Source organism: Tympanuchus pallidicinctus, unplaced genomic scaffold (genome assembly GCF_026119805.1).
Source record: "Tympanuchus pallidicinctus isolate F22 unplaced genomic scaffold, pur_lepc_1.0 scaffold20, whole genome shotgun sequence".
In the NCBI taxonomy this organism is placed as follows: Eukaryota; Metazoa; Chordata; class Aves; order Galliformes; family Phasianidae; genus Tympanuchus; species Tympanuchus pallidicinctus.
In genome coordinates, this window is record NW_026294722.1 from 11,749,705 (window position 1) to 11,893,883 (window position 144,179).

At 42.8% G+C, this 144,179-nt stretch overlaps 3 long non-coding RNA genes across 5 annotated transcripts in view; all 3 read left to right on the top strand.

Moving 5' to 3' along the window:
- Positions 1-16,308: 16,308 nt before the first annotated feature.
- LOC128081092 (uncharacterized) lies at positions 16,309-51,159 on the top strand. Of its 2 annotated transcripts, XR_008206974.1 has the most exons (8): positions 16,309-16,594; positions 39,358-39,455; positions 41,256-41,384; positions 42,973-43,223; positions 44,740-44,880; positions 46,319-46,424; positions 49,152-49,339; positions 49,454-51,159. It is a non-coding gene; the product is annotated as an uncharacterized LOC128081092 (long non-coding RNA). The 2 variants fall into 2 exon arrangements; XR_008206975.1 differs by lacking the exon at positions 41,256-41,384.
- Positions 51,160-57,492: 6,333 nt separating this feature from the next.
- LOC128081125 (uncharacterized) lies at positions 57,493-59,803 on the top strand. The gene is made up of 3 exons (XR_008207009.1): positions 57,493-58,457; positions 59,194-59,491; positions 59,629-59,803. It is a non-coding gene; the product is annotated as an uncharacterized LOC128081125 (long non-coding RNA).
- Positions 59,804-143,137: 83,334 nt separating this feature from the next.
- LOC128081024 (uncharacterized) overlaps positions 143,138-144,179 on the top strand; it is an 11,229-nt gene continuing 10,187 nt past the window's right edge. For both annotated transcript variants that reach the window (XR_008206951.1, XR_008206950.1), the window contains exon 1: positions 143,138-143,252. This is a non-coding gene — a long non-coding RNA (uncharacterized LOC128081024). The remainder of the gene's footprint in view (positions 143,253-144,179) is intronic.

Genomic DNA, 144,179 nt, shown 5'->3' on the forward strand with positions numbered 1-144,179 from the left:
CCATGATAGGGCAGATATTTTATTTCTCAAACCTTTTTCAGTTTTTGGAAAATATCAGCTGATACAAATCAGGAACAAGAGTATATATAAACTTACATTATTTCATTTATATAATAATGTTTATACATATGTATTATATGTATGGTGTGCATATATGTATTTTACTATGTATGTTTATATGATGGAGACAATGTTCTCCTAGAAAAGCTGATTATTTAGGAAAGAATATTGGGAAATCATGGAATTAAGGTTCCCACGTAGTGTTTATTTGGCTTCCTTTTGTGCGTGCATTTCTCATAGTCCTTAATTACATGACCAGGTGCTATATTTAGTGCAGGTCTCTGCTCTCATTCCATGCAGAAGGTGGAGCTGGGCAGGACATGAGTCACGGCTGGGTAGAGAGGGAGGTTGATGTCTAAAGGGCTTTGCATGGTTTTGGTACAGGAGCTGTGGAGGAAGAGCAGTGCAAAGAAAATGGACAGTTTTCCTGGGCAAGGCCTCTGAGCAGTGTAAAACTCATGTGGTGTGAGAGAAGTTCATTTAAACTAAACTCTTCACAATTGACTCTTATTTTTCCTTTCTGTATTCCATTTGCAGAACACGTTAGCAGTATTTCTCATGACATGTAATGTAGTACATTAAGTGTTCTAAGAAATCAATTCACAGACATCTCAGTTTGGGTACCCAGTGCTAGCAGAATGTTTTGACCTGAATCTCTTTGCGTTTCAGTTTCCCATCTGTTAAGCAGGAGTAGTAACATCCTCTCATCTTAGGGGGTAGATTCAGAAGTTAATGTTTCTAAGCACTCATATGCCATATTGATAAGAGCTCTAGAAGAACTCATGAGAAATTAGCAGCTGTGTCTTCCAAGTAGGTTTTGAATACTATGCAGTAAATAAGACCTCAAGCCACATGCTGAATAATGATGCTATAACAAGATATTGAATATCTGCTTATTAAGTGAGCACTGTCCATCCTGAGGTAGAATCTAGGGGAAAATAAGACATGATGTTATCCGTAAAGAGTGAATCATAATGCAGATGTATACGGTTTTATGGTCAACTTTTGTTCTGATATTGCCTAACTTTCATTCTCTTGGTTTTATAAATGTATAAATGGTTCCTGTGCAAAAGGAAATCTGTGCCTGAAAAGAAAGAAAATCTGAGTTCCAAAGCGCTTGTTGTTTAATTAAATGTGCAGGATCTTAATTCTTATCTTTGTAGATGGAGTGCTTCGTAGTATCTGGTGGGTTTTGGAGAGGATGATGCATTGCAGCTTATACCATTTGGAAAGCAGTTCTCAAGGAAAGGTTAAATTGTGCCTTGCTGCTTCTCTTTTTGTTTGTTTTTTTAAAGACGGGAGAAGCTTTGTAGCTGGGAAAGGTGGTAGTGGAAATGGTTTTGAAATTCGTACACAGATTCTTGCGTGCATCTGGATGGGCTCCTGCAAAATTTGCATGAAATATTACAGCATGTTCTTGCATCAACACTTTTTCCTACAGCTTGTGGAAAAGGAAATTCCTAGGGTCTGTAGCAATCAAGTATATAGCTTTCGCAGAGCTAGACAAACTACTTGTTAAAGATAAAAGAATATTTTGACACAAGAACAAATGGATATTAATTGGCTATGAATACATTTGGGCTAGAAATTAATTAAAAAAAAAAAAAAAAAACTGGAACAGCAACACGATTCTTGAGTGTAAATAAATTCCAGTGGGAATAGATATGGACTTCTCTAGTTCCTTCACTTGGTGTGGTGTCTGATCAAAATAAACAGGAGGATTTCAGGTCTGAAGAGCTGCATCTGAAAACAGATTGGGTTTAAGAACTTAGGAAGTTTGTTTCTAGTACCATGCCTGCCATTCCCTCTTCCTAAAAACAGCCCCTGCAAGGTTAATATTTACTTTTCCCATTTCACACATGGAGAGTCTGACTCCTCGAAGGATGAAAGAATAAGTCCAATCTCCTCAACCTCATTAATGTGGACTCATTAGCAGATCAAGAATTCCAAAGGCATCTTTTCAAATGAAAGAGGTGTTTGTGCACCTCTACAAACCCTTTCTTGTTCTCTGAAGGACAGAGAGAGCATCTGTGGAACCAGAGTTGATAATCAAGCAGTCCTACGGTGCTGCTCGTACCCCCAGTGTTTATTCCTCTCTTTCTTATTCTTCACTATTTGCAACATAGGTCTGCCCTGGCTTTGCCAATGAAGAACACTTTGCAGACAAAAAGGACAATTCCAGGCTACTTTGCAAGTCACAGGGGACAAAACATAGCTGCCCCTGCACCCTGTCCTTTGTGAGTGATGTAAAGCATGTCTGATTGCTTAGCCATCAGCAGGAGGCAGCTTAGGGTGAACCATTCCTGCTGGTTTGCCACTATTATGATCCAGCAGTACCTTGATGTTTCCTCACTGGCAATAATTTGCAGGATTAAATACTTCAGCCGCTTCAAAATTAGTTCCAGGAGGCATTTTGTGCTTTCATTTCAGAGCTCTCATGAGCCTTTCCTACTTTGCAAGACTGCTACAGCTAATTACCTGATGGTTACAGTGCTCTAGAAGATTTCAAATATCTGTCTTTTCCACTCACCTAACGACCCAAGTGGGGTTATGTGTAGAACTTGGACCAGGAGTGTTTGCCAAATGCTGTAACTAGCTCAGACAGCTTTGTGAGATGGGCAAATAAACCACTGCAGACAAAATTGCCTTTGTCCAGTGTCTCCATCCAAGATTCAGAGCAAGTTTATTTCTGAACCTTTAAAAACATCTCAGAAACCTGTTGAAATGAGTGTTTTTGTATTGAGAGAACTATATCTATGTGATCCATTAGAGAGGCTGGAGAATCACAGTAGACATCTTCAGTGCCATTGCCCTCAGTGCTGAGGTTTTGAGAGTTTACAAAACGCAAACATATAGCTATCAGAAGCAGAATTAGTATAATTTGGGGGAAAGCAACGAATCCCCTTGCATCAGCAAAGGAGCATGGCCCCAGGAAGAATGTGAGCACTCGGTGTGCAGAAATCTGCTGTAGTGGTATCCCTCTCTAGATGATATACTTCACCTTCACCTTGGTATTTCTGGTCACCTCTCAGGGCCCATGCTGGCTATGATCCTGCCATGCTTCTATTTTCTTCCCACCCTTTCCTGGCTCCTTTGATACAGTTCATATTTTATGTGTCGTTTATAAAAAGCCTTACTGTCCTGACTGCAGCAGACATCTAGAGGCCTTTGTTTCCTTACTTCTGATTTCACAGGGTGATTTATTGATTGATGGATTGGCACTGTGCCCCATAGGAATCATAGAATCATTAAGGTCAGAAGGAACCTCTAAGATCACCAGGTCCACCCATCAATCCAACCCCACCATGCTCACTGACCATGTCCCTCAGTGCCACATCTCCACCGTTCTTGAACACCTTCAGAAATAATGACTCCACCACCTCTCTGGGCAGCCTATGCCAGTACCTCACTACGCTTTCTGAGAGGAAGTTTTTCATAACCTCCATCTGAACCTCGCATAGTACATTGTAAGGCTTTCAGCTCTTGACCTGTCGCAGTTACCTGGAAGAAGAGGCCAACCTCAGGGAGTTGTAGGGAGTGATGAGGTCTCCCCTGAGCCTCCTCTTCTGCAGACTGAGCAATCCCAGTCCTCTCAGCTGCTCCCCGTAAGACAGAACAAAACAATGACTCCAGAGGAATATCCCTAGAGACCAGCTGCCAGCTGGATTTAATTAAGTTCACCACAGCTCTTTGGGGCCAGCCTACCAGCCAGTTTTTCACCCAGCAAAGAGTGAACCTGTCCAAACCAAGGGCTACCAGCTTCTCCAGGAGAAAACCTTGGGAGACAGTCAGAAGTTTTGCTGAAGTCTAGGTAGATCATATCCAAAGCCTTTTCCTCTTCCACCAGGCTGATGACCTGGTCATAGAAGGAGATGAGGTTAATCAAGTGGAATCTGACTTTCATGAACCCATGTTGGCTAGCTCTGATCCCCTGGTTGTCCCACACATGCCCTATGATCACAGTCAAGGCAATGTGCTCCATGACCTTCCTGTATACCAAGGTCAGGCTGACAGGCTCCTAGTTCCCTGGGTTATACTTCTAGCCCATCTTGTAGATGGCCACAACATTAGCAAGTCTCCAGTTGTCTGGGACCTCCCAGCCTGACCAGAGTTACTGATAAATGACAGAAAGCAGCTTAGGAGTCAGTTCTGCCAGCTCCCCAAGCACTCTTGGGTGGATCCCATCCAGCTCATGGGCTTGTTCAGGTGACGAAGCAGGTTGCTGTTTTCTGCTGAACTGTGTGGGGGCTTATTCTGCTCCCTATCTCTGTCTTTCAGCTCAGGGGGCTGAATACCCTGAAGGTAACTGATCTGACTGTTAAAATACAGAAGTAAAGAAAGCATTGAGAACCTTGATGTTTGAAAACTGTATTCTAAGGTTGAGACCTAATTTCCTTTGAAGTCAATGGGAATTTCAGCCTTGACTTCCAAAGCAGACAGGTTGGGCTCTTTGTTCTTTTGTCTAGTGCAATTTGTGAGTAATTATCATGATTCAAGTGTCAGGCTGGATTTTCTAGCTTGTTTCCAAACTGTGCTTCTTGTAAGACTATCCCCTTCTTTTGCCCCTTCCAAACAAAATGCTGAAGGAGCATGGATAGAGGAAATCCGTTCAAACTAAGTAAACAACTAGTGAGGGTAGGCCAGCAGCATTCATTCATGCTCATTCAGCTCAGGCTGGCTGGTTTGATTCCAGTTGGAGCGCTCTCTTCATTACAGGCCCCCTGGGGAATGTTAATCTGTACAGTATAAACATTTATAAACATCTACTAAATCATTACACTTCAGCTGCCCCATAAACACTCATGAATGCTTTCCTTAGGCAGCATTGGTTGGGCAGCGTGTGGTTTTTAGGAATGAGTTAATGTGTGTTTGGCACTGGTAGAAATATGGGGAGAGGGCACAGGAGGTTAAATAGCATTGTTTAAACTCTGTGACTTATTTAGGATAAAGACAGAAGCTGTTTGTGAAGGATTGAAATGGGATTAAATGGTAGCTGTGGAGAAAGAACTCAGGTTGTAGAGAAACACAGGCAGCTCTTCAGGTTTGTATGCTGGGTCTACAGCAGTGCCATCGGCATCAACACCACAGAACGCAATTACCTGTAGGCCACTTCACCATTTTGACATTTCTTGACCCAGGCAATACATCATGATTCCTGTAGGACTGCACCTTAATAATAATCAGCTGGGCTCTGATCTGGGGCTTGTATGTGCTTACAGAACATGTGAGTACATACACGTTGATAAAAAGTCTGTTTGTGAAGCAAAATGAGTGTGTGTGTATCTTTTTCTGTGAAGCATAAGAAGAGTAATCAGGTTTGTATGCACAAGTAGCAAAACAAAACTTGGGCTATGGGGTATGATCTGTCCCTCTGCCTAAAGATGCCAGTGTGAGTGAGCATTGCTAGGGCTAGGGATCCTGTGACCCCACAGCTGGCTCTTTGAGATGCAAGTGAATATAAACATAGTCATAACAAAAAAAAAACCCTCATGATCTAGTCTCAAATGGGTAAAGGATTCTTCTCTCTGTTGTTACTTTTTCATTTGTTTGCAGAGGTTTCAAAATGATATAGTTATCATTAAGTGCCATGAGGATTGTGTGAGTAATGCTACCTGAACAGAAGCTAAACACGTTGTATGTGAAGGAGATGTGTTTACTGACAGTCTGATGAACAGATAACAACTTGATTTTTAAAAAGCGCCTAGGAAAAAAACCCCAACATTTAATTGGCTGTAATTATATCACATCCTACACTTGAGCAAATATGTGATTGTATGTATCAGTGGTATTTGGCTGGAGGTAATATTTCGGTTCAGGGTAGCAGACTTCAGGAGCTGTTAATAGGAGCCTCCTTTTCTTTCTCTTCTTACCCTCCTATCCATAACACAGAGCCACTGCCTTGAGCTGTAACCACACCTATTTCTAAAATGAGGGCAGAAGAAAACAGCATTTTTTCCCAAAGTGGATCTGGATGCACACTGCAGGCAAGCCAAGGGAAAGAAATCCTCCTAACAAACACCAAGCCACGGCTGCAGCTCTCCTACCCTGGCCCTGGGGCTGTTGTTGCTAAATTAACAGCTAGGCTGAGAACTGGCACACAGAAGGACACCAAAACCCTTTGCAAAGCCTGGAGGTGATGGGGTGGTGGCCTGCGAGGTATCCAGATGCTGGCACAGAGCCTAAAGCCCATCCCAAGGCTCCTCAGTACCTCGCAAGAAAAGGGGCACTGAAGACTACTCACATTTACTAAACCCTCTTAAAACCCAAAATAGGCTGGAGGTGGTTTTCAAGTCTCTGCACTTCCCAGTTTGCAAATCAACTCATGTACATATCAGTAGTAGAAGCTGGATTTTCCACAGATTTTGGTGGTGTGTAATGAGGTGGGTAATTTAAAATCTGCTCCACGTGGTCATGGATCCAGCTTGCAAAAAGTACTGCATGTTATTCGCTTAACGTTAGTCTTAAAGGGTCAGTAAATGAGTTTGCCTCGAGGTAAGCCAGTTGTTATCATGCACAGGGTTAGGGTTGCAGCTGGGGGCACTGGCAGGGCCAGGCTGTCTGTCTGCCTGTGCTGGAGACGTCCGTCTGTAGCGCTGGTGTTATATTAATTTTACAGTACCTTAAATTCATATTGTAATTATGAGAAATAAGCACAGAGAGAGAGAATTTCTTTTAATAAAAAATGGGTTTTCAAAAATCTGGAGCCTATTACTATTACCTATTGCTGGACTTCTATCTCCATACACTACAAATAAATTCAGATGGAGGTAGCTTGGACAGGTTACCCAACGTGACAACAGGAACCTGTACAGAGGAGAAAGAAGAGCAGAGCAGAATAAGTAGCATGAAATTTGGGAGTGTCAGATTTTGAATTTTAGTTTTTACTTTTAAATACCTAAGCTAAATTTTGGTATTTAATTCAAAACAAAACAAAAAAATTAGTGGTCTTGTGCAAGCCCCTGGTGGATACCATTTATCCTGTTGAGAAATGTGTTTTAACATCATGAAGTCTGTGATTAGAAGGTGGAGCTTGGCATATGCTTAGTTAGGAGGACTGGAAGACAGAAACTTTTACAAGTGAAGGCTGATGTACCACTGCTATGTGGGATGAAATATGATGTAATAGAGCAGTTGCATATATGCAGAGCCCAGAGCTACCAAAGTGATGAAATTTACTGTTGGCTTGATAAACACTGACTGAATTGTGTTCAACCTAAAAAAGTATTATTTGGGTACTTCCTCTCTAGTTTGACGTGTTGTAAGGGGAACTACATGTGGCATCTGATCGCTAGGCAAAGCTCTTCTGTTCTAATTAATACCCGTGCTTTTGGTATTCTTAAAAAACATTCACGAGAGAAGCCTGCAAGCATCATTTTATGGGGTAGGGCCGAAGACATCAGGAACTCAAGACATTCTGCAAACACAAGGTTGGTGTTTGACCCTTCCCCCACGGTTAGCAGGACTTTCAGTTGGCAGCGTCCCTTGATGGTTGCTGGTAACATCCAGATATTTAAGAAGGCTGGTCTCATCTAAGCTCCATTAGAGGCATTTAATATTGCTTTGACATGATCTACTGCAGCCTTTGTTCGTATTTCTTCATCTCTCTGAGGGATCGGGTGGTGATGGTGGTGGTGAAGGGGGAGGGAAGAGTGTGGAACTGAAGCTGTAACTTTTATCAGAGCTTTCAAGAAGACAACATAGAGCTCTGTCCTTGCAAGGTTAAGAACAAGCGCGTGGTGAATCCCTGTATGTGTTCTGGCTCCTCACCAGCAGCAACCTATGTTAATGTGTCTGGGGTTTCTCCTAGGAGCCCCCGCAGTTCAACTTCTCTGTTTTGTTTCTTTCTTCTTTTTTTCACAGAAACAACTGCTTCTGAAAGGAAATTTCTTTTGCAACGCCTCAAAAAGTGACATCCATTGAATGACTCTTGCTCTTGTAGCAGGCACTGTTCATATTCAACTGAAGAAAACCTTATTTGTTCCTGCTAAGGAGCTAGGTAGGTTGTATATAGTCCTTAGTTTGACCTAGTGCATAAATGTGAATGCTGCAGCTAGCTCTAGAGATAAGCACAGATTTGGAGTTCTCTGGACAGTGTTTTCCAACACTGATGTGCAGTCCAACCCAGAGACTTCAAGCAAATGAGAGCAGATTTGGCTCTTCTGAGTTTTGCTTCCTCTTAGGAGTTTGGCTCTTAGACGTTTAATGCTACCAGAGTGATTTTGACGAGCTGTTGTGCCTGTAAGTCAGCCTTCAGCAGATATTATGCAGTAAAACAAGAGCATGGCGCCACATCCAACTCTGTTCCCACTCTTTTTTGCCGGTAATTTCAGCAGTAGCCATAAGCATGTTTGTTTGGTAAAATTATGCAGAAGAAGACAAGTCTCTCAAAATCAGTCCCCTACAGGCAGCTTGTCCCTGTCACAAAATCTGTGATGTGCTTAGCCTGAGGTGGGATACTTTTTGCAAAGATATGCAGGCCTCTGGCTTCTCAGAAGCTTCAGTGGATGCAATTAATGTGAGAAGCAATTGGAGAGAAGGACAAGGGGAAGTAATCTGTTCCTTAGCTTTTTCCAAAGGTGTCAGTTCAGGACCATTCTTCAACAAGAAATTAGTAAAGGATTTATCTAAAGACTTTATGTCTGTAGGAGTTTTGTCTGTTGACTGTACTAGGTTTTGGATTGTGCCCTGAACCCTACAGCTGTGCCTATTAATAATTAAGTAAAAACGGTTGGCAAAGTTTTCCATCCACTGTAAACAAAAATGTTCCCACTATGAAGTGCGTTTAATGGAGTTTTGCAGCAGTGGTCTCCCAGGCAAGCAGATTAGTGTCTGCTTTCCCTCCGTGTCCTAATGGCCAGGGCTGGGAGGAGCTGTTTGAAGTATGAAGGAGGCTGGTTTCTATCCACATTGAGTGGAGAGGCATAAATTGGCATTCCATATCATCATAAAAAAATTCCCAGCAATTATTAAAAGATTCTTATCTCTTGCTCCCTACATGGATAATGAGATCCCTCTCTGCTGGACTGAGACAGCCTGTCTCTCAGCTCACTTAATGAAATGGACCCAAGTTTGCAAATTAGCATAGCCCTGACTCCAAACATAACCTCTTGTTGTCTAGTTGTACATCAAGGCCCCTGGCTTATGTCTTTTCTTATTAACACCCCGTAATCATGTCAACTCTCTTTAGTTTTCATTTCCTGTTTCCTTTTACAAATTCACTGCTGAGCTTTGAGCACATTGTTGGATGCCTTTGGATGAGCTGAGACTTTATTTTTATCTCATTTTTAACATTATTGAAGCGCAATCTGTGGGCACTGGTTGGGATCAGGGGAATCTGTTTTCTGTTCCATATTTTTGCCGGTCTTTTGCCATGCGATCCTAAAGCAACTGATTTCATGTCAGTGCTTATTTCCTTTATACTTTTTGATTTCTTTTTTTTAATATTTGAGGGGAGAGATTTCTGCCTTTGCAAAATTTAGTTGCCTATTGCCTATTTAGTTGGTGCCTGGCAGGGTGCATTTCTGGGTTTCTGTGAGGGTGTCTGTGCTGTAGATGGTTATTAATAATAATGAGGAACAGTGATTTTGTAACTCCAGCAAACAATATGCTGAAGGATTTCTAAGAAGTTCTGAAGGAAGACTGCTTTGAAACTCCTTCTGTCTCCCCTGATGTGAAACTTCATCACTGGACATTCAGAGTAATAAATCAAAGCAGCTGAAAGAAGTGGATCATGATTTTGTTTGCCCATGTCTAGCTGACCCAATCTGTCTGTATTAAGGCAGTGCCCTTCTACTTTATCCACCAGCCTGCTAATTACCCCTTGCTTTCTTGGGCACTGAAATCCACTGACACATTAGAGTAATAATAATAAAGAAACAGGGAAGTGATTAGTTGTGTACAGTGTTGGCAGGGTAATAATATTTTCCCAAGATTTCTTTTTTCCGGAATTCATTTTCTCTCACCTCTGTTGCAGTAAAAATTACTTACAGTTTGTAACACAAAAGATAACTCTTCCATGCAAAGCTTTAGTGTATGTCTTTAGGAGATTTATTCCTTTATCAAGTATTAATTTAAGAAGGGGTGCCTTGTAGGTAAGGCAGTGACATCAGTGGTAGACTACAGGGCAGCAGATTTATTAATTTAATAGGTTTATCCATTTTACAGCTTGGATAATCATATTTCACTAAACTGGTACGCAAGGAGTCTTCAGCCCATCTGACAGCTTTATTCTTGTGTAAGTTAACAAGCACATTTTGTACTCATGACCTTGTGAATTGTAAAAGTGTGAGGAGCTAGAGAGGAATGACAGACCCAATCCAAGAAATGTGTTAGCGTTTCAGTTTTCCTGAGCTAGATTTATACATTGAGCAGCGAGGAATCTCAGCTGCAGAGATAACTTAAACAGTTGTTAAATTATTTGCTTCAAGAAAATATGCAGCATTTGTTTTAAAAGTAATGACATGTTAACTTAAAAAGTGGAAACCTAATTTGTTTTTCAAAGACGGCGGTTTTACAACAGCATCGCTCTTCTGACAGTGGATGAGCTGTGGTTGATCTGGGACATCCAGGAAAGGACTGAGTCAGTTCAGTCTGAAGTGACAGCATTTGGTACATACTTGTGCTTAGTGCTGGTGTCATTCCATGCTTGCTCTGGCTACTAAATTCCCTCTGTAAATGTTTAAAGTTCCTGAAACCGGCTTAGAAATAATGAGATTAAACAAACAATGGACCGAGGCTTTAAAAAATGCATCGTACAGTTAAAAGCCTTGTGTGTATATCTGTGGTTTCTAAGAATTTCTTGCTTATGATATAGAAAAGAAATAGAAAGAAAGTGTGCACTCATTTAGGGTTTTTTTTTTAATTTTAATTTGAAACTGTTCTGAGATAAATGTAATGTTTTCCTTTTTTGTGTAAAAGCCATCACTTAAAATTGAACTCTTTCTGAAAACCATGTTTTGGTTTCTTGTGGAAATGATGACATATTCTAGAAGATATTGCTTGGGCAAAATAGCATTCAGTGGATATCTAACTTCTTTTTGGAAGATAACATAAAGTAGGGGCCAGTTCTGCTCTACCCTTTCAGCGAAAACAGAAACTGAGCCACCTTCTTACTGCATGCCCTTCAAATGAAAGAGCAAATACCTCGGAACTCATGGTAAGATGGTACATCAGGCAGCACAGGATGAATTTTAGACCTCAGGATTTTCTTTCATTTACGTTCAAATTCCTTTACACCATTCTTGACAGGTAAAATGGAAGATTTTGCAAAAGCAGGCTTAAGCCGTGAAGATGGAATTTCAGAAGCTTAGTGCAGCCCCCATTTCATTTCCTATGGCACAAAGGGCACGCAGCATTCAGGATGGTCACATCTAGTAGAACATACTGTGAGCACTCTTGTTAGAATATGACAAAAAGACTCTCCTTGTTACATGTGAGGACACGGTCCCTGCAGGCTCCAGAGGCTTTGGTTGTTCCCTTCTCTGCTCTTCAAAGTGGGGAATCTTGCTTATAAGGAGTCACGGAGATGTTTTGTGGTTGGCTGTGGACGTGTTATGGGTTGGGATCCCCAGTTACTGTCAAATTGCAGATTGCCTTGAATGTCTTATTAAGATTCCTGAAGAATGATTGATCATAATCAAAAAATTAATCACCAATCAGCCCTGGCAATTAACATTAGCAAGTCTATTTGCATATATCTAATAATTTATGCTGCTGCTGGAAGAAGGAACTTTAGCTGAACGTTATTGATTAGGGGAGGAAAGACAGATGCTTCTATCATTGGGACATCACACTCTATTAGATAGGGTTACTAATGTGCAAGAAATTGAAGGGCATTACTGCCACAACATAGGCATCTTCCACTGGAAGATGGAAAAAGGATTTTCATAAATGTATCCTTTGAAATTTCTTAAATATCAAGATGTTGGATAGTGCGCTTTAAAGAAGGTTTGATTTTGTTTCTTATTTATGATTTAAGTATGTGTTATGTGAAAGAAAAGCTGTATAATGTCAGGCTAGATTGTGGTATTTACCTTAGAAGAACTTACTCAATAGAAATAATTATTTACTGTTACAATTAACGTTTTGCAGGCTTGTGATTAATTTTACAAATCATGGTACCATTTAAAGCATGAAACAATACATAATAAAGACCTGTAATATTTCTTCATAATTTTTTTAACTGAGATTTTTATTAATGCATTTTTTAAGATAGGTTTATGATCTATACCACCAACTGTGTTTTTGTCATGAAATTGCCTTGCAATTGTTTGTAGGTTATTGCATTTGTTTTAAATGACAAGATCTTGGTCAAGTTTTCTGATATTTATGATCTTTTTGGCACAGTAACTTAGTTTTGCTTCAGTACCCTTCAACGTGTCTCATACCTGCTGCTGTAACTGCAGGTACATGAAAATGTGCAGCCTGCTATCGTAAATTCTGATACGACTCTCATTTATAGCTGCTTAAAGATTAGGGACAAATTCATTTAAGCCAATAGGCAGAGTGATAACTGTTTATCATATCATCTTTAGCCATCTTAGCCCTAGACATGATAGCCAAATTAAATATGTGCCCACTAACTGGAGACAGTCCATGTCTTAAGTGAAAGAGTTGTGTTGGAAGCAAAGGCCAAGTGAAATAATTCTCTTTCCAGACTCTGAATGGAAAAGATGGATGAATTTGAAAGACGTTTTCATTTGGAAAATCGAGTTATTTTGATCCATTTTTAATGTTAAATAATCACTTTTGTAAGCAAGAAATCTTTGTAATTCATATAGGAATTATGAATCTCTGAAATGCTTCTGCTTTTAAGACTAAAACATTCTATCTAAAGACATGGGTGAATCATGGTAGAATCTATTCTTATCGTAGCTTGATTTATTTATTCTCTGATGTTAGCTCTGTGCTCATCTCACTCTTTCTTATTTATCTGTTGGTGCACACTAATCTGTTCTGCAGGCTGTGAATGCATGTTCTTAATGTAATTAATGTATTTTTGTGGGATCTTCTGACTTCATTTTCCTCCTATTAATGAATTCTGCATTTGATTACAAACGCGAACAGAATCAGCCCCCAACTCCCATACAGCACTCAGACCTCAACTCTAATGCAATAACAGTGTTAAAGAAGTCTTTCAGATGTTATTCACTTTTCTTTTGATGAACTCTAAGAGATCTAAAAAAAGATAATCAAATCTCAATGTATGGTTTTTGAGGACTGGATTAACCAGTTAGAACATCTGCTTTTTGCTGAAGTTAGTTGGTAACCATGAGATCTTGTCACTGTGAAGTTCAGAGGTTAATTGAAATCAGAGAGGCAGAACCCATTCAATTGTCCAGTTAATTACGTCCAGCTCCCTCCTCCAGTCTCCAGCCCTGGCTGCTCGCTGCCCAGCTGTCACCTGGCGTGGTGGCTGCAATGTGCTGAAGGCTGAAGCCGATAAAAAATGCCTGCACTGGGCAAGGGGTACATCCCATATGTCATCCCCTAGCCTTGATGTTACAAGCTTTCATCAAAGACTGCCTTTAGATTGATGGCAATTGGGCTTTGCTCAGTGCGTGGCTTTAGCTGGGGAAGCTTGGGGCAGGTTGGCTGGGGTCCTGTGGGACTTGTGGAGATTTCTGAGAGAGGTTTAAAAGGGTGGCCTTTTTGCTGTGTATTGCATTGGGTTCTCATGTATTATGGTTGAAATATATAATTTTTTCTTCTTGCTTCCTCTAAAGTAGTATGAACAGTGGAATCTTGCTAATGAGTATTAAATATCAGGTGTTTGTTGGGCTGGTGACTTTCTTCAGGGTTTCTGCAGTCAGCAGTTGTGTTCTATTTACATTACAACAATCAAGCAAGCAAAGCACATTTCAGAACTGGAGGAACATTAAGGTACTAAAATAGGTCCAAGTCCTGAAACCCTAGCCTGGCCTGGGGAAAAAAAATCTCCATTGTCTTCAGTGGGAGCTGCCTGGGTAAGCAGAAAAACATACGCCCATTTGGGGTGCTTTCAAAGTTTTGAGCTTAAAGATGAAAAATAATGTTGAGACATGATATTCAGAGCTAGATGGACTATGGGTGTCTTAAAAACTGCAGTATTCAGATGAGTCTAACAGTTTTGTTTTGCATGCTTGTCCAAATGACCTGTTTGAAAACCGTATCTACCAGCAGGATAATGCACCTGTTGAGCATAGGCTTGCAAAATGCATCCCTCCCTTTTCTTCTCCCAGCCTTCCTGTTCTATCGTAGTCAGGTTCTCAGGCCTTCTCCGCTTGGTCAGGGGTCCCCCTTCTTCCCTCCCTCCGTACGACTTTCGATGCTGCACCACTTGGGAAAGGCAGTCTGAAGCCAGGACCCCACTGACATGTGCTGCAAAACCTGAGCCAAAACTACACTGTATCTTGAAGCTCCATTCAGTGATTTTAATCTCCGTTGTCTTTAATCTAGGTTCACGTGAGTGTTCTCCTCTGTGCTACTTCTGCCTGTGGGTAGAAACTGAGAGTACTGCAAAATGAGGTCCTTGTTCCAATCAGAAGAAACTCTGTATAAATCACACAAATGATTCTTATGAATAATTCTCCAATATCTCGTTACTCATCCCCCAGACATAACAATGTAACAGTGCTAGTAGATATTTTCTTCTGTAAACACATTAAAATGAAAATAAAATGTCTTTGGATCTTCTTTCAAAGAGGCAAAAGCAGAACTCAAACTGTTGAAATCTTGTTAATGGAAACTTTGCTTGAATTTCACAGCCCACATTAGCTTTCTGAAAACAAACAAAAACTCTTGAAAGTGCACTCTTTCTTTTTACAGCCAGCAGCATTTTCTGTTTGTTTAACTAAAACTCATTGAAATTACTTGGTTCTGCCTTATTCTGATTCAAAGTTCTTATTTTGAAATGAGACTTTATTTTTGTTGAGCAACTGAAAGTGGCCATATCTATTCCATGTACACTTGGATATATTACTTCATAAAGAGATTCTTCCCCTGATGGGGTGACAACTTGTACACTGCACAGAACCATGGAAGGCGTCCTATATATAATTTATGTGCCTGTGCCATAGGCTGAGCCCATATACCACCAAGGAGGAGAAGCTAAATCAATCACGAGTGATTTCCTGTGAAAGCCATATCACATCTACCACCCATTTGCTCTTGGCTGGCTGAGAAATGGAGCAATTTAAAGCTATTGGGTCACGCTGAAATGGGGGCAAAATCTTATCAGAGTGCAGCACACAACAGAGCTTCATTTCGTCTTCATTTCCAGAGGTCCCTGGGCTGCAGCAGTTCCACGTAGCCCAGCAGTGCCTGGCATGAGTGCTGGATTCTCGGCTGCTGGGCGGCCTCAGAGGTAGGAAAACTTGTTGGTAGAAGTGAGGGGACTTGAACTGTTTATATCTGTAGAAAAATATTGAGAAAAATGCAATTAGTCTTCATTTGTAATGTGGATGTGGAGGTAAGCTTGAGAAACCTAAGTTTGCTGTGGAATACTTGATGGAAAATGAAAGTTTTCCATTTACTTCCCTAATATTTCATACAATCTTGGAAAAGTTCCATTGCCTGGCTCTCATATTTTTCAGATTATTTTCATATCTGTCTCAAAGCCATACCCTCCTCAAATGAACCGAGCAGCTAGTTTCTTAGTTAAAATAATAATAATAAAGTGTACGAGCACCCAGGCGTGCTGAGCATCCCATAGCTCGTTCTAGTGCAGAAGGCTCAGATACACCCTGTGCTCACAGGCAGATGTAACACACGGCATGTGTTCGCAGTTGGGTTTTCCTATTTCTTTTTGCTTCATATAAACATGAAATTCCATATGGCACTTTTAATGGTTGCTTGGAAATGGGAAGTCCATCACCCCAGAGGGATGCATTGGCATTCTGCACCTGATTGCATTTCTCCCTTCTCCCCCAGAGGACGAGTCAAAGGTTATGGTTCAGAGGGGAAGGAGTTTGTCGACAGCAGGTTCTCCTCAAGCTGAGAGGAGGATTTTTTGCTTTAATAGCATGGGGTCGGTTGTGTGTGGATTTAAATTGGTGTTTGAGTTTGCCTATGTGAATTTAGGAATCTGATCCAAAGTAAACTGACATGAACAAGAAAGTTAATACCAACTCCAAAAGAAGTTGTCCCCATCCTAAACATTGGAAAGAGGAGTAAAGCAAAACAAACAGAAACGAAGAAGCACTTCCGAGCTAGACACTTTCTTCTATCCACATCTCTTTTCTTTTCCATACCTGGTTAAGGAAAGAAAAAGCGGCTTGTCTGAACTTTAATATTTCGGAATACCTTCTTGAAAACTGCAATAAGTGAAACATTGTCAACATCTCTTGGAATTTTGTTTTCTGCAGCATGACCTTACAACAGTGTTGCTCCATCAGCAGGCAGTGGCACACAGCAGGGACGGACCCAGGCATGCAGCATAGCCAGCACACAGCCCTGCCGAGAGCCCACCATGCACTTCCCTGCCTTGCTTCACCACTTCAGTCCAAGCTCCTGAGCCAACGTCGCTGCCCCACATTCAGCTCCAAGCATTCTGAAGGTGAGTCTGTGCCACCTTGCCCAGTGTGATGCACTGATTGATGCTCTGTTGGATTCATTACATGTCCTGGTGGTTTGCAGGATAATGCTGTGCAACTTAACAATTTCACAGCTGCATAAATCAGGTGGAAGAAGCCAAGGTCTAGAATCTCCAGCATTCAATTCTCCTAAGGGGCCTGGGCTCATCTGCACCAGGCAGGGTCACAGGGCATGGTTTATAGCAAAATCTCATACCTGAACACTCCAAAAGCTGTTGCAGTGGCCTGGGGTGCTTGGTCTTTCAGGGCCCTCAGTGATACTTACACAGAATGTATGGGCAGGAGACTGAGTGCCAACATCTGCTCTTGGATCTCAGTTACTCAAGTATGACTCTGCAAGTTGTTTCAATAAATCAACTCTTTGAAATGTAATGAGGGAACTGAAATCTGCCCTTGGATCTGGATGATGCTGTGTGAAACAATGATGGCCAGTTAGTAGCAGCATTTCCAATCCAAGTATTTAGAAATCTTGAGTCAGTCTTTCCAAATCTTAGAAATAATGAAATACGTTTTTGAAAAGAATATTCCAGGATATGTTCAATTCCTGCTTTCTCAACTTTCTGTGTGCAATTGCTTCACTTGTGAAGCTTTTTCGGCAGAAATACATGTTTTTTAAGCTTACTTTTAAAAGCTCAGCTCAGCTTCTGGCATATTTCTGTGTTCTAGAGCTGAGCTCTAACAGCAAGACCAAACATTCCTGGTGAATTCATATGTGCTAATAAATGCCAACTCCTTGCCAGATTTCATATCTCCTACAAGATGCAATGAGCATCAGAAGTGAAAAATAAATCTGTGATAATTCCTTCTTCTCTACTACAGGTTGCACAATTTTAAGGCGAATGTAGATCATATGCAAATTCTGTTACTCTGGTTTCATTCAGAGATAACTTTGCTGCTGTCAGCTATCCAGAAATGTCCGCTCTAGCCTTCAGATGTGATCACTAGAACTTCAGGATATGTAGGAAATAATATCTATTGTAATCTTTTTCTTTCTTTCTTTCTTTCTTTCTTTCTTTCTTTCTTTCTTTCTTTCTTTCTTTCTTTCTTTCTTTCTTTCTTTCTTTCTTTCTTTCTTTCCTTTCTTCCTTCTTCCTTTCTTCCTTTCTTCCTTTCTTCCTTTCTTCCTTTCTTCCTTTCTTCCTTTCTTCCTTTCTTCCTTTCTTCCTTTCTTCCTTTCTTTCTTTTTCTAATTTGACTCCTGTATTTCTCAGGGATTTACTTTACAATTTTTTCTCTATTTTACTTTTAAGTTTTCATTTTTTTAATTTGAATACCTTTTCCTTCAGTGGTGACAGCTAAAACTTTGAAAAATGAAAGTTGAGATTCAAAACAATCACCTAATGGCTGAGGCTAGGGCTGTAATGAAAGCATCAGTCATCTTGAGGCCTGAGATATATTCACTAGAATTAATAATTTCACTAGCATTGCCAACAAAAAGAGGTTGCCTTGTAATCAAGTTGTTCTGGACTTACATGATTTAATTGCAAGACTGCTTTTGGGTTCCCAAGGTCTTTAAAGACTGGTTGTCCATTCTGATGGACCATATCTTGTTTCCATTTTAAAAAGTGCTCTTTAAAGTATGTCTGCATGGGTGTTTGCACACAGACAGGCCCAATCCAGCTCAAGGCTGGCATTACTAACACAGGAGAGACTTTATTGCTGTGTACAATTCCCTGAAAGGAGGTTGTGGTAAGTGAGGGTTGGCCTCTGCTCTCAGGTAACAGCAACAGAGCAAGAGGGAATGGCCTCAAGTTACGCCAGGAGAGGTTCAAACATTTCTACACAGAAAGAACAGTGATGGGTCTGCCCAGGGAGGTGGTGGATGTGTACAAGAGCTGTAAGGATGTGGTGTTGAGGGACATGGTCGGTGGGCATGGTGGGATGGGTTGGGGTTGGAGGTGGTGATCGTAGAGGTCTTTTTGAACTTTAATGATTCTGTGATTTGAGTCCCTCAATGCACGCAGGCAGGGGTTGGTCTGCAGCACAAGCAGATTGCTCTAGTTCTGCTGTTGGCAAAGGTAAACTTCACTTGACGTCAGCTGTAGTTCTAACTCTTTCCAGATACTGAAATCTTAACTGCTTCTTGAGCATATGAACTTCATGGAGTTTGGTGGGGTTTGCAGGAGTCTGTCTGCTCCAAGGGCCTATGCCAGTGTTTGGGAAGATTTTTTTTTTAAATGTGTATTTCAATTGTTAACCATAATTGAGATAATACTGCAAAAATCTGTGTAGCTTATTGACCTGACAGGGTGTAAACAGCTTTTTGGAAGCCTCCTAATATGAAATATTCCAGTCCCCGTATTGTTCTTGTACACGAAGTACATTGAGAGAACAAGCAATAAAATACCAGATGGATTTCCTTTGAAACATAATTACTGTCCAGGTGCAGACTCTATTTTTCATAGTCAAAGATTTCCATCATTTTAATAGGGTTCTTTTAAGTCCAGTGTCAGCATCCCCTGGCCTGAACTATCAGCGTGCCCACATACAGTAAGGATGAACAAAGAATGGGGTTCACCTCTCGGTCCTCTTTGGCCGCTGATGTTTTTTGTGAGAATGGCAATCAGATGCCTCTTGGTGCCTGTCCTGGCAGAGGCATTCTGCAGACACACCTGTGCTGAGCCTCATTTCTTCTTTTCACAGAGCCAAGCAAGAACTTTTTTTAAAATTTATTCCCTCCCACCCCAATCACCGCTTTTCCTTGCAAGAGAGCAGAGCAACAAAATAATAATAACAAAAGGCATAGCCTGTCTGCCCTCCCATTCTGACATGATGAGTGCCAAAACTCAGATCAAGTCTTTAAGGCAGAGTAGGAAGGCAATGAAAACAGGGGCTTCATTATAAGGCAGGGCTGTGAACTCTTTAACTCTCGCCCTGCTCCCGGATGTGACTCTTCACACTGTACACAGCTGCTGAGCGCTCCCAGTGACTGTGGGTGGTGGGTGAGGAAAGGGAAGAGGTGGGTTAGCTATGCACAAAATTTCCCATAAGAAATAAAGCAATAGAGTCTCACCTCACTGCCTGTTTTTCCACATATATTGAGATGGGAATGTATTTATATAACCCTATTAAAAGCGAACACTCGGTAGCAAACTCAGTCTTTAAATAGCTACTGTTCTGCATACTCCAGTTTCCAAACTCCTCAATTTCAACTCACACCCACTTACATTCTTTTGACATATTCTTCAGTTTTTTTGTGACTTTGGGGTCAAATCCAAAACTTATTTGAAAGTAGTGGAAAGACGCTCCCTGAAATCACTGGAATTTGGATAATACTCTCAGAGCTCAGATACCATGGTGATAAACACAGTAAATTACATAGAAAAAAGTTGCCTGTTTTGGACTGGCTCTTCTTCTGCGGCCACAAATGGAACCATTGCTATTGACCACCATAGGAATCACTTCTCTCTCTTGCCTGGCACTATTATCTTACAAACAAGGGGAATATCTCTATCTCTCATTTACAGATAAACAAATGGAGGTGTGTAGCTTCCATTAGGCTAGATTAGATTAAGGCTGTGTGTCAGGCAGGCCGTGCGTGGAGCTAGAATCAAACCCAGCTATGAGTCCATGGACCACCCAGTGGAAAAGGGGAAAGCCTTAAGCTGCTGGCTGTCTCCAAGGCTTTCCTGTGGCTACCAGCTCCCACCAATGCCAAAGGAGTGGAGGGCAACCAACATCCTCCCGTAAATGGTTGAGCACTAATAAATGGAGCAGCTCTTCAGAAGCATTATGTTTTTACCACCAGGATGCATTATTTCATCCTTTTCCCCCCCCAAACATTCATATTTTCCCTTTGACTCCTGTTATTTTGGTTCCATTCAGCAAATACATTCTTGTGTTTTTTTTCCCCTGCGTCCCTCCAGCCTCCTAAGGTTGCCTTTTTTTTTTTTTCCCCTTCTTTCCTTAAAAACTTTTTTCCTCATTCAGTGCACTAAGTGGATTTACGACCCATTTAGGCAGCTTACAGTGGCATTGCTTTTACAGTTCAGAGGCAGAAGGGCCATAAAAAGATTTACAGTTACAGCAAGAGTCGGTTGTATGGAGGTTCAAGATCCAAATTAGACAAAGGGAGCAGAGCTGTGTGAGTGGCCAGTAAAAGAAGCTTGGAAACAAAAACAACTGAAACTGCTGCTGGAGAAAGAGGGTTAGGGCAGGGGGAGAGAGAGGAGGAAAAGCTGCCTGTTAACTTCATGTTACTATTGCAACAGCTCTGTTAATTCTGTTATATAAAGCTCTTTTTCCTCCTTTTTTTCCTCTCTCTCAATGTTGTTGTTGGACAGATTTCCTTTGCAAACACAGCTCTCAAACTGGAGAGCAGCAGCTTCACACAGTAGTTGAGATTCCAAGGCAGATATTCCCAGGATGCTGGCAGCTGCTTTTGCTGCTGCTGCTGGGACTCTGGGATGCAAACTCCAGAGATTAAACCTAGAGGCTGAAGGGCTGGGGCCAGTCTGAGCGTAGGTTTTAGGATTGCATTGCACAAGATTAATCTGACTTTTAAAAGAAACCAGAAATCAAGAAGAAGACATTATCCCGTCCGTCTCCCCCCACCATTAGAGTTTTCCTGCTGACTTCAAAAGAAACAAGACCAGGCTTGACCAAATCCATAACAAGCTGAAGCAAGGGGAGATTTGCCTCTGACATGGAGGGGACGTGTCTGGGCACATAAAGAGAGCCTGAAGCTGGAGCCTGCTGAAGGCAGGGGCCCAGCTTTTGTGAGACCCAGACCTTGTATTGTGAGGGATGGAGACCACTTTGGAAAGAAACGTGTGCTTTATGGCAGCCTGAAGGGATGCCACGTTTGTTTGGGCCTGCAGCTGTTTGTAGCCCAGTGGGTACAGATGACTACTTCTGCTCTTTGTGGGGCTCAGACAAGTTTGGTGCAGGCCAGCTACAGTTGCCATGTAATCATAGCATTGCACTGAAGGTGTGCCACTAACGGTTTTTATTTCTGTGAGCATAAATGATCAGGAATAACACCATGCTAATGCAGCATTGGGCCTAGAAGCTGGTTGGGTTGGAGAAGCCCAGGGCTGCATTCACCCACAGAGAGAGTGCAGCAGGAGAACAGCTCCAGCAAAGCTTCCAGTAAGCCTGCGTTTGGCTTATTTACCCTGCTTTGTTGGCATATTAGTGTACTTAGGTCAGTCTATGGTGTGGAAACAAGTGTAAATAAACCATCCACATAAGAAAGCCAGTATTTCTCAGCTTTTCTGTAAAAGCTAATTTATTTTACAGAGTTGGAAAGCAAGCAATTATTTTGTTTCTCTTCTCTTTGACACAGTTTTTATTCTGCTGCTCCCACTCCTAACCAGCTTCCTGTTCAAAATATCGCCTTTGGTTTCACATAGATATGGCACTCTTCATTTCCTGAGCCCGTCACGTCGCAGTGCTATCAGATGGCCTTCTGGGCGCCGCTCGATCGATGCCTGTGTTTCAGGAGCTGGTGATCTGTCTATTAGTTGCTTCATTCTTGATTTCTGTTGGCTGTCAGTGCGTTGTTCAGAGTGGCAGCAGGACTCGAGTTTGTGTTTCCGAATTTCTGGTGTTTGTGCTTCACCGGTGAAGTTCTTGATGTTGCTGGGTCTGCTGCACCTTGTTGCCTTGTCTCCTTGGCTGTCCTTTATTCGCTCTGTGCTCATGGCTCTCAGTGGGATTAGCGTTAGTTGTGGTGGAGAGGGTGCTGGGACCCTCTGTGTGAAAAAGCACTCCCTAAGGATCAACTTCTAGTCCTTGTTCCTTGCTCCCACGTGTTCTCACACGGATGTTAACGCTCAGGTTTCAGATTATCTATAAGAGGAAAAAAGTAATTGTGACACTTTCTTTTTCATCCTTTTTAGAAGCAGTCTTTCCTTCCTTAGAAGAAAAATCTCGTAAGAGTGGTAATATTTTAGAAAGATTTGGCTGGTGTTCTGCTTTGTAGAGGAGGAAGCAGCCAGCTTCAGAGAGAGATTTTGGTTGAATGTATGAACAGAATATCGCCCAAGCCCCTATTAAAATCTAAAATCTCACTGACAATAGCCAGACAGCATCCCTTACCCTTTCCTCCTCCCAGCACAATCCCCAGATGCAACCACCCCCTTGCAAGCCAGGGTTTTGCTGGCTGCTGCTGTAGCCTGTGGGGCTGAAGAAACCCCAAGCGAGCATTCGTGCGGGACACTGATGGATTTCTGTGGCCACACTGGAGATTTGCAATAGGACACGGATCTGCTGTGATCCTGCTGTGTCAGGGCTGGCCCTCCCCTGTGCACACGCCTGTGCTCTCGCTGCTTCCTCTCCCATTCTCTTTCTCCCATTCCCTTTTCAATGCAAAGGGCCTTGAACTTCTGGTAGTGACTTGACAGATGAGAGAAAGCACTGAAATGGAGAAAAGAGTGTATTTTATGAGCAATGGTTAAAATGTATTCTTCAAGTCCTATTTTTTAAGGTGAATATAGACGTGTGGACAATACAGCAATTTCCATGAAAAATTGTTACAATGGAAAACTGCATCACTTGGGAGGAAAAAAAGATTGTGAATAAATAGGCTTTTTTGATACTTACCAGATCTGTATTTCTGGTCAGTTTTTTCTCTCTTCTTTTCTCCTTTTGTTCTTTTGTTTTTATTTCTATGTTTATACAATAAATATATATATTTTTAAGAAACAGCCACAGAGTAACATTTAGACTTCTTTATAATGATCCTGTTACTCTGTTCATTTTAAAACCAAATCAGTCTTTCCAATTTGATTGGGAAAAAGCACTTTGGAAATATTTTGAAAAAAAATAAAAAAAAAGTGTTACTGTTGGGATTCCTTACAGAAAAGGATTTGCAGGGTGTGGGCCAACTACCTGCCTTCTCTGCAAAGCACAAACAAAAGATTTTTAGGGCTCAGTGTTAATGGTGTTACAGTTCAGTACAGTCAGCATCCATTGACAGGGCTCAGGTCAACAGAAAGGTGAAGTTACTTAATTTATCCGTTGTTGAAGATGTTCACTTTTCTTCTCCCTCTGGTTTTGCCTTCCACTCACCACTGAAAACGGGGACTGTGCACAGGAGCCAGGCATGCTCTGTGTCATTCTGCCCCATCCCCAGCTGGTGCCCCTGTGATGTCAGGGCTCAGGCTGTCCGAGTGAGCTGCCCATCAGAATGACTTCTGCTTAACCCAGGAGATCTCTGCGTCCCCTTTAAGCTGTTTTCAACTGTCTTCGAGTGTGTAATGTGCTCCGTAAACAAACAGGCTCTGTTTTTGTAACTGGGTCAGTCCGAATGGAGCTGTGGGACGTGGGGAGGAAGCGATGGGACCAGGAGCAGGAGTGGAGGCAGCGGCAGCCTCAGACCCAGAGGTCTGCAGGGAAGTATGGATTGCTGCCAGAACAAATGCAGAGCCCTTTGGGAAACAGCTCCAAGCCCTCAGGAAAGGTTGGAGAACAAAGAGAGAAGGGAAGGCACGCATAATGTCAGACCTACAGGAGAGGTGTTCGTCAGGGACAGGTAGCTCCAACCAGGGCTTGTGTGTGCTTCCACACTGCCTCTTAGCAATGGGGCTGTATGTGGATGCAGAGCCCAGAGCCTCGGGAAAGTAAAAGAGGTGGTTGGGCCTTGCCAAAATGACTGGGGAAAAAAGGGGAAAAAAGGTGTATTTGCTTGAAAATAGTAAATCTCCATATGTGGTCCAACTTTGGGGGCTGGGATGAGGATCCTCAAAAAGGCATTTATGTGGTTGAAGGGCCATGAGGCCTCATCAAGGCACAGTGTTGTGCTAGAGAGAGCAATGTCTGGAAAATTCCTGGGCCTGTTTCCTCCCAGGTCAATCTGCCTGACTTTATGGCCCTTGAGCTTGTTTATTAAGTTTTACCTTTTCATTTAAGTCATCACTAAAAAAGAAGAAAAAAAGGAACATACTCTGTCTACTAAAAACGAAATGAGAAAAAAAGATCATATTTTCACACTTTGATTTCTCCAGGAATTTGTGCCATTAGTCCTATTGTTCTTCCAGAAATGACTGTGTTCAGCATTGATTTAGAGCAGTCATTAGTAAGCTGCAGTTCCCAAACCTGCAGGCGGCACCCAAGAGCACTGAATGTGACTTCTCCCAGCTACCTGTTTTCGTCAGCCAGATTCTGACCTCAGTCACTTTAGGAAGCTTTGCTGGCTGATGTAGAGGAGAATCTGGTCCTGTATTATAGTAAAATGAGGAAAAAATATCCGTCAGAGCCTCTTTCTCCCTAGAGTTGGCAATGTGATTTTTCAGTGGTCAGTGGAAGGCTTTTTGGGTACTGCTTTAGGAGCAGGCATGGGTGTAGAACCAGATGGGTGTACCACTGGGGAGCTGCAATCTGCCCTCATTGCCAGCAGCAGGAGAAATGGCTCAAGGGTGAACTGAAGCGAAAAGTGCAGTTCCGGGGATATAACAGTGAGACAGTAGATAGGATATCCTGCCAAAATGCTGTCTAAGTAGCCATTAATGGACATCTGAGTTTTGTTAAATAATTAATGTGTCTCTTGTATTTTTGCCTTATAGATCTTTCAAGGAATTTAGTTTCTATTCCTTTGCGTTTAGTTTCTGTTCCCTGAAATGCTTCTTTTGATCCTATCTTCTCAAGCATTTATAGATATTGTCAGTACTGCAGTTTTCTAATAGCAACTCATGACTGTTACAGCCAGAAACCATTTACCCCAGCACGTAAGGAAGGAGATACCCCTGTTCTCTTGGTGCTGTTAGGAACCAAGGCATAACCTGCCCAAGTGGGTTTGCCAAAGCAAGTCATGTGTCTGTATAATAGGCAAGAATGTCTTGTTCTTTGACCAGCAAAAAACAGACGCTCAAACAAGCTTTCACAACTAGGGAATGTAGCACTCTGAGTAATATACCCTACTCCATCCATGAAAAGTGCCTGTTCTGATATTGTCTGTCCCAAACCATCAGCAGGTCTCACTTTGCAAAATCCTGCAGTGCAGAAATCTCAAATAACCAACGTGTCATGGAAGTACCAGTAAGAACCAATCCCCCAGAACAGAACTGATCCTTTTATGATTTTCTCTTGGTGTTTCTGCCGCTGGTCTGGCTGCCCTGGATTACTGGAAAAGGCTCTCTAATTCCTCCCCATGCCTGAACACCTGTTGAATTTTGCCACCTTCCTTCAAAGCCCCAGCTATCCGTGAGAGAAGGACATTGGCTGCCATACAGCAGCTTGCATCTTATCACCAGCCATTTTCCCTGGACGCCCAGTGACCACTTTGGCTTCAGCCTGTGCTTCTCAAAGGGCAAGAAACCAATATAATCATAGAATTAGTGGCTAGATCAAACACTTCCCGAAGGCTGGGAAGTAAGCAGAGCTGAGTTCTTGGTTTGGCCGTTGCTGGATGTGAGGGATAGTCACTGAGTGCAGCTGGAGATATGTGTGGATCCAGAACACAGAGGAGACACAGGGTGCAGTGCTTGGTGCTCCCACACACTGCAGGTAGGGCACGGGCAGAGGGATGAGCTGAGCTCTAAGCGATGGCCTGCTCTCTGAACAAACCCAAACCTTTCTGCGTATCTGCTGAGAACAAGGTGTTTTTCCTCTTCTGAAGCACAAAGGAAGGAAATGTATCTTCAGGAAATGTTTGTTTTACCGTCAGATTGTCCGAAGCAAGGTTCAACAATACCCGGAAAAAAAAAATCCCCACAAATTTAATATGAAAATAAGAGGGGCTATTGACAAAATGTATGACTTTTACGAGTTTGTGTGCAGCGATGCTCTATACCACTGCCAGCAGCTGAGTGTGCAGCCAGGACACCATGACCCAGGCCAGCCAGGTCCCCGTCCTCATACTCCCAGCTCTCCCCATGCCTCGAGGCAAGCAGCATTGAGGGTCTTCTCAAGGTAAATGTTGATGTGTTGGAGGGAGAGATGCTTTGCACCTCACCCCAGAGCAGGAACCTAACCCCAAACCTGCAGCAAGCCTCCTTCCTCCTGCAGGCCCTGGGAGATATGTTGTGCATATTTCTTTGGAATATCACGGCTGTACTCTCCCTTATTTCCCACCCTGATTTTTCCTAGGCTCGGGGAGCTGGGGAGTAAATCTTTCATGCAGCTGGTCTCTGGAAATGAAACCTGTGAGATTTAATGCCTAGACTAAGGATGAAGGAGTTAAAACAAAAATAAAAAGAAATATTTAATTTAGTTCTCTCAAACAGAGCTCTGCCCTGTCCCCTCCTCCCACGCATGCCACACCGACACCCCACCACAGAACACAAAACCCTGGCTTATTGCACAAGCCCAGCCCAGCGTGTCCCTGCCGTCTGCCGCAGACCTATAACCCCCTGCTCCTCCAGGCTGGCTCCAGCCTGCTCTGCTCTGAGCCTGAGCTGGCTCAAAGAGGCATGGAGAGAGGCTTCCACAGAAACCTCTAAATGGGCTTTAATGTCTCCCCACCGTAGGATTCCCGGAATTAATTTGCGTCTGGCTTTTGAAATCAGGGACGCTGTGTTAAAGAAGATGGATGCCCCTAAGAAGTATTGAAAAGAATGAAGGGATGATAGGGGTGGTTTATTTAGTAAGCCCGGCTACGGATGCAGAGTAGTAAATGTGGCTGCCTGATTGAGATCAGATTTTTTTTTTTTCCAGTGGCAACACCCACATAGCTTATTTATTTATTTTCTCCTTTCACTTCAAGGCATCTCACAACAGCACAGTATTTTCTCAATCTCTGTGATTATAAATCTAGAAGGATGGCATTCTTGGTTTCTTCGGAGGCCAGGATTCCATACCCACAGGAGACGGGTGGGAGAGGTAGCCAGCAAGCTTTCTATATTATTGCACTGAATTGCAGGGACTGGTTTTGGCTTACACTGCATGGGGGAACGCAAAGTCTGCACGGAGCATCTCCATTTACTGCTTCCTCTGCATGCAGCCAAGGCTGTATTGCTTACACTCCCTGTGCAGTTACTGGTGAGGGAGTGATGCCATGCCTGCTTTGCAGCTATTTCCCCCACCCTGCTGCTAGGATGTGGCCCAAAAAGTTTAGAAGTGCTTTGTGTAACTGCGAAGCTGGTGTGAGCCTAGGGTCTGGGCCAGCTCCTTCCTCCTGCTGTAGTGCTGTGCCTTGTGGCAACAGAACAACTGCAGCATCTGCACAAAGTGAAGCAGCCCCTTGCTTTCTCTTGAAAGGCAGGAGTAGCTTTCAGAGACAGCGAGTAGAGATTGCTGCAGCACAGGTCGGGTTGTGCTGTAAAGTTTGGAAGTGTTTTTCTGTAGTCTAAGAGTTGAGTTTTAGAAGTCAGAGACTTAGTTTGCATTTTTTTTGTGGGTCGCGAGGTCAGCTGTGGGGCAAGAGGTGGATTTAGATTTAGAGTCATCTCTGAGCTTTGAAGAAAAAAAAATAAATCAAGGTGTTTGATTTTGATGCTTTGCTTCATCTCGCTGCCTTGGGAACAGTGGGAGGGCCGCCTGCGGTGTTGGGGCAGCCCCACACGATCTCTGGTCCATCCCTCCCCTTCCTATCACTCACCTCCTCCCCAGCCCGGCCAGAGTCAAATATAAACTTTCCTAAAATGAACACAAGATTCATTCTGCTTGACCAAGTCTGACTTCCCAGAAAACAAACAGCCATGGCAGAGCCGGCCAGCCCCCTCCTTCCGCTGCTGTCCTCCTCCCGAGCTGGGAGCGACACTGCACTCCTGCGATGGAGAGGCATTGCTGAGGGCAGGAAGCTGACCTAAGGGACTTCCCAGGGTCCACTGCAAAATAGTAGTATTGCTGAAAGCCTTCATTTTCTCAGCTCTGGTTTCTTTTTCGGTCTCCGTTGTGCCCTGGCTAACTGGGCTCAGCTGTTTCCCTGCCTTGATGATGCATCAGAAGGAACCAGGTCAGTAGCACATGTCAGTGCTGTTGTGAGAAGAGGGCTCTTCAGAGCTCGACATTTAACTAATCTGAACGGGGCAACAGTTGATTCTCTTTTCTCATTTTTCTTCTTCCCGTCACCCTTTGTTTTCTTTCTGTGCTTTTACCAAAAGTGTGCCAAGTCTGGGATGCTTCCTCCCTCAGTGCCTGGCACTGTGTTTGAGGCAGCTCTGTGGTGCAGCTGCCCTAAAGCCACAGCCATGACCTCTTGCACTTGAAGTCCATGAGTTCTCCTTGCCTCCCAGCCCCACGGGCACTCCCTGCTCACCGGGTAATTCCTCGGACGTTTGTTCTGGGAACAGTGTGTGTGCAGGTGTTGCCTGCGGAGCTAAAATGATTCCCTCTTAATACCATGGGAAAGAAACAAGCGTAGACAAAATAATAAATACACCTGTATAGGGCTGACTCCTTTTCCTTAGCAGGCAGTAGATGTTTTGGGACCGAGGTCAGAGTTATCTGATATGTCCCGGATCCCCTTCTCCTGCACTTGTCATCTTCTCCCACTCTCGATGTTTATCTGCCCCTCCTTTCCCAGGACAGGTATCTTTGATCTTGGCTGCTCTCACTGCTGAGCAGTCTCCCTTGCAATGAGAGCGTGAGCTTCTGATCCCCTCTAATCCCAAAACATCCTGTGCAATTGTGTGCGTCTCTCACTTTCTTCCTCCTACACCAATACTTCTTCTTTTTATTATTATTATTAAATGTATATATATTTTTTAAAAGAAAACAAACGCACCAAACCTGCTTTTAATGGGGAAAACCAGAGCGGTTCCCTGTGCAGTGCTAACAGCTGTAGGCACACGGTGCTGAACTCAGCACTGTAGCTCACATTGCTTTGTCTGTGCTCAAACACACAGGCAGTTTTGATGAGGACAAATGTAATCAATGAAGATTGGCCACCACTTCTGTTAATTGAGTATCTGCTGCTAACGATGACTTTTAAAAAGTTTAAAAAACAGAAAGTAAGGAACAATACTTTTTCCCTCCTATCTGCTATTTTTCACTATAAGCATTATCTATTCAAGCCAGAACAGATTAATTGTCAGGCCTCTCTGTTTTTCCTTCTCACTGTTTTATCTCCTAAGCAACTTTATTTGGTACAAGACAAATAATCTGAATTCCTGAAGGCAGAAACAAGGAGTGGGAGTCCGGGAAACTGGCTGCTGATCTAATGCAGTTTTTTGCAAGTGTGGTTATGGTTAGAGGCTCTAAATATGGCACCATGTTACTGTACACACGGCGACTGCACCCTGTGTGTCAATGTCTGACTCACAGCCGTTTAATTTACTGACAAAAACATGTTTTACTACTCTCAGCTGTGAGGAGCCAGTAGAGCTGGGAGTGAATGAGCTGAGCTCGTGGCACCGGTCGCTATCAGCCCCAGCCCTGGGCTTGCTGCGCATCCAGGGCTTGCTGTCCTCTTCTGCCTTTGTCTCCGTGTCCTTTTTGACTTCTGAGCAGACAGACTCGGTCTGAATGTTGACGACAGAAGCTAAAAGATGAGGCCAATATAATGTTTCTCTCTTTTTTTCCCCCCTGTCTTTAAAATAAGAAGTATTCACAAAGGAGAGCATTCTTGCACTGTACACATTCATCCAAACCTTTTCTGTGAGTGACTCACACGGCAAGAGTTATTAATGGAAAGTATTAAATGAATTTGGTTTAATATTTGCTAAATAGGAGGTGTCTTTTCTTGGTGCTTGAATTTGTGTTTCAGATGTCTGTGTTTGCATTATTTATATTAATCTATTTCATGGGCTGCTTAATAATAGCAGCAATTAAGCTAATAACAATAAATACTAATAATCGTGAGCTCTCCTGCTTTTCATCAAAGGGAGGTCAAGGCTGAAGGGTGCACCTCTGGGAGCACTATAATGTAGATCTGATCTCCTCCCGGTATTTCTTTTTGTGGGAAGTCAGGAGTATCATGCAAAGATCAAATCTCCTGTGTTTTGGCCTCTGGAATGTCTCTTAGGCATTATAAATGCCAGCGAGAAACATAAAATTGGAAGGAAAATAAACACCAGGACACTGAAAAATGTAACCACAAATACTGACCTATTTGTTGTTGTTGTTGTTTTTTTTATTTTGTTTTGGTTTTTTCCTATTTAGCAGAATGCTATTAATATTATAATTAAAGCTACTTTGTAGCCTGGGGGACTGAGCGCCTGGCTCTTATTAGAGCTGGATCAGCAGTATATGGTGAAAAGAAGAAAAGAGGACAAGAGAGGGGATGGCCAAGAGAAGAACACAAGAGGGCACAGTGGCACCTGTGGTGCACTTGGTGCTCATCAGACTTTGGAAACGTGGAGGGCAGAGGGAAATTTAGGCCTGCGCATGCGTGGCATAAGTAATTAGGGCCATTTTGTTGATTAGTTGGAATGATAAAAACGTAATTTTACCAGAACTATTTTTTGGTTAGTTACGGGGGTCAAAGATTAAATGTGTCGACTGTGACATCTGAGGCAGGATGATGACTTCTGAGTTCTGTCTGACAGCGTTAACCCAGGCAGTCTCCAGAACAGCAGCCTACAGCTGCTTTTCTGACCTATTCTGCTGTCTCGTAGCAAAGGAAGCCAGTTCTGTGACTTCAGAAGTAAAGGGTATCAATGCCACTTCTCGGTTTCCGCTCAAGGAAGACATTTCTGCAAAGCATTGGATGTGGCAGAGCAGCAGTGATTCAGGGAAAAGTAAGAGATGTTGGTTGTGCCCGCCTCAGCCCTGCAGTGTTTGGAAGGAGGCAGCACGGAAATAAGCAGGATGGTCTCCCAGCTCTGAGATTCAGAGGTTGTGTCCTTCCAGAGATGCTTCAGGCAGGGTGTGTGCCAGGCAGCAGGCAGCCTCACTGGTCAGTGGTATTGTGAGGGTCAGAACTGGCCCAGGCAGAGAGGTCCAGCACAAGGCTGCAAACAGTCTGGGATTTCTGCAGTCACTTTATCACTTTAGCAGCAGGTTGTAGACCAGCCTTTGCTATGGGAACTCTGCTTGAACCTCTGAACGCTGTAACGCGTGACCTGACGTTACTTCACAATTACAGGTGAACAGCCACCTTTTTTCCTTTTCCTTTTTCCCTACTTTTTTGTAAAGATCTCACTGTCAGCTCTCCAGCAGACACATTCATAAGACGCACTTCTCCCACCCCAACCTGCCCGCAGTGGTCCCTGCCCTCCTAGACATCCGTCAGTCTGTCACTGTACAGAGCTGCAAGAGGAAGATGTGATACTGCACTGCATGCAAAAAAGTAAAGAAAGAAGATCATTAACATCTTAATATCCCGTCCTGACATCTCACAAATTATTTTAGGCTTCACAGCCAATGTAAACAGGTTTGTTTTCAACTCCCCTAATTGCCTGCTAATTGAGAGCAGATGCAGGCCTTAACTTTCAGCAGATAAAGAACAGCTTCTTCTCTAGGGTTCCTCATCTATCATGAGGTCTCTGATGTGTGCATGTGAGCTGCCCAGGTTAGTGGTGCTGAGGCAGAGAGGGATCAGAGCGGCTCCTCTTGGAACTGTGGAGGTGGGAGGGAAGGCAGAGCTGTGGGATTCATCAGTAACGTCATCATCATTATTGTTTCATTTTGTACTTCAGTGCACTTTCTACAGCAGTGCAGGTTTCCTTTTTGGGGGGTGGGGGAATTCTCCGAATTATGGATGGGCTTCTTGTTATGATAGAAATCACTGGGTTTATGAAAAATGCATTGCTGTCATATTCCATTATCTACTTCCTCCCGTGCTGCAATTCTGTAGCTTGCAAGTCATTAGATTCTTTCTCAGAGTTCCTTTGAAATAATCCTTTCAAAAAACACCATTCATTGGGTATGACCCCAGAGAGATACTGTCTGGAACTAAAGCTCTCTTTTAGTTCTGCAAGGGAGACCTGTAACAACAAGATAAGTGCATGTGTATTCCAACTAACGTCTGGAGTTTGCTCCCTCCATTAAATGCAATGGGAGCCCACAGTTCAAATGGTAGAATTTTGCTTTGTAAATGTAGGAGAAAATTTAGTTCAGATATGTAGGTAAATTTGCATTTGGTAGTGATTTAGTGTTCCATGGTCTGTTTTAGTTCCAACTTAAATATTACATTAAAACCAGCAATAAAAAGAAGAAAAAAAAAACGTGCTAACTGCAGGGCTCAGAAAGAGTGGGGATGATTTTGTTCTTGCTGTCAGCTGCCTTTTGCTCTCTCCTCTTCATTTAGCGAGTCAGCAGCGGTGGTGAAGTGACAGCCTTCAGGTCTTTCTTCAGGACTGTTTTTGCAAATGAAAGCAGCTCCTGGTGTTCTCCATATCGCTTACAAGGTGCCTGTGAATTTGAAAATTCTAGCATCTGGCCGTGAAAAGGCGGTGAGGATTAGCAGTTCCGTGGGGTAAGAGGCCCTCTGTGCGGGGAGGCTGCTTGGGTTGGTGCCACCTGGGTTCAGAAGGTCAAAAAAGGATAATCTAAATGCAATTTTTTAAAGAGGCAACAAGAAACCAGTTTGGTGGCTTGTGGATCATAAAGGAATAGGGATTGAAAAAAGAGGGAAGAACTGGCATCCCAGCATCAGTCAGAAATACCTGAAAGCATCTGGAAACTGCACTGCTAAGGGTTGCTCTACCTCAGAGCCACAAAACCTTCAGGTTTCCACTGTGATCGCTCTGTGAAGCCCTGCCTAGCCACGAAGCCCCTCTTCCCTCCTGAGGCCTCACTGTGAGCACAGAGTCACCCCACCATCACCATCGCTCCCTGGAACGCTGCCATAAAGCTGGTGAGCCGAGTCCCAGCCTCACGGCGACGCAGGCAGTTTAATAGGAGGGCAGGGGGCCTGGAGTCAGTAGCAAGAGGCATAGCAGAGTAAAGCAGTGGTCCATTAAATCAGCGCACTGGGGCCGAGGCATTTACAGTCACACAGTCAGATGTTTCCAGTAATTATTTCCCCATAGCATTTTTATTAGGTGCTCCATAAATAATGTTCACTGCCATGCTCCTCTCTCGGTCTGCACAAAAAAAAGAAAAAAATAGTAATAATGGAGAAGAGGAGAGAAATGTAATTCCCTTTGCCTTCAGCTGGATTTTGGGGTAATATTGCCTTTCAGCCCTACTGAAGCAGATGTGAGTTTGGAAAAGAGCAGCAAATCAGTTCTTTAAAGACCAAACGTAATTCCCTGTCACCATCTTGAGACTAACACAATGTGAGGCAAGTTCCTATTTGAGGTTTGGATGGTGTTCTGGGCAGTTTGATCTAGTGCCATCTAGCAGTTGGCATCAGCCTGTGGCAGGGGGTTGGAAGTAAGTGACCTTTGAGGTCCTTTCCAACCCAAGCCATTCTGTCACTTGGATCGGTCTCCTGGCTATGGATCCCATGCAGACCTGGGGCAGGCAGGCAAGGAAGCAGTGGGACTGAACTGGTGTTTATTTGTTGTTAATGTGTTATTAGTTTTTAATTTTAGAAGAGCTTAGATAGTTCAAATCCAGGATCATCAAACAGCACTACCTGCTCTCTGGGAAAACTTCCCAAAGCTCATCACTGTCACTGTGTGTTTTGTCCAGTCTGGACATGCAGCATCTATTGATAGAACCTGGCTTTTTGATGGAGGTTTTTGTGCAAAGGCTTTCTCCAGAAGATGTCTTTGTGTGGCCTGACTTGTTCTAATGTCAGGCAATAGAGCTTCCTTCCTGGCACTGGGATCTGTTTTACTAAGGCTACTTTGATTTTCAACATAAATTTCCTAGCCAAAGTAATATTCTCCAAATAAACTCAAATGCTTTGGGGCTCATTGCTGCATTACTGGGCTGTGATATCATGGCCAACTTCAAGCCGAATTCAGAGGAGCAAGAGTAAAGTTAGTTGTAGTCAGCAGTCATAGTTCAAGTTTTCTACTGCAAGGATCAGCAGGTGTGTAATACTTGGGTCTAAGCTTAAAATCCATGTGTCAAGTGTAGATGTGCACAAGCTGCATAAAAATTGCTATTAATTTAGCAGAAAGCTGAAATTTTAAAGCAGAAAGTTTTAAATAGGAAGGGTTTTTGTTTTGTTTACTTATAGCAACTATCAGTGTCTCCTTGGGTTTGTGCCCTTGATCCTTGATAGGCCCCATCTGTGTACATGAAGGTACAGTGCCCCAAGGCTATATTCCAGAGAGAATACAGTATTTTAGTGGAGGTAATTTTCAGTGGTCTACAGCAGCCCTGCTTGCAAGCTAAGACGTAATTTGTTCATCTGATATACAATCCAAGATTTGGGTCAGGCCCAGCGCAGTCCTCACACTAGAAGAACCGTGTGGGAATGATTCCCCTTGTCCTCCTGGAGCAGGGTGCTGAAGCCTGTCATGGCTGAAGGATGCTCTGCTGCTGGCCATGGCTTTAGCAATGCCATGGGGGGTGGGATTAGCAGAAAAAGGCAAATCATTTGTTTCTCACAAGTTATCTTCTCCGGATAATTTCTCAGTTACTTTTGTTCTGATTTGTTTCTGCACTGCTCAAACTGTTGTTCCCCTCAACTGGGGAAGTTGCAGCTTGAAGTAAGATCTGAACCCATTCAATACAAATTTATGTATCAGTGTAGTGGTATCAGAAGACTTGGTTCAATGAAACCAGGCCAGTGGCATTTTATAATTTCCTCTTGCTCCAGCAGGTTATGGATTAACCCGTTGCTATTTCTCTCTGAGGGAGCAGAGAAAAAGATACACTCGGCAAAGACCACAATTTGAAAAAAATAAAATCCATTGGGTTTCTAAAGGAATATTTTATTGGAACCATAAGGTTTCTTTCTTTTTTTTTTTTTTTTTCTTAGAGAAAAAAAAAAATTGAAATCCGGAGTTTATTTTTCCTTCAGTGTCTTTCCTAAGAACCAACAGGAATTGAGATATTTTTTTTCTCTCTTGTGTTTGTGCCTACTTATTAAACACACATGTGGCCTGGATTCCTTGCGTAGGTGCAAAGAGGTTTGAAAAAAGAGGGAAAGAAAAAAAGGTGTAACCCAGTCCATTGACCTGTCTCTTTGCCCTTAGGACTCTTTCGAACAGCTGTGAGAAAAAGAAAAAGGAGGGGGAGAGAGAGGAAAAAAGGAGGCAGTTTAACAAGCCAAATCCAGATGTTCATTTCATACACACACCCTGAACAGCTTTTGCATGGTTTATTTCGTTTTCTGAAACCATTTTTCACCAGCCTGTTTTCTCAGCTGGGAAACTTCTGGTGTAGTGTTTTCAAAAAAATATTGCATTTGGCATTACAAGAAAACAGAGCCTTCAAGACATTAAAAGGACAATATCCTTGTTTGACTTGGCGCGAGGAAGCAGGGCTATAGGAATTTTAGATTTTTGTACCACCCAAAGAATAGGTAAAAGAAATTTTCCACTCTTAAACCCAGTTTACATGGGAATTTGAGAGTTGATTTAGCCTGTTGGGTTTTTTTTTTTTTAAATTTTTTAAAATTTTTTTCATTTTACAGACTTCTCTGAGGACTTTATGTTGGAGTAGTGGGACTTTATCAGCATGAGGGGATAAGTAAACTGACAGAGATTATTCCGCATCCACGTTTTGACAAACTGTGGTCCGAAACTCAAATTGAAGCTGAGAGAGCCTTGTTTACATCTTGCGAGGAGTAGGTCTTGATACACTTGCTCACACCAACACAGCATAGCCAGGCAGCAAGAAAAACTTGACATGATTTAATCCTGATGCACCTTCACTTAAAAGAAGCTGCATGATGTGAACCACAACTGGTAGGAGCTCTGAGTGGCACCAGTGGCGATGGGGATGGTGAGAAGCCAACAGGACAGCTCTGCACAGAGCTTTGGGGTACCACAGGGGTTGGCAAGGGAGGAAAAAAAGGGAAAATCAAGTGCAAACAAGACCTATGCTTCTATCACTTTGCTGATTAGAGGGTGTACTGCCCTTCAAAAAACAGCATGAAGCGGAAGGAGGCAAATGATTATTTGCTGTTGCTGTCACAGCTTCAGAAGCTTTCCCACCTATGTGTTTTGCCTGTGAGATCCCACAAGTGCTGTTTGCTGTTCCTTATTGTATTAGAGAGCTGATTTAAAATTATCTGTATTAAAAAAAAAAAAAAAGAAGGGGGGGGGGGGGGGTCCTGTAACTCTGCAATACATTTGAGCAGTGGTTCAGTGCTCCCATTGTTCAGCTGCTGTAAAACAGGAAAAACTGGAGATATTCTTATCAGAAATCTCACCATCCTACATAGGTTTCAGGCCCCGTCAAATAAGAATTGAATAACAGAAGATTGGAATTGTTAGTGAGAAAAGGTGGAAATTGGACAAGTTCAAATATAGAATTTGAAGACATGTTATGATTAAATTGAGGACAAACAGAAAATGGAAAAAAAAAAAAGAGTATAAAATATCCTAATTGGAAAAGCTGCACCGTTACTTAAGTAAATAGAAATGTTTCAGGTATTAAAATGTTCCACACGGTGTTTTCCTTTCACTTTGCTACTGCTAAAATAAGGGCAAATCATCAAGTTTCTCTCTTTTGGCATTTCAGAGCATTAAGGATATGGTGTTTGTGCCTGTAGATGTCTGAGTTCTTAGGCCTTGGCAGTGCCATGCAGTGGAAATACTGGCATTTGATGTCAGAACACCACCAAGCGGGCTATAAATACTTGGTCCTTGAACTAATATGCTCTTCAAGCAGAAAAAATAAGAGTCAGAAAAATCTAATTAAGGCTTAAAATGCATTAGGCAGATTATTTGGCCAGCAGAGCTAGAGTGGAAGGCTGCCAAGGAGTACTGGTGAGTTCTGTTGAGCGCACCGGTAGTCTTTTAAAGCCACTGACTTGGTACGCAATCTGTATAATACTGGGGAAAGCTGATATTGCCTGTCCAGTTCAGGAGACCGCAGATTTCTGATGTAAAGCACTACCCTGATGTGTAGTTGTTTTTTTTTTTTTCCTCTCCATCACATCTCTGTATTTGTGTGTTTGAGTACTTACACAAACGTTATTACACGCACCTGTGGAAAAGTATGTATTATATAGTATGTATCTATCAGGACAGTCTGTTTGTGCAGCTCTCAGACCTAGGACTCTCGCAGCTTCATACCTGCCTTAGAGTAATATCTCCCAACAGCCACGCTCAAAAGAAGCTAAATCTAGGGGTATTGTCAGGACTCTATATTTGGAAATACTCTGGTCAGTAAGTGTACAATGCACATGCCTTGGGAAATGTCATTTTGGGATTTCTTTAAAGTCAAGGTGAGGTGCTCACTTGCCGTAGCTGAGCATCTGCAGTAGATAAAGGATGCTCATGTATTCCACGGGCCTTCAGTGACTGACATCCTACCAAGCGCCTGGGTGTCCTCTGAAAGTTGTGTCCTGCAGAACTTTCCTACCATGTCTTTTCCACCAAGGCTGGCTGAGATGACAGCAAATACTGAATATGTTATTTGGGGATTTTTGAATGCAAGACTTTATAAACGAGACAAGTAACAAACCCTCTTGTTGAGGAAGATTGTTCCCAGTAATGTATTTCCTCTGAGATTCTGGAAGTTTTGTTCAAAATGCAGCTGGCCGTATTGATGGTAGGGAATGGTTGAATCCCCAGCCGTGAGGCGCAAGAAGAGGCGCTGGGTGCTAAGGTGGAAAGCGGAGCTGGTGTGTGCCAGGAGGCAGGCGTGGTGAGGTGCGCTGTGGAGCCTGCTGTTGTTGGCGCTGGGCTCGGGAGGCCCCTGAACATGGCGCTGTGTGCTGCGTGTGCCAGCCGCAACAGATTGCCGTGTGGAAGCAGGGAGAGGATGAAGGAGGCCGAGGGCCCTTTTCTCGGGGCCGGCTCCTCTGTGGCCTCTTGCTTGCCGGAGAGAAGGGCTGCCCGCTGGGCACAGGGAGCGCCTTCTAGCTGCCGTCCCGTGCCCTGTCCTCCAGCCCCCTCCTCATGCTATGTGGAACGCCATTGCCAGCAGTGCGGCTGCCATTTTAGAACCTTCGCCGCATCACAGCCGTCACCTTGGTCACCGCTGCCCCGGCCAACGCACTCGCCTCTGTGAGCTCTGTCAGCCATGGCAGGAGCAAAGAGAGCGAGGGGCGAACTTTGCCCAATTTTAAATGGGAAGAGGGAGCTTGGCTTCCCAGAAGCGAAGAGGAGGAGGGGGGCCGCCTTTAAGATCAAGCGGAGGAGGGGGCAGCGATTCCGTTTCCATCGCGCCTGGGCCAGCGCTGCGACCACCTCCGTGGAGCCCATGGAGGTGGATCCACCTCCAGAAGAGCCCATGGAGGTGGATCCACCTCCAGAAGAGCCCATGGAGGTGGATCCGCCTGCGGCTCAGCTGGCCTGGCACCACACCACCGTGCCAGGCCCCGCATCGGCGCCGTCCCTCCACCGCCGCTGGTCCAGGCGCTCGGCTCCCTACCCGCTGCGCGGCCCCCGCCCCCAGCATTAGCTGGGTGGCATGAGTTTCCATCAGCTCCTCCTCCGAGCCTCCTGGGGAGCCAAGTTCTCCTCTTCCCATTTAAATGCTGTGGGAGTTATATTTTAGTTGTTTTTGTTGTTGATTTTAGTGTTTAGTTTTAGTGTTAGGAGTAGATTATTGTTCGTATTTTAGAGTTAGGTATAGGTTACTTTTAGCATTTTAGTGTTAGGCATAGGTTATTTGTAGTCTTTTAGTGTTAGGCATAGGTTCCTGTTCTTATATTAGAGTTAGACATAGGTTACTTGTAGTCTTTTAGTGTTAGGCATAGGTTCCTGTTCATACTTTACAGTTAGGGGTAGATTGCTCCTATCAACTGGAAGTGAGCAGCGCTCACTCGGTAAGCAAACGTCTAATTTATCATCCGAAGACATGAGTGTGACTGCCATGAGAATGGAGGTCTGATGGCATCTCCAATTAATTGAATTTCCATCTTGTTACTTTTCCGTTGCAGACTGTCGATGAAGAGAGTCTGAGTGTCCGTGAAATTAATTTGGGACTCAGAAGAGCAATATCTAATTGTGTACAAATGTCCTGCATGGCCATTGCAAGGTAGGTGTGCCTTACTGTAAGCGTGTGCTGAAACAGTGTTGGTGAAGCACAGCTCATCCCACTGTCCTCAACAGGTCAGCTTTCTGCGTGCTTTATTTCTGTGGTTGGTGTTGTACAGCACAGCAGCAGCAAGGCTGTAAACACATACGCAAGGAATGTGAAAATAATGTTAATAATGTTAGTTATTAGTAAAACAGTCATCACGCAATGTGTGATCAACCTCAGGGATAAGTGTCATGATCCATCATTAGGTTGTAATACAGAGTCAGTAAGGAGAGTTTGAGAGGAGAAAATGAGAAAGGAGAGGGGCTGTATGGTGCAGTTTGTAGCACTGTTGCCTTGCACTGTCAGGCTGAATCCTTCCAATCATGTACAGGGAAAATAGTAAATCTGACAAAGAGTGAGAGTGCTTATTTTCAGCAAAGCAATGACCTATCCTGCATAGCCTCCCAAAAGTACCTTCTTTGTTTAGTTCATATTAATGCCCTGTAAACATTCCCAATCACTTCAATTAAATGGCTGTATTTAATAACAGAGACAGGTGTAAGCATTGGTTCAGTAATATGTTCTGACAGGGGTTCATACCTGCTCTGGGAACACCCTTATGAGCGCTGAGGAATCTGTGTTTAGCCCCTCTGATCTCATCCACTGCCACCCAGCAAAGGAGAAGCTTCATATTGCTGACTGCATCTCTCTTGAATTTCCCTGTAACTTTAGCCCACGTTTGCCTAACACTTTGCAAAGCATGGGGAAACATTTCCCATCTTATTTAAACTGAGTTCAAGGAGAAATGGTGATGCTCCTCTTTGGCACGCCTGCTAGACTTGTTTTGATCCCACTACTTGTTGCTTTGGGGAGGTTTGGGGAGGTCCATCCTGAGCTGTCCTCTCTACATTATGGCTCTTCTAGCAGGAGAAGATTAATCAGGTTTTAAGGGTATTTCTTTTCACAGTATAGTTACACTTTTTTTTTCTCCTTCCCCTGGAGAAATAAAAGTAGCAAAGCTGCTTTTTGTCCACAGTGTGCATCCATGCCCCTGGCAAAGACAACTGAGGAAGGGAGTGAGGTTTATTCACTTCCTGAGGTGACAGTGCAAGCAGCATGCAGAAGTGAACTTGGGCATCCATAAACAGGACTGTGTGTTTGTGTAGCTGTGTTTCCTAGTACAGCACTGTTGTCTTGACCTGTTTGTCCCATAGAGATAAAATATGGGGAGAAATGACAGAGTTCACAGGGAATGGAAAGGCCTGCAATGAAGTCACAAGTGGCAGGTGGTACAGATCATATTAGATCATATTTTCAGTTACGCTTTATTCTGCCTTCTATTTCATGGGAGTGAGAGTTTAAATCAGAGGGTGGCATTGTAGATGAGATAGGAGATGGGGATTTCTGAGAGGGAACGTCTACATCACTGAAAAAATATAATTGGTATTCTCAGAGTCATGGGCTGGTTAAGATTGGGACTGGCCTTTACAGATCCTCTGGTCTGAGCCCCTGCTTAAAAGAGGACCAACTTCAAAAGGCTGCTCAGGTTGCTCTGCACCATGTTCTGTGAGGTTTTAAATATCCCCTGCATTGGGTATTTCACTCTGCAGCCTGCTGGAGAGCTTAACTGTACACCTAGTGATTCTTTCTTTTTAAGTGGAACTGGAATTAGTTTTGCTGCAACTAGTGGTTGTTGCCTCTCCTCGTTGTTGCTGTACTTATCTGAGAAAAGTTGGATGCTGCCTCCTTTGTAATTACCATTGGCTTGGTAAAAGGTACAGTTAGGATCCCTTCCTTTAACATTCTCTTCTCCAGGCTGAACAAATTCACCTCCCTCATCTGTTCAGCTGTCTCAGTAGCCCACTTGACTCACCCTGATTTGCTGATACCCTTCTTGCACTCTGAGGGAACGCGATCCCAAGGTGGAACTGTGTTTCAGTTATGGTTAATACTTTCTATTAACTATCTTCTCTGTTGACATCGGATGCTCAGCCTGTGGCTCTCATTCAAATGTTGGGAACATCAGGGCGTACCTGAAGCCTTCTTGGAAGAGCCTGTTTCCTGAGCACACTGTACCCAGCACATCCTGTCCCATTCATTTGGCTCTCTGTGACAGCAATACTGCTAATGGCCTTTTTTCCCATTGCTGAACTGCCCAGATCATCCTGGAGGTGCTGCATTTGTTTTCTGCTTTGAACAACTGCATGCACTTCTATTGATTTAACAAAGGAACCAGAAACATCTAGGACAAGCGGGAGTGGAAAGCCCTCAATTTTTCTTTTCTATGAATAATTTAGTGCCAAGTTAACTGAAACACTTGAAAAAGATTTTTGATGCCTAGCTTCATTTGGCCAACCCTCTATACCCAAACATGTTCTCCATCACTGTCACCATCCAACACTTCATCTTGTCCCACTCACAGGAAAGGCCTTGTGGAAATAAAAGGGGAAGGGAGTAGAAAAGCAGATTATTGTTGCCATTATGCATGCCTGTGTGTGCACATGTGCTCTTTAAACTTATATTAAGGAAGAAAGTGGATTCTGTAGGAAAAGAAAGAATGAAACCCAAGCCATATTAACCTTCCAAACTGTATACTCCTTTCAGGGATACAGGCTGGACTCTGTCACATCGTAAAGCACAGTCCACATTCCAGCTCCCTTCTCTGGAGCAAGTGTTTTTATCAGAGTAGTATATTCTCATCCACTATGCTCTTAGCAGCAGGATGAGCGGGACCTCCTTGCCTGGCGGTGGTTTCTGCAGCTATTTCTGTGGGAAGGCCCTCCTCCATCTGGTGCTTGGCAGCAAGGAGAACTTTCCTCTCAGATGTTTTCCCTCTTTTTCTTGCCCTGTTTAAGGTATACCCTTTGGAAGTCTGCAGCTTCCAAGATTTATTTTTGCACGGGGCACATACTTTGTGTTACGTGGTCTGGCTTTCTTTTCTTTGAGCAGAATGCTGCCCCATGCCCTGCTTATCCTGGCAGGGGAAGAAGAATGCTGTTTGCTTTAACATTACCTTCGGTCTCAGTATGCAGCAGGTCAAAAGATGTGACAAGTACACATGCTAATCCCTTTCCCTTTCAGTTAATAGAATAACACAGATGGGAAAGTTTACATTGGGGTCTGATGCTTGCTCCAAGCTAAAGTTAAGAGAGAGACTTCCTACTCTGCACTGAAAAGCTCCTGTCATCCTAAACCCTGCTTGCTCTGCTAAGAATTTTCCCCTTCCCCTTTACCCTCCTTTGGAGAGCGGTAGCTAGAACTGACTAACGTACTGAAAGCTATTGTAGGATGAAACATTCCCAAGAATCAGTGATGTTCAAGTGAATACAAGCCAACAATTTCCATTGAAATACCACCGTTTATTTTGAAATGGTGACTTTTTAACTTCTGACATTCCTCAGCATTGAAACATTGCATAGGAAAATTGCCACTAAAATCACGTATTTTCTTAGGAAACATATTACAAGTTTTTTTTATGTATAATTGAACTATTTATGTTTCATTTGATTTTCTGTTTCTTTGTAACCTCCAGAGATGTCCTCTGATATGACGTATCTCATTGGTAACTCTTGCATACCTGAAGATTTTCCGATTGCATGATTCAGCTCAGGACACAGAGAGGAATAAGACCTGGGAGTGCACCTCTGATGCGATGAGCTGCAGCACGACCTGGAAGGTCGATCCATTGCCCACCAAAAATCACCTTCTGCTCACTAGGACATCAAACCTCACAGCATCCTCATACAGTGAGAACCTACTGCTGGATCCCCACCTGGGACCAAGGTTTGAATTTACCTGGAACTCCTTAAATTTAAGATTTTGAGGGTGTCTCCAAGGAGACATTTAAGTTATTTTACTACCTACAATCTATTCTGATAGGTATGGGCATCAGAATACATATTTAAACAGAGAAACTGTCTTCTACAATTGTTTATTCCTTTTAAAAATCCTGATTTTTAAAACTGAAGCTATGTGCTAATGTGAAAATAAGATTTGAAATGCGATTAAAATGTTCTGTGTTTTACTGACAAAGACACATATTTGTGCTGAACTTGCTAGCAATGAAAATATTGATGTTAGCTTCTAATAGGAACTGTGCCTATAAGGTTTGCATAACCACAGATGTATTGCTCATGGGAAGCACTCCACTAGCGACCTGCTTTGTGATTACAGAGCTACTGCTTGTGTTTGAGAATGACTGCCTATCTTTTTCATCTTGTTTCTTTCAAAATGTGCCGTTTTCGTGCCTTTTTCACATTGCTTTAGATATTTCTCTCTGATTTCAGAGCAGAGGGGGTTGTACCTCTTTCAGCCTGCTGCCTATTGATAACATTGATGTTTGTTTTACAAATTAAATTTTGGCTTGTGTTTGCTTTGGTCTAATACAAGCTCTGGTCTAGATGGGTCTAATTAACAGGAAAACTACAGCTGAACCCCTATGAAAAGGCAGTATAAAAGGACCAGGAATAAATACTAGCAGTGATTTGACACATTAGGATTACTTGGCTTGGAAACACACAGTGTAAGGGGAGAAGCAAAGCTGGCGGTCCTGTTGCAGCCATACAACAAAGGACCTGTACTGCTCTCTAACTCTGACCTGACAACTGTGTGGCTGAAGCCTGGAGCTTCAGATCCGAGTGAAGCATCCATCTCAATCAGTGGAGAGATGCCTCCCCACAGTGAGCAGCTCAGACTAGAGATTGACATTGAGGTGACTAGCATGAGTTGAGAGAGGTCCTGCCATCAGTTGAGAGAGGTCCTGCCATCAGAGCTGGTACACAGGGTGACATGGATACACAGGCCAAGATTCACAACTACCCATTTTGGCCAATTTTTGGAGGTTCCAGAGTTGGAAGGCAGACTTCCAGTTCTTTCTCTTCGACTGACATGAATGCTTCCAGGGGAGCTGAGTGTTCCACAAAAGCTCTGAGCAAACATCTGGAGATGCTTGTTTTCCCTTCCTTTGCAGACAAATTTCAAACAGCAACAACATTTTGACAATCACTGCAGTAATTAAATGTGGGCCAGGTGTGTCAGGCCCTGGTTGCTACACCGGCACCAACGTTCACATTGGTCGCAGTGGAAGTTCAGGCTCCTTTTATATGAGGCAAGGAACCCAAATACTTCTGTCTGCCTGACCTTTACCCTCCATTGCAATTTCATTGCTGACTTCTTTGCTAAGAGCATTAACAAGGGAGAGCAATTAGTGCCCATCACAAGGAAAGCTTTTGTAACATGTGTGACTGCCCTCAAGAAACACTGTTGAGACCACCAACTGTTTTATTTGTTTTTGTTCCAGTTTTTGCTGATTGAGAAGCTCATGAGATACATCTAATGTCCCTGGAGGTCCTCAGGGAAGCAGTGGTCAGACAATCCTTTCCTAGCCTGCTTTGGGCAACGCTGGTGGTACTGCTGGCACTGCATGTGGGCTGCTGTGCTGGTAGGTCTTGTAGAGCAGGGAGGTTTTTATGTAGGTTTTTAAAGTGTGCCCCAGTGGGGTCTGAATCAATGCAGCAGGCAGCTGATGTCAGCCACCAAACTCTTGTTATTAAGTAGTAAACACTTTATTCATGACAGATTTTGAACAAGTGACCTATTGGCAAACAGCTCTGTGCACTGAGCTACAGGTTTTGGAGGGTGGACAAAAATCTCCCATATGGGGATGGAGCTTAAGAATCAGTTTCAGATCTATACCTGCCTACAGACCTTTGTTTTGAAATACCAGGTGCCTTTGTATCTCTCTGCGTGAAGTTATGATCACAGGCATCTCCCAGGGCAGTAGGCAGCGTGCAAACTGCATCACCCTTTGGCTAAACTGAGCAGGAAATTCAGTACCTCTTGGAATCACACTCCTCCCTGTTTCCTCCAGTTTGAGGGAGGCCACTTTGTTGCTGCTGGCCATTAAACCTCAGGAGGCCTCTTTGCCTTCCCTTCTCCTACCCCGCACAGCCTAAGCTGCTCTTGCCAGCAAGCTGAGCTGAGGTTGGCCTTGCTTCCACCCCCTTAATTCCACTCTCTGCTTGGAGGAGAATAGTGGTGAATGGATTAAACTCTCCCCTTCCTCTGTGGCCAGTCTATCTGTCCTTCCTGTGTATGGGAACACAGACTGAGTCACACAGTCTTGTAGTGACAGACTAGACACAAAGCCTGCACTTTAACTGGACTTTGCATCCAAGTATCTCAAAGAACTTCAAAAGTTACAGTTCTGCAGTGTAAATCAAATATACCAGTACCTCCAGACCATCAGTCTATATTTAGTACTTGCCTCTACTGACATTATTTGGATTATTTCCACCAAGTACAGCTGAGAGCTGGATGATCTGAGAGATCATCTAATGTTTCTTTGTCAACTTTATTTTCATATATGAAAGATCTTTCTTCCTAATGCAGATACAGCGCAGACTTGTAACCTCACAAGCTAAAAACAGTTACAACATCATGTCCATAACCAAAAACTCTGTCTTATAAAAACATCCATTCTACCCAGATGTATTTTCATAATGAGGGTCAGGCACAGCATGAATGCCAGTGCATTTAAAGCATATAATTAAATATGTGTGTGTGTGTGTGTATTATAAAATTGCTTGGGAGAACAAGCCGGAAGATAAATATCCTATGAGTTATTTGTATGTTAAGGTAACCTATGTTTGTTCTCAACTCAGAGATCACATGAATCACAAATTTATAACAAAACACTCAAAATATAGATTATTTTTTGTGTAAGGGAATGAAACTTTTCCTTTGCCATGATGCTTATAGAAGGGGTTGTCAGTGCTGGGGAGCATGATGTTCTGAGATTACTGCTTCCCATGATTGTCTCACAGATCTCTCTTATTTCTTGCTTGTTTCTTTCTGTCTCTCTCTTGCCCTGCATTTAGGTACTGAGCTCCTTGGGCAGAGTGTGATTCAGCCTTCAGTGTTACAGCAGTCATTATTGCAATGGAGAGGTCTGGGACCAAACAGTGATGGTCACAGATACTGAACGTAAGTCACAAAGCAAGCTCCACAGCTGAGTTTGGATTTAAATACACAACTGCATAAAAGGTTTACGAGAAAGCACAGATTTTGTATAGTCACATTTAGTTCCTCTTCTTTTCCTGATGAATGACAGCCATGCATTCCAGGAAAGAGGTGACCACATACATCAAACTGAGTTTCCTCCTGGTGAAACCCTCGTGAGCACTCTGTCATCCCCAGAGATGGCAGGGAACACTGGGTCCTGGGCTCATATTTCATGTGAATTTTGCTGTGAATCATATCTCCTCTTGACACCAGAGCATCTCATCTCATTGCTGTCTTTCTGAGGAGTCAGTTGACTCATCACTCCATCACACCAAGGAGTTTTTTTTCCTTGGTGCACTTCTCTTTCCCTTCATCTGGTATCAGTCCTGCCTTATTCCTTAGTAGCACTGTGATGCATATGGAACGTGTGCATTTCATTGCCATTTGCAGAGCCCATCTGCCGTTTGAACACAATTCTTGGTGGAAGGGGAGGAAGAGGAAGAGTAGAGTGGCACTATTCCTGGAAGGGCAGCAGCAGATGGAAAATTTCTTTGAATTCAAGGCTGTTTTCAGGCAGCCTTAACTCTACCTGTGTTCTCGTGCCTAATGTTATCCACAACATATTCTAGATCTTCGGGGTTGCCAAACCAATAGGAAACCAAAGCTGAACTAGGTGAATTAGATGGAATACAGCTGTTGCAGGACATGTGAGTTGTGTCCTTTGTAATCATGGAACTTACGAGCAAAGCTATGTGAATAATGGACTATTTTTGTTTTCTGACAATTCTAAAAACATTTAGCAAAAATATTTGTAAAGGTTGTTTGAGTGTATCCAAAACAAACTGTCTTCAGGAAGCGTGTGAACTGAAAAGCTGTCTGCCTTGCTTCTTTGGTCGCATGAGAAGTTCTACCTCCTTTTTTTTGCATGTAATTGTTTGTCTTAATTTAATATTTCTTTAAATTTTAAGTAAAAACCTTATGGAATTTGAAGTGACTTTAAAGTGGTTAATGAAAAAAATACATATGTGTTGGTCACCAGCTGTTATTACAAGCCTTCCACGTTACTTCATAACCTGAGGAGGCTTTAGGCAGCCAAACAGGGGCTCTATGGGCCCTAAGTGCCCCTCCAAGTCTTGTAAAACCAAACCATGATCTTGCCCTCTCATCTCTAATGCTACATGGAAAACAAAACATGCTACTATTTAGCCTGCTAACCACAGGTGCAAACCACTGCAGATCTTGAGGGTGTTTTGGTATAACTCCATTAAAAATGAACAATGGATTAAAAAAAAAAAAGAAAGAAAGTCAGAATCTACAGAACAAAACCTCATGACATAAAACCCACCCCATCCCCATCCCTTTCCTGTGGGTATCAAGTGTGCAGTGCTTTAAATCCGTGCCTACTGCAACTGTTAGGAGTGGCGGAATACTTTTACTTCTCTATTTATTTATTTCAATGGTCTTTAAGCCCTGCACAGAGCTGGCTGTGGGCTTGTGAAAAAGAGTTATCAAAGCCTTGGCATGGCGTTGTTTTGTTCTGCTTTTCAATGCAATTTTATCCGTTCCTGCAGCTGGCTGTTCCTCTTTTTGCAGCCAGGCTCTTCAAACCAAGTGCTTAGGATAGCTTCTGGGTTGCCAGGCTGGTTAGAGATGATTGTGTCTGGCAGAATGTCTTTATGGTGTTGGTGGTAAGGGAAAACCATACGTTGTGCTATTGACCGCTGCTGGAAATCTGAAACCTGCCTGGTGCCTCGTGCCATCCGTGATCTCAGGGAAGGCGGTTCTGAAGTGGCAGCCTGCTTGGTATCAGTTTAAATTATTTTCCCCTAGAAGCCAGTGGTATCTAAAACAAACTTCAGGAGAATTTAAGAATTTAAGATAAACTCTGGGGTTGTGTTTTGCCTCAAGACTACTAGGGCCTTAAAGCACCTCTCGCCTGCAGTAGCACTAGTTGGTAAGATATCTGCCTGTAGCTGCCAAGAAAGGGCAGTAAAAGGGTGAACAGAGCATTGTTTAGATATATTGGAAGAGGACACAGAGCTGGGAGGGTCTGCTGTCATCAGGAGCAAGGTGAGATGTTCCACATGCTGTCACTTGGATGCAAGTGGCAGCAAACCAGAGCCACCATGGAGCCACGTTCATAGCAGTGGTTGGATGCAGCATCCAGGTTCAGCACAGATAACCTCTGCCTTGCTCATCTGACATCCTTAAACTACTAAAAGCGCTCCTTCATTCTGAAACCATGAAGTCTGACCCTCATACAACAAATCAGGCAGATAGAGCAATATTCTGAGAGCACTTACATTTAATGCTGCTCTAACAAAGTCACCTTTGGAAAGTGAAAAAGATACAAAAGTTCATAGAAATTTTCACTGCTGAGATATCAGTGTGATGTGTTTGAAACCATTTTCTTTTCACCCATCTTTCTTTTACCACGATGAATTGAGAATTCAGGATCTCAAAATACTTGGCAAACCAGATGCTGAAATCTTCTGAGATACTCTAACCCAATCCTATCAAAAGTTTGTGTTTGATCTTTATTCTCTGGGGTCCTTAATGTTTATGGATAAACAAATTCAGATTTTGAAGTGAAAAGTTGCTTATACAAAGAAAAAAATAATTTGCCCAAAATCTGAAAATGTTTCTGCAGCTTTGAGATTTTTTTTTCTGATTTTTTTCTGTTTTTTTTTTTTTTTTTTAATTTTTTAGCAACTGGATAAAGCACCATCTAATACATTTCCGTGAAGAGTTTCAAAGTTGGTGTTTCCCAGTGGAAAAAATATGGGAGCACACTCTTCATCTCATTCTACTTGACCCAGCAGTCCGAGCTGGGCTCCAGGAGTTGCACACGTCTGAAATGAGCTGTGAGGTGCAGCCGTGCTCTCCCTGTCACTCAGGTACCTCGCTTTCACAGTTCCAAAGTGGGGCTGTGTTGTTTTTATTATGTCTAATAGTGTTTGTTCCACATGTAACTCCGTTTTGACTTTTTTCTCCCTTCCTCTCTTGGTTAGGAAGCCCGCTGCCGGGGCACAGCTGTGGACAGGAGCTGATGCCTGTGCCCAGCTGATGAAGTGAAGGGACCGTGTGCTGCTGGCTCTGAAGTGAAAACAATCACTCTGAAATCTCAGAGCTTCCTCAGAAATGTAAAAAAATGGGGTGGGAGCACCAGTTAATTGTGCTTTTACACACTGTTATACTTGTCACCGTGCCAGACTCTACATTTCTTCCAAGGGTGAAATGAAAACTCCAAATTCATGTGGTTATGAAACAATTTCAGTCTGAGCACTCAGTGAAGAATTATAAAGTGGGAAAGACACAGTCCTGTGTCTCAGCTGGTTGAGAAGGCTCTGAATTGATCAAGGCTTCTTCCAGCTTGGAGGAGTTTTCTGGAGTGTATTGAAAACATTCTGCATCTGCGTATTGAATGCAAATAAAGTACTGCAGAAAAGCTGATGTGTTATGACATTACTTTGATTAGGAGATGAGACAACTGGCAGAAGGCATCGTTGTCGTTCCAAGAAGTTTCATTTCTCTGCATCTAGACATTTGGGAAATGAATCTGGTTTGCTTGCTTTACACCAGAATAGATTCACACATTGCAAATATGGCAAGAACTCACTGGCGCTACAAGGTACACCTGGAGATAAGATCGTGGTGGGAGACCTGGATGAGCAAGGACTGAACACCTTTTCTCTGCCTACAATGTATGGTAACTGTTGAGTCACAGCCTGAACCACTACTGATCACTGAGGCAAGGACTGGGTGAGCTGTGGGGCACAGGTGAAGGCAATTCTGCTGTGTGACTGAAAGGGGTGGAACACGTTCCACCTCTCCTAGACCCCATTTAAGGGCTGACTACCACTGGGGAAGGATTTTTTTCTGGGGATCCCTCCTCTGTAGAGCTTTTCATTGTGCACCTAATTTTTGGATATAGGTGAGCATTTCTTCTCTTTTTGTTCTTTTGCCATCTCTCTGCAATGCTCTTTTCAACTCTTCATTTGTTGACTGTATGTGCACTAATGCAGCTGAGATACTTGAAGGTATTTGTAAGCTTAGCTGGAGTCGGCCCTACCCTCTGTTAGTCTTGAGACTAATGAAGCACAGTAAGGTTAACTTTTATGCTTCCCTTCTCTGTGCTTCCATGTGCTTCGTTGAGACTGGAAGTATGAGGTCAGTCCTAATCAGCATCACTATGAAAGGAGAACCAGTTCAAAATAACAGTCTCATTGGACAAGTAGTGTTTTGTTTATTTCTGTTATTAGAGATGGGTCAAAGTACCCCAAGACTACATCAAAACTGGAACCAATCCACATTAAAAGCTTGGGTGTGCCTAAAGTTGGCACGTACTGAACGAGTCTTGTACACACCTAACTTCTTATCTTTCAAGATACTTGGCAGCCTCACTCCCACTTGGGTGCTCAGCTCCCATTGATAATGCCATGTGCTAATTCAGGCATGCAGGCTTTCATATAATGTTCTTACTCTGAAGAACAGTTGGTCTTGGGGGAAAACAGTTACACAGATGACATTATTTTCAGGAAAATGAAAAGTACTGGGTGAAAAAGGAAGTTTTGACACTGTGTGAGGTGTAGAGTTTACACACAGTAGTTTTTGTTGCATGTATGTAAATGGGTGATTTACCATATTTAAATACAATACATTTATACACCATTGGTGTCTAATTTATGTATTTGTAGGGATAAATGGAAACCTTGGTTTGAAAAGCAGTTTGCATAACATCTGGTATGTCAGCAATGCAACCTTCCAATTTACTCACTGGTGAAAATGTCGATAGAATGAACCTGTACTCAGCATTGGTTTACACAGATTTCCTGGCAAAGCAGTAATGATTTGCACGTCAGTGTAAGTGACGTGTGCCCTCCAGTTTTGAAGCGTTTACACAGCTCAGAGGTATAAAAAGAACGGAGCACATGGCTGGTTCTTTGCAGACGTATGCTGGCAACACAAACCCCTCGTATTTGGGAAGTGTGAAACGCCATCTCATTCCGACTTCCAAGTTTTCAGAAGTGACTTGATTTTTCACTGAAACTGCTTCTTTGGTGTTTTTGGGTTTTGTGGACACAGGTAAAAGGATAAGAGTACAAATATAGACCCATAGCTTGCTTAAACTCTCGTATATGCAGTCTATGAGCATATTTGTTCAATTACTTTTATGTGCTTTCTTTATGCAAATATTCTGTGCTGGGATATGAGAGAGGAACCTACTGAATTCTTGATTGTTATTAATAGTATGACAAGAGAGATGACAACATTGGGATATTACTTATGCCTTGCATATTGCCTGTACCAGATTGGTCACATAAATCACTGCTGTTATTCATAGTTTGTAGAACCGAATCATAGAATGGCCTGGGTTGAAAAGGACCACAATGATCATCAGTTCCAACCCCCTGCTGTGTGCAGGGTCACCAACCAGCAGACCAGGCTGCCCAGAGCCACATCCAGCCTGGCCTTGAATGCCTCCAGGGCTGGGGCATCCACAGCCTCCTTGGGCAACCTGTTCCACTGCATCACCACCCTCTGGGTGAAGAACTTCCTCCTAATATCTAACCTAAACCTCCCCTGTCTCAATTTAAAACCATTTTCCCTTGTCCTATCACTATCCACCCTTGTAAACAGTTGCTCTCCCTCCTGTTTATACATTTGTTTCAAATATCAAAATGGCACAACAAGATCTTCCTGGAGCCTTCTCCAAGCTAAACAAGCCTGGTTCTCTCAACCTTTTCTCATAGGAGAGGTGCCCAGATCTGGACCTGCTCCAAGATCTCCATGTCCTCCCTGTACTGGGGGCCCCAGGCCTGGACACAGAACTTTTGATGGTGCCTCACCAGCTGAGAAGAGGTGGGCAATCCTCTCCCTCTGGCCACTCCTCTTTTAGTGCAGCCCAGAATGTAGCTGGCCTTCCAGGCTACCCACACTGTCTGGTTTTGGTCTGATTAGAGTGGTGTATGTCTATATGGGTAAGGGGAAGTCTTTTTTCATCTGTTGTTGCCTAATAGCTTTAAAAAAATGAAAGCCACACATGACCCCATGCTTGCAGCTAGGAAAGAGGCACTCCAGACACTCCAGTGGTGCAGCACTCGTGCCCTGCAGTCTAAGCAGATCCCGACGTGCTCTTGGATTTCCCAGGATTTGATAATCTGATTTCTCTTTTAATCACTTCTTTAAGAACCACATTAGTTGGGCAAGCTGTTATGGTTGTCAGAAGTTTAAGGAAAAGTTTTTATTGAGGCATGGTGAGCTTTCTGTGGCTGTCTGTAGCAAAAATGCCGAGTCACAGCTTGAAGCAGTGATTGAGCACCTGGTGGGTGGGAAGGCTGGGCCAACCCAGGAAAGCTCAGCTGCATGCACTGTAATGCAGTGACTGGAGGGGGTGGAGCTAGGATCCATTTAAGGGTTAGAAGACCTGATTTAAGGGTTGATAGTGAAGGCAAGGGTATATTGCTCCCTTTATACCCAAGGCCTTCTGAAGGTAAGCAGCTTGTTTCCTTTGTTTTTGTTCCTATGGCTGTGTATGAAACTGTCCTGAAAGGAGAAAGTCACTGTAAAACTCATAGGAGAAGGAAGAAAGTGATAGAGAATATTGGCTAAGAGAAAACAAGGCAGGATGGGAGACAGCAGATGAGAAGCTGATGTATTTCCAGAAAGGTAGTCACAGAGTGGAGGTTGTCTTGTCCAACCCTGAAATGCTGATATATAATGAGTACTGATTGCATGGAAGTGGCTTTTGCTAGTTTTTTAGTGCACCTAACCATTAATAACAAAACCCCTACAAATATGTGAAGGCACTGAGGTTTATTTATTTACTGGCTGCGCAGTGTGGGGTTCCTGCAGAGCTTTCCCTCCAGCTGTGATGGCTCTGGACCCTGAAGGCAGAGCTCTGAAACACCGCGTACAACACAGAGCATTACTGGAGTTCTGGGCATGCTGCCCACTGCATTAAAATCCAATTGAGTTCTCACAGGTCGTGCTGCTGGCCTAGCTGGTACCTTTCAGGGTCTTTCCTCTTTCTCCTCCTTTTGCAGGATGTCTGTTCTCTTCCTTCGTGTGCTTTGGAGGATGAGGTCACATCTGAGTTGGAGCCCTAATCCCATTGAGTTTCTTTGCTCTGTAGCCAAGACCTGCTCAGCTCTCTTTCTCTCTACTGTATTTTCCCTGCAATGTCAGCTTGCTTTGCTGCTTGTTTACACAGATGGAGGCTACACGTTTAACTGTGAAAACAAAAGCACATAACTGCATCTGCATAACTTCGGCACGAGCGTGCGGCCTCCTCTCGTGACCCCTGCTTTGTCAACGTTAGGCCAGATTTCAGCTTTGTGGCTTTGGACTCCTGGAAAGCTCTGAAGCCCTTCAGCATGCACTTGACCACTCTCTTTCATTTTAATGCTTGTTTATCTTTACTGCTTTTCATACCTCTCCTGTGAAGACAGGCTGTGAGTTGGCCTTCTTCAGCCTGGAGAAGAGAAGGTTCTGGGGAGACCACGCTGCAGCCTTCCAGTGCCTGAAGGGAGTTTATAAACAGGTGACAGAGTGACTTTTTGCATGGATGATAGCGATTAAACAAGGGGGAATGGTTTTAAAATAAGATTTAGGTTAGATATGAGGAAGCTCTTTTTTCACCAGAGGACAGTGAGGCCCTGGCACTGCTGCCTGAGGCTATGGGTGCCCCATCCCTTGTGGTGCTCATGGCCAGGTTGGATGGGCTGTGGGCAGCCTGAGCTGGTGGGGCAGCCAGCCCACTGCTGGTTCTGGGACTCATGGCTGGTAAGGTCCTTTGGCAGGGAACGCAGTGCCTTTTTATTCTCAGAAACGCACGAGGACTGGAAGCAAAGCTTCTGCTCAGTGTGCACGTGAAAGGAGAAGCTTGCAGCTGTCTCCATGTCCTCAGGAGGTAGCTCCAAAAGTAAACTGCAGGGACTTACAGGAGGGTTTGCTCTGAATGAGAAGGGGAAGAGAATAAAAGGAGGAGGAAAACTAGAGTAGGGCAACAGTTAGCTCAGAGGAGAGATTGGTATGGCCTTGAGTTTCGCTTTAAGCCTCTGATTTGTCTGAGCTGAAGATGGCATCAGCTGAAATTCAGAATGAAAGTAGGACGCAAACTTAATTGCAAAACCAGCTGAAACCACAGGACACAGTCACAGAAAATTCTCACTTGTTTGAGGCTGGCATAGGGTTTCACTCTGAGCTTCAGCAGGAGTTTTTGGGGGCCCCTGAAGTAGTTTTAAGGGGTTGAAATGCGACTGTTTTCCCAAGTTCAGTACTGGACTAGGAGATGCATTGAAGGGGGTGGTTGTGGAGCATCTGGATGAGCAGCAGTGACGTCTGACTGGCACACTGCTTTTCCACCTAACAGTGAAACACGTAGGGGATGTTTCGTAACTGTTACTGTAAACAGATATGATCATCCTAAATACCTCCATTCAGTGCCATGACAATGAGTTGCACTGCAAATCCTAAGGTCAACAGCTGTTTCCCTTGCAAAAATAATGAACCAAGAACCTCAGACCTACTGAGACTGGCCTGCCACAGTGCTGAGGCTGTTCTCCTGTCAGCTGGTGATGGCTGATTCCTGGAAATAGCCAGAGAGAGAGGTCTGTTCTTAACGTGATCAGACTTGTGGTTGCGTTGACAAAGCCAAAACAACAGCTTAAAACAAGTCATTCCAGCAGTATTGCTCCCTCGCCTGTCGCTCTGCTGCTCCCTAAGAGAATATCTTCTGCTAAACACATTTATCCCACTTTGGATTTCTCCTCTCCTTCCACTATCCTGTGGCTTTGTTTGTGTTTTGGGTTTGGTTTTTTTTTGCCAAAAAGCTAGGCTTTTGCTGACTCTCAAAAGTCCAGTATATGCTTTTTCTCTGCTTTCAGCTGTTGCCTGATTCCCTTATTACCACAGGGGCAAAGACCTGCAGGAGAGAAGCTGCAGAGTTTTTGCTTCTTCATGGTGTCTGGCAAAAATGAAAATCTGTGAGGTTGAGAGACTTATTGCCTTCAGCTCTAAAGTTTGTGCACTGGGGGAAACCAAGGATCTAATGCAAAGCTCCTGTGTGTCAGGGAAGTGGGTGCTGCTGAGCTGAGTCAGGTTTTTGGTGGTACATGGCCTGCAAGCAGCTGAAGCGTGCAGATATTTATGAAACAAACAGATTTTTGTGAAGAGTGCAGATTTTTATGGTGCCTTGGATGTTTTGAGTGTATGGGAGTGAAACTGGACCTTCTCACTTCTGCTTTTTATGTGCATATTTAGTGTGATGCGTGTATGCTATGGAGTTTCGTAATCAGTAGATTTCCCCACCAGGGTTCACTTGTTTCTCTGAGTTTTCAAGGACTAAATGGGGCATTGCTTATGGGCAAAAGATACAGTACTCTATTTGGGGGGAAATCCAAACGAAATGGTATCTGAATGCTATTTGTCTTACAAGCAAGAACGTGTAATTTATAATTTCTGAAGGTTCTCTATTGAACAATTGTGACATCTGTTGCAAGCTATTGTCCCTCGGAGCCATTTCACAGTTTCGAGTTTACCTATCTTACAAATGGAGCCTGGGATGATCTCCCTGTCTCCACAGAGGTAAGTGGGAACCTCCTGGGAAAATTCCACAGACTCCAAGCAGGGGTTTAGCATAAGCAGGAACACTGAGCATCCTTTACCATACTAGCATGGCTTGAGTGGTGAAACCCCGGTCCGAACCACACAGAAGTCCATGGGAAATGGTAAAATAATCATTTAGTTATAATGAAAACTACGATCCAAACCTTCTGAAGTGCTGTTCGTGTCTGGGGATGTTTGTGTTGGTGTTTGCAGGTTTGCACCTTGTTGACACCTGCAGGGCTGCTGTGGGCAGCTGGCCACAGCGCTTCTCTCTTTCAGCCCATCTGCCTTAATCGGGGAAGAAATACTGTCTGTTTGTTTAGGTGAGATATGACTCTGCCCTCAGAGCTCCAGGTCACTGTAAATGTAACACAAGCCCTATTTCCTGTTAGGAAAGGGGAAAAAATATGCCTGTGAATTGTCTCTGATGTGCTGCCAATTGTCAGAGAAGATTCAATTTGGTGGAGAATTACTGTGCTCTTAAAGAGCTGCGCTAGTGACAGAGATTTAGGGCATCTACTCCTTCCAGGGAGGGGAGGTTTGTCTTTGATTTTCATAGCTGGGGTGGTGACTGGTGTCCAGTTACCCCTGTGTATTGCTGCAAGGGGAACGAAGCTGCTGTTGCAGTTAATAGGATCCCATTGGATGGAGCATGATGAGGAACTTAGGGCTACTTGGATGCTGGGGCAAAGCTGTCTGTCCATGCTCTGCCATGGGAAAGAAGGGGAGTGTTCTTGCCACCTAGCCCATAAGCCAGAGCGAAAGAGACAAGAAGCTGCCCAGTGTGTGTGTGAGACGCATACATATATTCGCTGATAATCCAATAAAGCAAATATTTGACCTGTGGAATGACCCAGAGCTGCTACAATAAATAGTGGTATAGATCACTCATATTTTCCTTTCTTTTTGCATTTCCTGGATCAAGGCCAATCCTGGCTGTCATCTAAGTGGGGTACGTCTTTCACAAATGTAGCAATGTGAGGACAGGCAAACTAGATTCTTGACACATTTGGTATCTTTCATGATAGAGGGGGGGAAAAAAAGGCAAAACCTGCTAATGAAACTGTTTCCCCTTATTTGCCAATCTGTTTTCTGTAAAGAGTAACAACGTTTATGTTTAGGCCTAGGTAAAGTGCAATTCCAAAAGCTGCTGCTGACAGACTAATCTAAGCAACATCCTTGTCTTCAGAAACATTTGTCCTGTGAAGCTGGCTGTGGCAAAAAAGTTGAAGAAAGTATGTCCGTGGTCTGTGCCCCATGAAGTTTGCCACGTGCTGACTATCTCTGAAGCAGGTACTTTGCAACCTGGCGTTCTTGGGGTATTCGTGTACCAGTGGTAATTCTTCTGCAAGAGGCCATTTTTTTCATGCTTGCCTTAGTGGCAGAGTATATCTTTAATGAAAGCTGTGCAATTCATTAAAATAACCCTGAAAAGACCAGAACCAACAGTAGCTTGCTCAGTGGTTGGAAGGAGAGCAACAGATATGCAGAAAAGCAATCAGGAAGAAAGCAAAAGCTCTTTGGTCTGTTCTGTCCCCTCTTCTGGCTGCTGTCACAAAGCTGTTGGGATGATAGAGGTGGTCAACCCCATGCGTGATTCTCCCTCTCTGCCTGCCCTGGCCTGGACCAGAAGGCACACTGTAAATGCTGGCTCTCAGTCTGTGGGCGCTCGTCCTGCTCACATCTGAGTATCTCTGAGTCAACAAAGGCTCATCTAACATCAGCAAATTTTCCTCCTTTGAGAACATGTAGATGCATCCTGGTCCAGGCGATGCTGTGGAGCTTTCCCAAATTCTCTGGAGCTGCTTTTATAATTCATCAAGGTTCATCCCAGCATGCTGGAGCTCAGCGGGATGGGGCCTGGTGCTGGATTTCAGCATGGTGGTGCACAGCCCTGCTGGGGTGGGACATTCTGGTGCTTTGGCTTCCTCCAGTGATGCCTTGCGTACTAGGAGCACAGTGACTGCTCCTTCTAGAAGTACCTATTTCTGTCCTTTTTCTTTTATGCCTCTGCTGCAGAGTAATGCATGGGGGAAGAGGGGAAAGAGGAGAAAGAAAACTACAAAAATGCATCATATTTCATCAGCATTGCTTAACATAGATGTGAGGTCAAAAGCCAGTGCTGCAGCCCCAAACCAGTTATCTATAAGGTGGGGACTTATCTATGAGCTTTGGCAGTCTCTACGTTGTGCTGATCTCCCTTCCTCTTTGTCTTTTCAGATGTTTGCAGCATCCATCCCCAGCTTTTGAAGGAGCTGCTCAGCTGACAATTTCTCACTTGTTCCACCAGTATTGTGCTGGCTGCCTCCCAGTCTTGCATTAGGCTCCTCATGCTTCCTCTTACTGCATTTCTGCTATATGTAAATACACACAAATACTGAGGGAAGTCAAGTGACTGGACGCAAGGTTTGCACTAAGTGAAGGTGGGAGGGTATTAACAAGAGAGATAAATGATAGGAAAGGTCCCTCTCTCCATCTTGCTTTGCCTATGTCCTGAAATCTCCTTTAGAGATTTCTCCTCCTTTCCAATCACTTTAAATCTTATTAGACCCCTTTGTTGTCGTAATCAACTGAAAAAATATGCCACTGTTCCTTGAGGAAGTTCTTGAGATCCCATTTGAAAGGGTGAAATGGACTTTATTTCTCATATGATAAATCCGTTTTAAGCTTCTCAGTCTGTCTGCACCAAAGATGTCAAAATTTAATGCTTTGAAATCAATGTAAGTGATAGATCTTTTAATATATTTTTTCAGCCTAACACTCTAAAATACTATCTGACAGTTGAAAAACAGATGTTCGCAGTAGAACGGATCTGTCTACGTGTAGGTGGGCATATATGAAATACCCAGGGAAAAAGTATCTGCTACAAGTGTCATGAACTGTTGGGAGAGATAGCTATTACCACATCTAGGATCCCATTCCTGGGGAAAAGATAATTTCTTCTGAAAACGCCTGCAGGCTAAAGTTTATTCCCCTTCTGTCAGCCTGAGTAGCAAAGTAAGGATGCTGTAATAAATGGTGGCAGGGGCTGACAAAGATGTAAGAGGATGGAAAAGAAATCATTAATCCGCTGCATCAACTCTGCTGCACCTGGTAACAGCCAGCAGACAGCGGGCTGCCAGCACATCTCTTTTATCCACAGGTTCATCTCCTGAGTGCTGCTGCTTTTCCTTGGCTTTGCTGGAGGGTTTTTGTTTTGTTTTGTTTTTTGTTTTTGTATGTTTTGTATATTTTTGTTTGTTTCTCCAACTTCTTCACCTTGTACTTTGAAGACGGACGGCAGCACATGTCTTTGTTTGGCTGTGATGTCAGCACCTTCATGTCCTGCATGAGTATTTCCTGTCAGTCTGTCCCTGCTTCTTCCCTGTGTGCTCTGCTGCAGCTCCGTAGGCAGCTCATGGACAACAGCCTAACAAGGTTACCACACTGCTACACCAAAAGTAGCCAGCAACTCTTTTCAGTTTATTATTCATGCTGTTAAGTATGACCTGAAAAATTTTATTGTTGTAAAACCAGATGTCAGTTCCTTCGGTTCCTACAAAGCAACTCCTTTTTTTCCCCTTCCTCCCCTTTGCAGGCTATCCAGAGAAATGAAAAGCCTGCAACATGAGTTCACGCTGCTAACAAGATGAGTATTGTCAGGAATACACAAACTGTGGTTTTTCCCTTTCTGCATCCTGAAAGTGAAGAAAAAGGACCTTTGATATATGCGAAGCTCTGTTATTCTTTTTTCTTCTTTGAGCTAATAAAAGGTATCATTATATTATCACACTTGTGTCCCTTCTGTGTTTGTTCTGGCCCTTATTCTGCTCTGCAACAACAAGAACATAAAAAATCCCATGAGAAACCTTAGGTTAAGTTTATTTGACTTTATTTTTTTTAACCTATGTTGTAATCAGAATTGTTTTGCTAACTTAGTGCACCGAGGTAGTTTTTGGTAAAGGCGAAGATTTGCTTGTGGCCAGGGAGAAAATACGTATGACTGGTTTATGCCTTGCCACCCTGAATCGTAATGCTTTGTTTATTATGACTTTGGGCATGTTTTATTGGTGAGCAGAGAGGTCACAGCCTCACATAGAGAACCTGTATTTGTGCTTTATGGGTTCTGGGATTTGAAACCACAGGCAGTCACTGAACTTTTGGCTGCCTTAGGTAACAGCATGCTGTGGCCAAGTGGCTGGACGAGGTCTCTGCTGTGCTCTACCTGATGGGTTAGAAGTGTGACACTGGTCTGGGACCCAAGGCTTCTGACAGAAGAGGAAAAAAAGGTACCGAAAGCCACACAGTGTGCTTTACTCTCTCTGCCCTTTCTCCCAGCCTCTTGCCCTTTTAATGCTCTTAAATTTGGAACTTCCTAGTCAGGCTTTAGAAATGAATAGATCTTCATTTTTTATAACTTACCTGAACAATATTTTAAAGGTAGCCCAACTTCTGCAGGGATGGATCCCACAGTATGAACTCATTAGGGAAACTTTTTTCTCTACAGAAGGAAAAGTGAGTTTGGATGAGCCCAAGGTTTGAATTTCCCCAGGAATCAGTGAAAGAATGAAGGTAGTGCCTGAAGATGTAAGAAGCTTGGAAAGACTTGGGGCAGATTGCTTTAAATCTGTTCAGACAAAGGTGTAAGAATTTCCCATGTAAAGCGCTTAGTGATGCGAAGGATGTTTAAAGTGCATGGAGAACAGCCACGTGCTAATTGTTGTGCTGTTTAATTTAAAAGCTGGACAATTATAATATAACACAAACACATATTTACTGCAATCTGTGCAATTGCAAGGTTCCACCCTGGATGCTAAGCGTTCAGGTGTTTTCCTGCCGTATGTTTTGTGCACGGCCTGAGATGCTCAAACTGAGCTCAGACTGAAGTTCTGTCATACTGTCATGCTCATTGTGCGTCCACAGCAGATGCTGAACTTGAAGCAGTGCCTAAGATTAAATGAAATTTCATTAACCTGATGGTTTGTGCCTATTTTACAGTGGGGGAAGCTACAGCCCTGAGGATTCTTTTGGCAATGTTATGTCTCTCAAGAAATAGAAACCCTCAGCAACCCCCCAATGATTTTCTGCCTCTTTTTCCTAAGGTTAATTTATCCAGTGTTTTTGTTGTGTTTTTATTTTTTTTATTTTTATTTTTTTAGTGTTACTGACAGCAACAATTCTGGTTCATTCCCTTCTCAATCAGGGATCGTGGTGAAACTGCAACAAACAATTCTCATTGGCCAGCATTTGCTCTGACTTCTCATTTAGATACTTCCAGGTATTCAGCATGCTGTGTTTCCTCCCTCCATTGGAAGACTACATCTGTTAAATACCATTTTCTCCAGAGCTTTGCTGGGATGAGTGTAAGAATTGTGTTCTTTTGTAAAATCCCCCCTGGGGAAAGCTGGGTTCAGTTTTCACCTCCAGTTGTTCTGGGTAGCATGGAATGGGCACCTGAGCATCAGCCTTTTAACCTCAGCCTTTCTCTCAGAGAATGAATGTGGTGAAATTTGTCCTACCTAAATCAAATGATCCCTTCAAATAGAGATTTACTGTATTATAAATACAACAAAAATACACAGTCTTCTCCAGAATGTATTTTTTATTCCATTCTCTGTTTTCTGATGTTATTTTTTTCATGGCCATTTACTAAATATATATACATTCTTCCTACATACTTCAGCATCCAGCTTCAAGGCTTCTCATGGTCTGCCTGGAATTGCAGAACTAATTCATACCCCTGTCCTCAGGGAGAAGACAGAGCTGAAGGTGAGCCAAAGGACAAGACTGCCCTGCTGACCCTATAAGGGCAGGTGTGGATGGGCTCACTGCAGGGGTGAGGGGATCCATGGGGTAAATAGGAACCTCCAGAAGGTTCTTCAGTATTTTTGGTGCTTATGCTGCTGGTTTCACAAGTTCCTGAGAGCTGAACAGTGTAACAGTCCCTTTGAGTCAGAAGGGACTTTTAAAGGCCATCTAGTCCAACTCCCCTGCTGTGAACAGGGACATCCATAGCTCGATAGGGTGCTCAGGTTGCCCTTGCATGGACATCAGAGTGGGGAAGGGACAAGCTGGAGGAGAACAGGCATAAACTTTTGTGTCTCCCAAGAAGACTGTTGGGGACTTTGGGTATAAACAAAATATGGTGCAGTACAATGGGAAACTGCAGTACTGTGGAGCAGCAAATATTTTGTGTGTGCAGATTAGGATATTTTTACATTTGCCCCAGTTCTCACTGCCTGATAGTGGTCTTTTGCCCATCAACCCGCAGTGGGAAAGCTTTTTCCACCAGTCAGTGTACTTTGGCAGCAATTCTGCTTTCCACTTTGAGAACAACCCACTTTCGTTTGTTTTTCTTACCCCCTAAGAGAAGATCGTTCCCAAAAAATGCTTATAACTGATTCTCACTTCAGGTATATGTTCCTTTCGTGGCTTCTCGAGCTGTGGTCTGTGGGGTAGGAATAGCGCATGAAGTCATCCCTGCTGATACCCACAATGAAACATTAGAAAAGCACATGCGACAATTGGTATGTCAGTGGGGAAGGACTGATGTGCTGCACTGCCCTTTCCTCATCAAACTGGGTTGTGCAGAATTGCTCTGGCCATTGTTTATTTGCAGATCGATATCACTGTTCTTTGGTTTTCGTTGTCGGTTGGTTGGTTTGCTTGCTTGTCCCTTCCTTATTTGTACATATTCTTTTATTCCATCTTTCTTCAATTCCTCTTTGGGCTCACGCTGTGAGCAGCAGCTGGCATCGTTGTGTAACCAACTCTCCCAAGTCCCTCGTGCTTCCTGACAAAGCAGCATCAGCTCAGGTCCCAGCTGAGCTCTCATTTCTCGCTGCTGCAGGGCAGTGCTCGGAGATGTGCACAGCACAGGGGATGACGATTTGCTGACCTGGACAGGGACCAAGTGTGGGTGTCCTGGGTAAGCTGGCTTGCACGTTAAGTGGAAGCTTTCATTATTTACCAACCGGTCAAAATGATTTTGCTATTGACAGAGGCTTCATTAAGTCAGCCATTCCGTTCTTTGAAAACATGGACAAAACAGTGAGAGAACGGTGGTAGGGAGGGGGAAATTCCATTTCTTCCTAAATTGAGTGGAAATATCTTCAGGAAAATTAAAGAAAAACCCAAGAGGAGGAGAAGAGCAAAAGAAATAACTGTAGCCAAAGCCACTTTCCTTTTTCAATCTACCTTCCAACATGCTCCTGGTAAAATCATTACAAAGGCCGTTTATTTTTAAAATTGAAAGATTGGGGAGAGTCATAATGAGATATTATGTGTAAAAGTTGCACATAAATTTCCTTCTGTCATATTTTGGGCTCGCCTAACGCATCCCCTTGGCAGGCCTGAGGGAAGCTGATCACTTTAGTATAGATTGTGTGTGCTTCAATAATATTGCCCAAGGACAGAGCTACTGGGTGGCTGAGTTGGCTACATGCTGATTTAAAAATTAGCTGGGCTTTTATTGGCCACAGTAAACTGTTCTCAAACAGAAGGGAAAAGTTTTATACAAAATGAAGAAATGTTCGGAGCAAGACTCCTCTCCTTTGCCCTTTCAGGAGTACAATTTTTTACTAAGAGAGACTTTTTTAATTCTTTCTCACCTTTATGGAGAGCTACGGAAGACAGGTGATGTGCTTGTGGTGTGTAATATGGAGAAAAAAGTCCTGCACTGAGTGTTGAGTGCTTGGAGCTTTCCCCTATATGTCTCCCTGCAAAGACCTATGGGACGTGGTCACAGCGTCATTCTACAGCCTTGGGTCAGAGGGAAGAAAAGCTCTGCCTTCCTTTTTTAAAGCATAAGGACACAAGCTGTCACGTATTTATTACAGAAGAGTCCTAAACTCTTTTTGTTGCTGTGTTTGGGAAGTATTGTGAAATTTGCTGTCACCTATGCAGTCCTGAATGTTTCCCTTGTCTCAGATGTGGGCTTGTCCTTGAGACCGTGAGAGTCATTCATATATTTTTTTTGTTCCTGCTGAGTTCCTTTTTTATTTTATTTTGTATTTTTGTCATTTATTACCCCCCATCCCTCTGTTTTTGAGGTTTTGCACTTCCAGGATCTCAGCAGAGTGATGGATTTCTGCAGCTGCCAAGAGCTAGGGCACTTCCTTTGCCTTTCCTTTCTTGGTCTAAACCAGAAACTAGTTTTCAAGGAGGACAAAGACCATCAAAATGCTTAAGAATAAATAGTAATTCATAGCAGTCTTTGCTAATGTGCTTAATTTAGAGCTCTGGAGTCCAAGTCCTAGCCACATATCCTCTGTATTCCATTTTTATGGAGCAGTTGACCTATTTATTCACTTTTTGACCTAACAGGGAAAGAAATAGAGGATGGAAAAGACATGACCAAAATGAGAGGTTTAAATAAATAGGTTTAAGTGTGGGAGAAAGCCAAATTCATTGTAACTGTAAACATGTTTTTTTGATGTAAGCCAGATCTGAGCACCCATATATTTTGGGCAAATTTGAGCAAATCTGAAGTTTGCAACCAGTTTGTGCCTCAGTGCTGTGCCAAACAAAAGCCTAAACTGGAACTTGGGAAGTGAATACTGCAGCTCAGTTGGTTAAGATAATTGTCCTCTGAGCAAACCTCCCAAACTTGTCCCGTTGGGAGTTACAGTTAATTAAATTAAGATTTCACTCCTCTTCACCGATATCTTCATCTCTGAGTAGAGCCTTGGGCAAAGTTGAAAGTGAAACTTGCTTCCTGTGCTTCAAGGCAGCTTTGTCTAAAACTGACTCCAGAATCAAAAGCGCCGTGCGCAGCTATTAACGCGCCCTCACCGCAAGCTGCTCTGCCAGCATTTCTGAATACTCGGTTCCTACAGGTAACCCGGGGTGCTTTCATCTTGTCTGAATTGAAAAAGAAGGCATTGGGGTTTATTAAAGAGTTTGTGTTGCTAACGTGTCATACATCATGCCATTAATTAAGAGAAATTCTTTTTTCCCCAGTTGGGTGGCTGCATAACGCTGCCAGCATGTATACATTATCCATCTCTCCCCACCCCGGCCTAACCCAGATGCTGCATGGCTGATTGTACCCCAGAGAAGCTCCAGCCTCTTCAGGTAATTCAATTGCTGAGTCTCCAAAACCAATGAATTAAAAAAAACAAAAAAACAAAAAAAACAACCTCTGCACTGGGCTCTGCTCCCCTTGTAATTAGTAGCAGAGCAGGGAACGAAGCGGGGTGTGGCGGGTCCATGTGTTCCCAATCACAGCCCACACAATGAAAATGTTTTCTTTCTGGGACAATCTGAAGAAACCTCACGGGGATTTGGGGCTTTTATATATATGTGTATGTAATAATAATAATTATCCTCATTAGAAAGCTAACTCCAAAGCTCGACACTGTGCTTTAGGAGTTGGTGGGAGAGCTGGCTGATGCACCAGGCACTGACAGCCCACGCTGGACCTCTTGCAGTGCTTGGAGTGCTCAGGGCAGTGCCTTTGGGGATGGGTGCAGCCCATCCGTTGTCCTTCTGTTTTCTTGCTGTGTGCAGCGTGTGAAAAATGGTTGCTTTTAAACCATTTTTCCATCCTGCTTCGATCACAGGGTATCACTTAGCCACGGTGGTCAGAGGAGCAGCACATAGGCACCCAGCTCGGTGTGCAGCCCCTGTAAAGCCATGGGGACCAGGGATGCAGTGTGGGACCCGGGCTGTTATTGTACAGAGGGTAGCAATGTTCTCCCTTGAACTGAGCCCCAGGGTATAATTAGAGCTGTTCAGGAATTTTGTCATTAAAAGTCTTTTGGTTGGAAAATGCTAGTTCTTTGAGGAAGGAAAAAAAAAAGAGTTAAAGGGAAAAATTTCTCATGTCAAAGTAGGACAAACTATGGAATAACCACCAGCCTTGGGTAAAAAAACGTGTGCAAGTCCCAACTCCAGCGGAAGTGAAGATTACTTACATATAAAAACCAGTAAAATAGGAGTGAATGATTCTTTGCTCACCCAGTGCATGGAGAACTGCAAAGCAAGGCTTTCAGCAAGATCCTCTCTGTGTAAGCAAGGAGTCTGTTGTCAGCCTGTTTCCCAGTTCTCGGGAAACAGAACCAGACTGAAGGGCTTGCTGTGTGGCAAGTGAGAGTGCTTTTTGAAAAGTGATGTTGAAATCTCGTGCAGGGGGGAGCAGTCCTTCCCCATGTGCCCTCACCGCAGGGACTGCAGTGCTGGCGAAGGCAGAGCTGTTGTCAGTGGGAGAACCAAAGCTCTCCAGTTGCAGACAGACTGGGGTACCAAAGCCATCCAGCAAACAATAACAGCCTGGTGCTGTCATTGTGTTGCTGACTCAGTTTCTGCACATTAAGACGAATCCCACACACCGCTAACTAACAATAACAGTTCACTCCATCATGGAGATAAAACTGCTCCACTGGAGGTGGGACGCCTGACCTAATGAGCCACTAGCCTACATACTGCAAATAATAGCTCGCAGGCGAGCATCTCTCTGTGCCCAGCACTCATCACAGTGATCTAATCCTGCCTCAATGTGGCACTCCCAGGAGGTGCTCTGGCATAGGTGCTGCAGGTATCCTCCAGAAACATTATTCCCTAGCTCACAACATGTCCTGGGCTGCGTGAGGAAGGAAGGTGCTGGGAAAGCTGCTTGGAAGACAAATGAGTTTTCCAAACTCTGCATTTATAGGAGATTTAAAAAAATAACCCGGGTAGGCAGCCGTGCAGCAGACGTCGTTATGTTTGCTGGGCTCACTCCTTGATCTGTACGTGAAGAAAAGACTTCTCTCTAATGAAGATTTTTGCTGCTGGTGAAGGACTCTGTGATATTACACATTGCATCCTCAGTGAAATCTAGCCAGATCCTTTGACCTTAATGAATTCTCAGATTTGGAGGAATTCTGGAAGAAATTTGGATTTCTGGAAGAAATCTGAAGTGGGACTTTTCGGCATTTCCATACTAAAAGCTTTGTTTCTTATTTGAAGGCGATTTTATCATTTGGAACATGAGCAGTGTTCTTTAGATAGGAAATAACAGTCAAATGCTGAAATAGTAATTTTCTGAATTTCTCTATTGACTCAATATGATCGTTATATTATTTACAGTTAATATTGCTATTTTTTTTAGGTAAGTTTTTAAAATAGAAAGATCTGTTGAGATAAATGTTTCAGAAATTTCAAGGTCTTGCATGAAAATCTGTAACCTCTTCTTTCAGTTATAATTTGCTCAAATGGCATTTGCTGTTCTTTTTACATTTGGCTGAGTTTCCCATTCTAAGGTTTTTATTTTGCATTAAAAAACCTCAATTTTAGAAATTCGTGAGGTGGCCTCCAAGGACTCGTGCTACTGGCACACATTGCTAGGTGCTGCAGATCCAAGAAATCAAGCAGGAAGTCTGCTCCTAGAACTTCAGTTACAAGGAAAGTCCAGAAATTGGAAGAGAGGGAGCAGACCTCTGAGTTGGTATTGCGCTTGGTGTCACGGGGGCTGGGAAATGAACTTGGGTTTTAGGACCAGCTTATCACAGACAGCCGTAGGTGGGAAGATGAGAGTACCAAGGCACAAAGAAGAAGGAAAGAAACAAGTGTTGTTCTTCTGTTGATTTGAGTTCGTGTCAGAGCTGTCCAAGGAGACTGGGAGGCTGGGCGAATTCACCAGGAGGTCAAACAGCAGTGCTCACTGTGGTGTTTGTTAGTTTTGACTCCTAAATTCTGCATATTGGGAAAAAAAAAAAAAACTCACTTAAAATAATGAAATAATGAAATAGAGGAGGCCAGTTTATATGGGCTAAATTTTAGCATAAGCTTCTGTGTACAGGAAGTGTCACTTCTAAGCGAAAATCCCAAGTGTGTGAATACTTCATTTTTGCCAGTGTGTCCACCGTACGTCAAGACCAAATTGTAATTCATTCCCCAGTACCTGCTAAGTGTGCACAGGGCTACTGTGACTTTTTTGCCATAAATCCTTAATGTTTGGTTTAATCTGTCATTTTAAAATTTGGGGAAAAAAAATCATCCAAGGTGTAATTTGACAGACATAAAAAATGAGGCATTTCGTGCACACAATGATATTTTCAGAAGCGTATATGCATTTGAATGCCCTGTTTGGTGAGGTCTTCTGCAGGAAGGGCTTTGCAGATGGCCAGATCTGCAGTGAATAGATGCTTTGGGAACATATTAGCTGCTATTGAGCATGTGGATTTGGTGCACTTCTTGTGTGCACTATTAACCACTCCAAAATTTTGATGACAAAGGGATCATTATGTTTCCGAAAATGTTTACTGTATAAATATTGGCCTTTCTGGTTCAGCAGTGTATTATTCTCATTCCTTTTGTATGGCCATAAAACCTCCCCTGTTCTTGCTTTTCCGAACTGGTGTAACTGGCATGCAGAATGCAACAGCTGGTTAACTCTGCAATGATCCAAGAGCAGCAGAAGACAAGGAGTGCAGAGGGGGCTGCCTTCTTCTGCCAAGTGTAAAACTAAGCAGCTGCTTTATATTTTCAGATGAACAAAAATGTTTTGTTAACCGCTTCCCTGCCAAAGGCGGTGCGATGTGCTTACAGTGGGTATGGCTGCTGGATTGTGAGGTTACTGGGCATCAACAGGCTTAGCGAGGCTCCTTTTTTTCCAAGCAGTGGCCAATAGCATCCAGGACGAGCACTTCCATCACAGCAGGAATGCTTGTAGGATAGTGTTCAAATGACTTTGTTTTCTCCTCGGTGCATGAAGCATACCCGTATGTGCAAAAAAGAAAAAAACAACCTTAAAAGAACATTCTTAAGACTGCAAATGCTTAAAAGCTGGGAAATGCCACTGGAGAAATATGGTTTCTGCTCATCTTTAATTATGTATATTAATAGACTCATAAAAGGATAGGGGTGGAATAGACCTTAATATGTCAACTAATTCTCCCCAACTCAAGCAGAATTGGCTCTATCATCTAACAGTTGTCAAACCTGTCTTTCAGTATCTCAAGTCCTCAAGATTATTTTTTTTTTCAAAGAAATGTGGCTTTTGGGGATCCTGGGGAGGTTGCATTAAACCTTTCCAGAACTGGAGATCTTCATCTTATTATGCAAATGAAAAGGTGGGTGAGGAAACTACTGTTAATTAAAAGAAAAGTGAGATTTCTTTTTTTAGAATCAGAGGATCTGAAGTGAGACTGAGAAGAAAGTATTTTGGAGATACAGCCTGGAGAACTGTCTAGAGGTACGAATTACAGAGGGCAGAAAATGAGCCCAATGTTATGTATTTGCATCTTCCTTTTTCTTTCCCACTTTGCTGGTGACTGGGTGCTGTGGAAAAGGTAACTAAGCAAAGTCTAATCAAGAGACATAAGATGATGTGTGTGATGCGCACTTACATGTAAATAAAAGAGAATATGTATAGAAAGCCATCTCAGAAAGAGGATCTGGAGCAAGTGAAAAAGATGCACTGCAGATGTTCGTGGTCCAAGCTCTACCTAGAAAGGGGGGTAGGTTCATGAGACTGAGGTGCCAGAAACCGGTCCAATACCAAGGTCAAGGTGGGAGCATGGCAGAACTGCTGACCTGCTGGTGATTACTCTCCCTAACAGCTGGAAAACTGGGAGAGGAGTCCCTGGTGGGGCACAGCACTGAAGCCTTGAAGTGTGGAGCACAAGCCCATGGGCACTGTAGTCACAAAATGCAGCACTGAAGTATCCCACCTAATTGGGCTGTGAAATGCATCGTGTGTAGCTTAGAGTGGGGTTGGTGCTTGACAGCAAGCTGTGCAAAACTAGGAGGCTGCAGATGGGGGAGGAAAGGTGTGCTTACGATGTAATCTGAGGAAATGGGACAGCCTTCAGTCCTGGGGGCATGCAGCACGGCATCCACCTTCTAAGAGCATGAAACCCCAGTTTTCAAACTAAGCATTTATCTCCAAACTTTCCTGTGCACAATCTGATGTGCAGAGCAAGGCTTGCTGAATTGCAAAGACAAGGCAATTAGAGAGTGATCTAAATGCAGTGCTAAATGCTTGTGCTTTATGTTCCATTTTTTCGTAGCCCTCTGTTTAAAGTCGAGTTCAACTTGCCGAACAACCTTTTCCTACTTATAAGACTTTCTGTTTTAGAGGGTGGAGGAGGAGTGAAGCTGGAGGAGTCTGACAAAAATGTTGAACAAGACAGTGGATAGAGTCTTCTCTATTCATAGTCTTCGTAGAGATAGCAGTGTCTCGTGGTGCATCTACCAAGGATGTGTTCACGGAAAGCAGGGGATGGAGTGCATTGGCAGCCAGACTGGAATGGGTCAGTGTAGGGGCTGGCAAGGCCCAGTGCCAAGTCTGGGAAGTGATGCCTCTTGGCAGGCATACAGCAGGAGTATAGAAGGCAGATAGTGGAGGAGTGAGCTGGGAGGACCACGGCTCTGCATTGGTGCCTGGTGAGTGGTCTGCAGGTGAGACTTCTGCCAAGAGCAGCAGGGCTGCGCTAGGGCTGCAAAGCTCTTGCTCATGAAAAAAACAAATTCCAGAAGAAAGCACTTTCACTTCTGTAATATGAAGTAAAAGAGCAGCTCCTCTGTTTGCTCTGTCGTATTCCTCTCTTGCCCTGTGTTAGATGTGGAGATGTGAAAAAGAGCCCTGATCACAAAAAAAAAATTGGCAGTTCTGGGTAGTGTAATTTCCAGAGGTTGGTACAAGTGCTTCTATTGAACACTGTGAGATGCATGTTGGTTCATTCAGTTCTCACAGCTCTGAAAAAGATGTTTTCTCATCTCCTGACACACCAAAGCTGATCTCTTAAGTACTGAGAATGTTACCATTTTGAGAAAAACAATAAGGCATGTGCTTCACTTTAGTCGCACTGAAATACTGTACCACGTACCTAACATGAACCGCTAACTGAGCAATGTCAAACAGGGAGCATGGCTTGGGATAAATTTAAGTAAGTGGCTTTGAAACACTGGTGGATCTTCATATACTTATTAGAACTTGGCCCTCAGGTGGCAACTCCAAGCATCTCCCACAGCAGAAGAGATTTATCACTCTCCAATGAAGTTCTGGCTCAAATATGATATATAGTTTATCTTTCAGAGCATCATTTGTGCTTGAAGCAGCCTTCTAGACACCTGGAGCTGTGGATACTCAGTGCGGATATGTCTCAGTTATGTGTCACTGGCTTATTTTGTGACATGGCTTCAGGAAAAAGCAGGGAAATGGTATTGAAATGTACGTTTTTTTAAAAAACAAATTTTAGTTTTAAGAAAAGCTTGATAAATTATGAGTTGAATCTCCTTCAGCCATTATTTACTGGACATTTTTAGAGATTATCTATTTATTTATTGCCCTCTGAGACCACTAGAGAGGAAGGAAAATGCAGTTAGTCCATCATATCCCTGGATAAAGAGAGATGCAAACTCTTAATAAAGTATCGATGGCACCCCAAGGGGACAGAGAGAGATTTGCATCCCAGTGGCCCAGCTGACAGACCACATAAGTTACTGCAGCAGCAGCAAGGTCCTGTCCGAGACAGGAGCAAGATGAGAGAAGAGGGAGCAAAACACGATTTGTGCTGGCACGCAGCGAACAAGCTAATCTGTGTAAAAATGAATACATGAAATTAAAAGGATTAATGGGACAAGTTAGTGCAGGGTAACAGGGAAAGTCCCCTGTCTAGGTATTTCTGCCAGGTTCCACCCAGGCAGGTTATTTTATTTTATTTTTTTAAACCTTCTTTCTTTTGTTAGTGAAATTTCATCTGCAGAGCACCTCATGAGCAACATTCAGTTCTTCCCCCTCAGTTCTTCCTGGATGAGTCCTTTGAGCTTTAAAAATTTACTTTTATTTAAGAAGTCACGTCTGTTTTCGCAAAAGCCTGAGATGCTGGCGTGGTCCAATGAAAGCTAATGGCATGCTGGCCATCGGAAATCATCCAGCAAGTTCATTTGCATTGACTGCTCCTCTTAACCTTGTGCTGTAAATCACTGGTAAATAGCTGTGCCGTGCACCCTGGGCTGGCTGCCGTTCAGAACTGAGAAGAATCATTTCTGCTTCTGCCGCGAAAGCCTTTGGAATCACTTGTGATGAAAGTGTAGAGATGTAAGGTTTTACTATTTAAATCACAAGCGATGTCTAGTATTTTTCTACGTTAGTGTTTTGCTCTGGAGAGGTCTGTTTTAAGCCTATTCCCTTTCACTTCTGAAGTTAAACAGAGCTGTGTGCATGTAACCAGCATTTGCTCCATTAGGTGGTGATGGTTTTTGCATTTGTTTTTCAGCTTTTTGGTTTTTTTTTTTTTACTACTGTACCTGGTTTTCAGCTCACAAAAGGCAATCACAAGATGACAGTCATTTTATGCAACAGAAGGCTGACTAACTGGGGGAAAGGGATGATATTTGAGAACGAAAAACAAAGCTGTGACATGCAAAATTGCGTACAAAGTGTTCGATTCTTTTTTTTCTTCATAAAATTCTCACCAAGCGGACTCCAGATGTCAGCATTTAAACACCGTCAGGTATTACTGGCATTACTGTGGCATCTGCACAGGTATTGCTCACACCTAACCTGAGGGGCATGGTGTGCACAAAAATGCTTGTGGTTTATGTGGACAAGTCAGAAAAAACTGAAGATCAGGATGTGATAGCACTATCTTACTTTCGTTTCTTTCTCCCTTGAAAAGTAATCACGACTGGTTGCAGATAACTTAGATTAATCAGATTTTAAGATGATGTGGAGGTTGGTGCCATGGTTCCATTGGTCATATTCAGTCCAGAATTAGTTATTTCTGTGTGCAGCTGTAATCATTCGGGTTACTTCACTGTGAAGGGTGAGGTGGCTTCTCTGCTCATTTGGAAAAGAGGCAGCTTGAAATATTCCTGCTAGCCTGGCTTTGACAAGCATGTTTGACCTTTTCCTGGAGGTTTTTGCATCTGCTTTCCCTCGTTTGTCATTTGTCTTGTTCTAGAAGAAAACTTGAGTCAGTTTCTGAGGTCTTACTGCTTCTTTTGTCTTCAGAACAAAGCAGTTAGTACCTACTAATGGAGATTTATTTGTTGCATCAAGCAGCTTAAGGATTTCAAAGTTGTTCCCTGTATTATCATAGAGTGGTTTGGGTTGGAAGGAACCTTTAAGATTATGGAGTTCCAACCCCCCTGCTATAGGCAGAGACACCTCCCTCTAGACCAGGTTGCTCAAAGTCCCATCCAGCCTGGCCTTCCTGGGTATTCCTGGAATCTTGTCCCAGGATGTTTTATCATAAAACCTTGAACGGATCGATTGGATCCATGGATCCACTCCAGCTTTTCTCTACATGCCCATACATCCTGGTGGGAGCACTCTGTAGCAAGTCCTTACACAACATTGTTGGAAAATGGGAGCCAGCACTAATCCTTCACCTTTGTCAGAAGAGAATGCTTTGTCTGAATGTAAAAATACACTTATATGTCTAGTGAGTAAGCACACAGCAAATATTAACGCAAGAGCCTTTCTGCTGTGGAGAATTAAGCCTAAGTGGGGCTTGGCCAAAAGGGTAATGAGAGTCAGAGCTGGAAGAAAAAGAGAGTTATACTTCACAAATAATGTTTTGCTTAGGTTGTTGAAGTGTGGTCAAGGGAATGAAAAAAGGAGACAGGGCTGTTGCTGGGAGTTTTGCTGCGATAGGGCACGTGTGTGTAGGAACATCTGGTACGTTTGGTCCTAACACTCCAGGTCTTTTACCAGTTCCTGCCCAGGACTGCTGAAGTAAACCAGGTGTAAGTGGTTTGTGCAGAACAGCCAAAACCACATCTTACTCTCCAAAACCGTGTCTTGAACATGAAGGCTTTGTTCTCTAGGGCCAGAGCTCCTCTTTCCCCACTGGTAGTCCGTGGAAGTGTTTACAGAGGCCAGCAGCCCAAAGGAATTGAATTTGGGATCTTGAAAGCTTCGGCCTTCACAAAATAAACCTTCAAAGGAGATTCAGAACTATCAGCAACAAAATACTTTCTATTCTCATCCATGGCAACCCCCTGCATTCCTGTCTTATGTTTATTTAACAATTTAAAAAAATAAATCCATTGCTTTGAGCTCGGGGAATTAATTTTTTTTAAAGGTCTGTGGGGTCTTTTTTCCATGCATGCTTCCATAATTTTCTATATTTTCTTTTTCCTTTTGTTACTTTACTTCAACCATCATTTACTCTCGTTGATGATTACAGCTCTTGCTGTCTCCTTCTGTTGGTTATAGGATAGGTGAGGTGAGGAAATGCTGATGACAGAAGGTCCTGTACTCCTCCTCTTTCTTTACCTGAGGGGTCAAGTTGGTTCCTCCTTTCAACATGGGAGGTTTGGCTTAAAATAGATCCAAAAATGCTATATTTTCAAATATCTGCACTTAACACTGTTCTGCTGTGTCTGTTCCTTGTGCTGTTAGCACTGAAATTAATGTCAGCCTCACAAAGAGTGTAGTCAGGAGGCTGTTTAAGTTACACACACACAAAAAAAAGAAACCCAAATCCCCAGGATCTACTTAATTGTGCCAAAAACTGGACAAACACCAGAGCTAATTTGAACTATTTGCTCCAAATTACTGTTGTGAGTTTAGTTCCTTGCTTGATGACTGTGTAGTTCAGAAGTCAAACCAAATACATGAAGCAGACCTACAATTTTAGGAAAAAAAAAAGAAAAAAAAAAAGATTTTTCACTGCATCCAAGTAGCTGGATTTGGTTATTATTGCCTGATGAGACTGATTGCCAGTATCACATAGTGTGTTTCTGTTCCCTTCTTGTGTGGCTGAATGAGGGGAAAAATGGAAAACCCAAAAGCAATTTGAAGTGAACAAAAAATCCATAGTGAAATTCTTTTTCATATTTTTAAAGGGAGTTCAAACCCTCCTTTCTAACTGTATCTCCTGCTTAACAAATTGTATTAGTTCTGCTGTAGGTACTCCCTCTCTCTCTCTCATTTTGTTTTTTTTTATGGTGAATACATAATAGAAAAGCCCTTGCCTGACCCAAAGTTTCTTCCATTCTCATGAATGCTTATGGGAGTTGTAAACATCACACCGAAGCACCTTAAAAGTGGAAGCCAAGATAGAAATACCACCAATTCCTGTATTACCTGGCTGGATTTCATGTTTAAATGCTAGTCAGGATGCACTGGAGATGTTTCTCAGCAGCTCAACTACATAAAAAAGATGAATGAAGTCTTTGGCCATTGTAGTCTTCAGGGTTTAACCTGCTTTTCTCATTTAGCAATGATGGGCTGTTGATCATGTGTTTATAATCTAGATCTGAGCATAAGATAGGCAGGATTTCAACCTGCAGCAGTCCTAGCAGGGAAAGCTTCTTTAGCTGGGAGCATCTTCTGCTGTTTTTCGGTGCAGGCACTGGTGCCTTTGCTGAGGCAGAAGGCTGCACTGGAAGACAGTGCAATGGTGAAAGGCTACTTCTTATTCTGAACAGCCAAATGTGGGTAATTAGTTGAAGAAAATGATGTCCAATAGATCAGATGATAGCAGACAAGTAGTGCTTGAAGTATTAATCCACAAGGACATGTGAGGATGCGTCAAGAGCTCAACAGCCATCCCTGTGAACAGAGCAGTGTGGTGCTCCTGGAGGTCTCAGTGCATCACACAGGGCAGCCGATTCTTGAACCAGTTCAGCATGCCATTGCTTGTGCAAAACACGTGTCCAGCTACCAGACTTGCATAAAATTGGCTCTAAATAGTTAATTAAATGCATTTGTACCCCACCACCTGATTTGCATACGGAATTGTCAAAACAGTGTGCTAAGATTAGACACAATGTACTCTCTGAACACAATTGTGTGACTGAAACACTCTGAAAATCTGGCGCATTGAGTTAAATTTTCACATTGTGCCTTCTTGTGTAATAACAATAATCTCCTCTGCCTTGGAGTATAATCGCAATAAAGAGCTTTTTGTGATTCATTCAGTGTTTATTCACTCAGTAAACAGCCCTTTATTGCTTTTTATACTACAAAGCAAATGAGATTATTGCTTAAATTGTCCGGTAGCAACTAGCTTCTGTCCTCTGGCTTGCTTGTTCAGTTTGTTTTTGTGTTGTGGTTTTGGAAAAGAAAACTTGTTTAAAATTAGCTCCCCAATAAATCACAGTAACAATGAAGTGAGAGTTTCTGCACTGTGACAGATTTGTAGCTTTTTATGTTTGTAATGATGATGATATGTTTTCTAGCTTATTTATTCCCTTCTGCCTTTATACTCCTGAACTCTGTGAAGCCCTAAGATGCTGAATTTTGGGAAGGGAGAACCTCTACTCTCTTCCTCTCCTACTCTGCTCCTAAAAGCTTCAGCCATTTTTTTTACTTGTCCTTGCCTATACAATGAGACTGATGATGGTATCTCCTATAGGAAGTGCCCCAAGGTCTTTGGATGGCTAGAAATAAATATTTTTGCTATTCACAGAATCTCTTGATGGTTCCCTAGAGTTTTTAACATTCCATTGCCCCATGAAGATGTACAGTGAAGGAATTCTGCAGGCCTCAAATCAGAAAGGCTGGGAACACCATAGTGGTCATCAAATGGAGAACAACAGGTCAGCTGTAGCCAGCATTTCTTCATACACTCCTTCCTTGAGCATGAAGTGGAGCAGCCTACTATCAGTCCTCATCCTAAGGCTATGTGGCATCTTCACCATAAGGACAGGAAGGACTATTTCTCTTGTTCAGGCAGTAGTGCATAAGTGGCATTTCTTATTTCAGTCTTGCCAGCATTCAGACGTTAGCAAAGCATTTCACTGATAATTATTGATTTTCTGTATTTATAGAAAGCTAGAACCTAGTACAATTCAATATTCAGGAGATGCCAATTTTCTATGAATACCTGAGAATGACTTGGTCGTTTTCCATTTCTGTAATTGCTTCTGTATTGCTGGGGCATGAATTGCATTCTTTAAAATCAACCTAGAAATGGAACATGAGTGAGGAAGCTGAGACTGAATTTCTGTCTACTTACTGAAGCCAGGTGTGCTCTTTGCAATTTGGGCACTTCCAATATTGCTTAATGTCAGAGTTCACTTCACCTAGTGTCAGCTTCCACACTCAAACAGATATCTTAAATTAATCAAGAATCACAAACTGGGGCTTTCAACCTGTTAAATACATAATTGGTCCTGTGTTTTCTCTGATGGACTATTCTTTACAGAAATCTTTGTTGTTATCTAGTCTGAAAACTTTTGAGTTACCAAATTTCTCCTTCGAGTAATATTGCTTCCTATATTTAGCTCTTCTCTTCTGTGTTACATTCAGTTGTCTTAAGAGTTGTTATGCTAATTTAGGCAATGACACGATTCTTGAAGACAGTAAGTTGAGTCCCAGCTCTATTCAAGGCAAAACTTCAGCTCATGGCACCAGAAATGAGGTGGTATTTCTCTGGTGCCTTGATAGTGGAATATCATTCAACATCCCTGACCCGAAAGACCTGTTATGCCCTGTCTGGTGCTTAGGGATAAGTCTGATGTGAGCTACTACTTTCTGCATGCCCACCTTTGCTTATAGTGCTAACTAACCAGCTAGAGGGCATGCTGCAGGCGTTGAGTTCATTGTTGTGTGGTCATTGGGATATCTCCCAGTGCTTGAAAGATAAATTGAGGTCTGGAGTACCATAATTTTATAGTTTGACAGCAAAGCTTCCAGAGATTCCTCTTTGGGAGCTACAGTGTAAATATCAACAAATGCTGTTGTGGCCCTGGACAAAGCATCTTTAAACAATGTTTGTATATATTAAAGTGGGGATTTTCAGAGCCTGTATTGATAGTGAAGCAGTGTCCTCTCTTTCCCTTTGAGATTCCTGCCAGTTCTGGCCCCGATTCCTTTATGAATGTGACATATTTGGTTTCAGTGGATAGGAATATATGTTTTCATAAACTTCATAGTTTCCGTGCATACAAAACTTGGTAAGTGCACAGCCTTATCTATGATTAGATTTTCGTTTCTCAGGATAACAGTGACTCTATGAAGCATATTTTCATGTGGTATCCATTTAATGATTGGACAGTGTACTTTTCTTTATCAAACCTGCTCTGAAAATGTTTATTGTTTTAAGAATGCATTCTCGCAGGCTTTTTGCCTTAACTCCATTTCATTTTAAAGAGGCTCTGCTCTGGCTCACACAAGCTTTCAGATTGCTAGATGAAACATGTGGTTTGTTACAATAAGGTGAGGAAACATGGGCTGATGGCCAGCATGCCAAACAGGAACTTCAGAGAATTTTCTTCACTTACCAGCCCTGACTCTGGGTTTTGGGATGCCCTTGAGCATGTCACTTCACCTCCACATGTGTTCTGCTCATTTCACCTTGTGGGTTGGAACTTCTCATCTCTTCTGATTGTAGTCCCACGGTCACAACTCTGTCTCTCACCAGGGCTTGCAGGGTGCTCAGCACGATGAGGGTGCACAGACCCAGCTGTCACGAGAAATATTAATTAATCATTGCTCCCAAACAGAGCTCTGCACAGATGCTCTCTGTGGGCCCTCAGTGCAGCCTTGGAGCCGCTGGAGATGCACTGTTTTTTGCGAACACGGCCCATGGATATGATTAAAAGAACCACCTCGAATCATCCCAACTTTCTCACTGTTAAACATCACCATCAGCTACAGCTCCTTCGCTTTTTGATTTTCTTTTCTTCTTCTTATTTTTTTTGAACCTGGCAGCCTCAGTCAATAAGCCATAAGCGCCTAGCAAAGAAGAACTGCTGTCATCAGACAAAAAGGCCTCCAAGTCCACATCCCTAACAACCTATTTTAATAACAAGAGCAATAACGGGATTTATTATGCATGCGGCTTTCTGCAATCATTTCTGAAGAGAAAATTAGTTTGAAGCCTTGGGCGACAGTTGAACTCTCAGAGGCGCCTAAAATAAAATAAGGATGAGGGGGCAAGGGGGTGTCGAAAAAATAATAACTGGGGAAAAAAGTGTGGTGGGAAAAGTTGCTGGAGCAAGGATGCCAGTAAACTTTACCTGCGAGTTATTCTTGTCCTCCGGAGGGAGGAAGAAAAGTGAAGGGGAATAAAAGAGGAAGGAGGACAAGGCTGCTGGTGGCAGGAGGTAAAGATCTGAGGCAGGAACAAATCCAGCATGCATATGATGCACTGTGTGGGCATCTGCTGCCGTGTCCACGTCTGCCCCAAAAATTGCCTCACTTCCCAGTCAGAGCCAGCTGCACCTTGAAACTGAGGTTCGGGTACTGGCTGCCACAGCAAATGCCAGGCCCTGCAGGCTGCTGTGGGAGAAAAGAGTGTCCTGAGGGACCAGCAACATCGTCAGCCCCGAGTGAGTCACAGAGAGTGACTTTTGGGAACAGGAGTAGCATAGTAGGGCTCTAAGCAGGGAGTGGTTGGACTCTGTGGCTGGCTGGGTTCCTCACAGATGTGCTGGATTTCTGCCCCAGTCCAGGCCCCATCTGGGCACTACTCCCTCCTCAATGGCCCCATGGAATGCAAAGGGGTTTGCAGGGCTGGAGGCGGTCTGTGTTTGGTACCTGGGATAGTTTGAGGTATAGCCTGAAATCCAGAAACTACTTCACCAGCCTGATGCTGGGAGCTGCCACACAAGGAATGAGGGTCGCATGTAGTCCAGCTCTGCATAGGATGACAGAGATTTGGGGAAATCACGGGACAAAGCTGGCTTAGGCCTGCCCTGAGGATGACTTCCCTCCTGTGGGGTGAACCTCACCAATGGCCGACCCAGGGCCAGGTGCCACCACACCGAACTGTCCTCTTCTCCATCCTCTCCCACTCCAAGTGAATTTGCTTCCCCTGTCCTTGACCAAGGCAAAATCAAGGAGAGGGCTATGCTTGTTTATGTGCATGTCCATTGGAAAAAGACAGGCCAATGGCTTTTCTGTGTGTCTGATTGAGTGCGGTCTTTAATTCTTTGGGATTTTAACATCTTTTTTTTCCTTCTTGATGCAGTCTATGAACCCAACTGTTGAAGTGCTGTGGGCCCAGCTGATTGAGACCAATAATCTCAAACCTGCTATTAGATGCTCCCTGCTTTTGGGGCTCTGGTTTGAGGACACATTGCTTTACTTCAGCTCTGCAGTTCAAGGCCGCCCCTTCAGAAATGCGAGGGGTGGCCAAAGAAAATAACATGTGGTTATTGTTCAAAAAGTCATCGTACCAGAAAAGTATATGATCGCTTAAAGGCAGCATCAGAGAGCAGGGTCTTCTGCTGGCTTCATCCAGGGCCTTGGCTAACCATGTAATTCCATAGTGATATTTATGGCCTGTATGTAAAATAGAAAATGGTCTGAAATCCTGTGGCTGTTTGGTACCCATGTCTTTAATGTCTAACTGCTTATTCATTCTAAAAAGTGGGATTTAATAAGACAGTTATTGTATGTTATTTAAATACCAATTGATTATTAAAAACAGTTATTTATAACTACAAATTATAAAGTACGTGGGGAAGCGCAGCCAATCAAATCAGCAGCTTGCCTGATGAATATCCTTTCCTAACCCCATCATTTTATATATAGAAAGGAGGTTGACTTATGCAGCGGGAATAAAACTAACTTAACTGCCTTTCTGGGTCATTTCTTTCTTTGATGAATACTTGTAACTCCCCTTAATGGTAATAGGACCTTTGCTTTCCAACTGAGCAGAAAATAAACAGACCTCACTGTAGGGGCTCTATTGCCTTTTGGGGGGCTCTGAGCAAGGTTAAGCAGAGGCAGATAAAATGGCCTCTGCTTTAATAAAGCATGCCTAAAATATTCCTGCATATGATCCTCTTTCTCTCTTTCTTGACCAATGCTGCCCAGAGGGTCCTGCTGTCTGCCCAAGAGGTGGTGCCTCTTTGGGATGAAGCAAAGCCAAACAAACAAAAAAACTGGCAAGTCAGAACCCATTTTGTAGTGGCAGAGTCCCGCTCCTTGGACCAGAAGTCTTGTCTGTTTAAGACTGTATCTTCTTTAGGCTTTTTTTTCTTCACATCATTCTTTAAAGATTTTTGTGTCATGTAATCCTGGACTTCTTTGGTGGAAAAAAGACATGTTGAAAGCTTGAAGAAATGAGTAATGCTCACCTTACCCTTCTCTCACCCCCCCACAACAACTGTTTTTTTTTCCTGGGTAGATTATATGATTGATGAAAGCTAGAGAACAAACAAACAAACAAAAACCAACTAACCAGATAGTCCTTTCCTGACTCCTTTTCCAAACGTAAAATGCAGCTGCTGTTGCAGGTACAGGTTCTACTGCTCCAGCAAGCTTTCATGGCACAGCCAGCCTAACTTGAAGCCAAAAGAGAGAAAATCTGATACGGTATTTATATATCTGTTTAGGGAAATTAACCCAGAGCAAAGTGGTAACTGAAAAGAAGACAATGAAAGAGGGGAGTGAGAACTTGTTCTTTTAAAATACGAATCCTGTTAAGGTAGGCTCACAGATAAATGACAAACACTTGGAAATCCTATATCCTGGTATGGCTTTATGAATTAGCTGTGCAAAGGAAATGGCTTGCTTTTCCTTTGTGAGTCTCATTAACATCTGCAGGTTACACACTGAGGTGTCATATCCCCAGCGGATATCAATCAGCACAACTCCCCTGAAATCAGTGTAACTACATCAATTTACACAAGATCCATGTCCAGGAAAAACAGAAACATCCCAGGGTGATGTATTAAAGTCAAGGAAAGCAGCAGACCTTACTGCACCAAAGTGCTTTTATTTTCACCAGTCTCTCATTTAAACTTAATGTTCTTTTAACTGAGGTTCTCTTTAAATTTAATGATGTTATTTGATTAAAAGGTGTTCTGATTCAGTGTTACAGAATATTTGCAATTAACAGATGTGGTGATTCATCTCTGTTTGATTGTATCTTTTTTTCCCTTTTTGTGTAGTGGAAAAAAAATCCTAAACAAGAGCTTTAAAAAGATCTTCATTACATTTTAATATCATTCTCAATTTAGTTGAAGCAAAATATTTCTGTTTATAAATTAACTTAGGTTAGTTCCACTGAAGAAACTCTTTGTTTTGCCACATGAGAACAAATAGAAATTGAATTTTCTATGGATTGAAGCCCTGCTGTTACTGAACTGAATGCTATAAAACTGACTTGGAGCAAAAGCAACAGTGGGCCAAGCCTTGCAGTTTTTATGGAAACCTCTGTATGCCTCCAAGTATTTCTAAGCCACCCATTCACACCAGCATCTGAGATGAATCATTTATTATGAATACATTGGCTGATAGATCTCCTTTTCTCTGCCTAGAGTTAGTGAAAAAAAAAAAAAAATATATATATATAATAAAAATCTTGTGCTAACAAATTTCACTCTCCAAGTTGTTATTCTTTGTGAAGTATAGTATGAAGTTGGTAAGATGATAGATCATTAATGTATTTGCCTGACTGTGTCACTGCACAGAACCACTGAAGTGCCACAAGGAATGCTTTAGAACAGGAGGGGTGCTCACAGCAGGGGACCCCCCAGGCCACCACAGGTCTTTGCAAGTCTGTGTTGTTTTGGAGCAAAATGAGCCATGCTATCTTGGTCCAAACTCTGGTCTGATCATTAACTCAGGGTTTGCCCTTGTAGTGAGCCTAACTGCTTTTATCCTCATTGTGCTGAGAGCAGAAGGTATAAGAACACGTTGGCTGCACATCACTCCAGTTATGTGGCAGCTTTAGCAGATCCCCAGAAAAAGCCAGTGGTACTAGGAGGCAGAGCCTTCGTTTCAGTGAGGTTGTTGCTTCTTTAAGGCCCAACGTGGGTCAGGGTCTGAGTCGGGTTTGGACCTTGACCAAGCCCCTAAATCTTACTGGGCTGAACTTCAGCAATGCTGGAAGAGAGCAGGATTTAGAGCTGTATTTTATCACTCTGGTTTAACTTCAGGCTTGCATGTGAAGAAGGGTCTGTGCTGATTTATGTTGCTTTGGCTTGAGCCTCAGCACTGTGTTGCAAGACCTCTGCACAGACGCACTGTGCAAAGCCAGCTGACGTTCCAGCCAGTTTGCAGCCCAGGAAAGCCACCTTACTGCCAGAGCACACATTCACAGCTGCACTTCTGGACAACTATCACACACTTAAATACCATTTACACTCTTCAATGGCATCACAGTGACATCCGGTACAGTAACTCTGGAGGATTATGTGAAGTGAAGAGTGAAATAACTTCACCAAAAGGCAAACACTGAAGTGTTCCCTTTTGTGTATTGAACATTCCTGTAGGCTCTGTACTTGCTCTTTTCAGACAATGCTTTCTTGGCTGGTTGGATTATTGTATATCACCTCACTAACCTGCTGTATTAATTTCCATTGACTGTGAAAAGAACTTGTCAAATAAGGAGAGAAGAGGAGGGGGGGGAGTCTTTTAATCCATAAGGCACGGTTCTTAAAAGCACCTTGTTGTGTAGTAGCTGCACACAAGTGAAGAATTTGTCAAGAATACAGGGCTGCTGCTAATTGTCTGAATAAATTACAGCTTTGGAACCTGAAAGCAACAAATCATGTCATTGCAGCACTAAGCCATTCCTTTATGGAATTGGTCTTTTACAACCTGGAAAAAGACTTTTCAGAAGGCTTCCCTGTGGGAGAAATTAGACTCTGTGTGTGTGTGTATGTGTGTGTGTGTGTGTTGTGTGCAGGTGTAGCGTGGGGTGGTGAACAGGGTTGGCTCTGTAGTCTCCTGGCTGCTGTCTTTGACATGAGGGCTCCCAGTCTGCTCGTGTTTTATGCTGACAGCAGCCAACATGCCACACGTGGAGCAGCAAGTCCATGGGTGAAGCCAGTTAAGGTGCAAGAGAAATGAACAGGATTAAGAGAAAACTTTTGGCTGCAGGGGGATGGTAAATTCAGCAGTGCAGACCCCTGCTCCTTCTTCCTTGGATCATAAGGGCAAGCCAGTCTTAAAAGAAAACACTCTATAATGAAGCACAGATTCACTTTGCTTCAGAGGACTTGCACAAAGCGCTACTGATGATTTATCCTTTAAGGTAACTATTTTTTCACAAACACAAAACAGCAGATACTTGTTACCCTTGTAGTGCTGTCACTTGCCCATTTTTTTCTACCTGCTTTAGCTGTGTATAAAGAAAACAGGATATTTTGTTATTGTTGTTGTGTTTCATTCTGAAGTACTTGGTTTAGGACTGTGGGCCCAGTCTTGCTCTCACTGTTGTCATTTGCAAGGCTCCTACTGAGTTCAGCAGTCTTTGGATGGAGTCAAGTCCATGTGCAGTAATCCAGTGAGGCACAGTCTTTAAAAGGGAGTTTAGCTCTGTGTAGAGAATGGCACTTCAAGATAATTCCCAGTTCATACTACAAACTAGACAATAAAGTGGAAAGTGCTCACTGGAATTTCCTTAAGGCAACCTGAAGCTGTGCTCAGGCTCTCTCTGACTTTATTAGCAGTGTTTGGCAAAGTACTTCAGGCTTCTTTGCAGACCACAGTAATTGGTTACCAGACATTAGAGGACAAGCTGCCTGATAAAATTCAGAGTCTGTAGCGAGGCAGACAGGCACGATAACACAGCAATAAATCACAGCCGTTAGGGTATATTCCTGAGACGGCTGGCAGAGAGGTTCCAATCTGAAGTCACGAAGAACCTGTAGCTCCATGTCATACTCCCCTGCATGGTCAAATATCTCCCTGGATCCTCTCCAGGCGTTGGATCAGACACAGCAGAGGCCCACTCTAAAGGGAAGGTAACTGCAGCTGAAATACCCGACAGGGCATGTGCTCAGCCTTGTTCTTCAGAGGCTACACTCATATACCCTTCAGGAGATTTAGTTCATAGACCAACTTCCCATTAGTGCGTTGCACAAATAATTAATTGCAAGTCCTGGTAACTGCCTGGGATCTGTACCACCCAAAAGTGAAACACCACTGATTTAGAATGTTTCTAAAAAGAACAGAAAAAAAATTGGTGAAAAAGGTCTCAGCCCCATTGATGGCTCCAAATCCTTCAACATCTGCTTGGGTCAAGCAGCCTGGGAACAGCAGTGCTTTGCACCAACAGGAGAACACCTGTTTTTTCACCCCTACAAACCTCTTCCCTACTTTAGCAATATCCATAGGCAGGCTAGTCCACGTGCTAAAGGTAAGGAATAAAAACAAAGCCTTTCTTCCACTAAAACTACAGTAAATCTTTAAAGCGTGACCATCTGTTGAGTCATTTATCTCCTGACTCAGACACGTCCTCTTTTTCACTGCTATCCAGAGCTTCCACAAACCACAGTTTTATCACTGTTCTGCCACCCAATTGAATGAATTGATTTAATCCGTCACAGTCTTCCTACATACTCTCTACTTTTTCAGTGCAGAAGAAAGAGGTGAGTGCCACACAGTCTTGTGCTTGTCCCTGCTTACAGACACGTTCGGAAGCTCGGAGCAGACCCTGGAGATCCCAGGTGCCAATTCCTTGGTTCACTTTTACCACTGGAATTACAGGATGAGTTCAACCCAGCCCCTAATGATGCCAGTATTGATTAATGTTCTGCTTTTTGTATTTATCTGGAAGTGTGTGGTAATCTTTACAATCTTTTGTGTGTTTTATTTGGTGTTCAGTATTTTCTTGATGGATATCATCACAGTTGTAACACAAGGTATGATAGAGAAGTAGGTGTAACTGTAAACTTGAGAGTAAAATTTATCAATGGCTACATTTCTTTACAAAAGTATAAACAAGAAATCCTTTCTTTTTTTTTTTTTAATATCCACAGTTAAATGTAAGGAATTAATGATTGAGCCCAAATTAAGCTCTTAAGATGCAGACATTAAGAGGTATGTTTGTACTTTTACAGGCTGTTTTTATCTCTGAACCTGTGTGTTGCGCTGGTTTTGGGTTGCATTCATAGTTCTGCAGGTGCATCTCTCGAAGATATGGGAGTTACCTCCTGGCAGATGTGGTGCAAGGTCTGAGAAGCAATGCTCTATCACAACATCTCTAAGGGTTAGCTTCCCTAGCACTGGTACTGGGGTATGAAGAAGCAGTTGCTATATGGCCCCTATCTCTGAGATTCAGACAGCATCGTTTCAAGCTCTCTATGCCATCCCCAGTGAATTGCTTGATACTCTGCACCCCAAAATTAGCTTCTCTGGTACCATGAAGGAACACTGCCACAGTACTGGCCCCACACAACACACCTGCCCCTTTGCACAAGTCTGGTGCAAAGGTATCCAGTCCCTGTTCTGCCATTTGGATTGGTGGCCATGTCTCTATCCTTCTTCCTTGCACAAACTGCCTCTGGAGATGTACTTGCCTCTTCTAATTGGAATTTTTGTTGTGGGATGAAGTCAGCCCTAAATATCTGATTTCGACTTGGTGCACAGCAAATGAATTTATTTGGCAGATTTTTCTCCTGTCAGTGGGGCTCCTCTGGTATGTTATCAGTGCGCCTCGTCCTGATGATGCATAACACTAATCCATCATTAGAGCAAGAGTGTGCTCTGATGATGGATGAAAATAATTTATCATGAGAACAAGAGGCTATAATGTAACACTGTCAAAAGATGGCACCATGAGGAGATGAAATGATCAACGAGGAAATTCAGTAATGCTCATTGAATCAAGCAGTTCTGCTGCCAAGAGGCTCTTCTGCTGCAAAAGTTTGGCAACCTACAAAAATATCATTATTCTCCTTGCTGAAAAAACTCTTTGCAGTAATGGCAATGATTTAAAGATTTTCTTTTCTTGAACAACAAAGGGAACCTCCTATTGTTAGTGTCCTTCTTGGGAATAAATATTCCAGGTACAATCACAGATCTTTTTTGCCTTACGCAAGTCTTAATTTTTAGGGCCATTCACATAATGAAATGCAAATATAACACCTATTTAAACCATCCGTCCAAAGTAGGTTTGTTGCAGCATGGTTAAGTGACTGAGAAAGAGGATTTAAAGCTCAGGAGACGTGGTTATAGTCTTAGCTTTCTTTTGGAAGCACTACATCTGTAATTCAGCACTTCATTCCTGTCTAGTGCACATTTGCTTAACTGTGGCCATATGTTTATGTAGATTCTTCAGAACTCTGTTAAAATAAGGATTAACTGAAACACCTATTTAAGTGCCTTCCTGGACATGGGTTTATAAATTTGGAATAAAAGCAAATACTGTACAAAAGATTTAAGAAAAGCTCAGGAGTTTCTGTTTCAGTGTCCATGGACAGCTATATTTTGAACTGCCTCTAGGAAATGAGTTGTCAAAGTCCTCTCTTAGGTGAAATACAATAGAAAATGGATCTGCTGAAACAACAGGTCCAATAATCCATGGACTCATAGAATATATCAGGTTGGAAGGGGCCTCAGGATGTTGTTCACTATTCTTCTAGCCAGAAACCAAATAGCATATGGATAATGTGAAAGACAAATAGTAGAAATCAGAGTGATGTTAATTCTTCTCTGTGATTCCAGAGTGCGTGCATCTAACTAAAAAGGCACTCCATAGGATGAATAAAAGTACCACTGTGCAAGATTGATTTTCCAGTCTGAGTGACAGTGGTTGCCAGTCTTCCTATTACTGTAATTGCTGGCTAAATGAACTATAATTGTATTAAGTGGTAACTCTGAAATATGTATGTACTGTAGGAAGGAGCTGAAGCACTGCAGACATAAGAATTTGATTGGAATATTTGGAAGAGTGAAGTTTGGCTCTCTGGATACTTGTGCAGAAAAGCATCGTAGCTCAGTGTGGCCCACAAGCAGGGTGTTTACAGTAGGAAGTTCTTTGGGCCAGTGCTGTTGTCACATGTGATTCACAAAGAGCCCATGCTCTCTGCCCCAGTTCACCATTTCACTCACACAAAATGGTTCCATCCTGATGCAATATGGAATAAAATCTCGATGCTTTACATGGTGCTTAGGACTTTGCTGCCTTTTTCTGTTTCCTTTGACTGTTAGTTGTCACTCTTTTTAATAACAAGAGAATTACAGCAGCTTCAATATGACTTTTAATCTTGATGTGAAGACTAATGATAGTAATATTTTTAACAGTCAAATTGAACTGTTTTGACTTATCCAAACCAGTTGCTGCAGCGTTTTAGTTTGCTAAAATTTGACATTTCAGAATCATTTTTTGTTCTAATTTCAGATAGGGAAAATTGTTTCCTTCCTAGGCAATTTAGGATATATTTGGGAATATTTGTGGATGCTGTGCTGTGGAATGTGACTGAAAAGAGCTTTAGCAATGCTGAAAACATAACAGAGAATGATGAAAAAGCTGCCCATGAAAAGGCTGTTGTGAAACCCCATAAAATGGAAATCATAGCATTACAGAAAGTGTTATTATTCTTTTTTTTCTTTCTTTCTTTTTTTTTTTTTTTCTGAGCAAACCCCCATAAAATATCATCTCTTCTTTCTGTTAGCCTGATGCAATAGTGGGTAACCACATTCTTACCCTGGAGGATTCGCTGCTAGTTTTAGCAACAGTACTGCAACAATACATTTTGTTTCCAGAGTGGAAAGACAAATGGACCTTTGTGGAGAAATGCAGCAGAATTCCAGCAACCATTGAAAGGAAGGGCAGGCTTACCATTGTTTTCAGTGCTTTTGGTTGAGTTCCTGACAAAGTTGCTGAAAGTGTTGCAGTAACATTATTGTACGCAGCAGGAAAATAATCTACCCTCAAAATCTTGCACGCAGTTCCTATTTAACCAGAAGCAAATTGACTGCTTGGCAGGGGAAAGCCCCCTCTTTCCTGGCTGGGAATACTGCAAAGAGTTCTCTGCACCGCCAGCGCAGGAGGCTGCATCAGGTCCTTACTGACAGCACCCAGGGCAGGGGCTGAGCCAAGGCAGAGGCATGCTTGCTTTGCAGCCAGACATTCTTAAGACAGGGCAGCTTTGTGCCTGGGAAACAGCCCATTATGACCACTGAAGCAGAGATGCCAATTAAAGCAGACCTTGGGGCAACCTCAGCCCCACTGGCAAACAGCAGCCCAGCACCTCCCTGCCAGTCTAAAGGAGGCGGGGATGGACCAGCTCTTGGGATGCCTAAAGGACCTGCAGAAGCTGAGACTGTCCCTGTAGGGCGCTGTAATAAAGGCATTTCCCCATTGTCATAAAATCTATTTTATCTGAATGTGGGAGAAAATTCATTTCACCGCACTCATCTACACTGGGATGTCAAAATGTTTTTGCTAATCCACCACAGGGATTATGCAGGATCCACTGCTAATCCCTCAGCAGGAGAGAGGCCGGACATGCTTTCCCATTTGTACTTCATACTGGGCTTGTTTATCCAAACTTCCTGTCCAGACAATGCTACTCATGCAACTTGCTTGCTTGAAAGGATGGATGGATGGATGAGAGGATGGAGGGATGGAGAGCAGGATTTTCAGGAGGAACAAAAAAAAAAATCTCAAAATGAACTATAGGCAAGGATTTAAGTGCAGTCCCTCTTTCCCTCCCTTCCCCCTGTATCCTCTTAGTGTTTAATTGAGTCATCTGTAAGCATTTTGGTAGGTCAGGAATGCAATTAAATAGCCTGTCTATCGTAAAATATTTGAGCAGTAATACCTGATAAAATCATCATTATCTTGGAGTAATTGACCACATCAGATAATTAAGGTTCCTGAGGCAAAGCTTCACCCCCAAAGGAAGTTCACTGATATTAGAGCAGGGCTACGGTAGTCAAGACTGTGTTATGTTTCCATTGTAAGCCTTATATTTTAGAGGCATTTAACTCTGAGAGCTTATTCGTAATGTGACCTCCAATTTTTTGTAACAGACTAAGGAAAACACAAAGTATTTTTGTCCAAGAGACTGAAAAATTCCTCCTGAAAATGAAGTTTGAATAAGGTTTTACTTTAAAATAGAGAGAAAAAAGCACAGAATGGCGAGATTGCATCTTAACAAAAGCCTGGTGAATATGCAGCCTGAGAAGGGTGTAACAATTAGCATTTCTCTCCTATGCTGTGAAGGCTTTCATAGCTTGGCAGCAAGGAGTCTGATGCCCTTGATTCCTCTGCAGATCAGGGTATATAAACTTAAGATAAAATTTTCTCAAGTTAAAAAAGTGAAGAAACTGCTATAGGTTGTAAATGAGCTGATACTTGGATTGTGAGATAACTGACATTTAGATCTTTTTAGATTCAACTTAGTTATGCTGAGTTTAGAGAAATGAATCATAACAGGACATGAACGTCTGGTCTCTGGAGGAGAAGAGGGGCAAGTATTTCCCCTTCTCTCAGACGTGACATAAGCAGCAGTTTTGTCACAGGATTAGTAGTAAATGAGACATACCCCAAGCTTCACGTTAAATACAGAAATGTCATGCTGGATCAAAGCAAGCTTCATGCGTGGACGTGATACATGGGAAAGAGTGCACAAGGAGGGCACATGGGAATCACACCTTCTCAGAGTCTGGTAGTCAACAGTTTAGGGCTTTCTTCTGCTATGAGATGCTTTTGCATCAGTAGGTTTCTGATGGCCAAGCCACTCCTCTAAGTTTTCTCTCATTACGTGCTGGGAGTTCAGAGCAGGCTGTTGTGTCTATTGAAGCCCCCACATTTTTCTGCAGTCTGTGGTGTTGTTGCTATTTTGTGCTTTGCACGGTTTCTTTTCTCTGGAGTCACTCTCAAAACTCTTTGATATATTTTTTTTTAATCTCAGTACCCTATAGGATTTTTTTTTGCTGTATTTGCATTCTGATTTTTTTTTCTTTTCTGAAAAGTGTCTTAATGAAAAATATGTACCAGAATGCTCCATGTGAGTAGCCTCCAATGCTGAAGATCAATAACAGTTTATTTGATCACTGACAGCAAATGCTCTTTCAATTAAGCAGGTCACATAAATAACTTTCTAGTTTCAATGTTATTTGGAAAGGTTGAGTGTGAAATAAATGTGATTGGGTTGGCAGTAGAAGTTCCTCAAAAGGATTGGAGTAAAAAGCTACTTACGTACTTGGGTGGTAATCCTTGCTTTGTCAGGATGACCCAAGACAACCAAACTGCATTTAGAAATCTCAGTAGAGTACATTTTCATAGAGATTTTCAGCTCTTTGCAGTTGATAAGAAGGTTGGAGGTTTCCAAACTTTCCATAGAATCATAGAATCCTTGGAAGGGACCTCTAAAGGGCATCTAGTCCAGCTCGCCTTCACTGAACGGGGACATCCACACCCAGATCAGGTTGCTCACAGCCTGTTGCAGCCTCACTTTGAAAGTCTCCAGGGATGGGGCATCAACCACGTGTTCTTGCATTTCACATTGTACTCGCATTTTTGGGTTTGTTCCAGCTGAACACAAAGTAGAGAATACCCCCAAACTAAAACACATGCTTCCGTGGATGTCTTTACCACCTTTTATCACTCCGCAAACGTCCCACTGTGCCTTTGGTTGAAGGTTCAGCCCAGTGTTATTCCATCCCTACAGGCTCCTGTCATTCTTAAGGCCACGCTCATCTGTGATGCCTAGCCCAGGAAAGGGTTCGTGCTGACATCAATGCAACCTCTCCACGTGCAGCTATGGGTATAGACAAACATTAGAAATGCAGGTCCAGGCATGGGATGAAGTCATAGTGTTCACTGAAATCAAACTGTCTTCTTATCTGTTGTAACCAACAGATACAGAACAACGCGTGGAAGAACTGCTGAAGAAAAGCAGAAAGCTACAAACAACCCTTCGTTGTTCAGAGCTTAGATAAAGTCTGCACACGAGAAATAATTAATCTGAATTTTACAGCAGGGACCTGAAGCAAGCAGTGGGGATTAATGAGCTTTAGGAGTGTCCAATATTCAAGTCAAAATACAGAGGAAGATTTCACAATTGTGCTTAATCCAGAAATATTTTACAAGCCCCAGATCTGATGAAAGCTGTTTGGGATACCTGATTGCTCTTTCAGCCGAGGTTGGCTCTGCAAATGGTGCTGCTGTCCTTTCCCCTTTAATTTTTCCGATACCTGGTTTCTGTAGAACAAGTTGTGGGGGAAGAAACAGATTTTGCAGCTACTGAGAAAAAGATCAGAGGCACCAACCTTGTTTAAAAATTCCGCAATCAATTTAGGAAAAAAACAGTAAAACCCCAGGAAACTCCCCAACTTCACTAAGAAGTCCTCAGTTCAAAGATAGCTGTACTGGGAGGAATCCACAGGATCTGCCTGTCAATAGGTTTCTCAGAGGAAGAAACACTGGGTAGTGTTGGTTTGGTTTTTTTTTCTTCTTTCTCTGCCATTGAGAAACTGCCTTATAACTGCAGAGCAAGGTGAAACTGCTAACAGACAGGTGTCGGGGAGGGAAGGAGTTCATGTCCTGAGGATGGCTTCCCTCTGTACACTGCTGTTGAAGGTGAGATGGAAATAGCAACCTTCCATATTGCTGGTCTGAGCAGCCCCAGGTCGTACCGTGCAGCTTGCTGTGTTCTGGACCCTGAACTCCTGGTTGGTGTAAGACAGCTTTAGCACTATCCCAAGAGGTGTTAAATGCATGTAACTCTTCAAAGTCAAAGCACTTAGAGGCAGTGAGCAGTGGGTTTCCAATGCAGTCCATGAAAATCTCCATAAGCCATCTGAGCTGGTATGCTCATATGACCGGTTTCTATTTTCTTACTTCTTAAACAAAACAAAACAAAATAACATTATAAGCAATAACAATAACAACAAACAACCCGCCTCACTAATAAAGCATCTACAGATCTGAATCTCTTAAATGGTTGTGGTGGGGGCTGAATGCCTTACCCACAGGGAGTAGGGTGAACTCCAGGCTGCATGCTTTAGCTCAGCCATACTTCAGCGAACCAAAGGTGTGACGTGCCCAGGGTTCACTCACACAGCAGAGGTGGAATGGTAAGGACAAGGCAGTCTGTGGGTGCTGCTCTCCTCAGCATGCCCTCCCTGCTTCCAGGCATCTGCAGCTAGCAGGATTTTATGGTCCTTACTGCCTTCTTCTTCTGGAATTGAAGCTTGTACTTTTGGCCCCTGCAACGTCCTGTGGACACGAGTTGTACCCTTTGATTGTAGACTGTCTGAACCCAAATTGCTATTTTTCCCTTTTATTTTTTTCTCTTGCATTATGAGTAAGAGTGGATAATCTAACTACGACTACAAATCATTGCTATCTCTGGACTGCTTGGAATATGAGAAAACCAGCTTTGAATCTTTTTTGAGTGCCACTTATCGCAGAAGGCTGTTATTGTTCATGAAATACCAGTGCTGAATGGCAACACACAGAGATTTTCCATCACAGGAGCGTGATCTTCCTTGCACAAACGCATGTATGGATGAGCACTGTATGGAATAGCAGCAAAATGAGCATGCAGATAGCCCCATGCACCACTTGATACTTCAATGCCCGCAGAGCTGAGGGTTCACAGAGCAGCTCTCTTGCATGCTTGTCTCTGGGCAGTTTAAATGCCAAAACTGGCTCAGTGCCAGAGTACATACTCACTTTTGCATATACACCTCCTGAGGATCCACCCGATGTGCTGAATAACACACGTGGCTGTGAGTCAAGAGGCATGAGACTGGCTGCAGCTCCCTTTTTTCTGGCAGCAATCTTCGCCTCAGTTTCCCCTCTTCCTCTTTGCCTCTTTTTTTCCTACTTTGCTTGTGAATCTGAGCTGGCGTAATCCCTCTTTATGTGCTCTGCACTATGGGATGAGATCCTGGGAAAGAGAAAAACAGATACATTGCTGTAATCCAAATCATAGTGACAGTTGTATAATATGGATGGACTTCCCTGAAATTCCCCTATCACTAACTTTTATGCTACCCATCACAGCTGCACATCCCTAAAGTGACAGCACCTACTGGCCTAACATTATTATGCATAATAATAATTTAACTAAAATAGCAACAGAAAATGTGCATTACACCAAATGAATTTAAATTGATTTTTTCCTCTTTCTCGAAGCTTATTACTAATTGGTATTTTTAGAGCAGAGATTCATTTTCATACACTAAAATTAATGGGCCATATCAGCGGGCGTGAATCAGGATAGCTCCATTGAATTCAATGGGTCCTATATCATTTACTCCAGTGGAGAATCTCACCTACTATTCCAAAGAGCATTTTCTTCTTTTAACTCACAAAGTAATTGCATTTTCGGTCTTATGTCCTGATCCTGCAAATAATTGTGCAAGACATTAACTTTATGTAGATAAGAAGCACTGCTGATGCCATTGCAGTTGCTCACATGAGGGAAGTTAAGGTTTTGCAGGATCAGACCTTAAAATGCAAATGAAATCATGGCAAAATCTAATGTGTTCACAGTAATAACTTAGAAATGGCAGTACTTAATATGTAGGCTGTCCGAATACTTAAAATTTCAGCAAATTATATTGTGCAGTAAAATAGCAGAAATTAGATTATTTAGGTTGCTTAATGCTTTTTATTTATAATCAGATTTATTTATTTATTTATTTATTTTTGCCCAGGAAGCTCTGTCTCCTGCATCATCTCCAGCTAATCTGAAATTCAGCAGGGAGATAACCTTTGGATTAAAGATGTGCTTTCTTCCTTAGCCCCCAAGAAATTCCAACTCTAGTTCTGCTGAGATAAAGTGTTTTGAAATAGCCAATTCACTTCTTGCTAGAAAATTTGGCAATAAGTACTGATTGAAACAGGAATTTATAAGACTTGATTTTCTCTACCCCTCCTCTTTTCAAGAAAAGAAAAAAAATGCTTTGCTGCTAGTGCCCTGGGTCTCAAATGGTAGGCTGATGTGCTAACAGTGTGAGGTTGAAGCCTGCTGATGGTGCACAAAGGATGGGGTTACCAAGTCCTTTACATAACAGAGAAACAAGCTGGATGGGGTTACCGTGTTCTTTACACAACAGAGAAACAACTCTTCTAAGGAACGAAAAGGGGGAAAAAAAAAAAAAAAGATGATGAAATTAGGCAATCACAGTTTAAGAAATATTAGAGCTTCAGGATTTTGTATCCTCTGTCCTCTGGCCACCTTAACAAGTTCACAATAGCAGGCTCACATACCCTCCTTTTTCTTACCACTGCTGAAATATTCAATGTGTACAATGAGCACAATTAACATGCAATGGCCTTGACTTTACTATGGAGATAACACTTTTTTTTTTCTCTCCCAGTTTTTGTGTCTAATATATACATTACCGTGTACTTTGAGTTTTTTTTCTGCTTTGAGGCAAATTGAGTTTGACATTTATACAAGAAGCAATAAAACTGATGCAGTCAAAGTATATTCCTAAAACAAGTTCAGTAATGTCTCTTCCAAACTACATTTGAGTTAGTGGAATAAATGCCTTTTCATGTTTGCAGTTGAAGTACTGGCCAATTCTGCCAAATGGTTTTTGGAAAATTGCCTTCAGAATTGACTTTCCCTGGGGAAGATTTGCTTCTATGGAAAACAGAGATACTGGGAGAATTTGAAAGAGAGAGAAAGCAAGAGGGAAGGCAGAGTGAATAGGTTAAAGGGTAACTTTAAACAGGTGGCTTTTATTTCTCTTTGCCCAAATTGTTCTATAATTTCTTACCCTAAAACTTTCTGGTTAACTACAGCAAATTTCTTTTCAGCAAGAGCGGCTCCATGCTAATCCAGCTCTGCTGATACCTTGGCTCAGACTGGCTGTTTCTCTCCCTCCAGGCTTCCCATTTCCTGGGAGCAAATGCAAGGTGGGGAGTTCTGTCCTTCCCATACAGATTCCAGCTTATCCATCTGGGAGTCCTGAGTAATTTTGGATCCCATGGGTTTGCTTCATCTCAGTTGAGAAAGGGAACGGTGTGAACATTTTTACGAAGCCATTACTGTTAGTTGTCTTGAATAGAGATGCAAGTTAGAAATCCCATTAGTCACCTTATTTCCCTCCCTGACCTGAAAATGTGCAAAATGTGTATTCTTTCCTCCAGTTTGGTTAACCTGTTTTGTTACCTGAAGAAAAATATCTACATAGGATGCTGCAATTGCTATTGAAGTCTGGTTTTGTTCACATACAGCCCTTCTGGGTTACTTTACAAGACAGCATGCTTTGAGAATCATACAGAGAAGGAATCTGCTCTATCTCACTTGTTAAATGATATTTCCTAGTCCAACTATGGATGACCTGACAAAAGGAAACATATTGCAAATGTGTCAAACATCTTTCTTGATACAATTTTCCACCTTGCATTTTGGAGGTAAGCAGGATAGTTTTGCAAATCATGTCTAGCAATGTGATGTCTTCAGCCTGATGGCAGAGCTTCAGAAAAAGAAGGGTTCCAGGAGGGATTCCTAGTACCACATCATGATTTCTGATCATACTGGGGCCACTCCTTAACACTGCCCAGTTCTGGGACTCAATTATTGTTTATCGCTTGAAAAGTCCTTCATACCCAAGGCTGCCATGACTTTGGCGTAAAACTCTTTGACGTTTTCTGCTGGCACAGGTCTCTTACACCCCTCAAACAGCACAAAGGGAACCTTGAGAGTCTGGTACATCGCTCTGTACATCTTGGTTTTGTGATGGCACCCATGAAACTGATATGAGCAGCTAAGAAAGGAGGAGGGAGTTTATTTTTAGCTTGCACCAGGAAAACAGCTGCAGCATTTTCTCGGTGTGGAAGATGTCTCACAAGACAGAGGGAGGCCTGTCTCATTGCCTCCAAACTTTCCCTCTGAGGAGTTTCAACCTTTCAAGACTCCCCCTGCGCAAACCTCCAGCTCATGTGCACTGATGAATGTAATTCTAGAGCTTCGTGGAGGAAACCAGAACTATTTTTATTTTTGGTTGAGTAAACCTTTAGCATTTAACAGTCAGGTGTTTATTTCACTTCCCAAACTGCCTCCGGCTCCAATAATGCTTAGCATGATCCTTTTCTAGGGAGGGGAAAAGGGAAAGGGGATTGAGTTAAACACTCTCAAAATGGAGAGATCTGAGGAATCACAAACTCGTACCCACCGCCACACATCCTACCTCAGCCCCCTCCTCCCTCTCCTTGGCCCTCCTTGGAAGGAACCTGACAGGAAATATCTTAGAGGTAGGGAATTTTCAATGAAAATATTATTTCTCCATCTGCCCACTTTTCCGCCCTCGCAGGTTGTATGGCTAAGTGACGTTTAGGAATGTGTATCCTGCAGGCCGCGCACTCGCCTGGCTCCTCACACATTGCTTTCCCAACAGAAGCACGTCGGGGCACCATGCCCTGCTGTCTCCCAAATCTCACAGGACACATTTGACCTTTTGGAGCACACCGTGGCCTTGCAGAGCCATTTCACACCTTCGCAGCTCCTCTAGGGGAGGAGGTAGAGCCCCTTCCAGTGAGCTTTCCTGTGGCCTTCCTGGGAGGCAGAAGGAGGGTGGGTCCTCCAGAGCTCTGGGATAAAAAAAGCCAACAACTGTGAAACCTACAGAAAGTTGGCTGATATTGCATGCATGCAGCTATTCAAACCAGATGCTTGCATGCCTTCCTGCCCACGCTACCTTACCCACACTGATCCGTTCCTCGCCCAACAGGAAGTTTCAGTTTTTTGTACCTTGAGCCATTTTCAACAAAAGCCAGAACAGGAGAAAGACGCACATGTGCTGTGATGACCTACAAGAGGCTGTGGTCAGCAAAGCACAAGCTTGCTCCTTCTTCCAGAAGTTGCCATGTTGCTTTCCTTTTCCCTTGGTCAGGCTCAATTTATTCCAGGCGGTTAGGAAGTGTTAAGGCAACATGGTTTGACAGGTAGTGTGCGTCTGAGAGAGGGAAGAGGAAAATGACCTTTTGTTGGGAATGAACACTGGGGGAAGATGAGCATTACTGGGCCAAATTTTGGCCTTCCAGCCACCTTCTTCTCAAACTAGTTTAAAAAAAATTTCTCTTGCCTACGCTTAATTCTGTTTTGCTCTTCAGTGATGTCTCCCCACGTCAACCTGTAGTGGAAATGCTGAGTCATGATCTGAGCCAGTGATTGAGCACCTGGTGGGAAGACAGGGCCAACCCAGGGGAGGTCAGCTGCATGCAATGCACCTGAGTGACTGGAAAGGGCTGGACCCAGGATCCACCCCTTTCCAGACCTCATTTAAGGGCTGGATGTGGAGGTAAGTGTATTTTGCTGGAGATCCATACCTTATGGAGGCCTTCCAAAGGTAAGCAGTTTTTCTTCCTTTGTTTCTATGTCCATAGCTGCCTGCATTTAGGCTTATTCTCCTTTGCTATCACCAAGGATAGTGCTACTCTTCTATTATTGCTGTACTTTCCATCACATTATAGCATTACACAACCCAATTCCATGTTTTATCCCAAATTCCCGGTGTCTGATGTCCTCATTCCTAAATGTTGGTTGTAAAGCTGCAATTTCAATGTTATTTCTAACTCTTTCCAAGTCAAATCTTACCAGTGATTCTAATTGAGGTGCATTTATTTTAACTCGCTCTACTTGTGACAGCATAGGCTTCTTCAAGCAGTGGCCACTGAGAAAGCTATAGCTATACATATATATATGTATGTATGTATAGCTATATCTGTGAGAGGTCTATGCCCAGGACCCAACTGAATCCATCAATCCATCCAACCTCAGCAAGGAGGCAAGATCCAGAAATTTTTTAATTTTTTTTTTTTTTTCAGTGTGATTATGGTAAAGACAAGAGTTGATGTCAAAACTTAAAAGAGCTTTCCTGCAGAGTCCAGATTTCTACTGAAGCTGGATATATTAATCCATATATCAGCAAGTGGGTTGACTTTTGGTGTTCTGAGCATAACTTGAAATTAGTGAAACCTGCTACAAGCTATAAATCTGCAGTTCACATTGCAGCAAGTCAAGCATGCTAATGGATCCCAATGAGGCAGAGAATTCAGGCTACCATTCTGAAGGAAGGCAAGAATTATTCAGTGCAGGCTTGCTAAACAGTAACCACTTTGCCAAAGCTTCTGTTTATTTTTTTCTTTAAATTCTAATTTCTTAGAAGATGTCTTAGCCATTTATTCTCACTTCTTCCTTATTCTCCCCAAATCCCTTGGCAATATCTGTATTATTGTTTGAGGCTGGTCATACACTGTATTTGATAAAACAGGGGTGTGAGAACTACTAATAAAGGAGGCTGCAACTATGAAAAAGTTTTGACATGACCCTTTCCCTCCCCAGGTGACCAATTATATGTATATGAGCCTAAAATCCATAGCCTTATGTTATCATAGATTTATGGAATCTCAGTTGTCAGATAAGCTAGTGAGATCAGAGTTTATATTTCCTACTCAGAGGTTATGTTTATGTGACAACTTTCCATCAGTAGTGAATCCAACACTTCTCATTCCTGTCCTGGCTGTGACATTGCTACTATGTTGTGCACTGGGTTTCTGAAGTGATTTTGGCTGGAAAGAACCCAGGGAAAGGTGATTTGTTTGCATCCACCTCATGTGTTAATGCAGGCTGTGGTAGAGGGGTGGGACCCAAGGAGTGGAGCTGACCCCACATCACCCACAGCTGAGTGATGGTGCTTTGCCATTGTGCTTGGCTCTTTTGCATCCAAACCCCACTAGTTGCTGTAACTAAAGACATAGGAAAACAGATGTTAGTAATTTTCTTATTGCAAACTTATCAGGCTTTTATTTGTTACTTCTTACTCCCTGTGAAATGCAATTACTCATTGGCATAAGTCTGAAGCTGGATGGATTTCTGCAGTAAGTAAGAAGAAAAAAGTCTCTTGTTGTGTTACACAAGATCATCAGAAAGGTGATCAACCACATAAGCACATACACCCCCTCCCCTTCCCATACCTATGGGTTAGCTGACAACTGTGTGGGTACAGGCTTTGTGAGCTGAGTAACCTATTTATCTCCATGTGGAAAATCAATAGATTGAAAATAATTAGCTGGATATGACAAGAGGCAAAGAATCAGACAACTGTTATTTAAAGCAAGGCTTAGGCATGTAGAAACAAGGTAAAATGAGAGGAGAGAAGGAAGGGCGGATGTGAAAAAGTGGTGAATCCAAAGGCACTGAAATGTGTTTTTATATAACCCATCCTAAGCCGCTCCACACAAGAGATACTTCCTTGTCAAGATTTCGTTTGTTTTCCAAGTAGGCAGATGCCAGTCTGAGCAGCACGGATCAGAGAAGTAGCAGCAGGATGGGCAGAAGAATGGGCTGTTAATGGTAGTTATCCACTGTAGCCACAGCAATGGACAGACAAGTCAGGCAGAATATGGTCCTTTCCTGCTTCGCGTCAGATTGATTTGGTGACTACTGCTAAATATGAGCAGATTTAGTGAATGAGAATAACGTGCCTCACCATGTGGGAGATGAAAACAACCCAACAGAGAGACAGCTCAGCAATGCACCAAACTGCTTGGGGATAATCAAGCTGAGCTCTAAGGTGCGTTATATCTGTTCATTTTTTAACACCCATGGCCTTGCCTAAAGCAAGGGTTCTGGGTTCAGCTTTAGGTTCTAGAGCATCAGAAGTTTCTGAAGCTGTCCATTTTAGGTGTCCATTATCACAAAAAGAACACAGAACCTGAATGAGAAGACTTCTAGATGAGCAACAGATCCTAGACAAAATGGTACAGGAGAAATTTCTTGTGGAGATGGAGACTATTTACAAGGAGAGATAAAAGCAGAAGGTTTACCATTCTGGGAAGGCTGTGTTAGCAGGAATGCATTTGTTTTATGATTCATCAAGTGCAAAATGGATATCTTTAGGTGTGACATAGATGTTGAGGAGGAGAAGCTGCAGTGGCAAAGTTCAGATCCAAGTTCACATTTAGGGATGTTGAGCTATTGGTTTCAACCATTGCATCCCCTCAGGTTGGAAAGAAATTAACCTAAACCAGCTTAAACAGTTCTGTGGGCTAATGCTTCTTCTGGGGTGTTTGGGCTCTTTCAGATAGATAGCAGAGAGGAAAGAGGTATTCATCTTGTCTGCTTTCTGTACAACGTTTCCCAGAATTTTTCAGTTTATTAGGTAGGATGGCAATACTTTCTGCCTTTCTTTTTATATTCAGAGCTAATATGTTTGCCCTTCTCACTTAATCAGAAGTTCATATGCCTGCCTTTTGTTAAGGGAACAGAAAAAGTTAAACGCTTTACACTGAAAAGGCTGCTTTTAATGGCTCCTATGGATCTATTTGATTGTAACTACAGAGAACATGACAAAAAAATTGAGATACAATAGGAAATAAAAGAACTTATCAGGGAAGAAGAGGAGAAAGAGGCTTGCTGAATTACATGGGCAGAGGTTATGCCAGTTCTCAGCTTGGGTTCTGTGCTGCAGGAGACTGGTGAAAACACACAAAGAATTCTAGCAGGCTCCAGAGAGCAAGTAAACATGACAGAACTATGAGAAACTCATGATACATTTAAAAAAAAAAAAAAAAAGCCCTCAGAAGAGAAGGGGTTGCAGTGATGACTGGGATGAGTCAGGCATGTACAGGAATGTCAGCAAAGGTGGTATCGGATTAAGGAGGAGCCCCAGCCAACTCTGGTCAGGCAGATAGCTGCCTATCAGCCCTCCTCCCACCCGATGAGATCCTGTTCTGGGAGCCAGGGCAGGTATAGGGCTGGGAAGGCCTCAGTGTTTCTGGTTGGAACAATAGCTGCCCTCAGGATTATCCTTTTACTGCATTGCTACTGCACTGTTGCTTTCAGCGACTTAGCAAGAGGAAAGCAAAAGTACATTATATAGAGGGGGGCTGTGTGTGGGGAGGGGGAGGAAGGTTGGGAGCAAACCTCCAGGCTTCTGCTTCTGAAAAACAGCAAACTCCCCCAGTACAGGTCTGTCTGGGTGACAAAGCCCAGGATGTGCTGTTCCTTGTGAGTGCAAGTCTGAACAGCTTTGCCAGGCTGGGGGAGCATCAGCTGCACTGCTTTCCCCAGCAATTTCTCAGTGTCAAGCTGTTAGCAAATGCACCCTGCTCCTATGCTCCAGCCCCTGGGCAGCAGCATGGCTGCATGTAGAGTCTTGTGGTAGAGGGAAGAGGGAGACGAGAGAGCTCCCAGACCGCCAAGCAGGTTTTTGCGGTTTTGTTTAAGGTGCTGAATCAGAGTTTCACCTGGAGGGGAGGCAGGAGGGGATGGATCATGGTTGGCAGGTGTCTGAAGGAATACTCCAGTGCATGTATCTCAGAGGCTGGCAGACTGCACCACTTGGCTTGTGCGGCTGTTTCTGCTGTTCCAAAGGCAGTTAACGTCATTGTCAGACAGGAACGTGCTGGTTCTTGTCGGGTGGCCCTACCGGCAGGAGAAAACTCCTTTGAACAAATGTACAGCAATTTGAAGGGATAATGAAATTCAGCATCCACCCAGGCTGCTAAATGCACCAAGTTGCAAAAGGTTCAGAGCTCGGTTTTGTCCTGCCAAATTGTCCTTTTTGCCCCTAAGAGCAGCTTCTTTGCATTGACTGCAATTATCCTGCACTGCAGGGAATTGCTTTGGGGAGTGACGTGCTGTTCTGTATAACCACAAGGGGCACAGAAGTGAGCAGCAGACATTGATCTTTGAACACGAGGTGAGAGGGTATGACAGGAGCCTGCTACCAGCTCAGAAGCTGCTGTGCCACAACCACAGAAAACACTGAACACCCAGCATGGGGATGGGCAAGCTTTTCATCAGAAATACATTAATATTCTCCCAACTGCTGTAAGCACCAGTGAACTTCTCAGCATTTGGCAGTGCTTAGATTATTGACTCCAGTGAGCTGTTCTCTGATTTTTCTGTTCTGCCCTGGATTGCTCTCATCTGCCTGGTCTTGTTACGCTGACACAGATGTGTACTGAGCTGTGCTGCTGTGCTGGGTCACTAGATGGTGTACAGCTGTGCTAATGCACAGGAATTCCAACCAAGGAGAAGGCTGGGAAGAGGAAGTGGAAATAAGATGTTTCAGCTCAAGCAGAAAAAGGTTATAGCATTAACACTGCCTTCAGGTCAAGATTAGGTGCATGAGTAGAGTAGGTTGGAAAAAGCTTTCATAGCCCCCAGTGACCATATTATGCCAAGTTTAAAACAGTCTTTTTGTGCCCTTGCTTCCATGTGTATTAAAATTCACCAGGAAGATAAATACTTACTTCATTGCCATCTGTTTTTATTCTGCTAGATAATGTAATCAAGACTATTCTGTACACGAGATGTATTGCTTAACTAAAAATCATCCAAAGCAACCTACGGATTTTTGAAAGTCACCAGTATTTGTTGCATTCAAGCCCGACGCAGCTGGATCAAGACAAGGCAGGCTATAAACTAGGCATTTCTCTGCCCCTTTGCTGTTGCTTGAAAACTTCCATCCAAGATTTATCCAAAAGGGGGGAGGAAAAAAAAAAAAGTGGTTGCTGAAGCAGGAATTTATTTTCTGGATTTTCTTTGAGAAACTCTGAGTTTTAATTTAAGGACGATTTATTTTCCATGTTTGATTTCAGGAAACTAAAACAGAAGAAGAAGGGGAAAAAAAAAGTTTCCATGTGGGAGAAGGCACTATTTTTTTTTTTTTCATGTAATCTCCCTACAGAAAGAAAGCATGAAAGTATGGCAACATGGCTCCAAATAGATTTTGCATTGGCTGAAATTTTCATTCGAAACAAACAAGCCCATAAATGAACATGCTATCAATCAAATTCTGTGACTTGCCCAAAGCCACAAGGACAAAACAACAAAGAACAGCACCATGTACTTAAATCTGAACACCACACTCTGCTCCGGCCACTGGGCATTGGAGTTTGCAATTAGCAACAAGATCCACCAGAGATAAGTGGGCCCAGCTCAGTCTCTGACTCCAAGTTTGCCTGAAAGTGGTTATGTGGGTGGTGCAGAATTTGTCAAACAAGATGTTCACAAAGATCTCCCTAAGCGCAGCTGAGAAAAAAAAGAAGACAGCCCTACCATAAAGTGACACATAATTCAGCTGAAGTGAAACATACTGATGCAACAGCGGAGAATAACTCATTCCCTTTAGGCGAAACTCATCCAAAAAGCTAATAATGAAAACTGAAGGACTCCAAACCATTATTTCTACTTTCCAGGCCAGCAGCAGGGATAACTTATGTGGTTAGCAGCTGACTCCTGAGTTGTGTTCCTGTTTCCACTGCTAGCTCACTGTATGGTCTTGCAGCATTGCTGCTCAGGCCCTCAGTTTATTTATCAGTGTGATGTGGATATAGCTGGATTGCAGAATCTTGAATTGATATGTGCAAAATATTCTGACAGAATATGGATGGAGCTGAATGTTGAGGCAGATGTGTCCTTTTGCCTGATGTTTAGCGGAGAGTAAGAGATGCTAGATGATGTGAGGCATTGGGACCATTGGCTGGTCTGTGCTGGCAGCAGCTCCTGGAGGATGGCTTTCAGCAATGCAAAGGATCATACCAGCATGGGTCAAGGAACCATGTGGGCCTGGGTTGAAGGCTGCTTGAACTTGCTCTCCTGCCAAAAATTAATGCTTAAGCTGCCAGTGCAACATCATTATATTTTCTGGCCAGACCTCTACATCTGTAAGACACTGGGAAGCCAGAGCAGTTTATACCCAGTCCCTGGATCACACGGGAGCTGCCCTTCAAGGTATTCCTTGAGGACTTCATCTTGGTATCCATTCTCAGCTGTTGGCTTCCACTCTAAACTTTCTCAGCTTACACTTCCCTCAGTTTGGTATAGGAATGTTGAATGGAACCTGTGCTTCTCTATCTGTTATCTAGACAGATTCATGAAATCATTAGTTATCACCAGTGTCTCGAGCTTATGCAAGGAAAATGAGAGAACATATGTAGATCACCAGCAGCTATGTGGGACACAGCTCAGATTTGCTAGTGTCAGTGATAAGGACTTAGAGGTTGATCCCTTAGCAATGGCCCATTTTAACCCTTGCCTTGGCCTGTAGCTTAGAAATGGAATACAAACACAATGCTTTCTTGAAAAGTCTTTAAATTAATTGAAGCCAGACCAGTTACTATTGGCTTGTAGGAACACTGTGGACAATGTTTACAGTGATTAGCCTGACAAGCTAAGTAATTGCTTTACAGTTAAAATGCTAAAAGCGATGGAGCTAGATTTCCAAAAGAAGCATTTCATCAGAGCTTCCTAAATAAAATAATTGTAGGAAGTATCTAGAAAATGGAGCTGGTGGCTGAAGTTGTTTCCTTCTGTGCTGGTGCGTGGACCACTCTTTGCTGTGACTTACAGACATCGTTGCAGCTGCTACAGCAACATACATATATAATCACTGTATAGGAAATAAACTTTAGTCTGAGTTTTGGGACAAACTCTTTTTTTGTTTGTATTCTCGAATGCTACAGAATCACTAAGTAGCCAAATTAAGCACAGATACTCTGCATACAGAAATGTAGGCTAAATTATACTTGTTTTTAGGGTTATATTGGCAGGTTTTGGATTGGAGAGCTACCTAGGCCACCAAGATGTGCTCTGCCAAACTCTGTTTCAAATGCCTTGTCCTCTTGCTGGGCACTGAAAAGACACTCCTGTAGATTTAGCCAGAACCTGCTTTATCAAGACAAACAGAGGTGGGGGAGAAGATGGCACTGTCCAAATTTGGGTTCCAGAGTGATCTGACACACCTGTTCTCCTGTCAGAGATGTGAATGCATTTAACACAGAAACTTTCATTTAACACAGAAACTTTCATGGGTGGTAAGTAAATGGGATGAGAACTCAGAATGACTTCATCCTTTTTTCCCATTGTTACCAGGTATTCTGTAATAGCACTGGCAGGCTGTAACCAAGACCAGGTCCTGCTGTGCAAGCACTTGTATGGACAAGCACATAGGCACTGTTGTTGCCCCAAAAGTTTAGGGATCTTGGAAGGAAGATGATTTTGACTGTAAGGATGGTATGACAGGCAAAGAGCAGCAGAACAGGGGATTTAAATGACTTATTCAAAGTCAGGAGTAGTTTGAAAAAGTTCTGCTTCCTGTTCTGGCAGTTTAGATACTTGTGGGCTATGCCACAGAAACACTGCCACAGAATGGAATTGCTCTAGAATGAGAAGCAGAAGCTGCTGTGTTCCCTCACAGCTGATAGGGCTCCTAGAGAGCAGCCACAGCTCCTCGCTATTTGAACACCTATGGCTCTTCAGGGCTGAGTTTTATTTACCATCTCCTTATTTCCCACTATGCCACTTATGGAAAAATCAGACATTTGGAAAAGTGTAACCAAAGTAGCAACAGTTACTCCATATCCTGGAAGTGATTTTTGATGTATCTGCATATTTTTTCAGTTTCCCTCTCTGTCTCAGTCGTGATATCTGGGAGCATTTGCAAATCAGTTGAAAGCATTATCCCATATCAGATATGAACAACAGTTTTCCTTCTCACCCATCCCCATCCATGCTTCCACTTCCTCAGGCAGATTTCTCAGGAGGAATCTGGGTGAATAGCCAGCCTTGCTGGATGCTTTGAAGGGTGATATAGGTTTAATTGTGCCAAAGCATTAGGGAAAGCAAGTAGTTACTTAAGCTGAAGGTCCTGATTAGGAGATGCCTTCATCCACGAAGATATATGTCGATCCCACCTGCACACACAAAGAGTTCAGAGCAGTTAGATGCAAGATTGCAGCTGATCTCAACATCTGCAGAGATAAAAGGAGCTGCAGCATCCAAACCATCCTAGGCTTTATTCAGAGAGATCCAAACAGGGAATTTGGATTCCACTGTGACTAGAAACAAACTGGTAACCAGTTCAGCCTGCCAAGCAATGCAGCAATTAGTGAAAGTTCCCATAACCTCTCTGCTAGGTTCTGCCAGCAGCACAGTTTGCTCTGTGTTTAGTTTGCTGGGGTTTCCTTCTGGAAACTAAAATAACACCAGCTTGATGCAGTTTCCCTCCAGAGATTCAGCGAAAGTAAATTACATCTCTCTAACAGGTAATACTTTCTGAATTGCAAGCACCAACTCCAAGTGTTTCAACTAGAAAAAACTTTAGGTGTCAGAGAATGGAGGGAGACACAAGCAACCATGGAAAGCCATCCTTTAATGCATCGCTATGCTCTGTTATGTAGGACATTCCTTTTCTCTTTAGCTTGGCAAGAAATGGAAGCTCTGACTGGGTGTCTCACAGTGGATGAGGGGATATCTCTGCATGATCCCACCAGATCCTGGCAGAGATCCTTCTCTGTCATTGGAGAGCTCTCTTCTGCCTGAAGCTGGACTAAAGGTCACTCTTCTCTGCCATCCCCACCACCAGGCTTCTGCAGCTCATTTGTTTGGAGCAGCTGGGATGCTCAGTTTCCCATTGATTACCTTCCCAAATAACCTACAGGATTATTTCACTTAAAGTACAATGATGTTAACCTCCATGTTTAACACATTTTCTGTCCTTTCACTGCTCAGTCCACTGTTTGAATGACTGTACTGAAATACCTCTCTACACTTTTCAAGCACATGCATCCATTGACATTCCATGTAATGTGTGGTTCTAATCTGTGCATCTAACAGTTTGTAGTCCTCTGTGTTCTCTCATCCTGTAGTTCTTGACTCGCTTCATTCTGAAGTCAGAAGCTGATTCTGGTTCCCATACCAGAGACACACAGAGCTAAAATAGCAAGTATTTTACCTCACTGCAGCTGACTATGGGGGTTCCTCTGACTGCAAACTTCCTAACAAAAAAAGTCTGTTGTGTTGGGCAGGACATCAGGAAAGGGAAAAATCCCTCCTCCTCTTCTCATCTTGCTCACTCCTATGAAGGGATTTGCTTTGTGTGTGTGGTTTTTTTTTTTTAATGTCCTGAAGGAGTTAGAAATATTTTCTTTTTATTATCATTTTGGACTGAAAATTTCTCTTAATTCCTCTCTATTTGTTTCAACAGATTTCTTCCTGTTTACATAAATTAAGGATTGGGTCCCCGGTTTCCAGTCCAGCCAAGGAGGACTCAAGAACAATGAGAGAGATTGTCCTCTCAGAATTTCTAGCTGAGTACAGTCCAAAGTGCCAGAAATGCTGTGGGAAGGACTGTTTTCAGGGAAATTCCACCCCACATTTTCCATACATAGCATGTAAGCAACATCGCCCCGGATAGCCAACTTTCTGAAGTCCTCCTGCTTCACTCAGCCGTTTTGGAAATGCATACGTGTATATAATCTTGTATTTTTTAAAGTACCTTGCTTAAAATGAAGCTGGGACACCATCACTTTATTTCTCATTCCCTCTGAAAGTGTACAAGGACAGCATTTACCTGGAGGATGCTGTCCTAAGCTGGAGAAAAAGTGCCCCAGAGCCCTGCTGTAGTTGTACGGTGTGGTGTGAGTAGGGCCAAGTGAGATATCAGGGGCTTACAGGGCCCTATGAAGCCAAAGCTCTGACATGGTAACTGATGCAGAGGAGCAGGAAGCTGGAGGCTTCATTTCTGGGTATATCCTCGCTGCAAACTCTGAGCAATCAGTGGTAATTCCGATCAGATGAATCCCTCCCCTCCTATCAGGAAGAAAGGCAACGTATGCCGGTACTTTAATTTCATTTCAATTTGCTTTAGCAGAGATTTATAATTATTATAAGGAACAATTTTATAATGTAATCTTGTGTTGTCAGAGTAGGTTAGCTTTATGACCTGCTTTAAAAAATAAATGCAGCTTTAATTAAAACAAAACCAAGGAGAGAAGTACGGTCTTGTACCAACATGTTGCTGTCAGCACCCTGCTAACTGTCTGCACTGAACTGTAAGCTTCTGCTCAGAGATACCAGTGCCAAAAACAGAGCTCGTGGCACACTTAAAGGTACCAGTGGCTTATTTTTAATTTGTATCTCAACTTTGTGTTGCTGGAGGTTTTCTAATAACAATTATGATGACTGTCAGAAGTCAGACAGTAATGAATAGCAGCCCTTAGTAGGCTGTCAGGTTGTACAGAAGCGTAGCTGTGTGCATTAATAAACTCACTCCCTTTTTGCTTAACAGCAGTGCATTTCCATTACCTGAAATGGAGTCACTTTTGGTTTAGCCTGGTACGAGATCAGAATCAGACTCATTAAATTTAGCCTTCAAGCTGCCGTCTTTCATGAGGTAAGACGATTTTGCTTCTACATAATGGATGTCACAGAGCTCATCTTTAGTACATGCTCACACAACTCGTAATTTTCTGTATTTGCATTACCTGACATGTGAGACAATATTAATGCTGTATCACACTGAAGTCTCTTTGACATCAGCAAACAGAACCACCATGCAAACCAGAGGCTTTCTAGTATGCATGCACCACACACAGCCCCATTTTTGCCTTCCTGTCTCCTTCACAAGGTCAGCGATATTAAGCTGACATTTTAAACCGTTTCAGTATCACTTTGTCAGAATTCTCCATGTCTTAGTGTCCATCATACATCAGTGTCTGAGGAGCTGTTGTGCAGCTGGCGCTGCATAGCGTGGTTAGGTCAAAACACAATATTTTGGGGAGTAAAATCTGACTTCCTGGAAGTGAATGGAGATTTTGGTTTCAACGCTGTCATTTTCAATATTAATAATCCTATTATTTTCCTTCTCATTAACTTGGGAGTGAGACAGCTATCTAGTCCTCTAACTACATTTTGAGGTGAGCACTCAATTATGATGAATTTTACTTCGACTTGTTAACATGCTTCAGAAAGTTCATTCTTTCCTATTAGGTAGTGAATGAAAATGAACAATACAGTTAATTCTGGGTTCCTAGTAAATGATATATGTTCAGTGAAGAGCAAGATGTGGAAACAAAACAGTGAAGGGCAGATTGCATCCTTTCTCTCCAACCCTTCTCTGTGATATGCTCATCTGAATGCTGAGATCCATTCAGGAGTCCATTATCATTGAGTTTCCCGGTGGGGAAACATAAGAAAGGAGTCTCCAGTAGTTGTCAATATTGAGGAATCAAAGCCATGTATGGTAATGGAAAGCCAAACATTTGAGGGATAATTTATAGAGAAGAGAATTCATTTTCTGGTATATGATTTTCTCAGATTCTTCTACAGAATAGGTAGTGAAATAGGTAAAAATAAATAAATCAAGAGCTACCAGTTCAGGATTTAATTCCCAAGTAGCCATCTTAGGAATAAAACTGTACTTTTCAAAAAAGATATATTTTCAAATAAGCTTGTCCAGTCTGGCATTAAGACAAGCAGCATTTTATAATACCTCCTTTAAAATCAATATACTATAACTGAACTTTTTTCTTCTAAGATGGATGCCAATAGAATTTTCTTGGTCTTGGTGTGAGGTGCCCAGCACTCACTTCTGTGCCAGTTCAGAACTTGATATGAAAAGACTCATGTCCTAAATGTTCTGCTCCATTAGAGAGGTGATAGATCACTTCTTCTAAATATCTTAATATAATTCTAGTCTGGGCAAGACATCCCCTGGCAGAATATCCTAAGAATCTTTTCAGAAAATACACAGCAGTTAATAAAATCTATTTCTTCCTGTTATTATTACATACCTGGTCACAGGGCCAGATTTAGAATAGTTTTCCTTTTTCTGAAGGCCAAATTCTGGAGAGAGCTTGGTGTAAAGTATCTAACTCTCACGTTCCTCATGGCTTTGGACACCCCTTGGACAGGAGCCATCTGTCTGTCCTGTGTTATCCTGTTGAGCACTGATTCACAGCTGTATTTCAGGCACTATCATGCAGTAAATAGTAATGATCATTAACAACTGTACGTATCACCCGAGGCATTGAAACTAGTCAGGAGAGATACAAAAGTTAGTTCAAATAAATTCTGAAACATCTCTCAGCTACTTTTTTGAATGTTGCATGACTACAATAATTTGTAATGATGAAATCAGCACCCATTTGGGATGGTTTTGCACTCCAGTTAGGGAGAAGTCTTTCTGTATGTGCTCTCACAGAGAACGTGCTGCATCTGACTCAGAAATATGCCTGGTCTTTCTCTCTCTTGTTAGTTTATTAAAGCTTCAAAATAATTATAATTTTTAAAAATGTCATTCTATGATAGGAACTCACTGTCTGGAATTAAGCTTGGTTCTGGCAGACTTATTACATGTCTAAGCCATAAGATAGTAACCTTGATCTTGTACATGCTTGGTAATGTCATTATGGGCCAATGGGAGTGTATGGTATGGATGTGTTGTGGATGGTCATGGATGAAGGGAAGCGTCCTGAAGCTGATAGAAATATGTTTTCCTTTCATGCTCTTGTATGTTTTAATATAAGTGTACCTAATGCTTTAGTGTAGCTATGGATGGGCATTAATTTAGCTGCATACTGTTTAGGTGGATAGTTGTTTTCTTGTTTGGCTCCTCTAGCAAAGTACCTCAGTGGCATTTCAGTGAGTTATCTCAATCTCTTCTGCTTCCCTGCAAACTGTCCTCAGATGGTCAATGTTGGAGCTTCCAGTGATGCTTTTCCTTTTGAGCTACTGAGATCTTTTGGTACTGAGATCTGAGGGTAAAAAACAAAGTAAGCTTGGTTATGTTGTAGTCCTTATTGAAAAGCCTGACATGTATACGTGAAAAAAAATATCTTTAGAGCCTGCACTAGCAGTAGTGCAAAGAAACCTTTTGAAGCTCTGTCTCCATGTTGATTTAAGCTGGTTTTGATTTTCTGTAAACATACTCAAAAGAAGTGGTATTATTTCTAAGGGTGTGGAGATCTTCCTCTCACTGCCATAGCTTGGTGATGAACAGGATTGGGAATGGCACTAGGAGACGGAGGAGAGTAATGTCTCTTGGTGTCTTGTAAATATTCCTTCATTTTTAATTTTTTTGGATTTTTTTAATCTTTTTTTTTTTTTTAAGATATAGCAGTTGAAATGCCTGTGTTTCCAAATCTCAGATGAAGTTAAACAAAACCAGTTAAACAAAATCACTGTAACAATCTCTTTGCATTTGCAAAGCTATGAGGAAGGAAAGGAAGTATTTCTATTTTCCGTATTTAAATTTAAGTGAGAACAATGTCTTCTGATTATTTCATTGGATAAATTTAACATGAAGTATTGAAGAAATTCCTCCACAGAGCTCAGGGCCTCTGCATATAATGAAATACAAAGGAAAGCAGCAGCCAACATGAGAAGACTTCATGCTGCGTGAAAGACTTTTCTTAGATTAGCAAAGCAGGCTACTAATATGAGATGATGGGACATTACTAATGCAGCAGGGTGTAGCTAACGCAAACAAAATACATTTGAATGCCTAGTTGAACTGAATGGAGAATTTGTTTGTCTCAAACCCAGATTCTGAAAATCAAAATAAATCCCCCAGAAATAAGGATAATTCAGTAAAAAGCTCGAGTCCATCAGATGCACCAAGAAGTGTGTGGGCACTACAGGTACAGGCAGACCCAGGGACCTAATTCCCACGCTGACTTCCAAAGGGAATTGGGTGCTCACCTGTCCTTGGCACTTTGGATAATCTCTTTTTGCATAAATAAGAAATGACAATAATTTGCATTGACAAAATTACTAAGTCTATGTGATTAGCAGTTAAGGCCATAAAATTGCTTTTCAAGCCTTTGAGAGCATTGCTGTCATTGAATTCAGGGCTGCCTGTTCACAGCAAGTTCACCTCCTGCAAGCAGCTGGCTGTAATGTTCTCTTTCAAGTGCAGCAGTGATTTTTTTATTTTATTTATTTATTTTTTTTGCCTCCTTCCCCCCTCCTCCTTCTCTCAGCCCTTAATGACGATATTGTCTGCTGTAAATGGATAGGTTTGTGCAAATTAAAGAATCCTATCCCTAGTTTCAGCTGAGAGTAATATCTCCCACAGCAAAGGGTCTGCGTAGACTTTGATGCATTTCACTCAAAAGACCATCTAATAAATGGAATACTTGTGTACTCTCCTGCAACCTCGAGGGCTGTGAGCTTCAGTGGGAGCTGCTTTGCAGCCAGTAGCAACTAGTCGCAATTTGTTATTAAAACTGCAGCTCCCCACTGCTTGCTGCTGCTGACTACCGTGAGGTTGGAGTCTGCTCAAGAAATGCAGAGAAAGCAGAAACTGAGAATATTCCCAAGCTCACCTTTTAATGAAGGCATATGGCATTCAGGATATTGTTATTCATGTAGTAATTGGCAGCGGCCTACACGTATTTATGGTAGCGCTCATCATGCTTGGAAAACTTTGGAATTGCTCCATTTTTATGGGCCATAAAAGCAAAGTTAAAGTATATAGCGAATACAAAGGAGCATGAATAAGTCCTTATAATTATACCCTGATATTTATGTATGCACACACAGCCATCAGGCAAGGAGACATTTTTTTTGTAGCTATTACTGAACTAAAGAGCAAACTACATCTATGTTGTGCTAAGTCCAAATTAGTAATTGTGATTTTTAACTGTCAAGGGAAAAATCATATGTATGGTCCTGAGACTTTTCCGGGGTATTCTTGGCTGTATGTGAACTGGAAAGAAATATGAGGAACCAGAGTATTCCCAATCAGCTGCTAAGCTTGTTTCAAGCATTTGAATTTAAGCTGGGACTGCACAAAAAGAACCAGCTCAGGGAGGGAGGAGGGACATCTTTTTACTGGTATTTTTCTATGGAGAACTTAAGTCCTTTTTTTTCTTTTTCTCCTTTTTCACTGGATAGAGAACCTGCAGTTTTCTCTGTCTAGTGATCCTTCCAGCGAGATGTGGCTGTGTGGTTTATGTTCTTACTGAGTAAAATTTCTGTTTTAATCTGTAATCGTGGAATTAAACTTCTGCTCCTGTAGCTATAGAGTTATCCGTATTGATATTCTAATTCAATGTTTTACATTAATGAAACCTCTTTTTTTTTTCAGTAGGCTGATTTAAGCTGGAAATAAGAGCATTTATGCCAGAGTAAGGATTTCACATGGAAAGATAAGAAACAATTGTGGTTTAAGGCCACAGATTTCAATTTCTGCTACTGAGAGGCTTCTCTTTTGAAAGAATAGTGCTGAGAGGAGGATATATGAATGAATGTTATGTGCCAATAATGGAGCCTGTGTCTGTGAGGACTAAAAAGATAGACAATTTAGAATTGAAATAAGAAAGTTCATTTCTTTGTGATCCAAATTCACCAAAACTCACCTAATTTTTTACTCAGACATTTTGGATGCTTCTCAGTTGTACGAGGGGTGCTCAGCTGGGCTCACAGCAGTTCCACATCCTGTATATAGGAGCTAAAGACCTAAATACTAGTTTTGATAATGATCTGCAGACGCTGACCTTGTAATTCTCATATGCAGTGTTTAAATATGAGTGTTTGAGACTCATCTCCCTCTTTCCCCCCAACCAGAAATTGTAGTATTCCTGTTCTGTCTTAATATTTGAAATATAATGCTTGCAAAGACCACCGCAGTGAGGCAGGATTTTGTACTTCTCTATTAGAACCTTTCTCTTTCTACTTTGACAGCTGGTGTTGCAGGTAGGATTCTTTGGCTCACAGCATCTGTTTTCTCTCCTTGGAGTCTCAGGCACTTCAGAATAATCCTTCAGAAACCATTTATCAGACTGAACACTGAAATGTTTGGTAAAATTTACAGCAAACCACCCTCTTTCTCTACCCACACAGTTGCCCCAGCCTCACAGCAGAGCAGTTGTTAGCAAATTGGTTAATTGCCAGCGCTTTGCTGATGTTTGCTATTCTGAGCCAGGGCTAGTCATCTCCATTCCTACTGATATGGAAATGACCTTAAACCCTTGTTCAGAATTAAAATGGGATTTGTTCTGAAGTTTACAAATTTCTCAGGCAATTATTTTTTTTTCTGGTAACTGACTCTCAGCATTTGTACTGCTGCTTTCTGCTGGCAGGAGGAGGAAAAGGAGAGTTGTATTGCTAAGGTACTGGCAGGCAGAGCAGATGTGCTTCAGCCCCTGGCTCCGTCAGAAATCCCAGCTGTGGAACAAGCTTTGGTCTGTCATCTCCCCGTGAGAACAGAGCGATGGTAATTCACTTCTCGATTTTTAAGATGCATTCATTTAGATTGGAAGGTCTTTGTGAGAAAGATTGCTTCTGTAGGATTGGATAGAACCTAAACTTATTAGCATCAAGAAAGTTTAGGATGGCATGATAATAATCAGAAAGGCAGGTAATGGATGTGACAGAGAGAGATCAAATGAAAGGGTGCTCTTGTAACACTTCTGTCCCTAGAATGAAACCAGAAACTTCAAAAATCTTGTGAAACCACTTGTTCTCCAGAGCTTACTACTTGAAGTTTTTGGACCAGTGGTATTTCAATTGTTTGGATAAAGCTGGAGGAATATCAAAACTTTTGGGTGCTGACTGGAGGCCTCCAAACTGTCTGAGGTTTCTCTACCATTGACATAACCACGGTCTGTGGCTTTCAACAATAATGTTTGTGCTGATTTTAGCAATTCAAATCCAGATGCAGCAACTGTGCCTGGCAAGACAGATGAGCCGCAGACCGCTTCTATCTATCTGAATGTGGAATCTCTTTTGGTAACCAGTTTTCTGCCAGCACACACAACCAAATTCTCATACAGCTTCCCTGGTGTGCTGGAGCACAGTCAGTGCCATGAATATCTGTGTGGATATAAACAAGCTGGAAGCTTTTATTTCAAGTACCTTACTTGCATATCTGGCTGATATGAATGATTGCAACATGCAGCTGAGTGAGCTTTTGCAGGTTTTATGGCATTCATTTTCTACATGGAAGGAGAACGTCTCACTTGAAAATGGGAAGTGCAGCAGGGAAAAGGATCATCTTCCAAAACTGTATGTAAGAAAGCATTTCATAGAATGATGGCAAACATGATGTTTTAGAGGTGTGAAGTACTCCAAGGTGAGGTGTTCTCTGCATCTGCAAGGACTGTGTGCTGACCGATGTTAGCCTCTACTGCCCATCAAAAGCCTCATGCTGCTGTGATCCAGGGGTCAGCAATTGGCAGCAAGGCTGTTTGGAAGGGCAGAAGACAAATCTCATCAGTGTATCAGTGACTGCTTATAGTCTTGGGGTGTGATAGGATATTGAGGGCTGCCAGGGAAAGTATAATAATAATAGACTTAACTGAAGCTTTGATTCAACTTTATGAACAGGAGAGAGGCAATTCACGTTGCTTACCCAGAAGCAGTGTTCGCACCGGGGACTTGAAGGGAAATATTCAATTAGAAGTATCACTTCACAAGGGAAAACTCTACCTGGAGTGAGAAATGAAATGTGAAAATTCATTGGGAGCTGGATTTTCTTTGGGGATGCTCAATGGAGAGTTTGTTTTAGTAGCCAAGCTCCTAATGGAAAGATAACTTCATCCTTAAATCTCAAGTGATTTCTGCCAATTCATAACAATTTACACCTACAGGGCATCGGCAAATTAAGTCCAACTACATCACTGTCATGCAGCAAACTATTGAGTACACTGAAGCACGGAAAGACTGGCTTACAGAATGACATATGTTAAGGAAAAGAAATAAAATTCAAGAGCCCCAACTCCCAGTTGCCTGCTGTAATCACTGTATCTTGTTTTTTAATCCTCTTCCACTGCTGGAAATAAATGAATTATTTAGGTACTGCCTGACCATTTTTCTCTCTCCTTTTTAGCATTTTATGCCTCGGCTTTAATTCATTCTCAGTATTTTTTCCATTTTAGTTTCTAGCAATAACATTATTAAATTTCACGTCTGCTTCCGTTTTTATTTCCATCTTTCACCAAAAAGATATAAAGTGAAATGAATCCAAATGAGAGAGCTTTTCTCTTCAAACCGCTCTCAGTATCATCGTTTCCTTAATTAAGTAATTGAAGCTCTCCCAACGCACACAACGTCATTCAATCTACTGCGGTCTCTTGTATTTGCTGGCACTTAAGATCCCTTCCTATAGGGGACTATTTTTCTAGTCCATCAGTCTCTTCTACATCTTTCTTCTAATAACCTCTAAGGCCAGCTCCTACTGGTACCCCATGGCATACATGCAACGCAGCTTTAAAACAAGGAAACAACAGAAATACAAGAAATACTTCAGTATTTTTTGTGAGGCTGTCTGCCCTAAGACTCACGTGGGACCAAACTTGATAGATCTGACTTCCTTCCTTGCATTTCTGGCTGAGAAGTCATGTTGCTTGCCTTATTTTCATGTTTGTGCCCTTAGTTTCTTTCTTTGAAGTGAGGGGTTTTATATTATCAATCACCAGCTTTCTGCCCTGACATCTTAGACTGTTCAAACCTCTCCTGTCACCTCCTTGCTGAGTACTCGCTGTCCTCACTGGATGCTGGAATGGCATATTTCTGTGCTGAGAATCCTGGCCAGAAGAGTTTCCAGACCAGAAATACATTTTCAAAGAACAAACAACGTGTAGCCAATGCAAAAATACAGCAAATTGAACTCCTCATGACAAAATCTAATTGTAGGCCCCATTACATTAGATAGATCCTCAGCACATCCAGTATGATGTAGCAGTGGCTGTAGCTGTCTGGAGGTTCAGAACATTTTTTCTGTTGAAAATTTCTCAATGGAAGATTATTTCACTATATATTTTATGAAAAGGGTTCTTTCATTCTGGATTGGGGCCAGAGAGGACTGAAGAGCAGCTGATGCTCTACACTTCTTCTCTTTCTTTGGGAACATGGAATCAATTCCCCCTCTCCTTCCACTCATATCCTTGTGATGCTAAATTTGGTGAAGGATGAAGAAGTTAATTTCAGCAACAGACATTTTCACTGTGAATTTAGAAAGACTAAAAAGAGGAGATCCTATTGCAACTGTGTTTCAGGTTTGGCCAGAGGTGTAAAGAAGCTCAGGAGTGGGCAGTGAATGGGACCATACTCTGGGTAGGACAACAGTGGAGCTAAGCAATGGCTGCTGCTGATTTTGGGCTTTGGCCACACAGAGAATTAGAGGTAATTGCACAGGTGCAAGAGAAGGAAATAGAAGGAATGAACTGAAATTTGAGCTTTGAAAAGAAATAGCTAATAAGAGTTTTATTTATACTGAAGAACTGCAGAAGCCCTAAACAGGCTCCAAGGCTTAAAATCTCATACCCAATGGAAGAATTTTTTATTTTTTTTATTTTTTTTTTTTGGTGAGTTTCCTTGCAGCGTCTCACTGAAGTCTTCACTCTCTTGAACGGAGCTAACTCCAGCTCTATGTCTGAATTATTCCCATCCCACAATTTCCATCAAATTGTAGTTGCAATAGTGTGATAGTAAGGAGATGATCCAGATCCACCCAAAAGAACCGATTCCAAACTGAATTAGCTAGTGTGTGTGGATGATATTAGCAGGAATTCATTCCTGTCTTCCCTTGCCAGTAGTTTCTCAGCATGGACCTGTGTGACGTCTTTTGCAGGCTGAGCATCTGTAAACCCAACCTGTGACAGTTCGACTCATTGTGCATCTGGTGAATGAGCGACCTCCCGCCTCACAGCCACTAAAGCAGAGGAATTTCACCATCGATCTGGAGAAGCACTTGAGAGAATGGGAGTAACAGGGCAATAAAGATTGCAATATATCATCAGACTCAGCTGCTGGCCCGTATAGATCAGAGCTGCATTAAGATCATTACAGCCTGCCTGAAGTGATATAAAGAGTAAGCCAGCTCTATGAAGGGAAATGGGAAGAGCTGCTGATAAAGAAACAAAACCAAACTAAAGAGGAAAGAGAAAAATCAACCACAGAATTTATTTATTTATTTATTTATTTATTTATTTATTTATTTTGCCAGCCCAGACAAATGCCTTGAATTTCCACTCTGCTGGAAGCTGCTGTTGGTGAAACACATGCACTAGTTAAAGCAAATCGTTAGGGCCCCACTCCTCTAAGAAACATCCATTTCCTCAAAGGAATTAATTACACAAAAATAAAGGAGGAAACAGCCAGAAAATAGGGAAGAAACAAAAATGAAGAATCTGTTTTCTCTGTGAGTCCATACATCAGCAAGATGCTTCAGCTGGCCTCTCGCTTGAAGCTCAGGGGCAGTGCTGCTGTCCTCACCAAGCTGGGAGCTGGGGTCGTACTTTCCAGTTCCATTTGCTCTGCACAGCCCACTGACAAGTGTCCCATGCTGCCCTAACCCACAGCTCTGCCTTGCCACGTGGGCTTTGCCAGGAGCCTGCCCAGTTGCACCTGGAGCACACAGCTGGATCTGGCAATCTCCCAGATGTTCTGCCAGAGAAAGCTGTGCTCCCAGCTGAAAAATGCAAGTGCAGGAGTAAAATCCCACCAGGCTACATCTGCCTATGCTTACTGCAGTGGAAATGGAACCATTTCTACCAACTGATGATTGGTCCTGCAGGTATTCAGCTTTCAGTGAGCATGTTTGTTCCCTGGGCATTTTCTTCTTTCTGTGTCCCTACAGATCACCTGAATTCTCTGAGGCTGTAAAGGAGCCGAACTTGGAGAAAGAGTGATTGCAAAATCCCAATCAGACTTGGGACTCTTTGTCACTGCAGATAAAGATAAGAAAAAATTCCTTCTTCTGGCCCCAGTTCATTCATTGCCTGGAAGGAAATGCGCTTTATTTGCCACCTTTGTACAGAAGAGATAAGAGTGATTTCACACTTTGTGAAGAATGGAAAATCTTCCAGTCATAGAGAAGGAATGTGGGACTTCTATTCCTTTGCCCTGATGCTCCTCCAGAATGTTTAATTTCTTGTGGGTTTGCCTGCTCCCGTAGGACTATGATGCCTCCAACAAACTGCCCACTTAAGTAGATACTCGTAGTGCATCCAGCCAGGTGTGCTAAGCTATTAAAACACATTTTTATCAGCAGGCGAGGGCTTCTAGTCAAATTGGAGAAACCTTAATCCTCCCAAACAGAGCGAAACCTCCCTGCAGATAAAAGACTTGTCTGGCTCGTTCCAGAGGGAGTTGGTGACATGGCTGCGCCCTCACCTCCTTCTCCCTTAGGAAAATATGGCCCTGCGGGAACAGTGGAGAGGGAAGATCAAAGAGAGTTGCAGTCTAGCTGCCTGCTTCCAGCAACAGAAAGGCTAACCCGTCATTACAGCAAGCAGCCTATTAGAGGTGAACTGCAAGTGGAAGGGATGCACGCTCAGGATCACTGGCAGACAGAGGAATTGGGGCAATGCCACTGCGTAGGAGAGATTTGGGCTTGGGAGGGGACCTTGTTGCTTCCCACTCCTTTGGCAAGGTAAAGCCCAGGTGTGTCCCTGGGAATCCCTAGCATTTTAACTCATTTAGGAGTATTAATGAGTGGATGGTGGTTTTCACCTGTTCAACTTGTAGGTAATTCTGGGCTGGATTCCCCACTGCACCACGCCCCTCTAAAACCTCTTACTCTCAATTTTGTCCCTTCCCCAGAGAATAAAAAGTATATGTCCTGTTCAAAAGTGGCTTTCTCGCCTCTGGCTTTGGGCAATGGGGAGAGAGGAGGGCAAAAGGGCAAACTTCCTCGAAGGTGTAAAGCAGGGCTAGGATAGTGAAATGATTCTGCAGAAAGTGACTGCAGCAGTGCTGGAGTGGGAGCAGGCTGGGCAAGTTCTGCACTTTCTCCTCTGACTAAGTGCTGGCTGCCGTGGGATGAGGTCCAGCTAATTATCTGCTTGCATGAGTTGTGGAGGTTGGGTAAATAGTCTTAGTGAGACACTGAAGGGTGTTGGTAAAAGCATATTTTTCAGCTGGCTTTTTGAGATAAGCAAAATGGAGATTATCTGCTCAAAAGCTCACCCACGTGAACTTGCAGCATTAGCTTCACGGTATCCACTTTACCTGTTCTCTCACTGTAGACATCAGCTTACGTCTTTCTAGCACAGATTTGTATTCTTAGACACAAAGATCAGGCATGGGGAGTCAAAGATGAGCTGTGGAGCAATCAAGGCTTAATTAATTAGTGATCCTGCAAACTGTTTGGATGGAGAAGGCTGTATGGATATGGATGCGCCTTTCACCTTGTGGATGGGCCTGCCCCTGGGATATGTGTATCTAGGCTGGCCTGAAGTTGTAAATGCAATTGTTGGATAAAGACAGCGCATAGCCCTGGGTGGCACCACCACTGCCTTTAGAAAAGGAGCAAAGCACAGTGTCCAACAACAAGTCAAACTGTGGAGCAGCTGAATGTATCAGGCAAGCCCCTACCACCCCCAGACGGTGCTGGGGTATGCATTTCCCAGCATGAAACTAGCTCTTCTGAGGGCAATGGAGCAGGACTTGGGCCATGGTTTCTCTGACTCCTTTGCCTAGCATTACTGTTGCATCCAGCCTGGAGCTAATCTTGCAGTGGATACAAGGAATGGGGGCATGTGTTATGGCCTTTTGGAAAGTTTTTGCTGTGTCTGACCCTCCAGACCACAGCTAGAGATATCCAGGCTCTTGTTTTACAAAACTTCATAATCTGTCTATTAGCATTTTGTGCATCCCATGGTTTGACTGTCTTCTATCCAACTTGCTGCACAGAAAACTGTCTCTCTCCAAACAGGGAATTTCCATCTAGCAGGCAAGTAGTTATTAATAATAAATAAAAGCAACCTCTTACATGGATGGAGCACCTCTCATTGAAAGAAATAGATCCCAAGGTGTTATGCTGACATGTTTCTACTTTTAGGAATCATCCTCATATGGATTTACAGCACAGAGACATTTTATCTTGTACCAAAGCAAAATCACTTTATCCGGTGCTAACAGCAGCAGTCCCTGGGGTTGAATGAAAGCTATATCTGCTGGAATTAGCAGCTAATAGTGACTATGACTTGTTTTGCATATTTTTATGAATATCCTTTAATCTCATCTGATACTTAGAAACTCTGGCTTTCTGTTTGTCACGATAAGATCTGTGCCCTCACCTTGATTTGAGCCCAGAGCCCACTTTTGCTGAAGCACTCCAGCACGAACAACCTCTCAACCTTCACCAGTGAGAATATTTGCTTTCTGATAGGCTGAATTTACATACTTCTTTTTATGTGAGTGCACGTGTGTTAGGATGAGAAGTTTTAAAATAAACAGAGTTATCCCTAGCTGCTAAGTTCTGACATGCACTTTAAATAGGTAACCCCAGAGATGTGGTGCGTTATGAAGGAGGGGAGAGCTGTTTAGCAATAATGGCTTAAGCAATGCACTGATCACAGAATTATCATCTGCTATCACACAGTTTGCCATTAGACCCAGCTGCTGCCAACCTGACCAGTGCATTTCTTCAAGCTAAGCTAACAAAGCACTTATTTGTTATCCAGGGAACTACCTCTAATAGACTTCCAGTGAAATAATATTTGCTTTCCAACCCTACTTTGAATCCCACTCACTTTGTTAAAAAGATTGCCTCTGGCTGTCTCTGCTGGTCTAATCTAATAGTTTCTAGTTTGTACAAGCAAAGCGCTTTCAGCCAACTATATAAATAACTTAGAGAGAAGAAGACACTTTTACAGCGCTCTGTGCCGGGTGCTATAGAACATGACAGATTAGTAAATGACGCCTCAGTGGAGCTCATCTGGGAACCTCTGTCAGTTGAATATGAGCAATTACAATATTGTATTTGGGCTGAAAGGGTTGTCTGTCTTCTTACAAAAAGGCTAACAAGAAAAATAATTCCTGTCTTATTTCTCCTGTGCATGAAACCGATCTAAGTGGCTCTAGCCCCTTTTCTCTTCCCCTCCCATTTCAGGAGCAGGAGGGAAGGAGGGGGGGAGGAGAAAAGCAAGCAAGGAGAGAAAAGAGGGTTATTTTCTTTCTGTTTTCACTTTTGGTTTGAATTGAAAATGAAGAAAGAATAATATTAGGAGACGGGGCTCCCTGAGGTTTGAGAGTGGATGTTATATCAATATATCAAAGAGCACTTTCTGCCACCCGCCTCTTTTCCTCCAGCAGTCCGGTGTGCTGCTAAAGGCACGAGTGCCCCACGCCTGTTGGAGCCGCTCGATTTATCTCAGCTCACCTGCTAAGAGCACCGAGGGCCTGGAGGTTCAAAGAGTTGTCCGTGGTTTACCCGTGCTGGTTTTTTTTTGTTGTTGTTGTTAGAAATGCTGAGGCAGAGCATCATCCAACAGAAAATATCCCGTGCGAGCTGGAATTTCCAAAGGAAAAAAAATCACATCCTATTGAAACTGCCTGCAGGACTAGAGGGCTTATCCCACATGTGCTCCTCTTGTACCACTCAAATTACACCAAATAATCTTCCTTTGTGATAGTTTGACATAGGATTTTGCCTTTATTTTCCTTTCTATTATTACAATCATTTTTTTTCTGATGAACCACCCCCGTACCAGGAGTTTCTTTTGTCTTCATATTCTTCTCGCTGCAGCCAGTCAGTGGGGCTTTTTTCAGACCTGCAAATAATTGCATGCAATCGCAAGCATGTGAATGTACAATAGGAGAAAATTAGGCTCCTATTAAGCGTGGTCCTGCTTCTCCAGAGCGGAAAATTCCCTCTCCATCCTGCTATTAAATGATGTGTGCCATGCCTTGACCAGGCTGTACTTGCTGTTATTTAGGGTAGTCTGGAACATGATGAAGCTGGAGCAGTCTGAGCATGAGCCTGTTCTTTGCTGTGCCACACGGACCCTGGCATTTCTGGGCTCGCCGTCAGTTTCTGTAGTCTAATAGCTTCTGTAGAAGGACACAGAGCTGTGATGAGAGGTGACCAAGCAGCTGCCATTCACTGAACCCATGCAGATCTAAAATCTGCTTTTGGTTTTGCTCACGCTGCTGCATCTGATGCCTATGCATGCTGTGTGTTAGCAGCAATGGGCAGAATCGGACTGATTTCTCCCATACCAGACAATCACACTGTATTTTATATATTTTATACTCAAAATATATCTGAAAACAGAGACGTGAAACTGAGATCATTTCAAGCAAATCAGCCATTTTCATCCTGAAACATTCATGATGCCATGGGCCCCATTCATGGCAGCTGGAAGTGATGGCAAGCCCTGTGAGATGAGGGGAGCAGATTGCCAGCTCCTGGTGCTTGAGAGGTGTGTAAGAGCATTTTGATATCTAATTTCCTCCTTATTTTGCTTTCCTGGTTCCCAGGTGATATAATTGGAGATTGTCTATTACCAGGTAGAATGTACCCATACAAGAAAACAGTGGTGCTGGATGTAAGGTTACCCCTTTAAAAATAAGGCCTGGGGAGAAAATTAAAGAAGGCGTCAGCATAGATGGTCTGAATGAGAAGGCAGCAGTTCTGAACCAGGGGCTTGGGCTCCATTCACTGATTCAAACACAGACCGCTATGTCTGTGTTTGATCTGAGACTCTCTTTGGTGCATCCGAGCTGTGAGCTCCATCAGGCAGGCTCTACTCTGCAGCTGTGCAATATGCAGAATGTGAAAAACAGTTATGTTTTAAACTGCACGTGGATTTGCATTTAGAAAATGAATTCGACCTCTTTCATTTATGTGAAAAGTAGACAATATCTCCCCCAGGTTTTCAGTACTTTCTGACAGTCTGAGTTCTAAAATGTGAAGTTTGTAAGTCTGATTTCAGTCTTGACCACCCTTACTTCAGCACTGGGCAGTGTATTCTCAAGTATAGGTGAAAGCAACTTTCTGAAACTCTGCAAGCACATTTTAGAAAGAAAAGTTTGTTGGAAGTCTGACTATTTGTGTAGGGTAGAAATAGGCAGCATTTGGCAGTCTCAGCAGAGTTAGGGTTGTGCTGCAGGGATCAGGGTGTTTCAGACTGGATGCCTTAAGCGCTTGGCAGCAGCTGGAGAAGGACCACGGTGGCAGGACATGGACTGCCTGCACTTAGCAATAACCACATGAACATCCGATGAGCTCACAAGCATGGTGCCAGCAAGAGTAGGGCAGCACCTGGTATCCTGGACATGTGTTTCCCATGAAGCCTGCCTAAAATGAGTGGTTAGACCCACAAATAGTTATGGGAAAAAGCAGAGCTAGCTCTAGTATTTATTATGCAAAGGTTGTCATTTAGTTGTGCCTTGTTATGGAGATCCACAGTGAAATATTGATGGCTGTGTCCACCCATTTTGGTTAGTGTTACACACTTAAATACATCCATAGATCCAGGTTTATGACCACTTGCCTGTATGCAATGATATAGTCCTCCATCTCCTCTTCTCCTAGCCCACAAAAAGAAAGGGGAAGCATTACTCCACCATCCCCCAGTTGTCCCAGTTCCCAGCAGTGAGCTTTGGTCTGGTGATCTTTCCTGAAGTCCCTGCAAGCCACATGCCATCCAAAGCTCAGCCCATGCACTGTACTCAGAGGCTCAAGCATGGGACAAGCAGCCTGTAAGACTTGTATTACTCAAACTCCAGATGGGAGAAAAGTCAACATCTATTTATCTTTCACATCCGTAACTGTAAAGTTGTTAACCTTGCATTCAGCGCTTGAATGCTACTGTGATGGCCACTGGAGATAAACCTGAGAACCAGACATTGGAATAACATCATGAATGTGTTGGTTTGGTGGTGTTTTTTTTTTTTTTTGTTTTTTTTTTAACACAGAGAACTATTATTGACAGGATGTCAGCTGCTGATGAAGGGCTCTGAAATATTTTATGGGATGTGACAGCTAATAAAACAGGTTGTTGTTTTTAATTGTTTGGCAAGTAGCAAGGAATTGTGAACAGATGTGAACCAGGGGCAGAGGAAGCTGCAGGTTTCCCTGGATTTCTTCCATGTTGCGCTGTCACCACTAATACCAAATGTGAACAATATTAGTCCTTGCTGCTTTGCTCATGGTTTGAAAACCGTGTGTCCCTAAGGCTCTGCAAAATGCCCAGGGTAGAAAGCATCCACACTGCACTGTGAATGTGCACACACTGCATGGCAAGAAGGGCCATCCGTGACTTTACATCTCACTGTGCAAAGCTCTGCTTTCCAGAGCTGCTGTGGGTACAGAACTTACTCTTGGTTTCTGCCCCATGCTTGGCTCCTGCAGCCTGCTGCATAATGAGCTCCTAACACTTTCCATAGCGCCTTGCGCTTTTGGGAGGCTCCAAAGAGCTCATTATATCTCTGTTTAAGAGACCCAGAGGGACCATGCAGGGCTTGCAGTGTCTGAAATGAAAGATGTCTCATCAGGTTACACCTTTTAGCTCCTATCTGTATAACCATTCTGATAAGTGGTGCTTTTCTTCCTCCATCCCCCCCCCTCCCTTTCTCTTTAATGTAATCTCCGCCAGATCTAGTCAAAGCAGAATAGCTGCAGGGGATTCATTAATCCTAGTCTGGAGCTCACCACCACCACCACCACCAAATCATAAAAATAAAAATTTAAAGCACCTCAATTTATTATTCATATCGTGTTTATCCCACTGCCTGCTGCATCCACTGAGGGACCCCTCTCATTGCTCCATCCTCTCCCTCTGCCGTCCTGCTGAATAGTTATCAATTCCCAAAGGAGACTTTGGGATGAAACAACGCTCCTCCCATGTGCTGAAAGCTGCCAGAGCTGTGTACACTGGCTCAAGTACAACAGAAACTAAGCCTTGGCCTCGAGCAATGTAACACCCAGATAAACAAGTCTGCCAGAAAGAAGCCGGGTTGAGGCGCTGGGCCTGCAGCACTCAGGGAGAGGCTGATACCAACACCGCAGATAGCTGTGAGCCGGGGTGGGTCTGGGAAAGGCAACTGCTGGGGAGTACTGGGGGCTGCATCCCACCTGGCAGCTCTCCAAGGCAGCCTGTGGCTGCCTCCCATGTCCCAGCTGCCAGACCGAGAGATGATCCCAAATGATGCAGAGGAAAGGCTCCAGCAGTCTCTCATGGAGACTGGACAGGGAATCCTGCTTACAAGAATAGAAAATCTCTTTGCTCTTCTGCATCCAGAGAGTGGTTTTGCTGCAAAGCCATGGACAGCTCTTCATGGAGGAGCCAGAGGTAGAGGCACAGCTGTGGAGCATCCTCCTTCTCCTTTTAGGCTTTTCCAGTGCATGCCAAGGAGAAGCTGGCTTGGAGGTGACATGGGCACTCACCCGTCCCGATTTATCTGCACAAAACAAATTGGTTTGAAGGAGGATCATGATGATCAGACACCTGAGTGCCAACCCTTTTCCTGCTTCTACCCATGGGCAGCAAAAGAAGGCAGCCCCCAACTTATCCTCACCCTTCACTGAAGTGTTCAGGCCATCTTAACACATCCCCAAGGTAGGGGCCATGGGATGCCCTGTACACTGCCTATGCTAAAGGGAATACTTTTGTGAGATAGTGCAGTGCTTGCCCCACTGCAGAAAACTCCGATTTCATTATGAATCCTACCAGCTGTATGCAGGAACTAGAAACCACCAAGCTGGTTTTCCTACCAAGCTTTTTCTTAGGCTTTCCAACTGGGAAGGATGCCTAAGCATTAAGTTTAGAAGGGTGCTTTAAATCAGAAAGCATGGTATGCACCAGCTTGGCTTCGTTTAGGGGGATTTAGTGCTGATGAGAGACTCAGGAAAAAACTTTCCATGAAATGAGACTCCAGTTTCATCAGCTGCGGGACAGAACACCAGCAGCCCTGCTGCAGACTCTGGCTGGAGCAATCAAATGCTGCAGATATGAGGCAGAGGTGAGCTGCTGTGAAACTGGGGGATAATTGATACCTAATAAGTTTAAGTGCTATCAGTGGTATTGTTAAATATAGTTAAATGCAGTTTATCCGCCTCTAATTCAGTATTGATCCACTTCTCCCGCGCAGCAAGGAGGCTGAGTGTACTTGATTTTAGTGCATCACTTCAGCATCGTTAACTGCACTGGAACCACGGCACGGTTTGGAAACTGTGGTTGACCTCAGTGATACCCACTCTGATTAGCTTAATGAGAGCCCTATGATAATGACAGTTTTATTATTAGTAAGGCTCCAGCTTCTTGAGTCATGCAACCCTATGAAGAACTCTTTTGCTCCTTTCTTTTAACATACATAACCTCCAGCACAGCAGGGGAAAAAAGCTCAAAATCCTGAGCTTCAGAATCTCAAGACATCCAATGGAAATGCAAAAATAAAAGAAAAAAAAAAAAAAAGGCTTTGGCAATTATTTCTCTATAAACCTACAAGCTTTCAGTGAAACTCACTGCCTTTTTGCAGCCTGACTCATGTGCCATGATCACCTGAGGCGAGCAGTGCTTCCTCCTGCCTTCTGCTGCTGTGGTGCTGGGCAGAGGAGAAGAACTGGAGCTGCTGCAGGTTGCCAGCCCCAAGCACTGCCTGCAGCCTAGGATGGGAATGGAGCAGTTTAAAGCTGGATTCAAGGGATCCCTCATTGCAAAAGCTTTGACACTGCTAGGACTTTATCTGCTGTGGGATTGAAGTGCTGGCTTCATGTTGGCAATGGACCAAGCTGTCCTTGCTTGTCCTCTGTGCGCTTTGAAACTTCTGTCCTGTGGAACCTCCATCAATCCTGCCGACCCTTCTGATGTGTTGGACCACTTGCAGAGACCTCCCTGAGGACAGCATCTTGCTCATGGCTTCATTGTATGCCCACGCCTTCCTGCCTATGTTCAACCAAGAGCAGGAGAGCAAAGAATGTACAAGGATCCATCCTGCAGCCTGCCAAGCACCTTCCTGCTCTCTGTGGTTGCCATTCTCAGCACCTTGCAGGATCAGGCCCTTTCTTATGAACTGACAAGTCATTATCGTCTTTCCCTGTTTGGCATTTAACGTCTCTTGGCAAAAGATTAATGAATTGACTGGCTTTCAACAGGTTTTATGAAGCAAGACAAGAGCATGCCAGCACAGACAGAATATTAAACGCGTTCAGCAGGGAAGCCTCTCCTGCTTGTTTTGTGTCTGTACAGCAAGTGTGTGTGCAGGCATGAAGGGCTCTGAGGGAGCTGTTGGCTCACGATGGCAAGCAAGGGGGAAAACTGCCATAAAAGCAACATGTGGCCTTTAGCTTACTGCCTTACCTCGAATGAACCTCCATTAACACTGCTCTCAGCCTGCCGATTTCACACTGCCCTCCTTCCACACCTTAAAGATGGTCATTATCCATACCACAGTGGATATATATGATTTAGAGACTGGGCAACATCACTCCTATTTCTGTGATCAGCTCAGCCCAGTGGGAGTCGCCTTCCAGCCATGCCATCGGTGTTTGAAGACTGTGAACAGAGCCTGGGTGCTTTATACAGGAGTAATTCAGCCAAAGGGTTCTGGTGGCATCAGAAACCGTCAGAGCAGAGACCCCAAACCAGGTTTCATGCCATGGCATACGTGTTTCAGTTGCTGTGTTTTTAAAATATATGGATTTGAGTGTTGGTTTAGGTCTTTAAAATAAAATAAACCATTTCATTCAAGGAATAGCTGTGTTAGGAAAAGAACTATTACAATGCTTATTTGCACATGAAGGTAAAGTAATGGAATTTCAGGTCTGATGAGATCAAGCCAAAATACTCTGGGTTGTTAGAGAAATTTCAGTCCTGGTCTTACTTCGAACTCCTCAACTCACGTCCTAGATCCAGGTATTTCATTCTCTTTGGTCACTGGAGATAACTGAGGGAACATTCTCATTTTGGAGAGCCTAATAAGAGAAAGCTGTAGCCTGCTGTCCTCGTGTTAGAAAGTTCTGATACTGGAAAGTGCTGACAGCTTGAAGGAAGTTCTGATTCCCATGGATGTGAACAGGAAATAAATTTGGCATCTTGCAGGTTTAGACTTATTAAGACAGTCTGAATGAGGTGATGGTTGTATCAATTGCCTCTCTCTATATAACACTGCTTGGTTTTGTTTTGAATAGAAGAGCCACATCCTCAGTTAGAGCCTGTCAGACAAGATCCATAGGAAACTGGGGCTGAGACTTCATCTCATGTCTCCAAGGTCAAGTGGGATTTGTAAACCTCTGCAGATCATTGGCCTGTTCCTAAAATGTCTGCTCAAAATAACCAAGAACTACTGTGCTTCTGGAGCTCCTCTGGAAGATACCTGGGAGAATCCACAGACTACTCAAAATGATACCCACTGCTCAAAGGGGAGCACCAAAAGGAGCTGTCCTGGGGCTCTGCTAACACGTGTGCTAACTGCTGTGATGTGGGGGTGCTGGGCTGCGGGTTCATGAGGTGACACAGTCCTTATCTTTAGGTATGCTTTCCTTCAGAACCAGAGCCAGCCTTGGAGGAATTGTTCCCATCTGGCTGGGCTCCTAAAGCCAGCTGTATCGTATTGAATGTGGTCATCTTGCATCCTTCAGCAAATACACATTTAGCGATGGAGATCTTCCCTGGCAGTCTCAGTAAGATGTAAGTTGGATGTAAGTTGGAGTAGAGGTTGAAATACACTCTTTTCCATCCATGTGGCTTGTGACTGCCTCATAATGTGAGGGTCCCCTCCCTTTTTGCAGACAGGAATGGGACTGCAGGATGCCATATGGTTATTCAAATGCTGCAAATACATACAAAACATTAGGTTCCTTTGTCCAGGGTTCATCTGACAGTCATTTTGCAAGTGGTTTCCTTTGATACGACATCACGATCAGCGTGTTCTAACTAGAATGGTGACATCGTTCCACACCTTGAACCACCCACATGTATATCCCCACAGCCTCACCAGGTGCAATACCCTTGTACAGGCAAGAATTTCCCAGAAGGAAAAAAAAAAAAAAAAGAAGATTGAGCCTACTTAAGGAGCTTGCAACACAAAATTTTCTATTGTGTCTTTGACATCTTTTGCCATTACTGCTATGACCCTAAATGGAGGCCTTTAATGGCACAGGAGCAATAAATAGCAGACACGCAAGAGCTTGGGCAAGCTTTGCAACAGAGCTGCAATAGTAGCAGGTAGGAATGTCATGAGTGACAGTTTTTCTAATGTTCTGTTCATCCAGGTACAAATTCCTCACAATTGTCCTAAACCTGTATTTTTACCTATATACAATTAGGACTTCATAATGCAGCTTCAGTTTTCGTGCTCACACCAGCACTGGAGTTTACCAATACCCACTCTACCTCTAAGAATTTGAAGTAAGCCTGTGTTTGCTAGAGTTTCAAGATCAGAAAGCTTTCTGTGCCGAAAAATGGAAGATGCTCACATTACGTATTTAATTGCAGCTTGGATTTTTGCTCACTTGTCTATATGTAATCAGCAAACTTCTCTGAGGCTCTTTAGCAGCAGGGCTGGTGGTCAGAGCTTGCATACTTCAGCAAGTGACAGTGACCACGTTGCTTGGTACCACCAAAGCCCACTCTTGATAGCTAGCAAGCCTGGCTTGCTCCTGCATGGGGGAGAAATATGCAGGCACTAATTAGCATGCAAAATCCACTCTGTGCTATTTGTTGGGGGGATGGAAGGGCAAACCAAACCAAGCCTTCAAAACATTTCCTTCCAATTCCATCACTCAAGTTCTAGAGCAGCAGGAGCTATTGCTCAGGTCTGGCAGAGGCTGTGTTCCCCCTGAGCTCCTCCAGCTCCCTGCCCAGCTGTGGACCCTTGTGCTCCCCTGGGCTGAGCACACAGGAGGAGTCACCATGCAAACGGGTGTTTGGTTAGCAAGCAGAAGCAGAGGGGAAGAAACATAAATCCCGGATGTACCCACACACATCTGAAGTGTGTCAGTGTTTCAAAAGCACAGTTTAAGGACACATGTGATCACCACTGCAAAAGTATTGGCTGTTCTCGGCCAAGGAGGATAAGCAAACCTGCACGAGTGACAGATTTATATGCCATTGCGCTAATGGATAAACTAACAATTTAAATACAGCTCACGTACTTTGCACGAAGCATTTCTAAAGCTTGGTTCACACCCATCCATGCAGGGTTAACCAACACAGTAAAGGAGATGTCTGCACTGCATGCGTTCACAGCCTCATCTATAGCACAGCACCCTCAGCCTCACAGCTCCACCAGGATGGGCTGTGAAGCACTTTTCTAACCTTTAGCTTCACATCCCCATCCAGCCCTCCAGCTGACAGCACAGCCCTGGGCAGGTCCCCACCCCCATCTTCCGCCAGATCTGGTAGCATTAATGCTTGCAAGGTGATGATAGCTATCATCAGAAATGGCACCAGCAGCCTGTTTTGTCTAAGGCTGACAGTCACCAGCCCCCATGAAAGGGATAGGAAACCATTTCTGATAGGTGGGGGAATCCCTCCTATGCTGCATCAGCTGTCTGTAGCATCTTCAAGCAAAAGGGTTGCTCAGAGTTCAGATGACACTGCTTAAATACTTTCTGTGCTGAAGTCTCCATAGGTCTGCATGAAGTGGACTCATCCTACTTCTTCCTGAAATGTAAAGGATCATCCTGCAAGGTACTGCACAGTCTTTATGCAAAGCAAGATCTGAAACAATCTTTTACCTTTCTGGGAAATCCAGCTAACTTCAGGATAGGGAGACGATTGTAGCTAGAGGACTATTTGGACTGATTTCAACAGTATTTCTTGAAAACACAAGAAGGAGCAGGAGTGTATGACTGCTTGTACACATACATATACATCTCTTTCTATTCCTTCTAACAGCTTTTCCTGCTCATCCTCTCCCTTAATTGAGATTTTAGCTCCAGCAGTGGATCACAGCAATAATTATTTTCTTGATCTCTTGCCACACACTCTCTTTCATCTAAACTATTTCACCCACTCATTTTTGTGCAACCAAATGAGACACAGCAAACACGTGAGTAGTGCATTCACACTGCAGAGGGAATAGGAAAACCCAGACTGGCGCAGCAGGGCTGTCTCCAGGTTTGAAGAACTCCATGGAAAGTGCCTTTTGGGTCTTACAGAATTTCTTCTCCAACTATAATTTATTTTTCCATTATTCAAAAACCTGCGTTTCCAACCTGCATAGTGCCAGAACAGTTCATGACATTTAGAAATGAGCACAGATACTCCTCTCAAAACGCAAGGAGAAGCTCAGAGGAACTGCCAACCTCTCGAGCCTGATACAGGCATCTCTTGGCATTTTTCTTGCTTCTTTAACCTGAGTAATCTGTCCAAAATAACTGCCATTGATTCATTCCTGTTTTCAGTGCAACAGTGTTTTGGTTCTTTCTGGTGGAAAAATATTTTGTCAGAAATATTTTGACTATATTTCCAAATTGTAAAGCACTTGCTCCTTTCTGTAATTATTATGCATTTTTCACGTGTCAAGGAGAACACTGAAATGAAAGGGATGCATTGCTCTTGGCAAACCTCATCTTCTTTCCCCATTGTTTCTTTTCTGTAGCTGAGGGAGGAATACATCATTTTGTTCAAGAAGGGAAAAATTCTTGCTATTCTCAGTGCTGTGAACTCTGGGAGTTCAATGACATGCAATTGCTGTTCTTGCCAATGCAACAGGATACCAGCTCAGCTGCATTTTTGGCTCAGCCCCGTGCTTTCTAGGAAGCACAGCACCACCATCACTGATTAGGAGCACGAGTATTGGGGCAGGATCCTCCTGACCCATCACCCTGTCCCTTTCTTACAGCTGCACAGAAGCAGGCTTTTGAAAAGCAATGGAACAGCACAAAATAAAGAAATAAATAAATAAAGATAATAATTCAGGGAGTGCATTGCTGCAAACTTCCTTCACACTGAGGTGATTGCAGAAATCCTGCTTGTGCTCCCTGCCCCTCAGCTCCCTGGCAACATGTTCATGCCTGTTGAAGCTGGCACTTCGGTTCTCCAGCTGCTGACACCTGTGCATGCTAACACTTGTGCTTTCTCCCTAAGTAGTTCAACACCTGCAGCACGCTCTGACATCGTGCCTTGCCCTTTCAAAACCCCTCCAGGGGTCATCTGCAATTGTTAAACCTTTTTCTTCCTCTGTTCCATTTTGTGTCCCCAGTGTGTGATAGTGACAAAAGCCAGAACACACTTCTAACCTCTGATACTCCTTGTGTGTGCTTTTCAGCTATGGTGTTCTTAAATGTGAACAGCACTAAGCAAAACATTTCTGAAAACCTACTACTGGACTCCATGAGCAGGAACTGTGTTATAACTTGGGATATTTTTACCAACTGTTTTGTTTTAAAGGCAGATACAAAATACTGCTTGTAGTGGGAACGTCACAGAAAGAGAGAGAAGGGAAGGGAAGGGAAGGGAAAGGAAGGGAAAGGAAGGGAAGGGCCTTCAACTTCATACAACTATTGTTAAAAGTGTCACTTGCAGACTTGGGAGTTGTCATTCTTGATGTTCTTTAGGATTTTCTCTATTTCATTCAATTATAAGATTGTCCATATAAACTCAGGAAAATTAAGCCTGGGAATTGAAGGATTCTCAGGGAATACTGTGGGAGGGAAATTAAGGTAGGCTGCTGAAGCCACAACTGACTACTGAATTCAGAATTTGACTCTTTCAAGTTTTGTTTAGTATCATAAATTGAATTCTACAGAAGCATAATGAAAAGCCAGTACTCAGACAATACTGGCAAGTGTGTCATGGGCAGTGTGGGCAGTCTATAAGAATCCATAAGGGCTTGTGAAAACTGCTTCCTGCAAAAGGACTGAAATTAGGAGAGTGAAACCAGGTGAGGCTCAGCTTAGTTCTGGTAGCCTGGCACAGCTGAGGGAATGTAATTGCCCTTCAATAGAGTTATAATGTACTAAATAAGTTATTAAGTAAAAAGGGAAATTAGCTGTATTATTAAAAAGTTATTATTAAAGAAGTTATTATTAAAAGTCTTCTTTGTAATGATAGAAGCACTTTGTGTACTAGTATTAACTTCCTGAGAAAGTAAAACACATTCCTTAACAATACAAGCCCACCAATATCAACACAGGGCAAAAAAAAGAGCTGAAAGACTGTAGTTATTTCACCCTGTGAAAGCAGCAGAATAAGAGAATGTTGCTAAAGATGCAAAAAGGATGTTAGCGCTCTCTCTTAAAAATAACAATAATAATAAAAATCTTTAAATGTGGAGTTTCTTGGGGTGAATTAAACTGGTGAAGTGCCACAGTAGTCCAAGTGATCCTTAGCAAAACTGTTAACTGAATAAAACCCAACATCTGCCATTCACGTTGAGGAAGACTTGTCCCTCTGACAAACATCAGACTTCCTGAGAGCAGATGCTTAAGCTGCACTGAAGGCATCTGCTCAGAAGTTGCCTTACATCATGTGAGCTCAGAGTGTGCACATAGGAACATGAGGGTTTTGCTCCCTGACCCAGAATCATACTGTTATATAAAGCCTGGGATTATCAATAACCTCACATTACAAACTAGCTTCTGTTCAACTCATTAAAGGATTGTGTCTCTGCCTGTTCTGACTCATTTAGCCTCTTTGTCATTCTTTCTGTTAATGAAGATAGCAATTCATTACTCTCCACTAGCTGAAATACCCATAGGATAACGCAGTTTTCCCTTCAGAAACAATTGCTTTACAATGGCATTGCAGCAGCTTGCTTTGTGCTGGCAAAATAGGTGCCAGGCCAGCCAACAACCAGATATTCCAACCTCAAACGCTTGCTCCTGAAATTATGGTTAGATGTATCCAAAGAATCCGGTCCTGGGTTAAACCAGCACACTTCCATTGCTCTCAGTGCAAGCTTGGTTCCCTGGCTTTATCACGTACGACATTACATCACCACCTTACAATGAAACATATAATCAAAAACCCAGAAGCTGACTCTCTGTAGGGGTTTTGGGAGAACCAGTTTTTAGGAATAAGAAACTTAGATGTGACTTGGTTTCTTTAAGATTTAGATTGAATTGAAACAATGCATCCGTATGTTCACACCGTTGACCTTTTCTCCTTTAAAGACAGTTTGACTAGGCCAAAGGGATTACTAAAAATTCTGAAAGGCTCCTTCCTTGGAAATCCAGGTATTGGCTGCTCTGGTTCTTTTGACTCTCGGCCCTTGTGCAACCTTCTGCCTTGCCTAGGCCAATGCTCTTTTCCCTCCCAGTGACCTCCTGCACAATCCATGGAAATGCTGAAAGCCTGCTATGCAGACTGGAAAACTCCTCTTTTTTTTTTTTTTTTTTTTTTTTTTTTTTTTTACTGGCTTTAATGGACTTTGATTCCAAATGCAAAGAATTCAGCCAGATCTGACCGTATGAAATTCCTCAGAGTTGGCCAGTTCCCCATGGGTTTAAATCCTAGAGTAACTGGGATAGATTTAAAGAAGTTTCCTGAGAAAGTCACACTGCAGATAGTTTTGAGGGAAAAGCATTTTACTGGCTGAATAATCACAGGTGAATTTCCAGGTCCAACACCAAAGTAAAGTAATGGGAACTAAGGAAAATCTTCTGGAAGTCATTCAGAATTAGAGAAGTTGATGTGTGGAACTTGAGCAGAACAAAGAAAAACAGAAACAGAAAAATGGAAGCAAAAAAGAAAAAAGAGAGAAGGAAGGGAAGGGAAGGGAAGGGAAGGGAAGGGAAGGGAAGGGAAGGGAAGGGAAGGGAAGGGAAGGGAAGGGAAGGGAAGGGAAGGGAAGGGAAGGGAAGGAAGGAAGGAAAGGAAAGGAAGGGAAGGAAAGGAAGGGAAGGGAAGGGAAGGGAAGGGAAGGGAAGGAAAGGGAAGGGAAGGGAAGGGAAGGGAAAAGGAAGGGAAGGGAAGGAAAGGAAAGGAAAGGAAAGGAAAGGAAAGGAAAGGAAAGGAAAGGAAAGGAAAGGAAAGGAAAGGAAAGGAAAGGAAAGGAAAGGAAAGGAAAGGAAAGGAAAGGAAAGGAAAGGAAGTAGAGATAAAATGATTTTCAAATTTATGCATTTATTTCTTTTTACAAAGCTACTTGACTGTAGGCGAAACCAATGAAAATTATGTTGCTTTTTCTGTGGAAAAATTATGAAATTCAGATTGAGAATGTGTTCTGATCTGTCTGAGTTTGGCATTTTAACGGGGCTGGCTTCTTCAAGGCAGCCTATTACAGCCCCATTCAGTAGTTCTAACCGTTGTGGAAAAGTGCCATGTGCCAACAGCTATTTTCCACAATTTTCTTCAGAAATCTGAAAGAAATGCAGAAAATTGATTTGCAGTCCTGGCAGAGAGATAGAGAAACAGTAGCACAAGGCTGCAGGCCAGTAATTTATGTTTCGAATATCACTGAGTGCTTTGCCTATAATTTCAAGGGAGGATGATAATAATTAAAAGCACAAACTCTCCAGTCATCTCTTACGAGGGAAAAAGCTGGAAGTTGGAAGTGTAGGGATTTCTTTGAGTGCTTAACTTTTCCAGTGGAGTTTCAAAAATTAAATATAGTAATAATATCTGTCATCCAAAAATTATCCCAAAGCACTTTCCAGTGCAGACGGGGGAAGCACTTCAGGCACCATGGGATGCAGTGGATGAGACGTGGCAGCTGTGTGACAGCAGGCAACCACACCATGGTCCCCAGACCACAGCAGGGAGGGCTTGGGTGCTCTGGCATGTCCCTGCCCAGCACTGGGAAGAGTCAAGAGACACCTGAGCCATTCAGGAGTAAAGCTCTTACACTGTGGATAGCCTTACATGACATCCCATATCAGATCTGGCTCATTTGGGTTTAGTTTGGTGTACCCTTGCATAGTGCTGTATTGTACCATAGAATGAGTTCCTTGTGAGGAAGCAGCCTGTAGTTAGTCTAAAAGTTCAGAGACAAGAATGCATGGCAAGGAGTACAAGACCAACCAGCTCTGTTTCTCACTTGAAAATCTTGATATGAAAAGATGGCCTCTGCCTACAACATTGGTTCCAATTTAATGCTGGTAGTATTTGCCTGGAGTGTATCTTCACTGTGCAGGCAGATAGCTGTGGAATATTTATGTCTAATCCAAGCCCAGCCATCTCCTACCTGGTTTTGCGGGTAACTGTGGTACTGATTGGGTCTTGGGCTCCATTTCAGCTCAAGTTGCAGCCTTCTTGCTTAGCTATGGAGCTACAGGGTGAGAATCACTGCATTAATATTGCTGCGTATATTCACATTTCTGCAGCAGCATATCCATCAGACAGTGACTCATATCAATTACAAACAAGATGTGAATTAGGAGAGAGTGTGGTAAATTTGTATATAATTTTCTTCCTCTGGATTCTAATTCCTCATTAAAAATAAAAAATAATCATCCACCTGATCTATTCCTCCTTGAGTTTGAAAGGAGCCTGAAGAGAGGTATAAACATTTAAACTCTGTGCTCAGTCAGGTATTAACTCACTTTGCTTCACAGCAGTATGTGCAAGAAAGCTGAGTGTGATCCCATAAAGTGCTGTGCTGACTTGTTACTCAGAAATTTCCTTCAGAAACATTCAGAAGGAAAATCATCCCTAGGGATCATGCTTTAAAGTTCCCAGCAGCTTGCCTGGATGCATTTAGCCTCCTGGAGGGGTAACAACAGCAAAAAGCCCAGTGGAAAGTAACAACCATGGAAAAGATTATCTGAATCTCCATCCTACATATTATTAGCATGACGATGTGCCTTGCTGGACATGGTAATCCCATCTCAGACTCATACTTTACAGAAAGAAGACAATCCTACTCAAGCCAAGGTATGCTGTGCACTTTTGGAACTGGCACATCCCTGACAAATGGCTTTCAGTACTGGTTTTTATTTTCATCAACATGATTACACACATTGTTGATTTAACAGAGGACAGAATTTGACCCTCGAGTCTCATCAGCTGCACACATTGTGAGGGATGCCTTGACCGCTTGGCCTATGCTCCAAGCCCCATTACGTTACGTTATCATGTAATAAATATGTGATTAATGATTACTAAGCATCATTTAATGAAAGGTTTTCTTGCCTTTTCTATTTTGTATTACTGCATGGAAGTTGAACCATGGATAATTAAATGCCACGTAAAATATTTTAATACTAGGGATCCTGGGAGCATCTTGGCAACCTTGTAATTGCCTGTCATTAACAAGCATGCCCTAATGTGACATCCCATTTCAGCATTCTCTCTGAGAAGGTCTTTTTTTCTCCACTGCAGCAAGGAGATGAAGACTGGGTTATCCAGAAGAAGCAGGTGTTGCAACGTTGCTCCCCATGGAGGCTATTTCAATACCCAGACGTCATTAGCACTGAGATACAGTACGTTGTAGTACAGTAAATGCGTCACGTTGCACTGGCTTCCATGGCACTCTAGTGCATCCCGCAATGTATCATTGCAGGTTTCTGTCAGCAAAGGTTGTTTGAAAGGGAGGGACTTGGCTCCATAAGCAGGAACTGCAGAGCAAAAGGGAAGATGGTAATCTTTTCTTCCTCTTTTTTTCTGCCCCCTTTCATAGACGTTTTTTTTCACAGGCTTGGCACTGAAATAAGTGAAAAATATTCCAAGCTCAGGTATCACTGTAAGCAGTTTAGTAATTGTATAAACAGCAATATTCAATGAATGAGCATTATAAGGAAGTGTAAGCAAGCACACTGAGCTACATCTAAGTCTATGATGATGTACCAGTGCCTTGCAACCAGCTAATGGTACTATTTCTGCATAGGTAACATTTTACTGGGGTGGAGGCAGACAGAATATGAATGCTCCAGTTTTACAGCAGAGGTACCCACCTCAGGAAGACAGGATAATTCAATGAAAAAGGACCTCAGGAGGATCTGCTAGGTCACATGAGATAGATTAAGATTTGACTGTTGTGTTTAAAATAACTGCTTTACTATTTAACTCCCTCTGTCAAGCTGCCTCCTCCAACACAGAACATAATTTCATTCAGGTTTACAGCTGAATAACATCATTTTAAGCCTCAACTGAAAGGAAACCGTAAAGCCCTCTGCTGAATTAGGCTGGGTTTTTGCAGCTTTGCTACACTGTTTAGTAAAATTTGCTATCAGCAACGCAGGAGGTACTGGATAATCTAATCGAGTGGCAAGACAGGACAGTGCTGCGAATACAGCAAGGAGGAAGACACAAACCTCTGGTATACAGAGTAGAAGCATGAAAGTCCAAAGAGAGAGACGCTCTGATGGAGAAATACGAATTATTCCAACTAGCATCTGTTTTGCTGCGCGCAGAACTTGTACACTGTTTTTAGCACAAGTTGCAGTTTACACAGCACAGAGCATTTCGGTTTTGTAATAAGGTTTGCAAAAGAAGAGTATAATTTTATCTAAACCGATTTACCTGTCCCTAGCTATTAACCCAGCAGGTCTCAGATGCCAAGTGGAGACTCATTTAGCATCTCTGCCTTCACATTGCCTTAGCAATTTCTTTGTTACTAGAGGACGAGAAAAAAGCTGTCTTAGCGAAGGGAGAGGCATGCCCCCCATGTCTTAATGAAACAAATTCCTCTGGGTTTGGCCTAGCAGTTATGTTTCCATCGCTGTGCAAGAGCCCCGGATTAATTCCTGCTCCAGTGCTTTGCTGGGAGGGCCAGCAGCAGCGTGACAAGGTGATGCAGCCACTTGACATCCATCCTCAATGACTGTGGAGCAGAACACTGGGTGAACAAACACAGAGGGAGGAAGAAATCCTGGGCTTTTTTGAGGGCACTGGAGTGGTCCTCAGGTTTAATGAGGGAAAGGCATCTGAAATGACACACCCTGCTGGGTGAAATGCAGGAAATACAACGACATATTATTTGCTGGAAATGAAATATACATTTTTTAAATGTGGCTCTCAGTGAAAACCAAGTTTTTTAAATTTCAGGCAATGTATGTTTTGTGGTTGTTGGGACCCAGCACAGCACTCCTCGCAGAGCTTTAAATCATTTTGTATGAATGCAAAAGCCCTCTCTGCTTTGCTGAATCGAGAGACCTCCAGAAAAGCCTGAATGTGAAAAGAAAAGTAACAGCTGAAAATTCCAGCCAGAGACTTCGAGTTTTCCAAGGCCTGTTTGCTTTGGCCTTCCTCTGCCATTCCTTTCTCTCTTTCTTTAGAAGTGTGAAACGGGTTGGTTGCTGGTATTTGCTCTGCGGTCTGTGCTAACTGTTCCATCTGTGTAAACTTCGACTTGCCAGCCTGGGAGTTTAACAACACTTTCCCTTCAGCTGGAAGGAAAATGAAAGCTCCGTTAAGTGGCACTTTGAAGCTTTGCAAAACATGCTGCGTGGAGTTTGAACAAAGAGTGGGAAGGCCAAGCCTGCCCAGGGCTCCGTGGGGCTGCAGACCCGGAGCACCCCTGGGATGCTCCAAAGTGCTTTAGCAGATTAAGAAGCCCGAGCCCAGAGAAGTGCTCTGAGAGCCAAGTGATCTATGAGTCTAGCAGGGGTACTTTGTCACTTGTTACCAAGATTCTAAAAGTGTTCAGGCTCCAAAACAACCTATTAGGCACCCAAGATAAGACTAAATGCCTAAATATCTCAGTGGGTCCAGTTTCCAGTAGGTGTCACACAGTTGCTAAATTTATTATGCTAGATGTTCAGATTAGTCCCCAGGTGAGTCCAGTTCCTCTATGCACATCTAGCTCAGCTGTGCCCAGGTTTGGTTGCCTCTGATTCTTAGCACAAGGATTGCTTCTGTATTTGGACTGTCGCTTAGGTTGCTACAGTCCTTCATACTGGTGATTGCCAAATTGTGCATTAAATGCAAAACCATCCACTGGACATCTTGTCATCATTGCCAGGTCTTGGCGAGTATTGGAGTAACCAGCCCTGGACAGTAGACAGACTTTACTCTGCCCCACCGCATTGGGTTCAAAGGAAGACTGATCTCATCCTAGCAAGGCTTTGACTTAATATTCAGCACTGTTGGACCAGTTCTAATTTAGAGATAAGCACTGATCAACTATTATTTAAAAATAAAAATAAGAAAAATGAAAAAATCCCTGATTAACTCCACCTAGATTTGAATGCTGTCACCCCTTTATTTCCACAGTGACAAGTGAAATGCTGTTTTGCCTCCCCTTTTCACACTACTTTTCTTCTGATCTGTGTTTTATATTTGTCCTTCTTAGGATTCTTTCTCCCTGCCTTGAATGTACTCATTAACCTCAATAGCTTATGACTACACTCCCCTTCCTCTTTTTTTTGGTTTTGTTTTTCTTTTTCTTTTGTTTTTGTGTGTGTTTGTGTGTTATTTGCTTTTGTTTCCTGACAGCGTGCTTCCTAAGGGTTCATTTTCAAATGTTTAAGTGCCTGCATGTAGCTAACAGAGAAAACAGAAGCTGTAAAGCCAATACATAAGTAATACTTTGAAAATGTGTCGTAAAATTCAGGATCTATTAATATCAGCATAGGAGAGGGGTAAATTTGCTCAGAAAATCTTTCTGTTGCTGAGAAAGCAGAATTCATCAGATTCTCTGAAAATAATGTTTCAGAACATTCACGTGAACTTCCAGCAGCTGAGAAGTTCAACTGTGTTTACTTCTAATAAAAAAAAAAAAAAAAACAAAAAACACAAAAAAAAAACCACCTGATTTTTTTTTTCATAGTAAATTTGTAGCAGAGGTGATTGTAAATGTATCAAAGAAAAAACCTACAAATAACACTGGAAGTAAATGTATTTTTGAAGACCACTTTCAATAAATATTTCCAATTTACTGAGAATTATTTTTCCCTGACATTCAAAGCAAACAATCACTAAACATTTTCATTTTTTTTAATTTGCCTTTCCATCACTGCCTTTTCTTGTTTTAAAACTCATTGTCTGCAGTCATTTCTTACTTTGGCTGCAACATCTTACTTCTGCAGAAATACATTTCTATTCAAAAAGTCCAACCAGCTTTTCCCTGTGACAATTCAGATCTCTTCAAGAAATATTAGTAAAATGTCTTGTCACTTTGCTCCTGCTGTAGTTAACCAGACAAGTTTGTTCTCTGAAGAAATCTCCGTTGCATAATGCAGACACCTTCAATTTTTCTGCAGTTGAGCTCAAAAGCCAACTCACTTTAACCAAAGAAAGGTCACTTGTGCGTTTGCATAATATAAAATATATTTGCATAAATCAAGCTGTGACTTCCTACATTACATTGATCTTGAGTGCATATTCTGTTTTTCATGGTGATGTGGAATAAGAGGCGCCAAGAAGCACTCAGAACAGTGCCTGGTTTAAGCACAGTCCCACAGTGAAGTGAACATAGATCATTCCCTGAGATTACCTGAATGCCCACAGATGTCAGTGAGATCACAGAAGACAGTTCTGCTTCTGCTGACCTCACTATCACGAGAGAGATCTTTTTTCCCTTTTTTTCCTGATTTTGCTGTGTTATGTACTCTGTTCAAGTCATGGAAGCAAACCTGTAGGTGTGCAGAGATCCACAGAGAATGAGAATCTAGATTTAAGTAGTCAAGATTTGCCAAAATCATCAGTAAATGAATGCACCTGAAATTTTCTTACAATACTCCAACTTAATGCGGATGGCAGAGGAAATTGAAGCTCTCCCGACTCTTGGAACTTGAGCTTTCATACAAATTTCATCTTCCAGGAAATATCTAATAAAGTCACTCCAGCAGGCATGGTACGAATTGCCAATATATTCAAAAGCATTGCACAGGTGCCAAAGTGAGGACATGCCAGGCCAGCCTCAGCCACTCCAAAGCAATGATAGCACAGAGTCCTGCGTTAGGAAGCCAAGGGGCAGATCATGCTCTCTGGGCTGACCTTTGCCAAAGCTTCTTAAGAAGCTCTCTAAGCAGGTCTAGTCTGGCTCTTTACATAAGCTGCACGATTACTTTCACCCCCTAATCTGCTTACATGTGAGATTTACGAAAGATGGATCTTAAAGGCACTTTTTTTATTATTATTTTTTCTTTTTGAAGAGTGTACGGTAACTATTGAGTCACTGCCTGAACCACTGACAGCACCTGGGGAAAGGATCCAGTCTGCCTTGGAAACACATGTGAAGGCAATTCACCTCTACGACTGAAGGAGGTTTTACCTCTCTTAGACCTCATTTAAGGGCTGACTGCCACCCTAGGAGGATCTCTTCTAGAATAGATCCTTCCCTTGTGGAGTTTTTCCTGTGAGCATAGATCTTCAGAGACAGGTGAGTACTTTTCCTTTGCAACACCTTTCCATTTGTGCTAGTCCCTTTGTCATTACATCTCCTGTATTGCCATTCCACTGCACTGATCTTTCAGATTGTTACAAGGAAGAATCATTTTATTTGTTATCACAGTTAAAGACTGTTTTGCATTGGTTTTCTGTTTGTTATGTCACCACGGTAAGCAGCAGAAGGCATGGCTAGCAGTGTATAACCTTTTCATTCATTTGAATGTCTATCTGCTAGCTCTCAGAAATAACTGCTGTCAGCTCTGCTTGTTAGAGTGGAAAGTGAACTTCTCACCCAGCCCTCTTGTTTTTGGGTACAGCTGATGTTCACTCTCACAAGAGTGATGCACAACAGGGCCCATAGCATCAAACCACCCCAGTAACACAGGTCACCAGTTAACTCAGAGCACTAAAACAAGAACAGGCTAGCAGAACCTCATGCTAATTATCAGCATATGATGAGTTAATACTCTGATTACACCTACTTAATCTGTGCAAGGTGGGCTCATAAAGCAGATAATAATCATCAGGAGACACAAGAAAAAGGCAAGAGAAATTATGGGAAACTGGAAAAGCTTTTCTGGGGTGTGTGTGTAGGGGGGGGAAGGCTTAAATTTTTTTTTCTTTTTTTTTTTTTTCTCTCTCTCTTATGTTATTTGTGCCCCCTGGTATTTTGTTATTTTTATTTTTTTAGACCAATGCTTAGGCTAAAAACAAGCTATTTGCTATTATGGCACATGCATTCCAAAGTATGGGAATTACCAGGGCAAAGACAAGCGGTCACCACAAGGCCAAAAACAGCTAGTGCTGTTTTTGGATTCAGCAGCTGGGTGACTTCATGGAGGTGGCCAGGCTGTAGCTCTCCCTTGTGCCTGGCTGTGACATGCTGTGTGACAGCCTGGGCATCCCTCCTGCTACTGCT